Source organism: Durio zibethinus, chromosome 21 (assembly GCF_047325235.1).
Source record: "Durio zibethinus cultivar Kanyao isolate XHJ-2024 chromosome 21, ASM4732523v1, whole genome shotgun sequence".
NCBI lineage: Eukaryota > Viridiplantae > Streptophyta > Magnoliopsida > Malvales > Malvaceae > Durio > Durio zibethinus.
Window position 1 is genome coordinate 14,078,062 of NC_143182.1, and position 123,236 is coordinate 14,201,297.

The 123,236-nt window shown below is 30.7% G+C and overlaps 6 protein-coding genes, 1 long non-coding RNA gene and 4 pseudogenes across 9 annotated transcripts in view; 5 read left to right on the top strand and 6 right to left on the bottom strand.

The window, feature by feature from the left end:
• The window catches only part of LOC111305687 (putative disease resistance protein At1g50180), a 5,509-nt gene extending 4,923 nt beyond the window's left edge, over positions 1-586 (top strand). The window contains exon 3 of one of the 2 annotated variants that reach the window (XM_022903415.2): positions 286-586. The gene's annotated coding sequence lies outside the window, so the exon portion shown is untranslated. The remainder of the gene's footprint in view (positions 1-285) is intronic. The other variant, XM_022903416.2, reaches the window with a different exon arrangement.
• A 1,636-nt stretch (positions 587-2,222) lies between these two features.
• Positions 2,223-8,313, bottom strand: LOC111306264 (receptor-like protein kinase FERONIA pseudogene; annotated as a pseudogene).
• Positions 8,314-13,434: 5,121 nt separating this feature from the next.
• On the bottom strand, positions 13,435-14,794 carry LOC149512927 (receptor-like protein kinase FERONIA pseudogene; annotated as a pseudogene). The gene has a single exon (XR_016331720.1). The product of XR_016331720.1 is annotated as a receptor-like protein kinase FERONIA pseudogene (transcript).
• Positions 14,795-17,674: 2,880 nt separating this feature from the next.
• On the bottom strand, positions 17,675-19,080 carry LOC111305688 (receptor-like protein kinase FERONIA pseudogene; annotated as a pseudogene).
• A 43,021-nt stretch (positions 19,081-62,101) lies between these two features.
• On the top strand, positions 62,102-64,967 carry LOC111306265 (small acidic-like protein). Its single transcript, XM_022904168.2, has 7 exons — positions 62,102-62,265; positions 62,345-62,466; positions 62,547-62,599; positions 62,863-62,926; positions 63,011-63,053; positions 63,156-63,203; positions 64,419-64,967. The coding sequence occupies exons 1-7, from the start codon at positions 62,185-62,187 to the stop codon at positions 64,671-64,673; spliced, it is 666 nt and encodes a 221-aa protein (XP_022759903.1). The 5' UTR covers positions 62,102-62,184; the 3' UTR covers positions 64,674-64,967.
• Positions 64,968-65,852: 885 nt separating this feature from the next.
• LOC149512928 (putative methyltransferase At1g29790) lies at positions 65,853-66,956 on the top strand (annotated as a pseudogene).
• Positions 66,957-67,415: 459 nt separating this feature from the next.
• Positions 67,416-71,467, bottom strand: LOC111305689 (uncharacterized). The gene is made up of 6 exons (XM_022903418.2): positions 71,238-71,467; positions 69,908-70,289; positions 69,326-69,522; positions 68,886-69,030; positions 68,387-68,540; positions 67,416-67,885 (listed from the first exon to the last, which is right to left on the bottom strand). The coding sequence occupies exons 1-6, from the start codon at positions 71,294-71,296 to the stop codon at positions 67,860-67,862; spliced, it is 963 nt and encodes a 320-aa protein (XP_022759153.1). The 5' UTR covers positions 71,297-71,467; the 3' UTR covers positions 67,416-67,859.
• Positions 71,468-87,746: 16,279 nt separating this feature from the next.
• On the top strand, positions 87,747-91,705 carry LOC111305691 (protein COBRA-like). The gene is made up of 6 exons (XM_022903419.2): positions 87,747-88,027; positions 88,913-88,992; positions 89,335-89,791; positions 90,143-90,299; positions 90,413-90,690; positions 91,089-91,705. The coding sequence occupies exons 1-6, from the start codon at positions 87,925-87,927 to the stop codon at positions 91,379-91,381; spliced, it is 1,368 nt and encodes a 455-aa protein (XP_022759154.2). The 5' UTR covers positions 87,747-87,924; the 3' UTR covers positions 91,382-91,705.
• A 124-nt stretch (positions 91,706-91,829) lies between these two features.
• On the bottom strand, positions 91,830-94,405 carry LOC111305692 (COBRA-like protein 4). Its single transcript, XM_022903420.2, has 6 exons — positions 94,119-94,405; positions 93,938-94,017; positions 93,271-93,727; positions 92,963-93,110; positions 92,605-92,882; positions 91,830-92,517 (listed from the first exon to the last, which is right to left on the bottom strand). Exons 1-6 carry the CDS (start codon positions 94,168-94,170, stop codon positions 92,234-92,236), a joined length of 1,299 nt encoding a protein of 432 aa, XP_022759155.2. The 5' UTR covers positions 94,171-94,405; the 3' UTR covers positions 91,830-92,233.
• A 16,586-nt stretch (positions 94,406-110,991) lies between these two features.
• LOC111306266 (uncharacterized) lies at positions 110,992-111,857 on the top strand. Its single transcript, XM_022904169.2, has 3 exons — positions 110,992-111,150; positions 111,332-111,420; positions 111,568-111,857. The coding sequence occupies exons 1-3, from the start codon at positions 111,127-111,129 to the stop codon at positions 111,713-111,715; spliced, it is 261 nt and encodes an 86-aa protein (XP_022759904.1). The 5' UTR covers positions 110,992-111,126; the 3' UTR covers positions 111,716-111,857.
• Positions 111,858-113,461: 1,604 nt separating this feature from the next.
• LOC149512929 (uncharacterized) lies at positions 113,462-114,275 on the bottom strand. Its single transcript, XR_016331679.1, has 2 exons — positions 113,826-114,275; positions 113,462-113,694 (listed from the first exon to the last, which is right to left on the bottom strand). It is a non-coding gene; the product is annotated as an uncharacterized LOC149512929 (long non-coding RNA).
• Positions 114,276-123,236: the final 8,961 nt, after the last annotated feature.

Here is a 123,236-nt window from a genome sequence, read left to right on the forward strand (position 1 = left end):
TAGCCAGCCATCAAATGTATAACTTTTAACAGCAGGTGCTTTGTCAAATATAATTGAAGCAAACCAAACTATTGTATTAAGAGTTCCAAAGAGAAACAATTATGCATTTCATCTGCAGCAAATTCCTACTGCTGCTAGCTAGATGTTGGCAGGCATTTCTATTTTTAGCTATCCTATCTTCAACTATATAATATAAATAATTCAAAATATCAAATTTCGGCTGCTTCTTTTAATTAACAAATCTGTGGTCTATTGTTTACTCTATTTTTCTGTTCAAATGTTCAGGAATGCATGGAATGAATGCTGTTATTTATATATGCAGATGCTTTGAAAGATGGAAGGAGCAAGAGGATGCAGAGTTCTAGGGCTGGAGCTGAGATTTTTTTTTTTACCGAGAAGGGAATAACTCTCATAAAAGTTTGTTTCTTTGTAAAAGGATCACTTGTTATTTGGGATTTTTAAGTTTTATTGCTTATATTGGTGTGAAGACTTCTGTTATTTGTAATCGGTTCATTGCGCATGTTTGATTTAAGTGCTTCTTGTTGTTGGATCAACTATTTAGATAAAATGCTTATCCATCATTTGACATAGAGAAGAACAGTGATATTTGTCAAGCATATTGAGCAGTGTTTTCTGTATGTGGTCTTAAGAACATCAAACAGAGTAGAGAAATAAAACTTTGATAGATTTATTAATAACAAATGGTTATGAACATTTTTCAGCATAGATGCTAGGCTGATATAGCTAAATATCATGTATAAACACATACTCGTACAATTCATCAGATTCCTGGGAATTCAAATACAATATTACTGTATTAAAAGCATTTAATCTTGCATCACAATAGGAACTAACCTCCTGAAAAAAATATGCTCTCTGCCTGAAGCCAACCCCTTTGTCAGCACCAGTCTCATTAACTCAGTAGGGAGAGGATAGTTAGTGGCCTAATAAAGACAAGACACTACTTCAATTTGCAATCTCACATTTGAAATAAGCAAAGCAAGAATTGAAATGCAGTAAAGAGAAGGAATGATTTTGCGTATAGTGTCCAAGATTACTACCCATAGTAAAAAGAAAGCGAAAGCAGCAATAGCACTCACCTCACAACTTAAAATATAACAAGACTTTTCAAAACCATATTAATCCTATTCAAATAACACATCAAACACCTACCCAGCAAATGCAAAAAAACAAGAAATTTTTATTCAATTTGAAAATGACCAGTCTCCTCACAACCAAGCAATCAACTGATGAGCGTAATCGGTATTTGATATGATAGCATATGTGAGATTTACTTGTTGAGTTGTGATTTGTTCAGTCTCTTTGTTTTTTTTTTTTTCTTTCTTCTCAAATGATTAAGTGATAATAAATTTGATTTAGCCTTGAGGAAAACAAAGACCAAATTGTAAAGATTATTTTGACATTGAAGCTTATTGGTCAATTCATATTTTTTACCAAGTACAATACTAGACTAATTTTATTAGTTCTTTCAAATTTTTGACAGATCCTTATATTTTATAGTATTGGATTAAATATATGAATTTTATATAAAAAAATTATTTTAAAGAATTTTTACATGAATGAAAACCAAAGATTTCATATTATTTTGAATTTTATTTCAAGGTGTCGGTCATGATATATTTCATCGTAGAAAATGAAGAAAGCAAGTTTGGATTTAATTGAATGTTACAGTTTCATCTGATCAAGGACTTATAACTATTTCAAAGTTCGGATCAAGCAGTAATGTTCAACTTTTGGGAATCCTTTGAGTTGCTGTCATTATCTGGTCAATATAGGAAAAAATGTAGTAGGATTTGTGTATTCCAGTCAAATTTATTGATATTCTTATGTAGTGTTAATATGATCACTCGAAAGTGAATGAAAAACAGCCAAAGACATAATTCAGAACGATGAAATGTCAGCCCTGTATGCTTTGTGTTTCATCAAGTCTGCCAATGATGACTTGAGTCTTAGTTTGATGCAGTGGCAAAATGCATTAGCATAAATTTTGACTTACTAAAGTTGATTAAAAACATTAATAAACATGATTTAATCAATATAAGCTCGGATGTGTAAACTAGTGCGTAAACTAATTTCTGTCATCATTCCTAAGTAGCTAATCCATCCTTGATCTGCCATGCAATAAATGAAAATGACTGATGTAAGACATACTGATTGTGTTCTTTCTTTTTATTGTTGGTATAAAAAAACGCAGGAAAAAAGATTTTTAAGTGATGAGATTTGAACCCCATCAATGCCTTCCCTTAAGTATGATATAAATCAATTGAGTTAAACACTTAATTATTTTTTTCCCTTAAAAGATCTATCTGTATCCGGTTGGTGCGACGGAATGAAGCACCAATTGCTATATGATTCCGATAAGTATTTAACTATTTTCATCGGAATTATTGCTATCTGTCTCTGATGGGTATCCACCAAATACCAAAGTGGTAACAGAGCCACAAAATGATAATTCTCCGTACATACATTCACCATGAGGATCGAGTCCCTCAAATTCAGAGTCTGCTTTCTCTTGTAGCTCCAAGGCAAGCTCTAGCGTTACCTCCACCTCACCCATTGCTGGCCGTTCATTTCCCTCTTCGTGGACACAACTACAAGCAATTTCCAAGTATTTCTTGAAACATTCTGGAGCTATCCTCCCCTTGAGGTATGGATCAATTGCCTGATCAAGTGTGTTTTGTTTAAACGTGGGTGATGTCCACTCACGGACTCTTACACCCAAAAGAACTTCAAACAAAATCACCCCAAACGAGAAGACATCAGACTTTTCTGTCAGTTCCCCATGCATTATATATTCTGGAGCCATATATCCAGCAGTACCCGCTCTTCTTGACTCCAATCTTTTGAAGGATTTTGACATGCTAGGAGGACCCATTTTGGACGAGCTGAAATCGGAAAGCTTACAAGAATATTCATCATCTAAAAGTATGTTTAAGCTTTTGATGTCACGGTGGATTACAGCATGCTTGGCTCCTGTGTGAAGGTAATGTAGTCCACGTGCTGCACCAATACATATCTGTAGCCTATGTTTCCAAGCAAGTGGAACATAGTCCAGATTCCTATTGAAAAAATTAGCAAGAGACCTGCTCCTGTATTCTAAGACAATGATCGTCTCATTTTGCTCAAGGCAGATCCCGATGAGAGAGACGAGATGTGGGTGGCGTAACTGGCAAAGTATCTGTACCTCATTTCGGAAATCTCTAACTTCGTCTAACGATCTGCTTTGGCAGTGTTTGACAGCAACCATTGTTCCATCATCGATAGTACCTCTGTAAGTAGTCCAAAATCTACCTGCACCAATAACAGAGTCTGGATGAAAGTTGTTGGTAGCAGCTTTGATCTGGGCTAGTGAAAATTGACGGCATATGTCCTCTGGAAGGGCTGAACTTTGTCTAAAAGTGGAGTTCTTTTTTTGCTTCAAACCTTCGAAGAAGCTCAGAAGAGAACTGTCACGTCCCGAGATCAACACGTAACACGATCGTATTACTTTGAAAAAAATCTCAAAGTAATATGAAGCCTTCTTTCTTAAACATTCTAAAATTCTTCATAAAACAATATACCAAGTAAAATTCATATATTTAATCTAACTGATAATACATCTTTATATGTGCAAATACAAACCATATAAAATACCAAACTATCTCTTAAGATCTCATTGGTCAACATATTCTCCGTTAGCCAGGGTCATAGAACTAGTTTTGGTGTCGATGATCCCACTTTCCAGGGATATAAAAACGTAGCTATCATAAAATCATTCTTTAAACATAAATCATTTTCTCATTTCATTCATAAGCATGATCTATCATTTACATAGCGAAAACACAAAATAATCATATGCTTAATCCTATTTTCATACATTGAAAATAATGAAATAAAACATTCTTTCATTTAGAAACATATGTATATATATATATATATATATATATATAAATAGATTCGAAAACAAGCAAAGTATGTGAGATTCTATTTACCTCTATTCGATTTCACCACTTAGTTTTTCCTCCAAAATAATTAATGGCCTATCCAAAATCATTTCAACAAATCAAAATTTAATCAACCCTTTTTGAGACCATTTATACAAAAATCAACTAAATTACACAATGGTTAACTTAACTAATTAATACTAGCAGCCTGACTTCTTTTCATTAAAATAATCATGTCTCAACATATCCAAATCAGAATTATGATCTCTTTATGCGTTAGAAACTAGACTTGATAAGCTTTCTAACCATATATGACACACATCGTAATTCCTTGTAGATTAATTATAATAAATTTTGAAATCTACGTCATATACTGCTGCCTAACAGCTTGTATGCCTTCTAATAAAAATTATATAGTTATTCACAGAAAACTCCAAATTCAATTCCGCTTGTTTCATTGGAAAGTAGACTCAATAAGCTTTCCAAAAATATATGGCTTAATCTGTAAATCCTTGTATACAAATTAAAAAGAATTTCGTAATTCAACCCTGATGCTGCTGTCTCATAGCCTGTATATCCTTAAGTTAAAATTAGACAACTCTTTATAAAAAAACTCGGATTTAACTTTCGTTTGTTTCATTAGAAACTAGATTCAACATGCTTTCCAATGATATATAATAATCACAGCAATAATCTATCCATTAATATAAAATTCTATTTTAATTCATTATTACATATCACAACATCTCATCCAAAAATAGAATTTCTCTTTCAATCTTTAAAAACTCAAATCCTTACTTTCAGCCTACAAACTCTATTCAATAATCATCAATAAATCTTAAGAACATGAAATAAACAAAGCCCAATAATTTACCCAAATAAATCATCAAGATTAATGAAGGATTTCATGATTTTTCTTGGTTTTTCTCTCAAAACTTCAACTCCAAATAATAGCAATCAACTTGATATTTCTTTTTAAATAAAAATAGGGCATGTACTCACCTTTAAGGGATTAACTTGATTGTAGCCTCTGATTGTGAATCTCTAACTTGATTTTTCATATTCTCTAACCCTAAGAAAGATGAGGAAGAAGAACTCTATTTCTTTTCTATTTCACGATAATTAGGTTTTATTTCCTCTAATACTTTAGCCCTTTTTTTTTTACTAAATAATGTCTTAAAAAACTGATGGGCTTTAGTATTAGTCTAGCTGAATTATTATTTGGGCTGGGATATTACATTCTCCCCTCCTTATAAGAAGTTTCGTCCTCGAAACTTGATTTACATCTATATCTCATTCCTCCAGTTTTGCAATCATATCTCTTACCGTATGATTGTTTCATTGAACTTTAAAAAAAAAATAATCATCTTGCCTCAAAACTTGTTCTTTTTAATCAGCCATTCAAAAAAAAAAAATTTCAACACGTTAAAACTCATATCATCTTGAATTTCTAAATACTTATATCCAATCGCATAGCGTCTACTAAGATATTCTCTTAACATAGATTCATCATATACACTAAACATTAAAGGTGACAATATTCTTTATTTTGAACCTTTTCACTTTTCCTAGAACTTCAAATGTCTTTACAATACAAACTTAACCTTTCTTACTTTATAATCCTCGCAATGAGTACAATTGATTAACCACTTGAAATAATAGATCATATCTCCAAATTCTGGTATAATTCTTGGGCTTACTTTAAACCATTACTTAATCAACCAAAATTTATCAGCCATTTGTTCCATAAATTCAATAAATAAAAATTTTTCTTCTTTGTCTTTATGCCAATAAGTCTAAGACTTAGATTTACTTCCATACAAAATCTCAAAATAATGAATCATTGAATGTTTATCTTATGACTATCGTTATAAAATATTTCTCTTCAAGTCATGACATAAGCATTTCTTAAAAGAATGTCAATCAACAATAAAGCCTAAAAAATGAAGACAACACAAAATATTCTTGTCCAAAATCCATTAGTCCTTATTTATTAAAGATTCATCACTTTTTCAACTAATAATAGCACAACAATTTAGAACTTAAAATCAATTCAAGCTTCCACTGTGCACTCTGATATTTTTTTCCAATACAATTCAAATAAGTTAACTTTCATAACATCGTTTTGTAACAAGAAAAGCATGTGTCCACAAAATTCCTTGTAATATGTTTCACACCATGTGTTCATAATCATAACAACCTTGAATAACAATATCAACAAATCATTTTGTCACCAAAAAGATATCACATAATACTTTAATTTTCTTTTCTTTTTCACCGACAACATGAGATTTTCTATCAATTAACCACTAGAATACATATGACATCAATGCAATAGATCATATCCATAAATTTACACCATGTAAATTCAAACATAAATCTCTAATTATCAAAGTTGTCTTCAATTGTGAATATTATTCTTTCTAATATACCAATTATCATATAACAATTGATTCTTCATAATCCCCACAAACATCATAATGTCTCAAATTTTCTTTTTACCAAATATATTGCTATCATCTTCACGTCAAAGTTAAAAACTATGCATCATAATCCATAAAAAAAATTCTTTTATAAAGTTTGAACCAATAAGAACTCCAAACAATTGAATTCACACCAAAAGTATAATTATGAACAATAGCCAAATGCATCACATTATTTCAGAAGTTCTATCAAACTTCTCTAAAATTGAATAGATGCTCAACATCACCAAGTACACAAAATCATCACTTATAAGATTTCAACCAATCTTTTACCCTTGTAAAATTCAAACAATCATTTGCACTTGTAAGATTTCAAACAATCATTCTTAACCAAAACATATATATTTTTTTGTAAATCAATTACTCCTTTAAAATTAACTTCCTTACTAAATCATCTAGATAACCACAATTTTAATTCATTGCTAAGTACACAACCCTATACCACAATAGGTCATGTTCTCTATAAATATAAAATTCGAAGGAATCCAATAGTATACTTCAATTAAAAACTATAACCACAAATTAATCACTTTAGCCATTAAAAATATCAGTACACCTCAAATAGGAATTTAATGATCAAACTTTAAATTAACTATACAAACATCCAACTCACATAATCAAACCTTAAATACTTTCTTAATAAAAATGTAGAACCAAATCAAGTGAACATCTTTCTTTACGTCTATAAAGCTATTTACCACAATTATAACATTTTGGACTAAATCCATCAAAATAAATTCTCCAACATTATAATCTATAAATAATTGCATCCAAATTTCAACATATCATTTCATTCCAACTCTAATATTCTATACTTTTAATTTCAACAATGTACACTCCTATTCTAATCTTCATCCTTGATCAATGATTTACTTAACACTTATCAAATAATTTCAAAACCTCATTAAGTCAAAAGTCTTTTCTCAAACCCATAAGATATCCAACGACCAAATTGTTCTCTTAAATAATCCTTTAACTTATAAAATATATCTCATTACAAGTGGTGTCAAAAATCTCTTCGACTTATAAAATCGCACTATATCAAAGTAATTACACTTTCTCTTAACTACAAAATCCAAAAGCAATATATAAATATCAATAAAATAACTACACCAAGAATCCATTGAATCATTGATTCCTCAAAATTCATTGAAGCTTTAACTACTCCAAAATTCATCGAATTATTTATTTGTACTCACCACTATAGTTTATGGATCAAAGTTATGTCCTTGAAAAATTATCACATTATCCAGATGTCATCATCTAATTCTTAAAAATCTTCACATAATATATAGATTGTAACCATACTCATAGAATATCTCTTTCAATCCAAGGATCATAAACTATATTCTTTGAAAATCACTGTTAATCTACTTATCATAAATTAACTTCTTAAAAATCTCCAAAGATTATAATCATAGTTCTTAGAAAATCTTCAAAATCATATTATAAGCTCCTTAACATCTCACATAGTTTAAGGATCATAACCTGAACTCTTAGAAAATCTTCAAGAAACCTAACTTAAGCTTTTAAAGAAAATCTCAACACAATCTACAAATCATAATCTACCTCTTAAAATTCTCCAAAGATCGTAACTTAAGCTCTGATACTACTTCTGTCATGCCCTGAGATCAAGACGTAACATGACCATATTACCTTGAAAAAAATCTCAAAGTAATACGAAGCCTTCTTTCTTAAACATTCTAAAATTCTTCATAAAACAATATACCAAGTAAAATCCATATATTTAATCCAACTGATAATACATCTTTATATGTGCAAATACAAACCATATAAAATACAAAACTATCTCTTAAGATCTCATTGGTCAACATATTCTCCATTAGCCAGGGTCGTAGAACTAGTTTTGGTGTCAATGATCCCATTTTCCAAGGATATAAAAATGTAGCTATCATAAAATCATTCTTTAAACATAAATCATTTTCTCATTTCATTCATAAGCATGATCCATCATTTACATAGCAAAAACACAAAATAATCATATGCTTGATCCTATTTTCATACACTGAAATAATGAAATAAAACATTCTTTCATTTAGAAACACATATATATATATATACATAGATTCGAAAACAAGCAAAGTGTGTGAGATTCTACTTACCTCTATTCGATTCCACCACTTAGTTTTTCTCCCAAAATAATTAATGGCCTATCCAAGATCATTTCAATAGATCAAAATTTAATCAACCCTTTTTTAGACCATTTATACAAAAATCAACTAAGTTACACAATGGTTAACTTAACTAATTAATACTAACAGCCTGACCTCTTTTCATTAAAATAATCATGTCTCAACATATCCAAATCGAAATTATGATCTCTTTAATGCGTTAGAAACTAGATTTGATAAGCTTTCTAACCATATATGGCACACATCGTAATTTCTTGTAGATTAATTATAACAATTTTTGAAATCTATGTCATATACTGCTGCCAAACAGCCTATATGCCTTCTAATAAAAATTATATATTTATTCACAGGTAACTCCAAATTCAATTCTGCTTATTTCATTAGAAAGTAGACTCAATAAGCTTTCCAAAAATATATGGCTTAATCTGTAAATCCTTGTATACAAATTAAGAAGAATTTCGTAATTCAACCCTGATGCTGTTATCTCACAGCCTACATATCCTTAAGTTAAAATTAGACAACTCTTTATAGAAAACTCGGATTTAACTTTCGTTTATTTCATTAGAAACTAGATTCAACATGCTTTCCAATGATATATAATAATCACAGCAATAATCTATCCATTAATACAAAATTCTATTTTAATTCATTATTACAGATCACAACATCTCATCCAAAAATAAAATTTCTCTTTCAATCTTTAAAAACTCAAATCCTTACTTTCAGATTACAAACTCCATTCAATAATCATCAATAAATGTTAAGAACATGAAATAAACAAAGCCCAGTAATTTATCCAAATAAATCATCAAGATTAATGAAGGATTTCATGATTTTTTTTTGTTTTTCTCTCAAAACTTCAACTCCAAATAATAGCAATCAACTTGATATTTCTTTTTAAATAAAAAAGGGTCATGTACTCACCTTTAAGGGATTAACTTGATTGTAGCCTCTGATTATGAATCTCTAACTTGATTTTTTATATTCTCTAACCCTAAGAAAGATAAGTAAGAAGAACTCTATTTCCTTTCTATTTCACGATAATTAGGTTTTATTTCATCTAATACTTTAGCCATTTTTCTTTTACTAAATAATGTCTTAATAAACTGATGAGCTTTAATATTAATCTAGTCCAATTATTATTTGGGCTGGGGTATTAGAAGAACAGAAATGATACATCATGGTGGAAGGTGAGGATTTAGTAGGAGTTGAAGAGATGCGATTTACTAGAAAGGAAAGTAAAAAGAAGAAATTGTTTGAAATTTGATTGTTTTTTGCTGCCTTAATTCATCCGTAAAAATATATTGAATTTGTTTGATTGGAAAGATTAAACCACAACTTCTTTTTGGTCATTTTATGAGCCGTTATTCTTTAATTTCCTGGCTGCTTCTTTATAACAATTCAAAAATTGAAGTTCATTAATACGGTAAGAAATAAAATCTTGGTAGGGGACTATGGCTACTAATCCTGAGTCTCTGAGAATTAATGACTTTGGTGCTAATTTCTATAATTGTCACTTCTGTGAACTTTCGTTGGTATTTCATGGCATCTTCTCGCATAATTGATCATTTTATTAGCCATTATTGTTTCCTGGCTGCTTCTTTCTAAGAAGTCAAAAGTTGAAGTTCATTAATACTATTCACGAGTCTAATAAGAGAATTAACGAGTTTGGGGCTAATTTGTTTAATTGTCACTTCTGTGAACTTTCCTTGGCATTTCGTAGCAGCTTCTCACGTATCTGCCCTGGCGGGGAGGGAGTTACAACAAGTCAAAGGGATCAATATAATACTCTCTCTCTTTTTTTTTCCCTATAATTATTTGCCTTTCGTGAAATTTAAGGGAAAAAAAATTTTGATTTCTGTATTATATTTTATATTACAGTTTTATTCTTTATAAAATCGATGACTTTTAATGTTAAAAAAAATTTGAATATAAAAAAGTAAGAAATAAGTATTAGAAAAAGAACATAATTTTATGACATTAAAAAAAATGTATCATAAAAATAAGACAGATGAAAATTACTTTAATTTAAGTAAGTTAAAATTTTATTTAATGTTGTATATAATTGTTTTAATATTAATAAGTGGTTCTCAAGTACATTTTTTTGTGGAAACTATAGGTATCTTTTCTTAACTATATATATATATATATTTTTTTTTTTTCTTTTGCTTAAATTAGATAAATTAATTACCTACTAATCTCCTGCAGCAACAAAGTTGCAGAGAAACAAGCATGACCAAACAGTATCCTGACTAAGATTAGTACTAAATTTGTAAGCCACAGCTGCTTTGAGAAGTGTTACTCCATGGTTACAAGAAGTTTGCATTCTCTCGTCATATTGCAAGAAAGCTTCAGCAAACTAATACAACACAAGGAAGCGCTCTTTAGTGAATTTGATCCGAACAAATCAAAATATATCAGATACAGATTATTTTACTATCCACACTTCCATTGACATTTTTCTTAAAAAAATTATTTATTAATTTTTCACAGTAAATTATCTAATGAAAAAAATTAAAAAAATTAAAAAGGCAAAAAACGATAAATAGAAAGCCATGTGGTATAGTCTCGGTATCAAGTTGGTGAGATAAAAAAGAATTTAAAATCTAAAAAATATTTATCTAATATATAAAAAAAAGTAAATATGTGACAATATTCTTAATATCAATTGAGTCCCATAAATAAATTTAAAATCTTAAAAAAATTTAAAAAAAAAAGAATAAAAACTATTTGGTATAAAGAGGACTCATTTTTTAAAAATAAAATCTTTAAAAATTATTTATTAAATATAAAAATTTTGATAAAAAAAATTAAAAACTAAAAATTAAAAAACAAAAAGCAAAAAGTAAAAAGCAAAAAAAAAAAAAAAAAAACCAACACTATCATTTGGCATTATTAATAACAAAACCTAGTCATCCGTAACTTGGTAAAATTTATAGTGTAGATAACTTACAGAGTACGAAAGCAAACAGAAACCAATTATTTCATTCGAAGACTTAGGTAGATATGCATATTTTTATTTGATGCATATCCATTACTTGAATTTTCTTCCGTGCACCTTTCTTATAGATAATGATCTTTTTATGGAGTTGATATGATTGGTAAATGAAAAAATTTCCACCAAAATGAAAGCAACAATTAAGATTTATAAAATAAATTTTGGGTCCACATGGTTATACACAATTAAGTAATAAGTTATTTTCATTGCTGTTTCGTTTATCAAGAGAATACAAGTCAAGTTCCCAAGCGAAGAAATAAATAAATGTTTATAATTATTTTAGTTATTCAATTAAGTTCTTTTCATTGCTTTTTCCAAGAGAATACAAATCAAGTTCTCATGTGAAGAAACAAATAAAAGTTTATACTTATTTTATTTAATAAGTTCATTTTACATATTCATTTTACATTCTAATAATTTAAAAGTGAAAAGTACTAAAAGTTTTATGAGTTATAATATAATTTTAGAAACTCATATATATTAGTATGTAAAATTAGTGTATTACTAGATGAGTGCATATAATATTTTCTTAATAAAAAGACAGTGCTACATTCAATCGATTAATACATTTATTTCATACATTCCTTTTTTATTTTAGAGATGTAAGTGAAAAATACTAAAATTTTAAGAATATATAATAGAATTTTAAAATATTATATGGATGTGTGAAATAAGCATATTAGATGAATGTACATGACATTTTCTTAATTAAAAGTGTAGTGTTATTTGCTCTCAACTAATATAGTATTTTACACACCCATTTTTTTTTTATCTCATGTCATTTTCACAATGTCAACCTGTATCCGGCTCGGATTCGTATTTCTTATTATTTCTCTTTTTTTTTGTGGGCATCCTTCCGAACCTCCCATTGTATCTCGTACGTATCATAGTTATTGGGTATGAGCCAGTTCGAAAGGACCAGGAACTGTTTAGTGTTCCGCTGCTACAGTTATTAACAATATCCATGTATATACTATTTTTTGTAATGATTTAGAAATTTTTATTCCTCTCATAATTTGTGTAAAGAAATATATGGGCTTCAACTTTGTGTAAAGAAATGTAGGAACTTCTACTTCAACCTTTCCTTATGCTGATTTGGGAGGCTTTCAACTTTTTGTCATCGAATGAATAGGTGAGAAGGGCCAAGTCAATGTGCAAAAGCCAAAGCAAAAAAAATGAGAATCATTTCGTATTTTATATGAATGTAATTTCCTAAGAAACTGCAAAGAGAAAAAGGATTGTAAAATAAAACTTTGGGTCAATATGGTTACACAGTTATGGTCTTGTCAGTGCTGTTTCGTTTTTCAAGAGAATACAAGTCAAGTTCTTATACTCCGTTCCTCCCAAAACATATTTCATATATTGATTACCATAAAATTTTAAAAAATTTAATTTAAATGTATTAAATATCAAAATTTAAGATTTCTTTTATAAAATTAAAATTTCATGGTTTTAAATGTCAAAAATAATAAAAAATATAAAAAATATTTTTAAATACAAGAAAAAGATTTTTAAATGTTAAAAAATATAACATAATTTTAAAAAATCTCAAAAATAAAATATGGACAAAAAAATTGAGATAAAAGGAAGTATTTATTTAATAAATTAAATTATGCCAAAAGTTTTTATTTCAGTTGATCCCTCAAAATTGTAGAGATCTGCATCAAATTTATAAAATATTATTTGTTTTAATTTTAAAATTTAATAATTTTATTTCATAAAAAATATTTCGATTTAAATATAAATATATATATATATATATATCATAACAGATTTTTAAAATACGGAAGAGATTTATGAAATTAGATTGATACAAGAACAAAACGACTGTTAAACTATCTAAATAGATTGCTATATGATTCCGTAAGTATTTAATTATTTTCATTCGAATTATTGCTATCTGGCTCTTGTGGGTATCCACCAAGACCAAAATTGGTAACAGAGGCACAAAATGATAATTCTCCGTACATACATTCACCGAGGATCGATTCCCCCAATTCAGAGTCTGCTTTCTCTTGTAGCTCCAAGGCAAGCTCTAGCGTCACCTCCACCTCACCCATTGCTGGCCGTTCATTTCCCTCGTGGTGGACACAACTAGAAGCGATTTCCAAATATTTCTTCAAACATTCTGGAGCTATCCTCCCCTTGAGGTATGGATCAATGGCTTGATAAATTGTTCCTTCCCTTACGACATCATTAGCATAATTAAGTAAGTCTTGTTGATGCGCGGGTAATGTCCGATCATTGGCTCTTCTACCAAAAAGAACTTCAAACAAAACCATTCCAAACGAGTAGACATCAGACTTTTCTGTCAATTCCCCAAGCAATGCATACTCTGGAGCCATATATCCAAAAGTACCCACTATTCTTGACTCCACTCTTTTGAAGGATTTTGACATGCTAGGAGGACCCATTTTGGACGAGCCGAAATCGGAAAGCTTACAAGAATATTCATCATCTAAAAGTATGTTTGAGCTTGTGATGCCACGGTGGATTACAGCATGCTTGGCTCCAGTGTGAAGGTAATGTAGGCCACGTGCTGCACCAATACATATCCGTAGCCTATGTTTCCAAGCAAGTGGAACATAGTCCAGATTCCTATTGAAAAAATTAGCAAGAGACCTTCTGCTCATGTATTCTAAGACAATGAACATCTCATTTTGCTCAAGACAGATCCCGATGAGAGACACGAGATGTGGGTGGCGTAACTGGCAAAGCATCTGTACCTCATTTCGGAAATCTCTAACTTCGTCTAACGATCTGCTTTGGCAGTGTTTGACAGCAACCATTGTTCCATCATCGATAGTACCTCTGTAAGTAGTCCAAAATCTAACTGCACCAATAACAGAGTCTGGATGAAAGTTGTTGGTAGCAGCTTTGATCTCGGCTAGTGAAAATTGACGGCATATGTCCTCTGGAAGGGCTGAACTTTGTCTAAAAGTGGAGTTCTTTTTTTGCTTCAAACCTTTGAAGAAGCCCAGAAGAGAACAGAAATGATACGTCATAGTGGAAGGTGAGGATTTAGTAGCAGTTGAAGAGAAGCGATTTACTAGAAAAGAAAGAAAAAAGAAGAAACTGTTTGAAATTTGATTGTTTTTTGCTGCCTTAATTCATATATTGAATTTGTTGGACTAGAAAGATTAAACCACAAGTTCTTTTTGGTCATTTTATGAGCCATTATTCTTTAATTTCCTGGCTGCTTCTTTATAACAATTCAAAAATTGAAGTTCATTAATACGGTAAGAAATAAAAGCTTGCTGGTATGGGACTATGGCTACTGTTCCTGAGTCCATGAGAATTAATGACTTTGGTGCTAATTTCTTTAATTGCCACTTCTGTGAACTTTCGTTGGTATTTCATGGCATCTTCTCGCATAATTGGTCATTTTATTAGCCATTATGTTTAATTTCCTGGCTGCTTCTTTCTAAGAAGTCAAAAATTGAAGTTCATTAATACGGTAAGAAATGAAAGCGTGCTGGTAGGGGACCACGGCTACTATTCACGAGTCAATAAGGGAAGTAATGAGTTTGGTGCTAATTTGTTTAATTGTCACTTCTGTGAACTTTCGTTGGCATTTCGTGGCAGCTTCTCACGTACCTCCCCTGGCACGGAGCGAGTTACAACAAGTCAAAGGGATCAATATAATACTCTCTCTCTCTTTTTTTCTTTATAATTATTTGACTTTCGTGAAATTTAAAGGAAAAAAAAATTGATTTCAGTATTATATTTTATATTACAGTTTTATTTTGTTTATAAAATCGATGACTTTTAATGTTAAAAAATATTTTAATAAAAAAAAGTAAGAAATAAGTATTAGAAGAGGAACATAATTTTATGACATTAAAAAAAAGTACAAAAAAAATAAGACAGATGAAAATTACTTTAATTTAAGTAAGTTAAAATTTTATTTAATGTTGTATATAATTGTTTTAATATTAATAAGTGGTTCTCAAGTAATTTTTTCTTTGTGGACACTAGGGATATATTCTTAACTATATATATATTTTTTCTTTTGCTTAAATTAGATAAATTAATTACCAACTAATCTCCTGCAACAACAAAGTTGCAGAGAAACAAGCATGACCTAACAGTATCCTAAGTAAGATTAGTACTAAATTTGTAAGCTACAGCTGCTTTGAGAAGTGTTTACATTCTCTCTTCATATTGCAAGAAAGCTTCAGCAAACTAATACAACACAAAAAAGCGCTCTTTAGTGAATTTGTGAGTTTCTTTGCCCAAGTTTACGTTGAGGGAACCATTAATGAAATCACAAAGAAAACAAAATTTTGATGCTGGACTCCATATCTTTATTACACAATGAACAAAACAGTACTGTTCATATTTAAAATCAAAGGGCTTATTATTCCCATTTAAAATTGAACTCCAACTCCCAAGCAAGTTTCTTTAACTTCAACTCAGAATCCAATACAATGTTCACCAAAGCTTCACGTGGTGAATTTCATCCCTATCCATAGCAGTATATTAATGTTATCTCTTGCTATTTACGATACGCAATTCGAAAATTTAAAATTTAATTTTAGACAAATTAAGAGTTTAATGTTGATTTGAAGGTTAATTGCAAAAGTAAGTTTTATATTTGGGTTAATAATGCTATTATCCTTACCTAACTCTGGTTGGTTTAGCTAGAAGTAGATTTTGATAGCAAGTGCTCAGTTTGTTCTGTTTCAAACTAACCATTGTATTGATAAGTGGATCTGGAATAAATTCAAAAGGTTGTGCCTGAAAACAAAATTTCATTTATATTCTGATCAAAATTTAATGTTGTATGGACGGAAAGATGAATTAATTGAAACAAATTCCAAAGATTGTGAATGAAAAAAATCGAAATTTTATATTACAAATGAAAATGAAAAGGTCAAAGATTAATGATGTAATTTACTATTACTTTTAAAATATTCAAATCATATATTGTACCTAATATCGAATAATGAAAATACTTTTAAATTGAAGATAAGGTAATTTTACTAGTAAAATTAGTTTTTCAGCTCGCATGGTGGGCCTGTAGTTTCTAGTAAATTTATAAAATCAAAATTTCTCTTCATGGAATGATATGTCCTATAAATTGCATTAACAACTTTCTGTGAATTTTTTTTTATTAATTTTTAATAATTGTTGAACTTTAAAGTCTTTCAGGTAAATACAATAAGAACTTCTTAAATTGGTAGTAATTTCAATTCATTTAGTCCAACGATAGCAGGAAAACCAACTTCAAGAAACAAACTAAGCTGTTCAAAAAACTAATAAGCAAAAGAAACAGGGAAGAAAGCAAAGCAGGAATCCGAAAATTGCATATTTTTTGAATGTGAGTTCTCAAAGGTCGTATGGAAGGAAGTCTTGCAACTTTGTCAACGTTGCAGAGAATTAGTCAGCTAGGACGGTGAGTTGCAATGGGCAGTGGAGAAGCTAAAGGGTAAATCCTTAATTTCCAATATATTATGGATCGCAGTGTGTGTTTATATTTATCATGTATGGAGATAGAGAAACAATAAATTATATAAAAAATTGTAGTCTGCAGTAGTTTTTCATAAAAGCTCTTGGTCATATTAAAAAGGTTGTCTGATTGAGATTAACATGATTAACTCATGCAATCATTGGCACAGACTGTGTTAATAACAACGTTTCAATAGCTTGAGGTCTAAACAGCTCTACTCTTGGTGTTTGATTATTTGTATCCTATTCTTTTCTTCTCTTCAGGATTCATGTGCATTCTGTCTTCTTTTTTTTTTGGAAAGAAAACTCAGTAGGCACATTCCAAACACAGCGTCAAAAGAAGATAAATGCAGTGGCCCCTTCAGCAATGTATAGTGGCTGCATCATTTGGCAGTATCATGAACTCTCAAGCTTCTTGCTTTGCAATTATGTTATAGCAGACCATGTCAAGCAAACTTCAGTAAAGAGTAGGAAAAGAAGTGCTTGAATAGAGTTTCTCTACCTAATTGATGGTTCCATACTCTTTAGAACAATCATCAAATCTAACTATAAATTGAAGAATTGCATCATAACGTTCAGCAAAACAAGTCTCATTGAAATCAAAGGAAAGAAAAAGCATATATAAAACACAGAATAAAAACAAGCTAAAAAAAAAAAGGCAGATTTATGAACTCCATTTCCCTGTTGCAGAATAAACAAGTACATTTACATTGGAAAGTTAGCTTAATTTCCTCACATGATCACTTGCAATCTATTCAGTGTTATTAGTCCCTGTATATTCAATGAATGACGATGAATCCAGAATTCCAGTATCACTTTGTACACCAAAACTGTCAACAGTAGAACTGGACTCAGGTACGGAAGCACTAAACAATACTTCTTCATACATATATTCACCATGAGGAGCGAGATGCACCGAATCAGAATCTGCTTTCTCTTGGAGCTCCAAAGCAAGCTCTAGCATCACCACCACTTCACCCATATCAGGCCGTGTATTTCCCTCCTCACAAGTACAACAATAAGCGATGTCCATGAATAACTTGAAACACTCTGGAGCTATCCTCCCCTTTAGATATGGATCTATAATATTACAAATGGTTCCTCCTTCTATGGACCGACGGGCCCAATGAGCTAGAAGTACTAAACCCTCGTTTAAAAGTTCATCTACTGCCTTTCTCGCACACAATACTTCAAATAAAACAACCCCAAATGAGTACACATCCGATTTTTCGGTCAGTCCATCTCCTCTGGCATACTCTGGAGCCAAATAACCAAAAGTACCCTTCAATGAATCTATTTTTTCCAAAGTTTTTGACTTTCTATGGGAGCGCATCTTGGACAACCCGAAATCCGAAAGCTTGCAAACCCTTTATCATCCAAAAGAATATTGGCGCTCTTGACATCACGATGAATTACTCCTTGCTTTGCTCCAGTATGTAGGTAATGTAACCCACGAGCTGCACCGATGCATATCTCTAGCCTCTGCTTCAATGGGAGTGGATTGTTAGCAGAATCATTTAGATGATCACGGAGTGTCCCGTTTCTCATATATTCATACACAAGGATCATCTCCCTGTTATCAGTGTAGAACCCTATAAGAGTTATGAGATGTTGGTGACGCAGCTGGCTGAGCAACTGCAATTCAGTTTGGATCTCATGCCATCCATCTGATGAACCTCGATTAGAGCGTTTGACAGCAACAACCAAGTTCCCATCATAGAAAAACCCTTTGTACACATATCCCAAATAACCTTTGCCAATAATCAAGTTCTGATGAAAGTTTTTGGTTGCAGCTTTGATCTCGGCTAGAGAAAATTGACGGGCTAATATTTCCCCAGGAAGAGCCGCAGTATTTCGTAACTTAGCCTGCTTTTCATTTCCCTCACTTGAATCCGATTTTCTATTCCCTGCTGTTTTTGTAAAGAAATTGAAGAAACTTGAAAGAAAACGTGAAGGATCTCCCATGTTTGAAGCAGAGAACGAGAAAGAAGGAGTAGGTGTGGATTGGATTGATTTTTGTGGTGTTATCTCATCAAGGATAAATGTTGCTTGACGTTGAGTTACTTTTATCATTCATATAGTGTGAAACGTAACACCACCGAAAGTAAGGGTCCTACTAATTTACTTTTAGATGGGCGATAAAATTAGTCGGAATGAAATTAAAAATAATAATAAAATTTATTATAATTATAATTATAATTAAAAAATTTTAATAAAATATTTATGTTATTTTAATTTTATTAAAATTAGTATTTAAATTTAATTAAAAACATAATAAATTTAATCGTATCATATAAAAATACCATAAAATATAAATGGGAACTAAAAAAAATGAAATCTTGTAATCATTGATCTCTGCAACCTAAAAGTGATTCCCAACTTTCATTCTAAACTAAAACAAAACCACGCGTTTTCAACCCAAAACAAAAGGTTAGGGAGGGAAGTCACAATCAACAATAAAGCTACCTTACGATTTAGGGCCCCGTTGGTTCCGCTTTTAAGGCCAGTGCGGGACAATTAAAGATATTTCGCAGCTAAAAAATGTAATGAAAATTTTCAATTGCACCACGGCCTTTAATCGCCGTTAGAGCCAAAGACCAGCAGATATTTTTAATTCGCGATTGAAGAAAAAAAAAATCTTCAGATATTTTTATATATGACTCAATTCTACATTTTTTTTATTCAATCAATTTGATAAACTTTAAATTTAAAAATGAGTAAATAGCATATCTAATTTTTAAATTTTAAGTAAAATTTTATTTTAGTTTTTAAATTTTAAAAAACTTTAATTGAATTATCAATTATTGAAATATGTATTAATATATATTTTTTATCTGTTCAACCATTTAAATTAATAAAAAATCTCACATGATATGATAGATAATTTTTAAAAATTTAAATCTATAAAATTTTAAAATTAACTTATACATATATAATTAAGAAATGTAAAATTAAAAAAGAAAAAACCTAAATAAAAATCCAATTAAAACTTGATTTTGTTTTTTCTTTTTTTCTTTACTCTCTTCTCCATTCCTTTTTTTTAATCCCTTTTTCCTCTAACGGCCAAGAGATGGCCAACTATGGCCCTCTTAATTCTTACACCGAAAGCTAGAGATCAATAACAGCTCTACCTTCGTTAGATGAAATGTAAGAGATCAGATTCGATACTGTTAGAACAACCCTTCTCCAGTTGAGATTATGGCAATCTCTCTCTTCTATTTTCTCTTTTGTTCTCTCTAAAATTAAAAAGAGGAAAGCAAGAGGAAGTCGAGAGAAAAAAATTTGATGAAATCATTTTTATTTATTTCGGATATGAGTGATGAGTTAATGGCATTGGTTGATATTCAAGATGACAAAGGCAGCCTTACGGTTTTTATTTTATGGTGTCTTGTGTTGAAATTTTATGAACTCTTCTTACTAGTTATAAAAGTGGAGTTTATTGATTATAGGAAACTCAGATAATTTATCTTTGTTTTTATATTAAAAAAATTAAATCCTGTGAAGAATTTGGGGTTATCTTATAATTCTTTTTATTAGTAAAAGTATACATGAGCAATGAATTGTTACGAATTTGTGCTAAATTATTTCATGAACTAATACATGTGTTGAGGTAGTTTACATGTATTCTACTAACCGGTGAAAAGCAAATCTTGTTAAGTTATTTTAATATTGTGTCCTTAATTGTGTTATTTTTTAATTTAGGGTTTCTTTTTGTTTTTAATTCCATATTTTTTAATTACACATATTTAAGTTAATTTTAAAATTCTACGTATTTAAATTTTTAGAGGTTACATGTCATGCTAAGTGTAATTTTTTATTAATTTAAACGGTTTAATAGATAGAAAGATTATATTGATATATGTTTGGATTATTAAAAATTTGATTAAAATTTTTTAAAATTTAAGAATCAAAATAGAATTTAACCTAAAATTTAAGATCACGGATGCTATTTGCTCATTTAAAAAGTCTAAGAAAAGCTTGTTGGAGTCCAAATATTTTATATTGCTTCCTATCCTCATTTATATTATTTTTAATTTCTTTTTTGTTTCTTATTTATTTATTTTTTTATCAATGTTTATAAAAAGTTTTTAATATTTTTACCACTTGTGTAATAAAGTAAATTATTTAAAATATAAATCATATAAAATTATTATTTTTATTAATAATTTTTAATTATTTATTAACTAAAAAAACTAAATATACAATAAAATTTATTGTATAAAAATTTTTAATTTAATAAATAAAAATAATTTTAATAAATTTTAATTATTTATTAACTTCTCAAATATATATTATAAATTTTATTATATACAAATGTTAATTTAATATCTTTAATGACAATTTTTTTCTTTTAAGTATATTTCAACTTATTATTATCATTACATTATATTCAAATAAATATTTTACCACTGATTTTAATTTCATTATTATAATATCTAAAGTCACCATTATATAATTAATTTTATTGTCACTATTAATTTTAATCTCATCAAAAATTAATGTCACTGTCATTTAAATAAATTCATTTATTAAGTCTCGTATATGCATGTATACCAGTAAAAAATAAAGATAATTGATTTGAGAATATGAAACCTCAAATGTCACTAGTTATCAAACTTGACATGACTATAATTGTGCAAAGTGAGAATGGCATTGGAATATGTAAAGCCAATGATTAATGGGTGTTTTGTCTGTTTGGCATGTTCTTTCCTATAAATAAGCCCTTTTTGAAATACGTTAGTAGATTCTCAGGTTTTTGTCCTTTCTTGACCATTGCATAATGTTATTTTATGGTGGTTGCATGGTTTTTATATGATAAGCAAAAAAACTTCAATCCAATTAAATTAATAAAAGTAAAATCAAATGATTAATCAATTACATAAAAGATAATAATTTAATATGATTCGATCAAATTGATTTATATCCGTAGATAAAAAAAAAGGATTAACTAATTATAAAGAATTATAAATATATAACTCATATTAATTAGCACTCAATACTCATAAGCTCTTTTAATCTACTATAGTTCTATGAATTATTTTCAACTTAAACAAATACAAACTCATATATACTCATGCATCCATATTCATGTGGACCGTCATAGTCTCTTTTAATCTATCCCAATAAACACACCCATACTTATGTGAATTTTCTCAATCTCCTATAGTCCACTCAATATACACACTCATAAAAATGTTAATTTTCACTAATCCTTGTCTATCTCATAAAACCCTACAACTCTCTTACATATTTTTCTCATTCCTAATCCTATAGAGACTCCATCTATTTATAAGTATATAAACTTATCTATTAAGAATTTCTTTCCTCTTAAAATTTTTTTTTTTTGCAAGTCAAACTTACCAATTAAGAATCTTTTTCCTTCAGAGTTTTTCTTTTGCAAATCTTCTTATCCATCAAACAATATCTAACCAATCTCAAACAACTCTTTTATGGGATTTAAGTCACTATTCCCAACAATCTTCACCTTGACTCAAATTACATCAAATCATATGTTTTCATGCTAGACATAGTTGGCTCACTTGCAATGGAAGTTTCACAATCATCTTCTCTTATGTGTCTTCACGCTTCACACAAACTAATCTTTAAAACATGAACTCAAACTTCTTCTTTGAATTGAGCTCTTCTAGGCTTGCCTCTTTCTATGTTTCTAACATTTAGTTTTGATACCACTTGTTAGGCAAAAAACCTCAATCAAATCAAGCTAACAGAAGCAAACTTAAACAATTAATCAACCATTCAAGAGACAGTAATTTTACGTGATTCAGTCTAATTGACTTATATCTATAAATAAGAAAAAAAGATCCACTAGTTATAAAAAATTACAAACATACAACTCATATCAATTGACACTCAACAATCAATACTCATAGGCTCTCTTAATCTACTATAGTCCTATGGAGTATTCTTAATCCAAACAAATACAAACTCATATGCATTCATGCACTTATATCCATGTGAACTATCTCAGTCTTTTTTAGTCCATTCCAATATATACATCCATAAAGACCTCTCCATTAGTCATTGTCTATCTCGTAAAACCTTACAACTTTTTTACATCTTTTTTTCATACCTAATCCTATACAAACTCTATTTATTTATAAATATATAAACTTACCTGTTAAGAATCTCTTTGCTTTTAGAGTTATTCTTCTGTAAGTCAAACTTACCTATTAAGAATCTCTTTCTTTTTAAAATTTTTCTTCTACAAATCTTCTTGTCCATCAAACAATATCTAATTAATCACAAACAAATCTCTTATGAGATTTAAGTCACTATTCCCAACATTACATTCATGAATTCAATCCATTTGAACGACTTACACGCTTACGACTTACACGCTTACGACTGTTTGGTGGAGCTGCTGCTACTTGTTAGCAGTTCTCTGCAAATGATGCTGCATCGCTGATGAATGCTGGGATTGTTTTTCTAAAGTGCTATTCTTTATTAGCTTTGATTTGTTAAGTCTTTACTATTTTGTACCTTTTGTTTAGGAATTAATCAAGGTTTACCCTCTTACTTCAAAATATAGGCGTGCAATATTTCTTGGCTTTTTTTTTTTTAATACTTTAAGATTATTAGAATCCAAAGCTAATTGAGAGGCCTGGCCAAGGGTTTTGGATGGCTTATTGCCATATAGAGCTACTATATAATACTACTAGTATAATTAATTGTAAAAATTGTATTTGTGCAATGTCTCAGAGAAGTCATTGAATTGGGAAAGGATTTTGCATGTTGTTAAAGACTCTTGTTTCTTGTAGCTGGTCCAGTTAGCTTCTGTCTATATGACTGTTAATTTTGTACCGTTTGATTTTAGTTTGCTTGGCAAGAAAAATTAACAACTTAAGAGCAATATTAGTAATTAGTAAACTCGCAAAACAAAATTGTAACAGTTTTCAGGGTTAGGGCTTCGAACAGGGAGGTCAGTATATTGACCAAACACTCCTTGTCTTTGTAACATTTTATTTGGATTTCACAATGTAGAACTCTTGGTCTGCTTTTAATGGTCGCACTGTAGAACTCAATGAAAGAGATAAGATAGGAGAGGCGTAGCTGGCAAAGCAACTGCACTTCAGTTTGAAACTAATCTTGATTTTTTTTTTTTGCTCTTTTCAAACGTTTGATAGTTGCATTTAGGGTCCCATTATCGATCATCCCTTCGTATACATGCCCAAAACTACCTTGATAAATAACCATGTTTTGATGGAAGCTGGTGGTAGCAGCTTTGACTTCAGCTAGTGAAAATTGACGAGATAGTTCCTATATGGAAGTGCGGATTTCTTTCCCTTGGTAGATTTTGCATTTTTTCTTATTTGGGATTTTACGCTGCCAAATGTTTTGATAGAAATTCCACAGAAACTTATAACAGAGTTTCAAGGGTCTCTCACAGTAAAAGACAAGGCTAGTGAAGTTAAACAAGAAAGAGAGATCACAGAGGGAACATTTTGACTTTGATTGAATGGATGTTGTGGTTTACTCCTTGAAGATAAATTCATACTGCTGCTTATTCTGCAAGAAATCAATCACTGTTAGGCATTTTGAGAGTCCCTCTTGTCATCCGAAGGCTCACTAAAAGGGATTGTACTCCATTAATTGAAAAAGGTCACTGGTAGAATTTATAGTTGGGCTGCAAAATTTTATCTTATGCAGGCAGGCTTCAATTTTTTCAATCAGTTTTGTTTAATCTCTAGACCAATTTGTGTAGGCATTTTATTCTTCCCTAGAGTGTCTTGAATAAGATTAACCAACTTTGTTTTAAGGTTTTTGGACTGGACAAGATAATTCTGCCAGAGCTGCTCGAACTAGTTGGCAAATAATTTTTGCCATCCTAAATCTGAATGAAGGCTGGGACTTAAATTTTCTTACTTGGAACAAAGTCTATATGATTCAGCACATTTGGTCTTTGCTAACAAGGGTTGGATCACCACAGATTGCATGTGTAATACCCGTAAAAAAAAATAAATTATTTTTTAAGTATTTTTATAAGTGAAGGGACTCTTTAATAAAGAATGAGAAACACAGAAGACTTATTGATAAATAACTTAATTTTTTTTAATATAGTTAACTTATTCTGTTTTTGATCGAAAGAAAAATAAAAGCTTAGTTCTCATTTCTTTTTTTTTCTTTTTATACAGACGAGATAATGAAAGATTCCAAGTGAGGGGTAAAAAAAAAATCTGTAAAGAGAATTGTCTGTTAGAGGTGAGTAAATAATTTTCTTCAAATTTGGAGTATTAATTATTAAGTTTGGAGGTGTAGTTTGTAATCGAGGAACTCTAAAATTTTAGGGTTTCCATTATCCCTCTTCAGGATTAGTTTCAGTAAATAATTTAGACTTTAATTAGGGTCTAATTAAGTGTTGAGAAAGTTGGTCATGTGATTTTATTGATATAAAAATAGGAAATAGAAATTTGATGGGAATAGAAAGGAAAATTTTTTTGTTTCCTATGAACCCTAATATGAACTTTGGTGTTTACAATTATAGATTAAGATTATATTCTATATTAAGAAATTAAATACTACTATGATTATTATATATCATTGAAAAACTTGCTGAATTTACTTTCCAATGAAATAAACGAAAGTCAATTCTGAATTTTCTATGAAGAGTAGTTTAATATTTAATTAAAGATGTGTAGGCTACCTAGTAGCAGCAGCAGAGAGGAATTACGAAATTCTTCTTTATTTTTATACAAAGATTTACAGATTAAGCCATATATGTTTGAAAAGCTTATTGAGTCTTCCTTTTAAAGAAGTAAGCAAAATTGAATTTGAAGTTTCCTAGGGATAAATACGTAATTTTTATTAGAAGGTGTACAGGTTGTCTGGCAGCAGCATCTGACATAGATTGCAAAAATTAATATAATTAATCCACAGGGAATCACTAGATGGGCCATATATGGTTAGAAAACTTATTGAGTCTAGTTTCTAACACATTAAAAAGATTTTAATTTTGAATCCGATATCTTGAGATATGGTCATTTTAGTGAAAGTAGCACATGTTGCCAGAATTAATTACTTGAGTTAATTCTTGTTTAACTTAATTGTTTTGGTATAAGTGGTCTCAAATGAGTTGATTAATTACTGTTATGTTGAAATTATCTTGAATAGGCTGTTAATTATTTTGGAGAAAAACTAGGTGGTGGAATCATAATAAGGTAAATAGAATCTCACTCATTTTGCTTGTTTTCAAATCTATGTATATATGTATGTTTCTAAATGAATGAATATTTTATTTCATTATTTTCAATGTATGAAAATAGTATCAAGCATATGATTATTTTGTATTTCTTTACATAAACAATGGATCATGCTTATGAATGAAATGAAAAAATGATTTATGTTTAAAGAATGATTTAATAATAGCTACGTTTTTATATCATTAGGAAGTGAGATCATCGACATTGGAACTAGTTTTATGGCTCTGGCTAATGGGTAATAGTAGTTAGCATAGACATGATCATACAGCATTACTAATGAGTTATAGTAGTTAGTGTAAGGCTCTTGCTAGTGGGTTATAATAGTTAGCAATAATCATGAGGATGAAATTATTAATACAGCCAAATATCACGGGTTATAGCATTGATTGTAACTAACGATAAATGAACGATAATGATGATTTATGATGATTTTCACAAATTGATCCATGATTTGGTAACATGTTTTGATTTTGATTTATGATATATGAATACTTGATAGAATGCTAATTTTTGAATTATTTTTGATATTATGAGTTAATGAATGTTTTTAGAATGATCTATATAGTATGTATGAAAATGATTTTTGATCTGGTAAGATATGTGAGCTTATATTTGCTGAGCTATAAATTGCTCATTCCCCATTTTTTTTTTTTTTTACAGATGGTATGAATGATAAGTGTGATTAGTCTTGTAAAGAGCTAGAAGAATCGAGCATTGGAGAACTACATAGAGAATATGAATTTATAAAGTATTGTTTCCTATAGTTGTAATACTCGACATTGAACCTTTAAAGACTTGTTATTTAGTTATTAAAACTTTTTGAGAATTTTATTTTATTTGAGTATTTTTCAATGGTTATGGATTAGGCTTCGTATTGCTTTAGCATTTTACTTTAAAGTAATATGATCATGTTATGTCTTGATCTTGGGGCATGACATAAAGTGGTATCAGAATCAAGGTTTAAAATCTAGGAAAGGAAAGAATTGAGTTATAATTAGTGTAGAACTTAAGTATTCTTAGCATTTACGCTAATAAAATTCGATTATTTCATTTTAATCACTTATGAACTATTTTTGTTGGTACTAATTTAGGTGAGAATGAGTGGTAAAAATTAAACATTGACAGACTTTGTTGGTCAAAGGAAAAGAACTAATAAGAGAAAGAAGGAATCTGAAACTACTAATGTTTGAGATGAGCAAATTAATATTGAAAACGCTTTTAATGCTTCTATGACGCAAGATGATTTAGTTGGGGTGTGTTAAGTGGTCTCTAATTTGGTTTAACAATGACAGCAGACACAAGAAATTCTACAACAATGTGAGACAATTTATGAACGATTTTGGAGAGTTAACCCACCTCAGTTTAAAAGTGGCCCTGATCCTTTGGTTGTAGAAGCTTAGGTTAAAGAGTTAAAAAAATTCTTTAAGGTGATGCAAATTTCTAAAGATTTAAAGTTGAGCTTGGCTATTATTTAACTAAAGGAAAATGCTGAGTACTAGTGGGATACTATAATTCCCACATTTGAAGATTTTATTTGATCAATATTTTTTAGAGTTAGTGAAAGTGAAGAAGGAGAATGAGTTTCTGTAATTACAGCAAAAGCATGATATGTTTGTACTGTAGTATGCCAACAAGTTTAATAAGTTGGGATGTTTTTGCACATGCATCATTGACTCAGATAAGAATAAGACGATATAATTTGAGTATGGATTGAAGCCAAGTATTCGGTCTTGTTTGTCTTATCACATAATTGATAGTTACAAAGATGTGTTATAACGAGCATTAAAAATTGAGTCAAACATTAAAAGACATGAGCAAAAGAAAAGTGATAAGAAATGCCTGAGGTTTAAGGAAGATCAGAGTAATTGTCAAAAGAATGAAAAAAAAACATAAGTAAGAAATGGGGGATGAAATCTGGTACTAAGCTCAAAAAATACAATTTTTATGAGTTGTTTCATTCTTGACCATGTTTTAGGAAAGTAGAAGTTTGCTTTGAATGTGAGAAATATGGGCATATTGCTTAAGATTGCCCAAACAAGAAGAATGATGCTATTAATGCTAAACCAATGGAACAACCACAAAAGAAAAATGCTTGAGTTTTCACTTTGAATCACCAGGATGCTAATGCAAGAGACAATGTGGTGATAGGTACTATTCCCATTAATCATGTCAATGCTAATGTTTTATTTGATTTCGGTGCCTCTCATAGCTTTGTATCTATCAAGTTTGCTGCATCTTTGAGTATTGAACCTGAAAAGTTGAATGAGCCTTTTTATATTGCTACTTTTGTGAGAAAAATTATGTGTGCTAATACTGTTTATAGGAATTGTGTTGTACACTTAGGGGGTTGTGAACTACTAGTGAACTTAGTGCAGTTAAAGATGTAAGAATTTGATATGATTTTAGGGATGAATTGGTTATCTATACATCATGCATTTATTGATTACTATAGAAAAAGAGTAGTGTTTCATTGTCCAAGACAACTAGAACTTATATATAAATGTGATCATTTGAGCCCTCTATGTCGGGTAGTATTGCCATGCAATCTTTAAAGAAAGGGTGTTAAGGCTACCTCACCTATGTGAAAAACACTCAAATGAATGCAAACTCACGATTAGATGATATTTCGATTGTTAGAGATTTTTTTGACGACTTTCTTGGCTTGCATCCTAATTGAAAAATTGAATTTGAAATCAATCTTATCTCTGGAACTGGACTAATATCTAAGCCTTTTTATCATATAGCTCCATCTAAGTTACATGAACTAAAGGTACAACTTCAAGAACTATTAGAGAAAAAATTCATTTGTCCTTTTATGTCACCCTAGGAAGCTCTTGTGTTGTTTGTTAAAAAGAAGGATGGGAGTTTACGCTTATGCATTGATTATAAGGAGTTAAATAAAGTGACTATGATGAATAAATATCCTCTTCCTCGAATCGATGACTTGTTTGATCAGTTACAAGGAGCAAATGTCTTTTCAAAGATGAATTTGTGATCTGGATATCATTAGTTGAAGATTAAAGTAGGTGATATACCCAAGACCACTTTCCAGACTAGGTATGGCCATTATGAAGTTTTGGTTATGCCTTTTAGATTAACAAATGCGCCTACTGCATTTATAGACTTGATGAATAGAATCTTTAAGTAGTATCTAGATTAGTTTGTTATTGTTTTCATTGATGACATTTTGGATTATTCTAAAAGTGATGAGGAACATAAAAAACATTTGAGGATTGTATTACAAATTTTGCGAGATAAGTAACTTTTTGCGAAGTTTAGCAAATGTGAATTTTGGTTAACAAGTGTTGCTTTACTTTGCCATGTTGTTTCTAAAGATGAGATTTAAGTTAATTCAAAAAAGATTGAGGCTATGGTAAATTGGCCTCGCTCAACAAATGTGACAGAAATAAGAAGTTTTATAGGCTTGACAAGTTATTATAGAAGATTTATTGAAGGGATTTCTCAAATTGCTATGCATTGACTCATTTAACTCAAAAGCGAGCAAAATTTGAATGGACTAAAGAATATGAACAAAGTTTTAAAGAGTTAAAGCAACGATTGGTGCCAACACCTGTCTTTACCCTACCTTTTATGTTGACAATTTTACCATTTATAATGATGCTTCAAAGAAGGGGTTAGGTTGTGTATTAATGCACAATGATAGGGTAATTGCTTATGCTTCTAGGCTATTAAAACCCTACGAATAGAATTATCTGATTCATGACTTAAAGTTGGCCGCCATTATGTTTACTTTGAAAATATGGAGACATTATTTGTATAGGGAGCCTTGTGCAATTTATACAGATCATAAGAGTTTAAAGTATCTGTTCACGCAAAAAAAGTTAAACATGAGACATAGGAGATGGTTGGAACTAATAAAAGATTATGATTTGACCATTAATTATCATTTAGGCAAAGCTAATGTAGTCATTGATGCTTTTAGTAAAAAATCCATTAGAAGTATGGTTGCTTTGATAACTTCACAACCAAAATTGTTAGAGGAACTTGATGCGTAACAAATCGAGGTGACTATACAAGGAAAATATGTTGTTATGGCTAGTTTGTTGGTTCAATCAACTTTGATTAAAAAGATAAAATTGGCATAAAAAGAAGATAGTGAGTTAAACAGAATCAAGAAAGATGTCCAAAATGGTTTGTGGTCAGAGTTTAAGCTTCATAAAGATGGCGCCTTACGCTTTGGGAATAGGTTATGTATACCAAATGATTTTGAGTTGAAACAAGAGATCTTGAAGGAAGCACATGGGATTCAATTCACTATACATCCGGAAGGCACTAAGATGTATAAAGATTTGAAAGAAAGTTTTTGGTGAAATAACATGAAATGTGAAATAGATCAGTTTATGTCTCAATGTCTAGTGTGTCAACAAGTTAAGGTAAAACACCAAAGATCATCAGGGTTGTTGCAACTTTTAGAGATATTGAAATGGAAGTAAGAGCACATTTCTATGGATTTCATGATGGGATTGCCTAGGTCATTGAAAGGGAATAATGCAGTATGGGTAGTTGTTGATAGACTCACTAAATCAACTCATTTTTTACCTATCAAGTCGACTATTCCACTTGATAAACTAGCAAAATTGTACCTGGATGAAATTATCCGATTGCATAGAGTTTCGGTGAGTATTATGTTAGATAAAGATTCTAATTTATCTATAAATTTTAGGTAAGCTTGCAGTAAGCTATAGGGACAAATTTGAAATTGAGTACAGCCTTTCACCCTTAGACAGATGGACAAACGGAGAGAATGAATTAGATTTTGAAAGATATGCTTCGAGCATGTGTGATTGATCTAAAAGGTAGTTAGGATGATTACTTACTTTTAGCAGAGATTGCTTATAATAATAGTTACCAATCTAGCATTAGAATGGCTCTTTTTAAAGCCTTGTTTGGTAAGAAATGTAGATCCCTTTTATGTTAGGATGATGTTGGGGAGAGAAAATTTCTAGGGTTAAAAATGGTGCAACTAACTGTGAAAAAAATCAAGGCAATTATGGAGAGACTTAAAGCAGCACAAGATTGTTAAAAGTTAGGTAGACAAGAAAAAAGGGAGTTGGAATTTCAACAAAGGGACTATGTCTTTTTAAAAGTGTTACCTATAAAAGGTGTTATGAGATTTGGGAAGCAAGGAAAGTTAAGCCCACGTTATATAGGACCGTTTGAAATTCTCGATAAGGTGGGAAAAGTTGCAAATAGGATAACCTTACCACCTCAGCTATCTAGTGTGCACAATGTTTTTCATGTGTCCATTTTGAGAAAATAAGTATCTGACCTAAGCCATATGGTAGAGTATAAACCTTTAGAAGTTCAAAAAGATATAACATACTTGGAATATCCTATCCAAATAGTTGATCGAAAAGAGTAGGTCTTGAGGCATAGAACTATTCCTTTTATAAAAGTTCAATGTAGCAATCATACACTAAAAGAAGTAACTGGGAAAATGAAAGATGATATAAAGAAACGGCATCCTCAGTTATTCGAAAATAAAGGTAAATCAAGTTTCGAGGATGAAACTTTTTATAAGTTGGGAAGAATGTCCCCATAAAAAAAAATTATTTTTTAAGTATTTTTATAAAAGGAAGGACTCTTTAATACAGAATAAGAAATGCAAAAGACCTACTGATAAATAACCCAATTTTTTTAATAAGGTTAACTTATTCTGTTTTTGGTTGACGATTAATCGAAGGAAAAATAAAAACTTAGTTCTCTTCTCTTTTTTTTTATACAAAAAAAACATCAAAAGATTTCAAGTGAAGGGTAATAACAAAATCTACAAAGAGACTTATCTACTAGAGGTGAATAAATAATTTCTTTCAATTTTGGAGTGTTGATTGTTAAGGTTGGAGGTGTAATTTAAAATCAAGAAACCTTTAACATTTAAGGTTTCCATTATCCCTTTTTAAGATTAGTTTGGATAAATAATTTAGACTTTAATTAGGATCTAATTAAGTGTTAAGAAAGTTGGTAATGTGATTTTATTGCTATAAAAATAGGAAACAAAAATTTGATAGGAATAGAAAGGATAATTTTTTTGTTTCGTATGAACCCTGATGTGAAACCTAGAGTTTGCATTGATGGATTAAAGTTATATTTTGTATTAAAGGATTAAATATTGCTATGGTTATTATATATCATTGGAAAGCTTGCTGAATTTACTTTCCAATGAAATAAATGAAGTCAATTTTGAATTTTCTATGAAGAGTAGTTTAATATTTACTTGAGGATGTGCAAGCCACCTAATAACAATAGCAAAGAGGAATTACGAAATTCCTCTTAATTTTTATACAAGGATTTACAGATTAAGCCATAAATGTTTAGAAAACTTATTAAGTCTACTTTCCAATGAAACAAGCATAATTGCATTTGGAGTTTCCTATGAATAAATATATAATTTTTATTAGAAGGTGTACAGTCTATTCGACAATAGCATCTGACGTGGATTGCAAAAATTAATATAATTAATCCACAAGGAATCACGAGCTAGGCCATATATGGTTAGAAAGTTTATTGACTCTAGTTTTTAACGCATTAAAAAGATTTTAATTTTGAGTTGGATATCTTAAGATGTGGTCATTTTAGTAAAGTAGTGCAGGCTGTAAGAATTAGTTATTTAAGTTAATTCTTGTTTAACTTAATTACTTTAGTATAAGTGGTCTCAAATGGGTTGATTAATTACTGTTATGTTGAAATTATCTTGAATAGGCCATTAATTATTTTAGAAAAAAACTAGGTGGTGGAATTAGAAGGAGGTAAGTAGAATCTCACACACTTTACTTATTTTTGAATCTATATACATCTGTCTGTTTTTAAATAAATGAATATTTTATTTCATTATTTTCGATGTATGAAAATAGGATCAAGTATATGATTATTTTATGTTTCTCTATATAAATGATGGATTATGCTTATGAATGAAATGAGAAAATGATTTATGTTTAAAGAACAATTTAATAATAGCTACGTTTTTACAACATTAGAAAGTGGGATCATCGACACCAAAACTAGTTCTACAAGCCTGAATAACGAGTAATAATAGTTAGCATAGATATAATCATACGGCCCTACTAACAGATTATAGTAATTTGTGCAAGGCCATAGCTAGCAGGTTATAATAATTAGCAATGATCATGAGGATTAAATTATTGACATGACCAATGTTACGGGTTATAGTAGTGACCGTAGCTAATGGTAAATGAATGATAATGATGATTTATGATGATTTTCACAAATTGATCTATGATTTGGTGACATATTTTGATTTTGATTTATGATCTACAAATGCTTGATAGAATGATGATTTTTGGATTATTTTTGACATTATGAGTTGATGAATGTTTTTGGAATGATCTATATAGTATGCATGAAAATGACGTTTGATCCGATAAAATATGTGAGTCTATATTTGTTGAGCTATGGTTTGCTCTTTCCTCATTTTCTTTTCTTTTATAGATGATATGAATGATAAGTATGATTAGTCTTGTGAGGAGCTAGAAGAATCAAGCATTGAAAAACTACTTAAAGAATAGGATTTTATGAAGTATTGTTTCTTTTAGTTGTAATATGCAATATTGAACCTTTGGAGATTTGTTATTTAGTTATTAAAATTTTTTGAGAACCTTATTTTATTTGAGAATTTTTCAATGGTTATGGATTAAGATTTGTATTGCTTTAGGGTTTTACTTCAAAGTAATATGACTGTAGACACCTCATTTTATCCGGGATTCTTTGTCAATTGAGACTAATCCAAGCTCAATTGCAGGGATTTTTATTCATTTTTATTTTAGATTTTTTTTATTTCATATTTATCATTTTTTTTATTATCTGTTTATTTTTTTTTATTTTTTTTAAAAAGAAAGATTGAGATTAAGTTGGATGATGATCAGAAAGCATGATTAGTAGCTAATCTTTAGCCTTTGATGACTAATTGGAATTGAATTGAAACTCTATCAGCATGGGTCTATATATCAACAATGAATATACAAGCTGAAGGGGGAGGAAAAAAATAGAAGCCAAACAAAAGGGGAAGCCCCCATCGACACCAAGCCTTCGAGGCTTCCCCTCTGTAGGAAACCTTCCCTTTCTTGACCCTACCTTTGGTTCCACAAGCACCCCTACCTTTGGTTCAACTGCAAGTCCAGCATTTGGGAGCACTCGAACTCTATTCAGTGTGTCTAATGCCCAGGGAGAAAGATGATGAAACAAAGCAAAAAATCGCAAGTACCAAAACTCAACATTTGGAGTGCTTGCTAGGCTGTTCGCCTCACTGTCTGCTTCTTTTCATGTACCCGTTTGAGTATGCAACAAATAGAGACACACACAGCATGCAAAGGAATGGAGATGAAGGAGCCGGAGAGAGAAAGACAAAGTGACATGCAACTTACCAAGGCAAGTATTCCCTCAGGTTTGGGACACTTGGGCTGGGCGCATCAGGATCCACCGTAACCTGCAGCGAATGTGAACGAGGCTGATCAGCAAACCAAAAATCCTACTCGATAATATAAATAAATAAGATGATGCAGGGAGAGAAAAACTTGGTAACAGACAAGGGAACGTGAGGCTGCTAGTATAAAAAAAAAGAAAAAATAAAAAAAAGACTGGGCAGCAGGAACAGAAAGAATGCAGCTGCAGTTTTAGTTCATCTTTATGCCAGAGACCAACGACATTCAGCAAAGGCCCAAGAACTAGGACCGACGGGTCTTTTGGTTGACTTGGCACAAAATGGTACAAACAAGGGCAAGCGGAAGGCTGCTCAATTGCTTGAGTGCATGAGCAGGTTAGTTGAGCAGTAAAAGCTGGCACAGGCGCAAGCTGAGGCCCAATCGCAGCTGTCTCAGTTTCAAACTTAAGAGCCACGACGACAGTCCATGAAGGAAGGCTTTGCTTCGAAGGAGGAGGTCAAAGATCACCTGTACAACCTGTAAGTATTCATTTATTTATTTGGAAAAATATATTATTCACAGCATCATCAAAGTTTCGAAACAGAAAAGGGAAATCAACCAACAGAAAACAGCAAAGCTTATTTTCATCTATCCTCAATGGAGAACGCTTACGCTAGATCTGTTCCGGAGGTTCTGGATTTCCTTGGAGCAGACTCTACGCAAGTTGGATTTGGTTCTGGATTTCTTTGGGGTAGACTCGACAATAGGTCTCATTGATTCTCAGGAGCGATTACGGAAACAAATACTGAAAAGGCTCTTGAGGAGCTATGTGCCTACCAAGCTGATATTGCAACTGTGCTGCGCAATGGTTGTTTTTCAATACTTCCTGCACCTGAGCTAGTTCCAGGAGACATAGTAGAAGTCAGTGTGGGAAGCAAAATTCTGGCTGATATGAGAATGATTTGATGTTGCTTTTGGAAAAACCAAAATCGAGGTGCCAATATTTTTTTTAGGGATCGCACATTCAGTAAATATGGCTAATGGCCTGGTTTTACAGTTGTGCAAACTAGAAATAATGCTCGGATCATAATCACTGGCTCCTTAGATACGTTCAGCAACCAGCTGTTTATAACTGCTACGCACAAAGCCGGGAGCCCGTTTAAATATGAAAAATCAGGTAATGAGCAGTTTGTGACAAAAATTAGCAAATAGGTCTTCCATGAAAAGGGGCCGCGGCATTGCATGGACAGTTATCAAGCCGGATACTATTGCTGGTGACGTTGGTTTTTGGGATAGCGTTGGTTTTTCTTTTCGTTAGAATTGCCTTCGTGGTTCTTAAATCTATTTTTTTGTCTTCTCGTTCTTCTCCTATCGAATGCATGGGATGGAGACTTTTCAGCGGGGCTGACACATCTCAAGAATCTGAAATTACGGGAATCAGCTTGTGGTTTTTTTTTTACTTGTTAGTACAATACAATACCAGTGCCAAGATTTCAATGCTAGTGTTTAACAATGATTGAGTGGATCTTGTTTGCTTAGATGAAAGTGGGGAAGGACATGAGACCTGCTGCTCTAGGGGACTCCTATCAAGCTGTTTCATCAAACCCTGAAGTCTCATCTTGGTCTGGTGGTATCAGTCCTGGAGGTTTTGGTCATGGGATAAACCCCTCTAGGTTACGGACTTATGTGATGTCTTTTGATGGTGAGACACTTCAAAGATATGCTACAATTAGATCAAAAGAAGCTGTTAGCATTATTGAGAAGCACACAGAGGCCCTATTTGAAAGACTTGAGATTGTTATAACTCCGCAGGGCGCTGTTGATTCTTCCAAGCATGAGTTTATTAAAATTAGCTTTGCTGGTTTGAAGAGACTTGTTTTGAAGACTGTGACTTTTGGTTCTTTTCTATGGGATGTTGAAAGCTTCGTGGACTCAAGGTACCATTTTGTTATAAATTAGCTATGTTAAATTAGATCCCTGCCCAAAGCAAACTTTGTAGTGGGAACTCAACTGACTAGACTATGGTTTAATTGAGTGTAAATTTGGCGATTATTACTTAGCAATTGGCATTGGTTATTCTGTATATAGTTCAGTTTTCTTAAAAAAAAATAAAATTTCAAAAAAAAGTTTTTTTTTGAGGAAAAGTTGAAAGTATCAATTTTCCTCGAAATCAAAGTTTTCAAAAAAAAATATTTTTGGGGAAAAGTTGAAAGTATCAATTTTCCTTAAAATAAATTTCCAAAAAAATATTTTTGGGGAAAAGTTGAAAGTATCAATTTTTCTTAAAATATTAATTTTTCGTAAAAATAAAATTTTTGACAAATATTGTTAGGGAAAAGTTGAAAGTAGCAATTTTCCTTAAAAATAAATTTTAAAAAAAAAAAGATTTTTGAGGAAAAGTTGAAAGTATCAATTTTCCTTGAAAATCAAAGTTCTAAAAAAAATATTTTTGAGGAAAAGTTGGAAGTATCAATTTTCCTTAAAAATAAATTTCCAAAAAAGTATTTTTGGGGAAAAGTTGAAAGTATCAATATTACCTACGCAAGAACAATCATTATTTCCTTCCTTTCTATTTTGATTTTGATTTTGATTTTTCTTTAACTAATTCGACGACAGAGCCTTTGCAAGTGAGACAATAGTTTTTCTTGCATACTCTTAAGGTGAGGGAATTTTCTCAATTTTCTGCTAAAAGTATTAGAGTCAATTGAGAATAATTTCTAATAATTAATTACTTGGTAAAATTTTAAGGCTCATTGGATAACATAAATTTAAGCTGTACCATCTTTTGATGGGCGTTGTGAGGGTGCTATAACCTTCCTCACACGTAACCGAACTCTCGAACCCTATTCTGGTTAGTAGACCTGAACCTATTCTTTTAGGGACCCTTAAACTCAGGTGTTTCCTAAAAAGACAGATTCCATAGGTGGCCATTCGCACCTAGACAAAAAAATATTGGTGGTGACTCCCTAAAGTCAATGTCTAGCGATAGATCCCTGGATCTCGACGTTATAACAGCTTGGTGACTCCACTGGAGACTTTGAATGTCAGGCCAGCAAATAATTTGTGTTATCCAAAAGCCTAATAAAATTGAACATTTTTTGTATATATGTGTTATTATTCATTCATGTTTATTTACCTTGTTAATTATGTCATTCATATGCATGTGCATAACATGAGCTCTACACCCGAGCTTCGTCCCTATATGAGGGAGTAAAGTACCTATTGCTTTCGTGAGGTCTAATGCCTCCGCAGTGGCTAGCGAAATACTCCCACTCAAATTGAACATTTTCCGCTTGTAGCCTGTAATGGTTGAGGATTAGGGTGCCTTACTAGTCTGTGATGGACAAGGATGTAAGGAGCAATTTGGGAACCTTTAGACTTTGACCTTAAACCACATATAGTGAACCTTAAGAGTGCCTAAACCTAGGATAGAGCCATTTCTACCCAATGATAGATATACCCTGAAATTAAGACACGAAAAAGGTGTTTATCTAATCATTTTGATTGTTTAACTTTATGTATCATTATCATATGTAACATTATGCATTAGCATCACTTTCATTTCATCCATAGAATTAACTATGTTGTTTGTCTGATTGTATGCATCTGTATTATTTTCATGATCATGTTTTAACATAATCATTTGCATCAATTTCATATTAGATTTCATTCAGAAAAATGTACATTTCATTCGTACATCAAAGCATCATACATAAAGCATAGCATAGCATTTTTAATCATAATTATGGTGCTAGAGGTTCAAGGATAGCTCCACCAAGCAACTCCACCCACCAATACAACACAAGAGCTCGAGCCAGGCAAATGGAACAAGAAAATTCCAATCATTTTGAGAGATTAGAGAAAGCTCAAGAGAGGTTAGAAGGAGAGTTGAATTAGATATTAAAGGCTTTGAACAAGCTAACCCAAGGGAAGGCAATAGAGGAGAATGCTAGCCAATATGAGGAGGATGACCCATTGTGCCCTCCTGGTTTCAAGCCACATCAAGCTTTATCTGCACAAGGTCTACCACTACAGCGGTTCACCTATCCTGTAGGGTACACGTATCCCAAGATGCCATCAGCTTCAAATCAAAGACAATTCTTATCTTTACTGAAAAGGCAGTAGAACTAATATCAGTCCCTAATTTGGATGATCTAGAAGAAAATTTGAGACCTAAGGAGAAGGGGACTTTAGAAGCCTCAAAAGCTGAACAGAAGATGAACATGTTAGAGAAAACGCTACGAGCAGTGGAGGGAGTTAGTTTTTACAGCTCAATTGATGCTGCTGGGCCCTGTTTAGTTTCCTGATGTGGTTATTCTTCCAAAATTCAAGAATATGAATAAAAAAGCAACTGAATCATTCAAAGCCAATGGTGGAGGGATATTGCTTCTCAAGTGCAACCTTCTTTGAATGAAAAATAGGCCACCGTATTGTTTGTCAGTACTTTGAAGTTCCTCTATTATAAAGATATGATAGGGAATGCCACAAAGAATTTTGCTGACATGGTGATCTTAGACGAAATCATTGAGAATGGCAAGCTGAAAGGGGAAGAAACCAAGAAGGCACCCAAAAAAAAAGAGACTAAAGTTCAAGCTATAGGCTTTGACAGATAGTTCAGGGGATATCAACCCTATCTATCTCTAGATTGCTCTCCATACTATCTTACTGTGAATAATACTTCATCTTATCCATACCAACTAGCCCCCACAACCATCTAATTCATCCATATTCCAGTCCATTTTTATCCCCCAAGCTCCCATATACAGCCTTAATAGTCAAATTCTTGCAAGACCCTAAATTCATCTTATTAGCTTGGAAAGTGGTTCATGAGAGCAATGGACTATTTGAGAAAAACTTGTATTTGATCAAATCCTCATGACTTATATGAAGTTATACTGAGAGCTCTATAATAGCCACCTGATTGCCCTCAAGCTATGTGGACCCTCTTAAACCACCTCATCTTAAGTGATATGATCCTACAGCTCATTATGACTATCGCTATAAAATCGTTGGCCATTGCACTGAAAATTACACTACTCTAAAGCATGAGGTGCAACGATTAATCAAGGATGGAATGAGCTTCAGCTTTTGGCATTGTGCATGCCAAGTATTTACGGGCCATCGTTCCCAAGATAACAGAGAGAAAATCTGAATTAGCAAAGCTTGAGCAATTGATTATGGAAAACTACTTGATGAAGCAACTTGGGACATTGATGATGTTGCTTGATGTTTTGAGTACTATATGTATCTTGCTGAAGGTTTAGATGCAAACTAAAAGATTGTGCTGTAATACTAAAGCCTTTCGGGTTGGTACCTATCACCTGTTTGAAGCTGGCTATTGTGTGTAGGAAGGTTGGTTTTCCTCTAGATGTCTAGAATATTCTGACTGGATTGGGCCTGAAAGTTGTGATTCTTTTGGCATATCATCCTAATATTGACAAGATTGCCTTTACCAGAAGCAATACAACAGGGAGCATGATAATGGAAGCAGCCGCTCAAATGGTCAAACCTGTATCTTTAGAACTCGATAGGAAAAGCCCAATCATTTTGTTTGAGGATCAAGAATATGAAGAGTCACAATGAATCAATGGGGCGAGATAAAAATCTTTCACCTGGTTTCCCAAGGCATGATTTTAAAGAGGATGTTAAAACTGGTTGAATGCCACTTATCATTCTAAGAGTTTTTTAAAGTAATGTTAGGATTTCTTTTCTGCAATATGATTTCACTTGTTATCATCTTAATAAAGGTAAGTTAATGCATTTCATTACATTTTCTCTTTCACTCGACCATTATTCCATGCCCTGTTACCTTTCATAATTTCACATTCCCATTCTTAAATTTCAGATGATGAATATTTAGACAATGATAACAATAATTCTGGGATTTAATTTTGAAAACTCATCCACGTTAATATGAGGAGATGATTTAAGTAAAAAGTAAACTGTTACTAGAGGTGAAATAGATATGTCTTGAAGATGTGCAATCTTTTATACAAGTTCATGAGCTTTGTTCAATAGATGATGTTCAAGAAAGGTATTCACAATTGAGATGAAAAATGGCCATCTTTTTTTTATCATTTGAAAAATTATTTATTGTTACCCCTTTGAGCCTATCATTTTTTTCTGAAGAACCCAAACCAAGGATCACCCTCTACACTGAAGGGTAATTTTTGAAAAAAAAAAAAATACCACAAAAGGTCTCAAAGTTGGAAAGAGAAAGAAAAGCAAAAGAAAAATAAATGTCACACATGATTTGGGGCAAAGTAATGAGAATCTTTTGTGTGAAGAAAGAAAAAAATAGTGAAACGATATGGGGAAAAATGCCAAGTTGTATCAAATGATCCTTTGGTTTTGAACCTTTTTAATACATGTTTTGAGCCTATTATATCCATTTTTTATGACCCTTCACCTTGGCCTACGTTACAACCTTGAAAAGTCCATTTGGATCAAGTGTGAATACTCAACTTGAATGGTCATATGTTGAGCAAAGTATGCTCATAATGAAGCAATGGAATCATGCTATGTATAGAAGATATCAACAACGGATGAAAAATGAAAAAAGAAAAGAAGATGATGAAAAAAAAAAGAAAAAAAAAGAAGAGAAAAAATGAGAAAATGAAAAAATAAAAAAATAAAAAAATAGATTCAAATTGAAAACCTGAAAGGGTGATTTTGGTAGAAAAAGTTTCAGGTCAAATGGTTCACATGAATGGAAGATCAAAGACATCTGAAGATCCCTCAAAGACTGGGACAAAGATCACCAAGTTCAAGATGACTTCAACAGTAAATGGAATGAGATTTTGAAAAAAAATCTTAGATTAATGTTGAGAATTGTCTGAATATTCATCATTTGGATATACCATCCATCCCAATGACATGTATCCAATTTATTTCCTTTCCCATTTGTTTTGTACTAAAATATACCTTCATTGTTTATCTTTACCATAATTCACCTTGTGTTCTCTTATTGTTTCACCCCTAGAATGAATTGAGAAAATGCTTGATTGCATTATATTTGTCAAGAATTTAAATGATAATGAATGAGTGAATATGTGCTTAAAAAAGCCTTGCATTCATTTGAAAAGAAATCTAAGATGATGGTGGTGACAAAATGAAGAAATGGTAAGAACCTAAAAGAGATAATTTGGAAGGATATATGATGTGACCAAATGGAGAATATAATGGGGCAAATCTTGAAAAGTGATATAACCAAGTGATGAGTACAAGGATGAATTGATCAATATGACTTGCAAGTTATGATTGAATGATGAGAACAATCAGTGGACAAAGTTGGTTTTGGAACGGTTAATGTTGAGACACCTATGAGTAATGACCCAGTGATGGTGGATGAAACTTGTTTTGAAATTTGTTAGTGTTGAGAAATTCATTGAATGATGGTCAAGTGATGATCGATTGATGAAGCTTATTCCAAAGTATTGAGAAATTGAATAAGGAAGAATGTGAGTGGAGAAAACAATTGAGAGCTACACTGGTTCGATCTTAGAAGAGTAGTGTAATTGGATCTCTGAAGAATCAAAGGGCTTGATGCCTAAGAAAAGAGCTTGAGAAATTTGAGTGCCATACATTGAACAGGAATTAATTGGCCAACATTTGCATAGCATCATGCATTTGCATAGCATACATTACTTTCAGGAAAGTATAGTGTACAAATTCAAGAAGCAGGGGTGTTCTAACATCCCACATAGAGAAGACAGATATGAAGATATTTTGCAGAATTGAAAAAGAAAAAGCTTGTCAGGTAAGTTCTTAATCCTTGAAATAGGATGTCTTTTGGTATCAGGGTTGATTTATAAGACCTTTGGGCATAATCTCCTGAAATTCCTTCAAACATAACTTTTAACTCCTTTGGATATGATTGTCAAGGAGCAATTTATTTTTCAAAGTTTCGTTGCCTCTGTTTAGAGGAGCAATTTACTTTCCAAAAGTTCCGTTGCCTCTGTTTAGAAGAGTAATTTAATTTCCAAAGTCGTGGTACCTCTGTTTAGATGAGCAATTTACTTTTCAAAGTCGTGGTACCTCTATTTAGAGGAGCAATTTACTTTCCAAAGTCGTTGAGCCTCTGTTTAGAGGAGCTTTGAAAAAAAAATAAAAAAACAAAAAAAAAACAAAAAAACAAAAAAAAAAGTTGCCTTTATTTAGAGGAGCTTTGTTTATGTTTCTCAAAGTCATTGAGCCTCTGCTTAGAGGAGCTTTGATCATTTTTTTAAAAAAAAAAAGGCAAAAAAAGCAAAAACAAAAAAAACAAAAAAAGTTGCCTCTATTTAGAGGAGCTTTGTTTATGTTTCTTAAAGTCATTGAGCCTTTACTTAGAGGAGCTTTGATCAAATTTTTTAAAAAAAAAGAAAAAAAAAGTAAAAACAAAAAAACAAAAAAATAACAAAAGTTACCTATATTTAGAGGAGCTTTGTTTATGTTTTTCAAAATCATTGAACCTCTGTTTAGAGGAGCTTTGATCAAGATTTTTTTTTAAAGAAAAAAAAAAGAAAAAAAATGGGCAAAAAAAAATCTAGTTGAGTCTTGAATGAGTGTCTACGTCTTTACACAATTTCTGTTTCACAAAAAATGTGCAAAGAGAAGCAGTTGTAGACACCCCATTTTGTCTGAGATTCTTTGTTAATTGAGACTAATCCAAGCTCAGTTACAGGGATTTATATTCATTTTTATTTTAGATTTTTTTATTTCTTTATCATTTTTTTTATTATATGTTTATTTTTTTTCTTTTTTACTTTTTAAAAAAAAATATTGAGATTAAGTTGGATGATGATCAGAAAGCATGATTAGTGGCTAATCTTTATCCTTGGATGACTAATTGGAATTGAATTGAAACTCTATCAGCATGGGTCTATATATCAACAATGAATATACAAACTGAAGGGGGAGGAAAAAAACAGAAGCCAAACAAAAGGGGAAGCCCCCATCGACACCAAGCCTTCGAGGCTTCCCCTCTGTGGGAAACCTTCCTTTTCTTGACCCTGCCTTTGGTTCCACAAGCACCCATGCCTTTGGTTCAACTGGAAGTCCAGCATTTGGGAGCATTCGAACTTCATTCAGTGTGTCTAATGCCCAGGGAGAAAGATGAGGAAACAAAGCAAACAATCGCAAGTACCAAAACTCAGCATTTGGAATGCTTGCTAGGTTGTTCGCCTCACTGTCTGCTTCTTTTTGCATACCCGTTTGAGTATGCAACAGATAGAGACACACACAGCATGCAAAGGAATGGAGATGAAGGAGCCGGAGAGAAAAAGACAGAGTGACATGCAACTCACCAAGGCAAGTATTCCCTCAGGTTTGGGTCACTTGGGCTGGGCGCATCAGGATCCACCGTAACCTGCAGCGAATGTGAACGAGGCTGATCAGCAAACCAAAAATCCTACTCGATAATATAAATAAATAAGAAGATGCAGGGAGAGAAAAACTTGGTAACAGGTAAGGGAACGTGAGGCTGCTGGTATAAAAAAAAAGAAAAAATCAAAAAGAAGACTGGGCAGTAGGAACAGAAAGAATGCAGCTGCAGTTTTGGTTCATCTTTATGCCGGAGACCAACGACATTCAGCAAAGGCCCAAGATCTAGGAGCGACGGGTCTTTTGGTTGACTTGGCACAAAATGGTACAAACAAGGGCAAGCGGAAGGTTGCTCAATTGCTTGAGCGCATGAGCAGGTTAATTGAGCAGTAAAAGCTGGCACAGGCGCAAGCTGAGGCCCAATCGCAGCTGTCTCAGTTTCAGACTCAAGAGCCACGACGACAGTCCATGAAGGAAGGCTTTGCTTCGAAGGAGGAGGTCAAAGATCACCTGTACAACCTGTAAGTATTCATCTATTTATTTGGAAGAATATATTATTCACAGCATCATCAAAGTTTCGAAACAGAAAAGGGAAATCAACCAACAGAAAACAGCAAAGCTTATTTTCATCTATCCTCAATGGAGAATGCTTACGCTAGATCTGTTCCGGAGGTTCTGGATTTCCTTAGAGCAAACTCTACGCAAGTTGGATTTGGTTCTGAATTTCTTTGGGGTAGACTCGACAATAGGTCTCATTAATTCTCAGGAGCGACTACGGAAACAAATACTGAAAAGGCTCTTGAGGAGCTATGTGCCTACCAAGCTGACATTGCAACTGTGCTACGCAATGGTTGTTTTTCAATACTTCCTGCACCTGAGCTAGTTCCAGGAGACATAGTAGAAGTCAATGGGGGAAGCAAAATTCTGGCTGATATGAGAATGATTTGGTGTTGCTTTTGGAAAAACCAAAATCGAGGTGCCAATATTTTTTTTAGGGATTGCACATTCAGTAAATATGGCTAATGGCCTAGTTTTACAGTTGTGCAAACTAGAAATAATGCTCGGATCATAATCACTGGCTCCTTAGATACGTTCAGCAACCAGCTGTTTATAACTGCTACGCACAAAGCCGGGAGCCCGTTTAAATATGAAAAATCAGGTAATGAGCAGTTTGTGACAAAAATTAGCAAATAGGTCTTCCATGAAAAGGGGCCGCGGTGTTGCATGGATAGTTATCAAGCCGGATACTATTGCTGGTGACGTTGGTTTTTGGGATAGCGTTGGTTTTTCTTTTCGTTAGAATTGCCTTCGTGGTTCTTAAATCTATTTTTTTGTCTTCTCGTTCTTCTCCTATCGAATGCATGGGGTGGAGACTTTTCAGCGGGGCTGACACATCTCAAGAATCTGAAATTACGGGAATCAGCTTGTGGTTTTTTTTTTACTTGTTAGTACAATACAATACCAGTGCCAAGATTTTAATGCTAGTGTTTAACAATGATTGAGTGGATCTTGTTTGCTTAGATGAAAGTGGGGAAGGACATGAGACCTGCTGCTCTAGGGGACTCCTATCAAGCTATTTCATCAGACCCTGAAGTCTCATCTTGGTCTGGTGGTATCAGTCCTGGAGGTTTTGGTCATGGGATAAACCCCTCTAGGTTACGGACTTATGTGATGTCTTTTGATGGTGAGACACTTCAAAGATATGCTACAATTAGATCAAAAGAAGCTGTTAGCGTTATTGAGAAGCACACAGAGGCCCTATTTGAAAGACTTGAGATTGTTATAACTCCGCAGGGCGCTGTTGATTCTTCCAAGCATGAGTTTATTAAAATTAGCTTTGCTGGTTTGAAGAGACTTGTTTTGAAGACTGTGACTTTTGGTTCTTTTCTATGGGATGTTGAAAGCTTCGTGGACTCAAGGTACCATTTTGTTATAAATTAGCTATGTTAAATTAGATCCCTGCCCAAAGCAAACTTTGTAGTGGGAACTCAACTGACTAGACTATGGTTTAATTGAGTGTAAATTTGGCGATTATTACTTAGCAATTGGCATTAGTTATTCTATATATAGTTCAGTTTTCCTAAAAAAAAATAAAATTTCAAAAAAAAGTTTTTTTTTGAGGAAAAGTTGAAAGTATTAATTTTTCTCGAAATCAAAGTTTTCAAAAAAAAATATTTTTGGGGAAAAGTTGAAAGTATCAATTTTCTTTGAAAATAAAATTTTCGAAAAATATTTTTAGGGAAAAGTTGAAAGTAGCAATTTTTCTTAAAAATAAATTTTCAAAAAAAAAAAGATTTTTGAGGAAAAGTTGAAAGTATCAATTTTCCTTAAAAATAAATTTCCAAAAAAGTATTTTTGGGGAAAAGTTGAAAGTATCAATTTTCCTTACACAAAAACAATCATTCTTTCCTTCCTTTCTATTTTGATTTTGATTTTGATTTTTCTTTAACTAATCCGACGACGGACCCTCTGCAAGTGAGACAATAGTTTTTCTTGCATACTCTTGAGGTGAGGGAATTTTTTTAATTTTTTGCTAAAAGTATTATAGTCAATTGAGAATAATTTCCAATAATTAATTACTTGGTAAAATTTTAAAGCTCATTGGATAACATAAATTTAAGATGGTACCATCTTTTGATGGGAATTGTGAGGGTGCTATAACCTTCCTCACACGTAACCGAACCCTGTTCTGGTTAGTAGACCTGAACCTATTCTTTTAGGGACCCTTAAACTTAGGTGTTCCCTGAAAGGACAGATTCCATAGGTGGCCATTCGCACCTAGACAAAAAAAGATTGGTGGCGACTCCCTAAAGTCAATGTCTAGCGATAGATCCCCGGATCTAGACGTTATGATAGCTAGGCGACTCCACTGGGGACTTTGAGAGTCAGGCCAGCAAATAATTTGTGTTATCCAAAAACCTAATAAAATTGAACCTTTTTTGTATATATGTGTTATTATTCATTCATGTTTGTTTACCTTGTTAATTATGTCATTCATATGCATGTGCATAACATGAGCTCTACACCCGAGCTCCGTCCCTCTATGAGGGAGTAAAATACCTATTGCTTTCGTAAGGTCTAATGCCTCCGCAGTGGCTAGCGAAATACTCTCACTCAAATTGAACCTTTTTCGCTTGTAGCCTGTAATGGGTGAAGATTAGGGTACCTTACTAATCTGTGATGGACAAGGATGTAAGGAGCAATTTGGGAACCTTTAGACTTTAACCTTAAACCACATATAGTGAACCTTAAGAGTGCCTAAACCTAGGATAGAGCCCTTTCTACCCAATGATAGATATACCCTGAAATTAAGACACGAAAAGGGTGTTTATCTAATCATTTTGATTGTTTAACTTTGTGTATCATTATCATATGTAACATTATGCATTAGCGTCACTTTCATTTCATCCATGAAATTAACTATGTTGTTTGTCGGATTGTATGCATCTGTATTATTTTCATGATCATGTTTTAACATAATCATTTGCATCAATTTCATATTAGATTTCATTCAGAAAAATGTACATTTCATTCGTACATCAAAGCATCATACATAAAGCATAGCATAGCATTTTTAATCATAATTATGGTGCTAGAGGTTCAAGGATAGCTCCACCAAGCAACTTCACCCACCAATACAACACAAGAGCTCGAGCCAGGCAAATGGAACAAGAAAATTCCAACCATTTCGAGAGATTAGAGAAAGCTCAAGAGAGGTTAGAAGGAGAGTTGAATAAGATATTAAAGGCTTTGAACAAGCTAACCAAAGGGAAAGCAATAGAGGAGAATGCTAGCCAATAGGAGGAGGATGACCCATTGTGCCCTCCTGGTTTCAAGCCACATCAAGCTTAATCTGCACAAGGTCTACCACTACAGCGGTTCACCTATCCTGTGGGTACACGTATCCCAAGATGCCATCAGCTTCAAATCAAGGACAATTCTTATCTTTACTGAAAAGGCAGTAGAACCAATATCAGTCCCTAATTTGGATGATCTAGAAGAAAAGTTGAAACCTAAGGAGAAGGGGACTTTAAAAGCCTCAAAAACTGAACAGAAGATGAACATGTTAGAGAAAACATTACGAGCAGTGGAGGGAGTTAGTTTTTACAGCTCAGTTGATGTTGCTGGGCCCTATTTAGTTTTCTGATGTGGTTATTCTTCCAAAATTCAAGAATATGAATAAAAAAGCAACTGAATCATTCAAAGCCAACGGTGGAGGGATATTGCTTCTCAAGTGCAACCTTCTTTGAATGAAAAACAGGCCACCGTATTGTTTGTCAGTACTTTGAAGTTCCTCTATTATAAAGATATGATAGGGAATGCCACAAAGAATTTTACTGACATGGTGATCTTAGACGAAATCATTGAGAATGGCAAGCTGAAAGGAGAAGAAACCAAGAAGGCACCCAAAAAGAAAGAGACTAAAGTTCAAGCTGTAGGCTTTGACAGATAGTTCAGGGGATATCAACCCTATCTATCTCTAGATTGCTCTCCATACTATCTTACTGTGAATAATACTTCATCTTATCCATACCAACTAGCCCCACAACCACCTAATTCATCCATATACCAGTCTATTTTTATCCTCCAAGCTCCCATATACAGCCTTAACAGTCAAATTCTTGTAAGACCCTAAATTCATCTTATTAGCCTAGAAAGTGGTTCATGAGAGCAATGGACTATTCGAGAAAAACTTGTATTTGATCAAATCCTCATGACTTATATAAAGTTATACTGAGAGCTCTATAATAGCCACCTGATTGCCCTCAAGCTATGTGGACCCTCTTAAACCACCTCATCCTAAGTGATATGATCCTACAGCTCATTATGACTACCGTTATAAAATCATTGGCCATTGCACTAAAAATTACACTACTCTAAAGCATGAGGTGCAACGATTAATCAAGGATGGAATGAGCTTTAGCTTTTGGCACTGTGATGCCAAGTATTTACGGGCCATCGTTCCCAAGATAACAGAGAGAAAATCTGAATTAGCAAAGCTTGAGCAATTAATTATGAAAAACTACTTGATGAAGCAACTTGGGACATTGATGATGTTGCTGGATGTTTTGAGTACTATATGTACCTTGCTGAAGGTTTAGTGCAATACTGAAGCCTTCCGAGTTGGTACCTATCACCTGTTTGGAGTTGGCTAACGTATGTAGGAAGGTTGGTTTTCCTCCAGATGTCTTGAATATTCTGACTGGATTGGGCCTGAAAGTTGTGATTCCTTTGGCATATCATCCTAATATTGACAAGATTGCCTTTACCAGAAGCAATACAACAGGGAGCATGATAATGGAAGCAGCCGCTCAAATGGTCAAGCCTGTATCTTTAGAACTTGGTAGGAAAAGCCCAATCATTTTGTTTGAGGATCAAGAATATGAAGAGTCACAATGAATCAATGGGGCGAGATAAAAATCCTTCACCTGGTTACCCAGGGGCATGATTTTAAAGAGGATGTTAAAACTGGTTGAATACCACTTATCATTCTAAGAGTTCTTTTAAAGTAATGTTAGGATTTCTTTTCTGCAATATGATTTCACTTGTTATCATCTTAATAAGGGCAAGTTAATGCATTTCATTACATTTTCTCTTTCACTCAACCATTATTCCATGCCCTGTTACCTTTCATAATTTCACATTCCCATTCTTAAATTTCAGATGATGAATATTTAGACAATGATAACAATAATTCTGGGATTTAATTTTGAAAACTCATACACGTTAATATGAGGAGATGATTTGAGTAAAAAGTAAGCTGTTACTGGAGGTGAAATAGATATGTCTTGAAGATGTGCAATCTTTTATATAAGTTCATGAGCTTTGTTCAATAGATGATGTTCAAGAAAGGTATTCACAATTGAGATGAAAAATGGCCATCTTTTTTTTACCATTTGAAAAACCATTTATTGTTACCCCTTTGAGCCTATCATTTTTTTCTGAAGAACCCCAACCAAGGATCACCCTCTACACTGGAGGGTAATTTTTGAAAAAAAAAAAGAAAAAAAAACACCACAAAAGGTCTCAAAGATGGAAAGAGAAAGAAAAGCAAAAGAAAAATAAATGCCACACATGATTTGGGGCAAAGTAATGAGAATCTTTTGTGTGAAAAAAGAAAAAAATAGTGAAATGATGTGGGGGCAAAATGCCAAGTTGTATCAAATGATCCTTTGGTTTTGAACCTTTTTAATACATGTTTTGAGCCTATTATATCCATTTTTTATGACCCTTCACCTTGGCCTACGTTACAACCTTGAAAAGTCCATTTGGATCAAGTGTGAATACTCAACTTGAATCATCATATGTTGAGCAAAGGTATGCTCATGATGAAGTAATGGAATCATGCTATGTATAGAAGATATCAACAACGGATGAAAAATGAAAAAAAAAAGAAGATGATGAAAAAAAAATGAAAAAAAAAAGAGAAAAAATGAAAAAATAAAAAAAGAGATTCAAATTGAAAACCTGAAAGGGTGATTTTGGTAGAAAAAGATCCAGGTCAAATGGTTCACATGAATGGAAGATCAAAGACATCTGAAGATCCCTCAAAGACTGGGGCAAAGATCACCAAGTTCAAGATGACTTCAACAGTAAATGGAATGAGTTTTTGAAAAAGAATGCTAGATTAATGTTGAGAATTGTCTGAATATTCATCATTTGGATATACCATCCATCCCAATGACATGTATCCAATTTATTTCCTTTCCCATTTGTTTTGTACTAAAGTAGACCTTTATTGTTTATCTTTACCATAATTCACCTTGTGTTCTCTTATTGTTTCACCCCTAGAATGAATTGAGAAAATGCTTGATTGCATTGTATTTGTCAAGAATTTAAATGATAATGAATGAGTGAATATGTGCTTAAAAGAGTCTTGCATTCATTTGAAAAGAAATCTAAGATGATGGTGGTGACAAAATGAAGAAATGGTAAGAACCTAAAAGAGATAATTTGGAAGGATATATGATGTGACCAAATGGAGAATATAATGGGGCAAATCTTGAAAAGTGATATAACCAAGTGATGAGTACAAGGATGAATTGATCAATATGACTTGCAAGTTATGATTGAATGATGAGAACAATCAGTGGACAAAATTTGTTTTGGAACGGTTAATGTTGAGACACCTATGAGTAATGACTCAGTGATGGTGGATGAAACTTGTTTTGAAATTTGTTAGTGTTGAGAAATTCATTGAATGATGGTCAAGTGATGATCGATTGATGAAGCTTATTCCAAAGTATTGAGAAATTGAATAAGGAAGAATGTGAGTGGAAAAGACAATTGAGAGCTACACTGGTTCGATCTTAGAAGAGTAGTGTAATTGGATCTCTGAAGAATCAAAGGGCTTGATGCCTAAGAAAAGAGCTTGAGAAATTTGAGTACCATACATTGAACAGGAATTAATTAGCCAACATTTGCATAGCATCATGCATTTGCATAGCATACATTACTTTCAGGAAAGTATAGTGTACAAATTCAAGAAGCAGGGGTGTTCTAACATCCCACATAGAGAAGACAGATATGAAGATATTTTGCAGAATTGAAAAAGAAAAAGCTTGTCAGGTAAGTTCTTAATCCTTGAAATAGGATGTCTTTTGGTATCAGGGTTGATTTATAAGACCTTTGGGCATAATCTCCTGAAATTCCTTCAAACACAACTTTTAACTCCTTTGGACATGATTGTCAAGGAGCAATTTATTTTCCAAAGTTCCGTTGCCTCTGTTTAGAGGAGCAATTTACTTTCCAAAAGTTCCGTTGCCTCTGTTTAGAGGAGCAATTTACTTTCTCAAAGTCGTGGTGCCTCTGTTTAGATGAGCAATTTACTTTCCAAAAGTTCTGTTGCCTCTGTTTAGAGGAGCAATTTAATTTCCAAAGTCGTGGTGCCTCTGTTTAGAGGAGCAATTTACTTTTCAAAGTCGTGGTGCCTCTATTTAGAGGAGCAATTTACTTTCCAAAGTCGTTGAGCCTCTGTTTAGAGGAACTTTGAAAAAAAATAAAAATAAATAAAAAAACAAAAAAATAAAAAAACAAAAAACAAAAAAATAAAAAATAAAAAAAAATACCTCTATTTAGAGGAGCTTTGTTTATGTTTCTCAAAGTCATTGAGCCTTTGCTTAGAGGAGCTTTGATCATTTTTTTTTAAAAAAAAAAAAGGCAAAAAAAGAAAAAAAGTAAAAAAAAAAAAACAAAAAAAGTTGCCTCTATTTAGAGGAGCTTTGTTTATGTTTCTCAAAGTCATTAAGCCTTCGCTTAGAGGAGCTTTGATCAAATTTAAAAAAAAAAAAGAAAAAAAGTAAAAAAAAATAAAAAAAAATAAAAAAAAAACAAGAAAATAACAAAAGTTGCCTATATTTAGAGGAGCTTTGTTTATGTTTTTCAAAATCATTGAACCTCTGTTTATAGGAGCTTTGATCAAGATTTTTTTTTAAAGAAAAAAAAATGGGCAAAAAAAAAATCTAGTTGAGTCTTGAATTAGTGTCTACGTCTTTACACAATTTCTGTTTCACAAAAAATGTGCAAAGAGAAGCAGCTGTAGACACCCCATTTTGTCTGGCATTCTTTGTCAATTGAGACTAATCCAAGCTCAGTTGCAGGGATTTTTATTCATTTTTATTTTAGATTTTTTTATTTCATATTTATCATTTTTTTATTATCTGTTTATTTTTTTTATTTTTTACTTTTTTTAAAAAGAAAGATTGAGATTAAGTTGGATGATGATCAGAAAGCATGATTAGTGGCTAATCTTTAGCCTTGGATGACTAATTGGAATTGAATTGAAACTCTATCAGCATGGGTCTATATATCAACAATGAATATACAAGCTGAAGGGGGAGGAAAAAAACAGAAGCCAAACAAAAGGGGAAGCCCCCATCGACACCAAGCCTTCGAGGCTTCCCCTATGTGGGAAACCTTCCCTTTCTTGACCCTGCCTTTGGTTCCACAAGCACCCAATGCCTTTGGTTCAACTGGAAGTCCAGCATTTGGGAGCATTCGAACTTCATTCAGTGTGTCTAACGCCTAGGGAGAAAGATGAGGAAACAAAGCAAACAACCGCAAGTACCAAAACTCAGCATTTGGAATGCTTGCTAGGTTGTTCGCCTCACTGTCTGCTTCTTTTCGCGTACCCGTTTGAGTATGCAACAGATAGAGACACACACAGCATGCAAAGGAATGGAGATGAAGGAGCCGGAGAGAGAAAGACAGAGTGACATGCAACTCACCATGGCAAGTATTCCCTCAGGTTTGGGTCACTTGGGCTGGGCGCATCAGGATCCACCGTAACCTGCAGCGAATGTGAACGAGGCTGATCAGCAAACCAAAAATCTTACTCGATAATATAAATAAATAAGAGGATGCAGGGAGAGAAAAACTTGGTAGCAGGCAAGGGAACGTGAGGCTACTGGTATAAAAAAAAAAAGAAAAAATCAAAAAGAAGACTGGGCAGCAGGAACAGAAAGAATGCAGCTGCAGTTTTGGTTCATCTTTATGCTAGAGACCAACGACATTCAGCAAAGGCCCAAGATCTAGGAGCAACGGGTCTTTTGGTTGACTTGGCACAAAATGGTACAAACAAGGGCAAGCGGAAGGCTGCTCAATTGCTTGAGCACATAAGCAGGTTAGTTGAGCAGTAAAAGCTGGCACAGGCGCAAGCTGAGGCCCAATCGCAGCTGTCTCAGTTTCAGACTCAAGAGCCACGACGACAGTCCATGAAGGAAGGCTTTGCTTTGAAGGAGGAGGTGAAAGATCACCTGTACAACCTGTAAGTATTCATTTATTTATTTGGAAGAATATATTATTCACAGCATCATCAAAGTTTCGAAACAGAAAAAGGAAATCAACCAACAGAAAACAGCAAAGCTTATTTTCATCTATCCTCAATGGAGAACGCTTACGCTAGATCTGTTCCGGAGGTTCTGGATTTCCTTGGAGCAGACTCTACGCAAGTTGGATTTGGTTCTGGATTTCTTTGGGGTAGACTCGACAATAGGTCTCATTGATTCTCAGGAGCGATTACGGAAACAAATACTGAAAAGGCTCTTGAGGAGCTATGTGCCTACCAAGCTGATATTGCAACTGTGCTGCGTAATGGTTGTTTTTCAATACTTCCTGCACCTGAGCTAGTTCCAAGAGACATAGTAGAAGTCAGTGTGGGAAGCAAAATTCTGGCTGATATGAGAATGATTTGATGTTGCTTTTGGAAAAACCAAAATCGAGGTGCCAATATTTTTTTTAGGGATTGCACATTCAGTAAATATGGCTAATGGCCTGGTTTTAAAGTTGTGCAAACTAGAAATAATGCTCGGATCATGATCACTGGCTACTTAGATGCGTTCAGCAACCAGCTGTTTATAACTGCTACGCACAAAGCCGGGAGCCCGTTTAAATATGAAAAATCAGGTAATGAGCAGTTTGTGACAGAAATTAGCAAATAGGTCTTCCATGAAAAGGGGCCGTAGCGTTGCATGGACAGTTATCAAGCCGGATACTATTGCTGGTGACGTTGGTTTTTGGGATAGCGTTGCTTTTTCTTTTCGTTAGAATTGCCTTCTTGGTTCTTAAATCTATTTTTTTTTCTTCTCGTTCTTCTCCTATCGAATGTATGGGATGGAGACTTTTCAGCGGGGCTGACACATCTCAGGAATCTGAAATTACGGGAATCAGCTTGTGGTTTTTTTTTTACTTGTTAGTACAATACAATACCAGTGCCAAGATTTCAATGGTAGTGTTTAGCAATGATTGAGTGGATCTTGTTTGCTTAGATGAAAGTGGGGAAGGACATGAGACCTGCTGCTCTAGGGGACTCCTATCAAGCTGTTTCATCAAACCCTGAAGTCTCATCTTGGTCTGGTGGTATCAGTCCTGGAGGTTTTGGTCATGGGATAAACCCCTCTAGGTTACGGACTTATGTGATGTCTTTTGATGGTGAGACACTTCAAAGATATGTTACAATTAGATCAAAAGAAGCTGTTAGCATTATTGAGAAGCACACAGAGGCCCTATTTGAAAGACTTGAGATTGTTATAACTCCGCAGGGCGCTGTTGATTCTTCCAAGCATGAGTTTATTAAAATTAGCTTTGCTGGTTTGAAGAGACTTGTTTTGAAGACTGTGACTTTTGGTTCTTTTCTATGGGATGTTGAAAGCTTCGTGGACTCAAGGTACCATTTTGTTATAAATTAGCTATGTTAAATTAGATCCCTGCCCAATGCAAACTTTGTAGTGGGAACTCAACTGACTAGACTATGGTTTAATTGAGTGTAAATTTGGTGATTGTTACTTAGCAATTGGCATTGGTTATTTTGTATATAGTTCAGTTTTCTTAAAAAATAATAAAATTTCAAAAAAAAAGGTTTTTTTTTGAGGAAAAGTTGAAAGTATTAATTTTCCTCGAAATCAAAGTTTTCAAAAAAAAATATTTTTGGGGAAAAGTTGAAAGTATCAATTTTTCTTAAAAATAAATTTTTCGAAAAATATTTTTAGGGAAGAGTTGAAAGTAGCAATTTTCCTTAAAAATAAATTTTCAAAAAAAAAAGATTTTTGAGGAAAAGTTGAAAGTATCAATTTTCCTTGAAAATCAAAGTTTCAAAAAAAATATTTTTGAGGAAAAGTTGGAAGTATCAATTTTCCTTAAAAATAAATTTCCAAAAAAGTATTTTTGGAGAAAAGTTGAAAGTATCAATTTTTCCTACACAAGAACAATCATTCTTTCCTTCCTTTCTATTTTGATTTTGATTTTGATTTTTCTTTAACTAATCCGACGACGGATCCTCTGCAAGTAAGACAATAGTTTTTCTTGCATACTCTTGAGGTGAGGGAATTTTCTCAATTTTCTACTAAAAGTATTAGAGTCAATTGAGAATAATTTCTAATAATTAATTACTTGGTAAAATTTTAAGGCTCATTGGATAACACAAATTTAAGCTGGTACCATCTTTTGATGGGCGTTGTGAGGGTGCTATAACCTTCCTCACACGTAACCGAACTCCCGAACCCTGTTCTGGTTAGTAGACCTGAACTTATTCTTTTAGGGACCCTTAAACTTAGGTGTTCCCTGCAAGGACAGATTCCATAGGTGACCAATCGCACCTAGACAAAAAAAGATTGGTGGCGACTCCCTAAAGTCAATGTCTAGCGATAGATCTCCGGATCTAGACGTTATGACAATGACTATATTATGTCTCAATCTCGGAGCATGACAACATGAATTGAGGCATATATTATCGAAGGAAGGACTTTTTGGTGGTGTCTGAAGCTTAAAACACTAGTTGAGTTAGAAGTAACTGCTCAAGCTAAGGCAAATTGCAATTCAGTTTACACGACAGCGGGGTGGGATATACGTTTGAAAGTTTCCGCACTCTGTGGCTAAGGTCTGGAACGAGATCAGGTCTATACTCCTAAAAGTTAATTGGGATAGGTTGCTATGGTTTACTTAACCTCATTCCTAAGAATGCAGTGATTTCCTGGATGGCCATCCTTGATAGGTTACCTTCTAAAGATAGATTGTATTATTGGGGCATTGAAGTTTAATGTTGATTGTGTGCTATGCCACTCAAGGAAGGAATCACAAGATGTTAATTATGTTCTTTAAATTTGAGTTCTCCAAAGGCATATGATAGGAGGTTTTACGGCTCTGTCAGAAGTGCCAAGCTGGGAGGAGGAGCAGTTGTAAAACTAAAGGAAAAATCCTTAATTTCCATTGTATTAAGGATTTCTTGGAGTGTTTATCATTGTGAAAGGAGAGAAATAATAGGATATATGGACACTTGCAGGAATATCCCATGCAAGTTTTTACTCATATTAAGAAAATTATCATGTTGAGATTAATGGAATTGAAGCATGTCGAAATGGATATATAAACAGAAATGTTTGTATTACATGAGGCTTAAACAATTCAACTTTTTATTATGATTTTTTTTATGTATTAGCTTAATTGGCTAGATAGTTTTGATGTAGCAGCCCCTTTGGATAAAAAATAAATTTTAATTATCCCCAAAAAAAACAAAAAGAAATCAATAACTGTTGGCTTTAATTTTTAAAATGGTGGAAGCTATCAAATGACAAAGCCTAGCATTAAGAAGCACCAATGATTGTAAGCATTTAGAGTCAACAACGTGTAAAAGAAAATGACATTGGACATAAGAGAATTATTTGGTTTATCATTTGATCAGTCCATGTCAACTGCTCCTCTAACCATAGCTATTTCCACACCAGATCAGACAACTAATTTGGATTTACAATTATTTTGCCATCGGATTAAACTCTTTGGACAAACATAAGAAGGAATGCAAAGGATTTCTCATTAGAAATCGACCTAGTAGTATGAGAGAATGGTATAAGAAGCAACATGCAAGTTATTTGCTTGAATTAAGTATAAATCTTATTTCTATGTATCCAAATTCCAAGTCTATATAACCTGGGAGAACTGGTTCAATTTGATTTTTTCTTAATTGAAACCACTAACTTTTCGTTTAAAATGTAGACTAGAAATAGTCTTACTCCAATAAGCAATCTGACGAAGTCAACAAGTTCAGGTGCTTTAGCTTTCCTGGCTGCTTCTCTCTCATTAGCAAACTTCCAGAAATTGGCTACCTTGCTTCCTGGAACTCTCTCAGCAGGAAAGAAGAAGTCCAAGTGTCAACAGATTCTAATTATGAAATTTACTTTTTCTTTTCAATATTTATTATTATAATTAAACAAAAAATAAATAATTTTTTTTAAATTCATAAAAATAAATTTAAATTTATAAATTGAATATTATAAATATTTAAATATCTAAATACGTATTTGTTTTAGTATACATGTAACATAAAATTTAATACAATAACATTTACATTGTTTCAATACATTAATAAAAAAATTAAAATATATGAAATTGATGACCTCTTAGACTTGGCGCACTTTTATTTGGTGAAAGATTTTTTTCACGATGATCATTAACATGTTTAAGAATCTACTAAATAAAGTAAAAGAATTTTTTACATTTAATAATAAACTATTTTTATATTAAAAAATATAAATATTTACTAAATATAACACATGAGTTGGTGGATCACTTGATTGGTTCTTGGAAATTGTTAGTGCATAAAATTCATAAGATTTCAAATTGATCATGGAACTGCTTAAATCTTACACACTCTTGATCCATTTTAGCATGCTTTTCTTCATTTCTAGTATGCTTCTCTTCTCTTTCTACTTTTATTTACTCGATGCATTATTGCATAATTTGCAGCTCTTCTTTTAATATGAAGATATCTCGTAAAGATTGACTTGTTGAGAATGCAAATTGTTGAGAGCAACGTCCATAGTAGTTAGATAGTGTTGGATCCAATTCAAGACCTCAAACTCATTCATGTCTTTCTTTTTTAACAACTTTTGTGAAAATATGATTTTTTAGTTCTTGCATGTAGATAAAACAATCGATGCTACTTTAATCTCAACAGTCATTTTCTCTTTTGTTTTCTCTTGTAAATTAATTAAATTAAGTTAGCAAGTTTAAAAATCAATTTATAATATATTTGAAATAGTAAATATTTATTTTATATATAAAATGAATCCAAAAAATTATCACAATTTCTTGTATTTCAACATTCAAATAAGATCTATATTTTTTTATGTAGGTTAATTGAAAAAGTTTCACACATCCAATTTTTTCACCTAACTCAATCTTCTATGTAAAAACACATATTATTATTAAACACATATCAACTATAACTTATTTATACATATCAAGTATGGCAATTAAGTTCAAACATTCGGACAACTTTAATATCATGTAATGGAGCAATCTAAACTATTAAAACAGAACAATAACTGTAAATTTACATTTTCGCCTTTTGATGTCACAAAAAATCTTAAACAGACATAAACCGTAACTTATTCATGCATATCAAACATGGTAATCAAGTTCAAACATTTAGATAAGTTTAATATCATGTATTTAAGCTATCTAAATTATTAAAACAGAATAATAACTGTAAATTTGTATTTTTATCTTTTAACAACACAAAAAGTCCTAAATAGACATAAATGGTAACTTTTCACACATATTAATTATAGAAACTAAGTTCAATTATTCAGACAAGTTTAATAACATATATTTAGCTATCCAAACTATTAAAATAGAATAATAACTGTAAATTTTCATTTTGGCCTTTTAATGGCACAAAAACTCTTAAATAGACATATATAGCAACTTCACACATATAAATCGTGGAAATCATGTTCAATCATTCAGATAAGTTTAAGATCATGTATTTAAGCTATCTAAACTGTTAAAACAGAAATATAACTATAAAATTATATTTTTACCCTTTAACAACATAAAATGTCCTAAACAAACATAAACAGTAATTTTTCACACATATCAACTCTGGAAAAGAATATCAATCATTCAGACAAGTTTAATATCACATAATTTAGTTATCCAAACTCTTAAAACATAGTAATAACTACTAATTTATATTTTTACCTTTTAACGTCACAAAAAGTACTAAATAGACATAAACAGTAACTTTTCAAACATATCAATTGTGAAAATCAAGTTCAATCATTCAAATAAATTTAATATCATGTAGTAAAACTATCTAAACTAATAAAATAGAACAATAACTGCAAACTCACATTTTTGCCTTTTAACAGTAAAAAAAGTCTTAAACATATATATAATTTTTTTCACACATATCAACCGTGAAATTGAAGTTCAATTATTTGGTTGAGTTTAATATAATATATTGAAGCTATATAAATTGTTAAAACAGAAAAATAACTGTAAATTTATATTTTTGCCCTTTAATGACATAAAAAGTTCTAAACAAACATAAACTTTAAGTTTCTTATTTAATGCTTAACTTGCTTTGTCTTTTTACTTTCTTGAAAAGCTTTTTGATCCACTCATGTGATTATATTTTTGTTGCTTTTTGTTAGCAATCCAATCTTTTCTTTTTTCTTGTCATAAAAAACAAGTGCATTTAGTAGAAATATAAATATTACCAGCTGAAAATAAAAAATATCTTTATTATTAAAAATAATACTAAAAGTTATAAATTAACACCTCTATTTTTTTTAAGAACCAAAATCTAACCAATTATTCATATTGCTACCTAATCACACCATGAGGTAGCTTTTCGATTGTAGCGTCTACAGTACTATTTCAATTGAAATACTTCTTCTTGAAACTATACTTATAGTCTTTCCATTTCTTTTTTAATAACTTAAACACAAATGAAGTAGATATTTCAAATAAAAATCTTGACTATAACAATATAAAAAGAAAAGTTATAATCGATAAATCAACTTTAAAATAAATAATATTTTTATATGTAATTAATTTTACTAATACCACAATGAAATTTATTTTTATTTAATTAAGCTTTTAAACATTTATTTTCATATAATTAAACCCTTAAATATCTATTGTCACCAAATTATTAGACAAGAATGAGTCTCAATGGTTAATCAATTTTCATCTAATAATGATTCAATTAAATAAAAGTATATATTAAAAAATTTAATTAATTATAATAAAATGATAGAAGATATGTATAATTATTTAACTTTAGTTAAGGAGTTTTTTTATTTTTTATACTTATGCCTTAATTATACCTTATTACGCCCTCCCAACAACAAATTTTGTTCATTAAAACATTTCAAAAAAATATATTTTTTTCTTTTGCCACTGAATAGATGCTAAAAGTTATCTGCTATTTTGTTTCTTATTCTGATTGTCTATGCAGTAGATAATATGAGAGAAACAATGAATATTGGATTTTTTTTATTATATGGAAATGGATATTGCATTATGATTAATTGCACAAACCTTGTAGAAAAATGGAGAATGCAATATAGACCTGATTCCTGAAGCCAGCCCAGTGTGATCCTGACCCTCCCTTTGTTTTTCAGAGGTACACAAATTTTGGGACATGGCCCCCTTTGTGCCCCGATGGCAGTGGCCTGATAAAGAATTCAAATTTCAATGGAATTCTTACAATTAATCCCCCCGCCCCATGTCCCATATTTCATTTGGGAAACAAGAAAAAGCGAGAGCTAACAAACACCCTCGGTGCTAACCTTTGGCATTTGGCATTCTCATCTCTTCCATTTCCTTAACAGTCATATTCTTTTTGCAAAAGAAACTTTATAAAATTGTTTGATTTTTTTATGTCAAATGGCATTTGGATTAGGACAATCCCATTATTTGATTATATGATTACTCACAAATCATAGCTGCCAGTAAAATTGTCATTTACAAAACTTATGCCATATGTAACTAATCAAAAATCAAACAAAATAGACTCTTTGAGTTATGAAGATTTGAAAAGTTCTTCCATGCTTTCCGATGAAACCTTTCCCAAAATTTTTCTTAAAAAGTTTAAACTATGCAGCGTACTTATATGCATTTTCCTCTAAAGTTGCTAGAGACAAGTGCTCTAAGGATTTGTTTTTTGTTTTTATAGGTAGTTAAAATATTATTATTTAAAAATATAAATGAATTGAATATAAACAAAATTTATTATATTCATAACCTATTTATTTAATTAATAAACTTTCAAATATTGTTTGTTCGTTAAATCTAATATACGAGTATAATCAAATATAAACTGATTTTATTTATATTATTTTCATCGTAAATAAAATAAATATAAATAAATTTGTAAATTTAATTAATAAATCTTAAAATATTATTTATGATCGTTTATTAAATTTAACAAATAAATATATATAAATAAAATCAAATATATTTACAATTCGATTTAATTTTAAAACAACAATTAATAATTAATTTTATGATTCGAATACATTGAAGAATGAATTATTTAATATAATGATTTTAAAAATTTAACTTTATTATTTTCATTCGTGTACTTTCTACTTCCATAACTAATACCAAAAGGTTTTATTTGAAGATAAAAACAAAATAATAATATTTTTAAAGTTTAAATTTTAAAAATATTATTATCTAAATAATAAAAATTCACAAGTTTTTTTTTTTTTTATAAAAAAACAACATAATTATTTTTGGTACATGAAGAAACATATTTAGATGTTTAGTGCTTTAGTTAAATTTTCTTACCAAATTTGGTTATTTTTAACCAATAAAAAAAAAGGGATGAAAGTTCTTTATAAATTAAAAAGAAAACAAATTCTATTAATTCATTAAAAGAAAACTAGTGTCTAGGTTAATTCCAAACATAAGCAAGACTGTCCTATCTCAGTCGGCGGCCAGCAATCAAAATATGAGCAGTCAGCGAGGGCCACCGAAGCACCAAAACCGCTATGCCTGGAAGCCAAACGCCGGCCGTAAAATCAATGAGACGGTAAACAAATTCTTCTTCTGTTTTTTTTTATATGTGTATAGAAAAGAAATCTATTTTTTATTTTCAATTTTTTTAATAGGAAGTTGGAGGAAAGCTAAAGCCTTACTCTGAAATAACTGGAGTTTGTCCTCGATGTAAAGAACAAATCGATTGGAAACGTCGTTACGGCAAATATAAACCCTTAACGGAACCTGCAAAATGGTAATCTTTTCTAGGAAAAGGATGGTTATCTTTTTAATTTGATGTGAATTTTTTAAATTTTTTGTCCCTTTTTTTGGCAGTCAGCTTTGCTCGAAACGTAATGTGCGTCAAGCTTATCATAATCTTTGTTCCGGTTAGTTTCTTCTGTTATTAGTTCTCTGTTTGTTTTATATAGAAAGTGTTTTCTCGGGGAAAAAAAAACAGAACAGAAAACTTTCCCTTGGAACATTGGCTAGTTACACTGAGCTAATTGTATGTCAGAGGTTGTTCTTTTTAGTAGGGAATGTTTTAATTTTTTTTTTTTTTGGGGGGGTGGGGAGAGGGAGGGCAGTAACGGTGATTTCTTTTTTTTTTTTTTTTGTTTAGTTAATAGATTGGGATGTATTTTTGTTATAGGATGTGCTAAGGAGCAAAAAGTATGCGCTAAGTGTCGATGTCATGTTGATCAGATAGTTGGAAGGTTTGTTTTGATTTCTCATTTCCAATATACATATTTGAGCAAAAGACCACGCATTAATTTTCTTTTACTGTGTTATTTGTATAGGGACTCTATGGAGGTTGAAGAAGAGCAAAAGATGCTTGAGGAGGTTGGTTTGCAGCGATATCTTTTGTTTTTGATGAGTTAATGCAAATATCAGGTGTTAGTTTTGTGCTGATGGTTTGTATAATTTTGATGAATGCTGTTTCAGGCAATAAAGAATGCTCGAGAGAGGGATAGGAGGACACTATTACGTGCTGTAAGTGTCTGAGAATGATTCTCTCTTGTGTTAAATTATGTAGTTTATTTGTATTTGCTATGAAAAACTGAGTTTGCGTAGGAAAGAATAAGCTGTTTGATGATAGCAATTCATGGGATGGTTCATGGTTATGTTAATAGTCAGGAGTTCTATCCAACTAATTATAATTTTGTTGATGTGTGATCAAATGTGTTTGGGATCCAAATTTCTAATATAGCGAAAGCATAGAAGGGATTTACCTTTTCATTATGAAATATAAATATTCTCCTTATCGTAAGCTATGGTTGTGAATGGTTTAACTAAGGGTTTCTTGATGGAGATCAAATTGTCTACCTTGGAGGCATGATTGTTGATCAGTTCTTCTGAGTATGGTTTTTAAACTATATCATTGAATCGAGCTCAGTGTGGTATACACTTCCAGATTCAACAATTTCTTCTTGATATAACACTAGAAGGAAAGATTAAATAAATGCTTAGAGATATGGCATTCAATAACTTGAATGTTGTTCCGTTTTTGTTTGATATAAAATTTGCTTAAATTTCTAATGATTGAGATTGGCTAATTCTTAAATTAGATGTAGCGTAACCTGCTACTGGCTGTTATCTACTTCATAGCAAAGATATACCTAAGCTAGAAAAACAATTCAGTCTCTGTTAGTTTAACAAGGCATAGGGTGCAAACTTCATTCATACACTTCTGAGGATGCTGTCTCCAGGTTCTGCTTGAGTAGAAAGGTAGTAGGTACGTATTTAATTTTGTGTAAGTTACTTAAAATTATTATGTGAATCGAGGTTGATTTTGTGTTCGTTCTATCATCAACATAATCATGAAGAAAAATACTGGGGCTTGGAAGACTCTTCGCATGTGGAATTCAGCATGCTTTTGAATGTGCTAAACATACTTCCAGTGACCTCCTATTGGCTAGTTTTAAATGCTAAAAGCTGCTCTTCTTGTTGGTGAATTACATATTTCACACCCATAATTTAAACTTCTGTTCTTTTCTTAGTTGTGTGAAGTGCTCTTAGCTTAGTAGGACATATGTATTTGAAGTTGTTCTTGGTAGATCTCCAACATGGTATTTGGTAGCTACTAAGACACATAACTTCTCTTTGGTAGAATAATTACCTCATTTAGATTCATTCTCCTAGGTTTTGTTATTTTCTACTTCTTTTTTCTGCAAAATGCTGCAATGTTGACCCTTTTTATTGTAACAGATGAACGGAGGTAAATCTAAAGGTTCATCAAATATCAAAGCCAACAAGGAAAATGGTAGGGTAGGTGAAATTTTTCCGTCTACATCACTTGAGGAATATGCCAAGCTAGGTAGAAAAGATGGTGACAATCATGATGATTGCTATGACTATGGGACTGATGACATTAATGACAACAGTGATGATAAAGAAAACGATAAAAATGAAGATGCTGAGGAGGATGGTGAAGACGATGAAGAAGACCAAGTTTGTAATTGAGATGCACATCAATAGCTATGTGTTTTAGATGGGTCTTAGATAATCAGAGATGCACATGCTTCTTTTCACTTCATTGGTCGTCTTTTGATGAAGTTTTGAGAGAGAAGGAATCTGGGAATTCATGATCTGCAATTAGAGTCTTTAACATTTTTCTTAAACTTTGTCCAAACATGTTCAGATTAGCCATCACTGTATACGAGCAGTCTACAGCACCATGTGTTATGCTTCACATCTTATATATATTCTTTCATAACAAAGTCTGGTTGTTTAAATTGACCAAGTAGTTTATTTTTATTTCTGGGGCATTGAAAGTGCTTCCAAATGTACTGATCAGTGCCAGCCAAACAGGTCATTGCTTCAACCGCAATTAAACACCTCTTAATCAGATCAAGCCATTAACGAAAACAATGTTTACCACTTTGAGATTATCAAAGATCCAAAGTTCCCAAGATGTCCACATTTACAGGGTGGAAGTAGTATTTTGCAAGTCAAACACCTTGGGAAGAGCAAAACAAAAAGTAAAGAACAGGAAAATCTAATTTCTCTCTAGTAACAGCCAAGATTAGTGATAGTAAAGTGTATATAGAAAAAATAGTGGCTATTTTTTACAGTTTTATGAAAATGGGGTTTAATAAAGGCAGAGAAATCTTTGATTAAATTAAAAGATAGGTTTTGTATAAGGATTTGATCAATTATTTTAAGTTCAATGTAAGTTACATCGAAGGGTTCATAGTTGATACGAAATTTTATTTTTAGAATTTGATCTCCTGTAGTATAAATATATAAAGAATAATAATATTCAAAAAAAAATTTGATTAACAGTTTTTCTGTAATCTGTTGAATTGAAAGATTAATTTGCTGAACTAGTTCCAACATCATGTATCCCCAGCTAATCTTCAGAAGAACCAGCTTCACTGTCGGTATCTCCAAAGGCCAATTTGTCTTACCTCATTCACTTCGGGAACAAATCTCTGGCTTGCAAAGCCAAGTTGGAATTCTTTTGGAGCAGCTTCATGGTGCAAGTTCAGAATCAAAAACACTAACTGAATTTTCTGATCAACTTCTACATATTGCCATGCCTTTAGACAAGTTTGTGGTAGCCTTGTCAGGTTTCTATGGCTGCAGTCCTATTGGTACGAATGAAATCACCACTGTGGATGCAGACTTCAGCGACCCTGACGAAAGTGAAATCGAAGAAGGATCCAGTCATCATTTTAATTCAGGTGAGCTTTATAACTAAACTGCAAAGAAACCAAATAGGCTGATTGGGAAGAAAAACTTCCTTGGGGTGGAAGCAATTAATCCATCTGTAGGACTCCTTTGTGCCAGTATGGCCTCAAATGTAGATCGCTTCATGAGTTATAAGATCTATAGGACGTGGTCTGATGATTGGGACGTTGCTCAGAAGCTTATGAGGATTGCCAAGAAGAAGATGCTTCTCAAAAACACCTCCATATTACAGCAAGCCACTGTCTATAAACTCATCCCTTTGGTCTCAACCTAGTGATAACAATATCTTATGGACTTTATTACAAGTGCAAAGGTTACTCCTGTCTTGTTTCTAATGAAACAATGGGCAAAAGAGGCTTCTTCAAATGTTCAAACTGTTTCGATCTTTCAAAAAGAGGGTGGGAAATCCAAATAAATGAATCTACTTCAGCCGAATTCACCGTAGATGAAGTTCTGAGATTGAAGTCAGGGGAGATCAGGATTGGACTTGTTTTAGCCCCGCAACCTGCACATTTGCTGCACTAATGAGGGAAAGAAATGTGACAATTGCATCAGCTACATTAAACTTAGGGGCTCCTTTTAATGAGGTGATTGCACTCAGATGTCTGTTACCCCTCAACCTATCAAATGGCTCGAGATTGCCATTCTTTGATAACACACTTGATATTATACATTCTACTTTATTCCTGGATGGATGGATTGGAATAGAACTTCTCCAGTTTGTGCTTTTTGATTGGGACCCTGTTCTTCGACCTAAAGGACTTCTTTGGGTAGATCGTTTCTTTAGTAAAAGGGATGACTTGCAGATCTATTTGGATGATTTTTCCAGGCTAGATTATAAAAAGCTGCTATGGACGATTGTCCCAAAGACTGATAAGCAGGAGGATGAGTTTTACTTTTCCGTTGTAATGGAAAAACCACTTAGAATCTGAATTCACCAGTTGCAAGTTGTGTAAATAGAAGAGTGGAGACTGGAGGCCTTGCTACACCCATAAACTGAGTTCAAAGATAGAATTTTAGCATTTTCTATTGATCTGCAAATTATTTTACTTTTGTTTATAAAACAATAAAAGAATAAAACCAGAAAAATCAGCTGTTCAGTTCATTCTATCATGACAGGGTATGAAAGAAACAAGATCAAGAGTGGAAGAATAAGTTGCGGCCTAAGATCTTGTAAATTTGGATTTCTAAAACGTAAGTAAGCTGCTGGAAGTAAGACATTCTATGCATTATTAGCTGCTTTCATGCAATGAAAAACGTCTACAATCGTGTGGTCTGTTATTAAAGTACCAACCTCTTAGTTCTACTATCAGGTTCAATTCTGACAGCCTCAAATATTAAAACAGAAAGAAATCCCATCATTAAACCCATAGTTTCATTCCAAGAATAAGCAGGCAGTATTATTCACGTATTTTTCCATACGGTTGCTTGCAAACCACTTGTCATCTTGAGCAACTATTGGATGACTGAAAATCATATATTTGAATCATTTGCCTATTACTAGCTTGCAAATGTCAAAACAACTTATTTCCATTATTTTAAAAAATAGAAAGCAGAACATACATTTAAATATCCAAAAACAAAAATCAATTAAAAATCTGCGTAAAGGTACAACTTATATTGCCCTTTGAGAGAGATACACTGAACTACTTGCTTCAGTTTCTAATTGTCGGTAGTTATTTTATCCTAAAATGAAAAATCAAGCATCAAAGAATCTTATTGTGTCTGTTAAAAAATCAATGACTAATCTCTTTAAAGACATCGTTAAGTTGGTTTCTATAAGAAGATAACCAAAATTTGCTACACAATCGCAGGCCATGATGTCGAGAATTAAAGAAAATAATCTTTGAGACTGTCTGGCAAAGCAGTCTTTACAAATGTAGCGACTCCCAGTCAGCCTAAATCTCTGCTCTTCATGTGACAAGAAGCAAAATTCTTCACAGTTGTTAGTCACTTTTAGTCATCTTTCACACATAAGCGCTCTGAAAGAGAAACAAAAAGTTTTCAGACTAAGTCCAGCTTATAACTGGAAGGAAAGCAGACGACACGAATTAAAGACAATGGCAGCCTTAGAAGTGCAAATTGAAGCACACATCCACAGAAGAGGAGCAGGGGACTACAAAATAAAAAAGCACACTTGGAGGGAACTATATAAGCATGACTAAATGAAGAGAAACAATATATACACAAATGAAACCAAAATGACTCATAGCAGCTATCAGCATTGATATCCAGAATGTAGATCTATAACTAAGTCATTTAGATGGCAGTAAATGAGCTTATGGTACAAAGAACCAATGATTATTCTAAATATAATAATACCAACAAAGCATAAACTCTAAAGAACACAGAATATAATTTGCATTTAACAGGTTCAGTTATCAAAGTCCAGAAGTTAAAGGTCATTATCCTTTACACATTACATCACTGTGTTTAACATTAAAAGAAGGTATAAAAAGTAAAAGAGAATAAAGGATCCATACTCAGGTATTCATATGCCAATATCATTGAGGTTCCCCATGCTGACATACTGAAGAATCTCGGACCCAACCCTCTATACAAACCTTTCCAACCATCATCCGCGATTAAGTTTTTCACAACTTGTCTTGTAGAGGGTCGCTTCTCATGCCCCATTACCTAGAATGCAGAAACAACGAATTAACAAAAATAAAATTAACAACACCAAAAAATTATACAGAATTTTGACCAAGCAACCACCATATAAATCTTGAACATGAAAAAAATGGGTATTTGCTCTAGTTCTTATTTGAGAAGACAAGGTCCTTCAACCTTCAAATAATCAGACAGAAAATTGTTGTGATAGGAAATACCACATAAATTATCAAAAGAAAGTGTAATTCTGATTTCGAGAATGGAATGATCTAACCTACAATGCAAAGCAAAAAGGACACATGTAGCAGTCAACAAGGAGAGGAAGGAAAATACATAGAAAACTTAATGTCAATAAGGTCCTAAGAATACCTGTAAGCGAGTCTTAATAGTATCCAATGGAGTTGTTATGCAGGAAGCAGTAGCACCAGCAATGACTCCTCCAGCAGCTTGCACTGACACTATTGTCCATGGGTTAGGAGCAGCTTCCTTAAGGTCTGTGCCATGGCCTAAGAACCTAAAAAATTGATAGTACACATAGTAACGCAGAGCTAAGTCAAGAAGAATGTATCAAATGCCAGAAATTCTGTCACACCCAAAATCATAATGGATAAAAAACCATCCCCTTTAGAAGCCCCCGTTTGATCTAAGAATAAGTGTCTTTAGCAACTTGTTTGATCTAAAGGCAATACTTTTGCACTAAGTCCTAAGGTTACCAGATTTAAAAGTGCATTCAACCCTTTTTCAATGAAGAAAATTAACCACCCCAAAACAAAGGAGAGAAGATAAAAACAAAAACAATCACATCAAACCTCCAAATAACACGTTGGCTTGAACCATAACTAGCCCACCATACAGCACTGGATGGAGAGTAAGTCATGACTGACAGACCAAATCCTCTGTATAACCCTCGGATTCCATCAGACTTCAAAACCTTACGAGCAACATCCAGACCCCCATTGTACTTTGCATGGCCGGAGTATCCTTGTACCATCAACTTTTGACTAATCTGCGCACAATTCATGAGAAAAAAATTTATGCAGCATCTCTTTTCCATTTTTAATTAGAGAAAAAAGAGAAAAAAGGACAGCATCTTTAATTGGAGGAGTGAAATTTACTCTGCATTAGAGCATTTCAAAGACTATCTTGAGACATCTACTATGAGAAACTTCTAGCAGGATCTCAATTAAAAAGGTTATGCATTTATACATTATACATGTAACCATGAAATTATTTTTTTTCTTTTTGGGGAAACAGAGAATAATTTCATTGAACTAAGAAAGAGAAGGCTGCAGCATGTATGAGGGCAAGCAATTTTGCTTATATAATAAAAGAAAACGCTAAATTAAGCTAGAAGAGAGTAAAATTGTCATGTAAGAATCTGAATTACTGACCACATCAATTGGAACAAAAACAGCTTGAGAAAATAGTGATGCTGCCATTCCAGCAATTCCATTTGCTATAGCTGCTTGTGTAGGTTCAGAAAATTTTAATGGTTCAACCGTTCTGAAAGCAGCCACTTTTGTAGTTTCCAGAGCAGTAAGAAATATAACCCTGGCTGGAATCGCACCAGTGATGACTGTTCCAAACCCTCGATAAAGACCAGGGATTCCATCTGTTTTCAATATGCCTCTGACAACAGAAAATGCACTTCTCTCAACAGTGTCCTTTGAAGCAACCTGAAGCCTAGTTTTTACAACAGAGACTGGGTACAATGCTACCGTTACTCCAGTAAAGATTCCAGCTCCTACAATGTAAAATTTGGTTTTGTCGAGTCTGCATCAACAGGAGAAACTAATAAGCATGAAAAGTTTACAAACAAAAAGAATTCACAGCAGAAAAGGGAAACTATTCTCAGACTCTTTGATGACCCTAAAATAACAATCAAGATATCAAGAAGCAACTCAAAAACACATCTAAGAAGGATTGCCCTTAAGACTTCAACTGCTTAATTTTTATCATATTCAAAATTCTTCATCATTAACCGAATGAGGTTCCATCAGCTAATAAAGTGATCAAATTTAGATGAAATACAGTGCAATTTACTGCAAGAAAAGGGCAAAGTTCATTAAGCAGACAACAAGAATAAAGCCTCAAGACATGTCCTCATGATCCATTCACAATTACAAAGGCAGCATTCATCCATTACAAAAACCTATGATTTGTACAAGCATCCCAAGACTTTATTTCTTTCTTCTCTTTTCACCTTTGTTCATCTAAAATCCTATCCACATCACTAATTTCTTAAACAACATTAATATCCGTAACGAATTTTTTAAAGTAAAAACAATCCAAAAACTATCTTATAGGAAATGATATAATCATTTGAACGGTTCAATAAAAAAATTAAATCTTGATTTAACCCATTAAGCATTTGCACGCCAAAATAAATAAACTAAAACTCAACATAATGCACAAAACCTAAGCTTAATAAAAAAAAAAGAGTGAAATCAACCAATCGAAACCCCAAACCTTGACTTAAAGATCAACAACAATTAAAATTTTTCTTTAGGAAGGAGTAATTCTTTTCATTAGAACAAGAATCTCAAATCTTAGTAATGAACTTAACGGTTAAATTTGGAGAAAATGAAAATAGCTCAAACAATTCATTACAGAAATAATAAATTAAACGATTAAAGATTAAAAACAGACTAAAATCCAATCAGATAAAAGAAATAAACTTTAAAATTACTTGAACAAAATTTAAAGATTGGTGATACGTACTTGTCCCAATTAATCTCCGTCTGACCAAACGTCTGCATTCGAGAACTCGAAGCTTCCATTCTAAATCAATCGAAAACAATTTGGAGAAAAAACTAAATCTTTCAAATTAATATTTTTAATAATCCATGTTTTTTCCTTCATGAAAACAGCAAAACAGAAAATGAATTTGTATTCGTGACTTTGGAGGTTGTTTGACCCGAAAATTAGGTGACTTTTGGCGGCTGATTCATACACAACGTGCTTTGGTTCCCTATTTGTAAATATGACTACAATAGAGGATTTTTTTTTTTTAATTTTAATTGGAAAACATTACAAATAAAAAAGAGGTGAGCCAAATGCAACCCGTTTCTCCTCTTTACACCTCAATTTGTTTTTTAAAATTTTTTTTAAGTTAATTATATATTTTATAAAATTATTTTTTATAAATTTTTGTATATTCATTTTTGGTAAGTTTTATAAATTTTCAAAAATAGATTTTCAAAAAATTTTGAAAAAATATATGATTTTTTGGAAATCTATTTCTAAAAAGATATACTACTTTTTGAAAATTTATTACCGGAAAGTGAGATTGTGAAAATTAAAAAGAGAGTTTTATTAGAATTTTTATTAATTAGTATAATAAAAAAGTATTATTAAAAAAATCATAAATTTTAAAATTAATAAAAACAAGTTAATTTTCTTATTTTGACTTTATAAAAATAAAATAAAATCTTATAAAATTCTAAGTAAACATTTGGTCTTTTGATGTTACGAAAGTTGAGAAAAAGACTATCAAGCAAGTCATTTTATAAGTTAATGTCTTAGCTTGATTAGTATTTTGATAATGATCAAATTCTTCAAGAAAAGCTTATCTCACCACCGGATTGGTATTGAGTCCTATCTTCACGACTTTATATTCAATTTCAATAAATTATCACCTAAGAATAATAATTCAATTTCAATTTCATCACCAATCATACCCCCTCATTGGCTTTCGGCCATCTATTATCTCTTTTTTTTTTATGAAAATACCTAATCAAATAATATAAAAATTAAAGATAAATTTATAAAAATAACAAATAAATAAAAATAAGGTAAAGAAAAATTTAATAATAAAATAATTAACAAATAAATGAATAATCAACATAAAATATGTACAAATGGATCAAATAATGATAAAGATAATAAAGCATAAAAATCTAACCATAAAATAAAAAAATAAAAAAAAATATAGAAAATTAGGCTTAGATTGAATTTGGCTTGATCAGATTGGGCCCAATTGATTTAGGCTCAATTGGTTTGAGTCCTAATCAAATAAAATGTCTACAATTACCCCTCTTTGTACATTTTCTGTGCAACAGAAATTGTGTGAAGACATAAATAATCTATTACGTCTAGGTCCAAATTATTCACTCTTTTTTTTGTTTTTTTTATTTATAACAAGTTTTTTAAAAATAGAGGCGCACAACTTTAAAAATAAGGCTCCTCATCAATAGATGCACACAACTTTAAACATAAAGGGCTCTTCATCAATAAAGGAACACAACTTTAAATATTTAGAAAATTTTCCTCAATCATGGCTAGTTCTTGAAATATCTTTTTTTTAAGAATTAGAATCTCACCTTAGAAGTTTCTTTTCAATGAGAATTAAAAGTTCTTTCACTAGAAAGTCTTCATACTTACCTTATCCACACTAGATCTTGTATTATTCATATTTCCTTAATTCTTGCATTAGACATTCCTACATGCAATGCATGTGATGCAAATGTCAATTAGTGTTCTTTTAATTGTGGTACATAGGTTTTCAAGACTCTTCTCTTTTGGATTTCGAACTCTTCAAGCTTCTAGCAATAAAGCAAAACCAACTCAGTTCTCAATCATCACTCTCATTCAATGTTCACTCATATCTTTCTTTTAAAGAAATCTTTCTTTTCCATTTCCAAATTTAGTGTCCTTATCAATCCTTGAACATTTCATCTTTGCCTTTATCACTTTCAACTTTTCCAAGATAGTATAGTAATCTTTCATGCTATTATTCATTTACCAATTACTATTTCAATTTCAAGAAGTAAAATGCAATCACACATTTCTTCAATTGCAAGGTATTTAAAGGAAAAGAATAGGAATGGACTGAGAATGAGACATAGGCTTTAGAATGAACAAGGAATGAAATGAAGTACCTATTATTTAAAAAGAATGATAGAACAATTTTGGCTCTAAACAATTAAAAGGGAAAAATTACAAAGATGGATTATTAGGACAACAGAACCCAAAATGAATAATCAGATAATCATGATAACACATCTTAAATTCATTTCAAAAACTTAACTACTTGATGCACTTAAAATATGAGCTCCTCAAAATATGCTAGCTTTCATGTTATTGTATTATTCTCATCTAAGCCAACTTTTCAAGTTTTCAACTTAGATAAACCTTATTTTTACTCAAATTGCCTTTTTAGGTTTTCGATTTGAGCTTTTCTTTTTCTTTTTTTTATTTTTATTCCTTTCTCATTTTTTTCTTCTTTTTTTCCCTTTCTTTCTTTTTTTCCCTTACACATCTTTTTCTCATTTTTCCTCCTTATCTCTTTTTCTCTTTGATCCATTAGTAACATCTCATTCAAAATCTCAAATAATCCAATTACAATATATGCCTTAATTCAATTTATAATTCTCCAATTTGAATATTCATATTTGATTAAAATAGATATTTAAGGGTCGTAATGTAGGTTAGGGTGAGGAGTTATAAAAGAAATAGATAAAATGGTTCAAAATGTATTTAAATGGTAATCAAACCAATGATCATTTCTTTTTATATGGACCACTTTGACATTTTACCCCATTAATTTTTTTCTTTTTCTTTTTTTTTCTTCTTCTTCCTTTTATTTCATTCCTTTTTTTTATTTTTCATTTTTTTAATTTTTTTTAATTTGCACTTTTTTCAAAAAAGATCAAAGCACAAAAGGGCTTTGCTCCTAAAATCATTAAAGGCCTTCATTTTTCATTTTTTATGGACATGTTTTTCAAACTTTACTCTTGAAATCACAAAGGACATTCACTTTTCCCTTCTTTTTTAATGGGCATGTTTTTTAAATTTCCTCCTCAGTGTAGAGGTGATTTTTAGTTAGAGTTTCTTTAAAAAAAAATTTAATAGGCTTAAATGAGGTAGTAAAAGATAATTTTACTTATTCTATGAAAAGTAAAAAAAAGATGATAATTTTTCTTTCAAATATGAATACTTTCAATGAAGAACATTTATTAACTAAAAGCAGGCTAGTGACCAAACTATTACAAAGATCACATATGGTATCACTTTCATCTTTCAATGAGCAAAATTTTTTACTGGATTTGTTTTCTTTTATTTCATAATCCCAATAGATTAACTCATCAATCAAGTCAACATGAATGCTACTTTCAAAATTGAATCCTAAATTGTTATCATGATTATCTTCATATTTATTTGAAGACCTGAATTTGAATAAAATGAAAAATATTAACGAGATGTATTGGCTTAATGAAAGCGAAAAATGAGAGCAATGGAAGAAATGAATGAAAATATATCTTCATATTATTTTATTAAAATAATAATAAATAAATGGCCCATATATAAAAGATTATCCTAATGCCTTTGGGCATAAATGATTGGGAGTTATAATTACATTGGATTGGTTTCGAAGATAACAGTTATTTAGATAATAATACAATTGTTTAGCTCATAGCCTAGTGGGCATGAGTAGACTTATATTTTTTATTCTTGATCCCTTTTATTTTTTTGTGAAAGCTTCATCAATGCTCAACTCGGTCTGCTCTTTTTTAAAAAAATTCAATTTGGTACGAATCTATAAACTTTTGTACCTCATGGTAGAACTGTTCACCTAAGTCAATGGAATGGCCATAAACCCCATTATGGTACTTGTATATTTGATTTGGCACACATCTTCCAAGGTAAGTATGTGAATCCACCAGATGTATCATATCGACCTTATACAAGGCATTAAATGGCTAACTAAAAGGAGTTTTAATTTTTTCCACCCTCTTCTTTACATGATGCCCTTTGTCCTCACTCAGAGCATTAACATTGTGATTGGGCAAGGGGTTGCCGCTAGCATTTGGTGTTGTTATTCAACTTGTATCAAAACTAACCATCCCTTTATTTGATTAGTCTATGCACCTTATGCTTTAAAACAGTGTAATTTTTAATTGAATGCCCAGCGTTTCCAGAATGGTAGTCATAGTGAGCAATAAAATCATATTATTTGAAATAGGGAGATTTAAGTGGTTATACATGGATAGGGATGAGTAAATGATTTTTAATGAATTTTTGAAATAACTCGATATAGATTATGGAGATGGGATCAAAGGTAAGTTTTTCTTTTATATTTCATGGCTTTTGAAAACAATTTATTAGGTTGGTTGAATGGACTAGAGGTTTTGTAATAGGTTAATTATATATGTTGGTAGGCAATCTATATGTTGGTCTATATATGAACGGGTGGGATGATGGTGGAATTGGTTGATATAGGTAAGATGCAATATTCACATTAGCATAATATGTGGGATATACTCATGCTGGATAATGAGGATAATTTCTAAACTATCGTTTTTCGAAACTCATAGCTTAAGTTTCATTTTTTTATTTTTGGGTGCTTTTTTAGTAGTAGAGGACTCTTCTACCTCTAGTTTGCCATTTTTATGGTATTTTTTGTGATTTCACCTGATATTACAATGTCGGTGAAATTTTTTGTTACATTTTCTATTACTTTTTATAATAGAAAGATCTTAAAATACTTACAAATAGCACTGTAATTTTTTTTCAATCAAAAGTGGTTAAACTTATACAGCTATGTCCCTTCACTTTTGGGCATATTGTTTAATTACTCTGTCACCTTTTTTCCATACTTTGTAAGAAAAAGCAATCAAGAGCTAAGTCTATAATGGCGATATTGTTTAATGAAAACAGGGACTAGCTCCTTCTAAAAGTAAATGTGGGTTTTATCAAGCTGAACTTACCATATCACAACAAAACTAAATAAGTTATCTTGAAACACATGAATTTTCAGCTTCTCATTACTGGTGTAGGTTGCTATCTTTCGATAGTATATCGTAACATGTGTGATAGGATATTTTGTACCATCATATATTTTCAAACTCTGAAACTTTAAATTTCAAAAGAATGATAATGTATGGGACTAAACAAAGTCTAGTGAAACCATAAAAATCGATTCTTTCCATAGCTCACAACTTTTCTTTGAGCGTGTTCATTTTTTGATAAGTTTTCAAGTCTTCGAAGGACTTGACCACCTTTATTTTCAATTTCTTTTTATCTTTCAGATCACCCAAATCAGGGACCTAAATTGGTTATAATACTTTCTCTCTAAAGGCTGCATAGATATAACTTTGGAAATACCCTTGTGTGGAGTGGATTGCGTCCCTGGGTATGTGTACGAATATGCCCTAAGGAAGTTTACTTGTGTTCCTTAAGAAGGTTGGCCTTGATAAGGGTTGAATCTTGCACATGACATTTTAGCTAACTTGAAGCTTTTACCATGCTTTTTCCCTTATTCAACTTATTTAGGGCTTCAAGAATCTAGCTCAACTCCCCTTCGAGTTTTTCTTGGGCCCTTTCTATTTTTTCAAGATAATTTGTATTTTCTTACTCCATGACCTTTACTTATGCCCTAGTGTTATACTTGTGGCGAATAGGCTGCTTGGAGTTTTTTTAAGAGGAATCTATCTTTGAACCTTTAACACCATAATTTTATAATTAGAAATGATATGCTCATGTATAATACTTTAATGCATGAATGAAATACACTAATAATATTTGCCACATAACTATCATTGATAAAAGAAATCTCAAATTGAAAATTTATTAAGTCTTAAAACTACATCATAACAAAATCAAAACAATATTCTAAAGTCTTAAACATCAGTTGTAATGTCTCCTAAACATCATTCTAATGCCTCCTTATGAACTTCCTAGCTTGCTAGTAATTGTCTTATGCCTCATCTAGGAAATTAAGCAATCTTTGCCCATGAGTCTTACTAGTTGCACTACTACATGTAATTCTTTCACTTTTTCTTCCATTTTTTATGTTTTGTTTACAATCATGCATAACTGATTGAACAAGTACTTTAAATGTTTTTGTATTTCCATGCATATGTTATTCCATTACTCACTTTGTTCAGCATGTTTTTTTCATTCATTAGTCAAAGCACTTATCTATGTTATGCACTGATTAACCATCTTTTGTAGCATTTGATTGTGTCTTTGCACTCTAGTAATAACCTTTTTTCCTTTTTTTTTTTGCATTTGCTTTCAATAACTCATTTTCTTTTAAGAGTCGGATAAGCTTAAGTGTGACCGATGAATATGTCTTATCTAAATTATTGAATAAAGCATTCCATTGATCTTTTTCTTTGCTAGGGCTCTAGATTTTCTTTTCTTACAGCTTTGAACTTTTTCCAATTTCCTTATTCACTTACTTATTTTCTTGTTCTAGCTCATCTCTCCTAGTTTTGAGTTTTTTTTTTAGTAGTTTCTACCTTTGGTAAAGGATCTTGGGGAGTTGCTTTGTAAAATGGTCAACTCTTCATTTTTAAGGAAGCACAATGTCCTTGCTCTTTTTGCATACCATACAAAATATCAAGAGTAACATTATATATGAGCCTTCCCTAGTTAACCCTGATGATTTGTTTCCATGCCTTTATTATTTTTTTCAATTTTTTCATATGTCTTTTTCTCGATAAAAAAAATTCTCATTGGTTGAGTCCACATGTTTTTGGAATGAATTGCTCACATCCAAACTATCTTCGCACCGTAATTGAAGCATAAGTAACAGCACCCCATAAGCCTAAAAAAAAAACTCAAGGTTGATTCCCATAACTGTACAACACCAAATCATGATGCGTGTACAGTGCTTCGTAAATTATATCTTGGCTATTAAGCCTATAAAGATATGAAACCCATTTGTCTTTCGATTTCACCTTTGACCATGAGCCATAACAAAACTCTTTGATTGGAATATTGGAACGAAGGTATGGTTTACAAAACTTGCTTTCTTCACATTCGATATGACTCTTCATCCACACATAAAGTAATTGTACACACCCATTGAATTGGCCTTTGCCATTTTTGCTACAGTAATTCAAGGATTGGATAGTTTCTACCAGAATAATCATGTTGTATTAACTTTATACTTTATCTTATCAACAAAATCTACCACTGTGACATTGACATATTTGAGGACATTTGAAAACAAATACCAGTCTATATAAAACTATAACTATCGCTGCTATTCCCTAATCATCACTTAAGTGTTCATGAATGAAGTTTCACAGAAAACTCCATGGAGTACCTTTGCTTTCGATTTTTGTCTTAATACATGCATCAACTTCAGGCAAGCTGAGTCCAAATATTTGCACGAGCTTCTTATGATAACTCACATTGTTTGACCAATAGATTTTGGATGGGTTTGGCAAATTAAGGTGAAGTAAGACCATGTGCTATTCAATTGTTGGCACCATATCTGTTTCATTATAGATGAAGCATTTATAAGAAGAATCCCAAAACTACATAATGGCTCTAATTAGATTATAATCCACATTTACTTAAAGCAGTGAAGCTATGTCCCATATCTATTCTTAAATACCTTATGTCTTGTTCTACTCATACGTCTCCAAACATTATTTATGTTAGCCAAGTCATTTTGTTAGAGATTGAAATGAACTCTCTCGGGCAAACAATTACCTTTTTTTTTTAACCTTCCTCTGACTTAATTTTTGATTGATAAGATGATTCATAATGAATTGGTGTAGACTTTGATTGCATTTGGTCTTCTATGGATATAGCCATGAGATTTGGTTTATCAATAACCAATATATGGCAAGTATTTGCTACATGAGAATGATGTAAATGCACAAAGTTAAATATGACAATGAAAATGATGCATAAAGTTAAATGGACAATATGATAATGTAAACAATTGAAATGAAATGATGCAAATGCATAAAGTCAAACATATAAAATAGTTAGATAATCAATATATCACACAAATTATTTCCTTATGTGTTTTAATTTTAGGTTACATTTGTCAAAGGATAGAAATGCCTTATCGTAAAGCAAGCCTCTTAAGTGTGGACTATATACAAGGCTAAGTGATTTTGACCACAAAAGGTCACCAAATTATTTTTACATCATTGTCCATCAGAGACTAGTAAAACTTAACCATTTGGGATAAAGACTTAACCATCATAGACTAGAAAAGCTTAACCATCTTAAAGAGACTTTGTCATTGGACAAAGACTTAACCATTTATTAAATTTTGCTTTATTGAAAATATGTATAATTTTTTCACCATTTGGGTAAAAATTAGAAATACTTTTTCACTTATAAATTTATTAGATAATCATCCATTTGCAATTACTATGAATTTTATCCTCAAAATTTATTTTTTATTTTACAAGTTTTATTTCTAAATTTTTCACCATTTGAGTCGAATTTAGAAATATCTTTCAAATTTTATTTTTAAATTTTTCACCATTTGGGCCAAATTTAAAAATATCTTTTCTAGAATTCAATATAAATTTATTCATCATTTATTTCTTAGAAAGAAAATAATATAACAAATTTTTTTTTAAATTTCACCTAACTTCTTCCATCATTTTAGTTAAATTAAAAAAAAAAGAAGAAAACTTTACACCTAGAACTCTCATAGAAATTCAATTATTTATAATTGTTCTTGAAATTTCATCCTTGGATAATTGTTATTTATTTTCACACAAATTTACAAGTTATATTTTTACTTTTTTATTTGGAAAAGAATACAATTACTTTTATTGAAATTTCATCTAAATTATTCCACAATTTAGGTCCAATTTAGAGATATTCCTCACCTAGAGATTTCTAAGAAAATTTACAATTTGAAATTTCTAATAACCTTATCAATGGATAATTGTGAATTCATTTTCAAAATTTTATTAAATTTATTTATGTTTTTTATTTAATTTATTATTATTGAAATCTTTTCTAAATTTTGTCTTCATTTAGGTCAAATTTAGATTTCTCACCTAGAAATTTTCTACAAATTAGTCATTTATAATTTTTAAGAATTTCATCATTGGATAATAATAATATATTCTCAAGATTTTATTAAAGATTTATTTTATAATTTATTATTATTATTTCTTCTAATTTTTCTTAAAATTTAATCATGCAAAATGTTTCAAAAAAATAAATAAGCAATAAAGTAAATAAATAAATACCATAAAAAATAAAACAAATACAAAAAAAATCGGCTTAGCTCAAGATTTGGCTCAATTGCATAAGCAATTGGTGGCTGAAACAACTTAATCCTAGGCTTGGCTTTACCGGCTCATTAGCAACTCAAAGAAGACAAGTCACGAGTCAAGGTGCTACGGGTCAAGTTAACGTGCGGATCTCCCTTAGGTTGATGTGCAGATCTTGAAATTTTCTTAAAGGCAAAACGACATAATTTTTCTTAAGTATAAAAGCTTCAATTTCTTCTTTTCTTCTTTAGACTTCTTCTGCCCTCTTTCACTTTTCATACTTCCTTTATTTTCTCTCTTTAAACTATATGAATACCGGTTGAATATCAATCGGATTTCAGAGAAAAGACATAAAAAAGTCATCGAAATCTGAAAAATCATGCTAAAAAATTTCATGTTTTATCGAAAAGTTCAAACGATTTCTAAAAATTTTTTTTTTGCAAAACCCTAAATTAGACTTTTGGGCTTTTAGGATCCTTCTAAAAACACTAATTAAACCTAATTAAATTTTCACAACTCCATAACTCAAAAAATAAAATTCTTTATGCCAAAATAATTGTTACTCTAATTGCTCTTTTTTTTTTATGTGCTTTTTCTTTGTTGTGTTTGTTGTGTTTCTGTGTTGATTCTTATGTTTTTTTTGCATAATTTGCAAGTCCTTTTTTTAAGTCAATATACTAGCTTGATTAGTATTTTGATAAAGATCACATTCTTCAAAAAAAGCTTATCTCACTACCGAAATAGGACTTAGTCCTATCTTCAAAACTTTTTATTCAATTTCAATATAAATTATCACTTAATTATCTTTAAGTGATAATTTATATTGAAATTGGCTTTTGGCCATCCATTATCTACCTTCTTTTTTATGAAAATACCTAATCAAATAATATAAAAATTAAAGATAAATTAATAAAAATCAAAGATAAATAAATAAATATAAGATAAAGAAAAAAAACTAATAATAAAATAATTAATAAATAAATGAATAATCAACATAAAATATGTACAAATGGATTAAATAATGATAAAGATAATGAAACATAAAAGCCTAACCTAAAATGAGAAAAAAAAAAAAAGTAAAATATAGGAAACTGTACTTAGATTGATTTGGGCTTAATAAAATTAGGCTCAGTTGATTTGAGGTCAATTGATTTAGGCTCGATCAAATAGAGTGTTTTACACCAAAAAACGAAAAAACACCATGAAAGGAATAAATGACCCAAATGGAAATTGAAAGGAAAAAAGAAGAAAAAATCTAGGAAATTGCATATGAGTATTTCCAGAATCTCTTCAAAAGTCAGAGAAGGCAACATTACTAGGACATACTGGAAATTGTTAAACCTCATGTGACTAATGAAATGAATAGTAGCCTTTTAGCAGAATTCAGAGCTGAGGAGATCTACACAGCTATCAAGCAAATGCATCCCACTAAAGCACCTGGACCTGAAGGCATGCCTGTTTTATTTTTTTTCAAAAATATTGGCACATTTTAGGTTCCGAGATCATTAATTTTTGTTTTGTTAAATGGAAATGAGGACATAGGCAATATTAATAACACAAACATAGTGTTGATCCCTAAAGTTAGACACCCAAAACGCATATCCTATTTTAGACCTATTAGTTTGTGTAATGTCATATACAAGGTTATATCTAAAGTCATTGTCTAATTTAAAGTTATGCTTCTCATTTGCGTAAGTGAACAGTAGAGTGCATTTGTACCTAGAAGGTTGATCATGGATAATGTGCTGGTTGCTTACGAGCTACTTCATACACTCAAAAACAAAAGACAAGGCAAATGAGGTTTTTTTGGCTTTAAAACTTAACATGAGCAAAGCCTATGATTATGTTGAATGGGATTTTTTGATGCTATGATGGCAAAAATGGGATTTCATAGGAAATTGGTGGATTTAGTTATGAGATGTGTTAGATCAGTTTCTTATTATCTTAGTATAAATGAATCTGTGGCTAACAATTTTGTACCAAAAAAGGGATTAAGGCAAGGAGATCCACTATCGCATTACTTGTTCCTAATTTGTTCAAAAAGATTATCTGCTATGATCACAAAGAGCTAAGAGAGAGGACAATTAATAGGAGTTAGAACAAGTCATCAAGGTCCATGAGTCACTCATTTTCTTTTTGCTGATGACAGTCTTTTGTTCGTAAGGGCAAACAGGATGGAAAGTGAAAGGATAAGGGACATGTTAAAGAAATACCAAGAAAGCTTGAGCCAGTTGATCAATTTTGACAAATCCATACTCTTCTTTAGCCGAAACACAATACAGAATCAAATGAATGAAGTCAAAGAAATTTTCAAGGTACATGTGATCACCAACCTAGAGAATTATCTTAAGCTACCAAATATGGTGGGGAAGGGTAAGAAAAAGAGCTTTAGGTGACTTCAAAGATTGGATCAGAAAGAAAATCAATAGATGGAGCCACAAAATGCTATCAAAAGGAGGGAAGGAAATATTTATAAAATAAGTATTAAAGGCGATCCCTTCTTACGTTATGAATTGTTTTAATTTACCTAAGTCTTTATGTCAGGAAATAAACAACATTCTCAGCACTTATTGGTGGCCTAATGATAGTGAGGGTAAATGAATCCACTGGTTAAGCTGGAGAAAGATGAGCAAACCAAAAAGTGAAAAGGAAATGGGCTTCTGTGACATTCATGATTTCAATACCACTCTACTTTACAAGCAAGGTTGGAGGCTACTTCAAACAATAAATTCTCTGGCTTATCGTGTTTTGAAAGGGAAATATTTTTCACTTAGGGACCTTTTGAAAGCTGTGCTTAGGCATAATTCCTCCCTCACTTGGCTTAGTATTTAGGACCTTTTGACACTTTTGAAAAGAGGACTTCATTAGAGGGTGGGTACAGGAGAAAACATAAAAGTTTGGACTGATAAATGGGTGGCAGTATAGGGTGTGTTAAGATGTGTAGAACCTAGGGAAGAGGTGAATGAAAACATGTACGTATGTGACCTGTTGATACTGAAACAAAGTGTTGGAAAAAATAACTGGTCTACCACAGGTTCAATGAGGATGAAATGGATACCATATGTGCCATTCCAATTGGGACACAAAACCAGTTGGACAACAATTATGGGATTTATTCTATAAAGAGTGGAAATCGACTGCTACAAGAAAACTTGAAAGAAGGAAATGATGGACAACACATAACCGAATGAAAGAGAACCAAATGGAGGAGGCTATAGAGAATAACGATCCCAAGTAAGGTAAAAGTATTTTCGTGGAGAATGATTCATGCGATTCTACCAGTAAAGGAAAAATTGTTGAAAAAGAGGATCACTGAAGAGAGAAGTTGCCCAAGGTGTAACTATAAAGAGGAGTCAGTTGTTCATGCCATACAAGACTGCTCTACAGCACAATAAATTTGGTTTCAAACGAGATTCGTATGGGAAGATTTAGGGCAGAACGTAGCATAATGGGCATCAAAGATGAAAGAAAAACTTAATAATGAAAATCTGGGAAAGTTTTTTATTGTAGCATGGGTTATATGGAGTAACAGGAATGAGAAAATACACGGTGGTACAGCGCGTAGCCTACAACAAGCTGTGGATTATGCAATCAGCTACTGGGAGGACAACAAAGCTGCCCAAATGACAAGTGAGTGGCCCTACGAAAATAGAAGTGCAAGCTGGATGGCACCTCATGATGGGGATCTTAACAAGGCAACAAGAATATGAGGTGTAGAGGTGATTGCAAGAGATTACGAGAGGGAAATTCTGGGAGCATTAGCAGCTAAATTGTATGATGTGCGAGACGCATGGATGGCAAAAAGCAAGGCAATAGTTAGAGCTCTGCAACTAGCGAAATATCTGGGTTTTATAAAGATCCAACTGGAAGGCGATGCTCTAGGAATAGTCAAGAAACTTAAGGGCATTGACATGGACCTCTCATTTTGTGGAATAATCTTAGATGAAGCACCATCGATAATAGGAATATGCAAAGCTGTGTTGTTTCTCATCTTATGCGTGAGGGTAATATGGCAGCTCATAAACTAGCAAAATATGGGTAGTAAATTGAAACTGATGTGATCTGGAACGAAAAATATCCTAGTTTCTTGTCATATATTGCAGACATCCTAATTTGTGGAGTTCTACGTGTTTTTGTTAATTAAAAAAATAAATAACAAAAAAAATAAAAAAAGAAAATAAGTGGTTAAATTTGTATAGAGCTATGCGTGTAAATTGCAGAGGTTGAATTAGACTTAAAATCTTAAAGGAATATTTAAAAGGAATCAAAATCTTTTTTGGATAAGGATCCTTTTGATCATAATCCTATAAATACAGACTTAATCAAGCCTCGAAAATCACACAAAAAACACAAAAAAGCATAAAAGTACACATAAAAGGGCAAAAAAAAATATGGCAAAAGATAGAGAGATCAGTAAAATAAAAAAAATTAAAGATTTTTTTTGAAAAAATTGAGAAAATTTTTAGATTACGGTGAATTTTTTCAGATTTCGGTGAAAATTCTAGTGACATTTGAATTTTTTGGTGAGTTTTCTAGAATTTGTTGAAGATTTCAGTGAAAATTAAATTTTTTGGTAACTTTCGACGAATCAACCCAGATTTCGATGTGAATTTCCAAAATTTGATGTAGATTTAATCAGTGTTCTTTGTGTTTTAGAGAAAGGGAGAAAAAAAGAAGATGAGAGAAAGAAGGGAAGAAAAAATCTAAAGAAAAAAAAAGTTTTGGCTTATTTATACTCTATTGAAATAACATTGTTTTAGAGGTTAAACGGCCTCAAGATTCGCATGTTTTGCCTCATGGGTAACCCAACCGCTGACCCATTTTCGACCTACATCCTTGTCTTTGGCTCGAGTCGAGCTGAGTCATGAGCCGAACTGTTCCAGCTATTTCCTTTCTTTGCAATCGAGCCGTTTCAATCGTTGAGCCGAGCTATTTCTATTTTGGTTTAATTAATTTAATTAATTTATTTTATTTTATTTTATTTATTTTTAAAGTATTTTTGCATGATTATTTTAAGAAAAAATAAAAAATATAAAACAAAATATTTTTTTAAGAATAAATACTAATTATCAAATGATAAAATTTTTAAAAATTTTAAATAGTAAATTTTTATAAAATTCATAGGTAAGAAATTTGTTTTAAAATTTGTCACAAATGATGAAATGATTTAGATAAAATTTTAATAATAATAATTAATGTTTATTTTCAATTTAAAAAGAGAAAAAAATAAAAATTTTAGAATTAAATACTAATTACCCATGGATAAGACTTTTAGAAATTTCAAATGACAAATTTTCTAAGAAATCTCTAGATAAGAAATTTTTTAAAATTTTATTTCAAATGGTAAAACACTTATGAAATTTCAATAAAAGTAATTGTATTCTTTTTCAAATAAAAATTTTTGGTTAAAAATATTTGACAATTATCCAAGGATGAGAATTTTAGAAATTTCAAATGGTAAATCTCATAAGAAATCTCTAGATGATAATTTTTTTTTAAATTTATCCCAAATGGTGGAAGAATTTAAATGAAACTTCAAAAAAAAATAATTGTCATATTATTTTCTTTTTAAAAAAAAAGAATTTCTAAATAGACCAAATTGATGAAAAATTTAAAAATAAAAAAAATTTTAAATTGGCCCAAATGATAAAAAATTTAGAAATAAAACTTGTAAAATAAAAATAAATTTTCATGATGAAATTCTTAATAATTGCAAATGGTTGATTATCTAAAAAAATTTTAGTTGAGAATATATTTTTAATTTTGGCCTAAATAATAGATGAATTAGATATATTTTCAATAAAAAAATCAAAATAAAAATGATTAAACCTTTTTTTTTTATAACGGAATCTATTTAAGAAAACAAATGAGATTGTTGAATACTCTTAAGGTATGAAAGTATTTTTAAGAATTCTATCAAATTGATAAAAAATCTTAAAAGTTATTTTTAATATTCAATATTAAAATTTAAAACCATTATAATCAAGACTTTATGATAATTTAAAATAAAATGATATCGTCCTTTAAATAAATATATAGGGGTGCTATAACATTTTTTATGTGTAACCAAACTCCAAATCATATTTTGATTAGTAAATCAGAACATATTTTTTAAGATACTTTTAGTCAAGCTTATGAGCTCCTTAAAAAGATAAATTTATTAAATAATCAATCACGCATAATCAATAAAAATTAATAGTGATTCATCTTATTAAATTTAGTTATAAATTTTTAAATTTATATGTTATGACATATATAATTACTTAAAATTATAACAGAATACATTATTAGTAATCAATGGATTATTTTTTTAAAAAAAATCAAACATGGAATATATTAGAGAATAATGATCTGCTAAAACCATAAGGGCTTCCACTTTATTGAATGAGAGACAAATCATTACCAAGCATTGCGTGGCACCAACCCCATTATCAAGCCATTTATCCTCTTCCTCTGGAACATGCTTATTCCAAAACTTCATTTTAAGCTGTCATTTTCTATTTCTCACAAACAACTGTCATGTGGCACCAATCCCACGTCGAAGAGATGGAAATGATTTTGGTTTATAAGTCAAGATTTTTTTTTCTTTGTATTGAAAACATGGTGCAACGAGTTATATAAAAATTTATTTAATTTTTTATTGACGTAAGAGATATTAAAATGGATATAAGTTTGTATTGTAATGGAATTTTTTTTTTACAAGTGAAAAAATTAATGCAATAATACGTTACACACTTAGATAGAAAAATATCACAAATTTCACTTTAGTTTTGAGATATCTTGGTTTTAGATTTATAAATTTATGAATTTTTTTTCTATCTGATATACATATCTTTTAAATTGAAAAAGTGAGGTCTATGTAATTATCTAACTGTTTCTTAGTCCTTCTTAGTCAACCCAAATCAATTTCCTCTTATTTTTCTCCATTTTTTATTGACTAACAAGCAACCATCAACACACCCTATTTTATTTCCGCCTCATTTCTTTGATTTAGTACTTTTTTTTTTCAATTAATCAATTTAATTCGATATTCTAAGTCTTTTAATAATAAATACATGATTTTGTAAAAAATAATAAATAATGATTAATTATGTAAAAACATATTCATTGACAAAACAATATACAATTTTTGTCGTGTATACAATTTATACGCTATATTTATGCGCTCTTTTTCTTACCAAGATCGGTAAGTTAAAAAAGTTTAACAGTGGGCTTAAAGTTAGAGTGTTCAACTGCTTAAACTGGAAGCTCTTAAACTTACCTGTCATGTCTTGTGGACAAAAAGCTACTCACTTCCGCGTTCTCTAACTTTCTCTCTCATTATCTTAGTCTTCTCTGCCTGTCACAGATCTTGAGCCAAAGTCAAGAACAAAAAAGAGTCCTAAAATCCGAAAGAACATTTTATTTTTTGCATCAAAGAAATGGCTAATCTTTTCTTGTTCATTACTAGATCCTTCGTCAAGCTAAGTTCTTTCAGCATTTTGCTTCTATTTTTGCTCTCTAGCTCAAGTTTCACTGCAACAGGTTAGCAGAATCTTTATCTTTCTTTGTTTAAAATGTTTGCAGAGTTGGAATCTTTGGTTGGTTTTTGTTTAAAAAAATTGGTTCTTTCTTTCTTTTTTTTTTTTTTTTGCATTCTTTGATGAATTTGGTAAATGGGGTTTCTTCAATTATATGAAAGCTCTTTCTTTTCTTGTTTTTTAAGTTATTTTTGATGTTTATGTTAATGGTTTTTGTTGGATTGTCTGGGATTTAGCTCTATAAATTTATATTTCCGTAATGGGCCATGAATTTTCTATGTAGAATTATATTCTGTAGTTTCAGTTCAGAGAGCTTTGCTTTGTTAAGTATATAAAAAAAATGACAAGAAGAACGGGTTCTTTTTTATTCTTACTTTCAAATGTTTTTCCTTTTAGACTAATGAATTTGCAAAGAAATATGTATCTCTTTTATGAACAAGATAAGTTGTAAAACTCAATTAACTGTGGTTAAAAAATGATTATCATAAGATTGGAATGTTAAGGAAAATTCGGCAATTAATGATTTTATTTGAGTAATTAATGGTTTATAGATAGTCTTCAATTTAGATTATAACCTTCCCTTGCCTTGAAGAAACTTAATATGTCTTAGCATCAATCCAAAGTTTGTGTAATACACCAATTCCCATGTCAACGAATGCCATTATTGATGTGAAAGGCTGTGATTAGCACAAGTTTTTGTGGTGTCATTGTTTTGTTATTTACCCAGTATTATTGCTTTAGTCTGAATATGAACTTCTGAACCTTGGACCTCTTCCTGTTTCTGACTAGTTATTATCTGATATCAATATCCTGCTTCATTTCTTAATGTAGGATTAGGTGTTTGAAATTTTTTTTTTTTTTGTTAATTCTTGTTTTTACTCATGGTCAGAAGCCTATGATCCTCTGGACCCAAATGGAAATATCACAATCAAGTGGGATATAATGAGCTGGACTCCTGATGGCTATCTTGTAAGTATTGTTTCATTTATATTACTTACTACATGCAGAAGTTTGTGTATGCAAAAATTTAGGATTTGATAATGTAGCTATCTAGCATTGCTATGACAAAGGAAGAAGCCTAGAATCACTTCCCTGGTGGTACACTTGCTTTGTGTTTTCAAAATTGTTTTAAACTAATGCTGCTAACACTGAATATCATTCAATAGGTAGAACTAAAACTTTGCTTTCACTTAAGATAGACAAATGAAGAACAAATAGTTTGCAGAATGGTTATCATTTTGCCTTAAGCATGATTTACCTTTTTGTCCCCATTGGCTGAAAATGTGATTAACTTCTCAATGAAATGGGCAGGCAGTTGTCACACTCTATAATTTCCAGCAATATCGTCATATCCAAGCACCAGGGTGGACATTAGGATGGAAATGGGCTAAGAAAGAGGTGATTTGGAGCATGATGGGAGCGCAAACAACTGAACAAGGGGATTGTTCAAGATTCAAAGGGAACATTCCACATTGCTGTAAGAAGGACCCAACAGTTGTGGATTTATTGCCAGGAACTCCTTACAATCAGCAGATTGCAAATTGCTGTAAAGGGGGAGTGCTGAACTCATGGGTGCAAGATCCAGCCACTGCAGCAAGCTCATTCCAGGTGAGTGTGGGTCAAGCCGGAACCACGAATAAGACAGTTAGGGTTCCTAGAAACTTCACTTTGAAGGCACCGGGGCCTGGTTATACTTGTGGACCAGCAAAAATCGTGAAACCCAGTAGATTTGTTACTCCGGACAAAAGAAGAGTCACACAAGCTTTGAGTAAGTTGCTTGATTAAGATCTAGAATGCTATGTATTTATTCATATTCTTTTAGCTAATCTGCATGTCATGTTTCTCATCATCACTCAACTTTGCAAAAATGGCATTCTAAACTATGCTGCAATTGGCTGAAATTGTTATTATAGCTGACTTATTACAGAAAGATGTCCTCAGTGGATATTGTTTTTCTTTCTGGACATCATTTTATTGACATACGGCTTCTTATAATTGATAGATTGTGCTTGTTAATTGCTTTTCACCAAGAAGTTTTTGGAAACAAATTGTCTCACCTGCTAAATAATTTGAACTTGTATCAGTATAGATGGTTGTAATTGACACTACTTTATGACAGTGACATGGAATGTTACATGCACATATTCACAATTCCTAGCTCAGAAAGCACCCAGTTGTTGTGTCTCGCTCTCATCCTTCTATAATGACACCATAGTACCTTGCCCTCAATGTGCTTGTGGCTGCCAAAATACTTCTCAGCCTGGGAGCTGTATAGAGTAAGTTCTCTCAGCCAAAAAGATAATACTTATTGTCAGAGTTTATGTTACTTGGAGATGATTTTTATCTTATTTGTTTATTGCTTCCTAATGCATTTGTTGCTAATATGCAGTCCAAAAGCTCCACATTTAGCATCAGTTGTTCCAAGTACAGGGAAGAATAGCTATACACCTTTGGTCCAATGTACAAGCCATATGTGTCCGGTCAGAATTCATTGGCATGTTAAGCTTAACTACAAGGAGTACTGGCGGGTTAAGATTACAATTACTAATTTCAATTACAATATGAACTACACGCAGTGGAACTTAGTTGTGCAACATCCCAACTTTGACAATCTGACTCAGATTTTCAGCTTCAACTACAAGTCTTTAACTCCATATACAGCAATAAGTAAGCTCAACCAATCATGGTCGTGTTCTGTATGTTATCAAGTGTGGAATGATAGTTTAGATAAAACTCATCTCTGTATTCTCTGTAATGGGAGGAATGGGATTTAAAAGCATATGCAAGGTTGGTAAAATAATTCAGGAAAAGAAAACATTTAGGGAGAGATGGTCTATTCATGATTTGGATCACCTCGTGCATGAAATCTGTAAATCAGTTCTTAATTTCTGGTCAATATTGTTGTTTTGGGGTAATATATAGCAGCAAATGTTACATGTAAATAGGAAATATACTAATTTTCCCTTGGCTTCGTAACTGTTGAAGAATGAAAGTTAAATATTCAAATTTTCTTTTAAAAAATGCTACAAACATGTTAACATTTGCTTGTTTATTTTATTCAACAGATGATACTGCCATGTTATGGGGTGTTAAATTCTACAATGATTTGCTTTCCCAAGCTGGTCCACTTGGTAATGTGCAGTCAGAGCTGCTTTTCCGAAAGGATAAAGCAACTTTTACTTTTGAGAAGGGTTGGGCTTTCCCAAGAAGGATCTACTTCAATGGAGATAATTGTGTTATGCCACCTCCTGATGCCTATCCTTGGTTGCCTAATGCCAGTTCCCAACAGCTTATCTCCATACTCACTCTGTCAATGGTGCTCTTGGCAGCAATCGCATTTTTGTTTGGATATGCATAAACTTCAGTCATTTTATACTGCAAACTCTGGTATGCTTCCATTTTTGACTGAATCAGTTTAACTCTAGAACATATGACTGGCACAGCGGGAAGTTCCCATGTTTGTTGTAGTGACGCCAGGCAGTTCAAGCGAGTCTAGGTGCAGTGGTTTCTTTTTAATGTATGGTCAGCGAATTCACTATGATTTGATCACTTGTGCTGTTGTAAACTTGTTCATTTCTGTTCTTAGCCATCTTGAGAGTAGAATTTCCACGATATTTTATTACAGTTGTAACAAAAATAAGTCATTAACAGAGAAATTTTAGCTAATTTATGCTTGCAGTTATACAGTGCTTTGTTTTTGTTATAAATCTTCTACTTATTATGTTAGTTTCATGATCTAGTGGGCATCATGGACTAAAATTAAATGCATATTGATAAGGTGAATCGCTAGCAAAAGAGATAGGCATTTCATTATGGCGCATTACTTACATAGTAATGAAAAACTGATCTGTGATGCATCTTAAGCAGAAAGATCCCTTAGGGGCTGGGTGATAGGAAAAGGTGAACTATGGTGAAGCATCTATTTTACGCCATTGCAATACAGGAAACTATAAGAAATTCCTTAACGTATTTGTTATATGAAGGCCAAAAAAAACATGAATATATTTGTTATGAAGAGAGTACCGTGTGTATCTGCTAGCCAATACGGATCCATCCAGCTAGAATTTTTGTTACAAAATGCCTACTGATTCGTTTAAAGAAATTTGAATTTGTATTCTCTCTTCTCCCTGTTATCTCGGGTAAAATCTTCCCAATCCAAATCTCTCAATTCTAGTTCCCCGCCATTTCGTACTCCATGGTAAACAATTAATCACCAAAAAGCCACTAATAATAAAAGCATTGCAGCAATGAATGTTGTGATGGAGAATGGGTCTTGATTGGCAGAATTTGGTAGAAATGGGTATGTATCAGGTGGAGGTAGCATGCATTCATCACCATTGAAATAGACTTTCCTTGGAAATGCCCATCCCTGCTTGAAAGTGAAGGTGTCCTTGTCCTTTTGAAGGAGCACCTCTGACTGAACATTTCCAAATGGCCCTGCTTCCATCAACAGGTCATTGTAGTACTTCATGCCATAGAAAATCCCTGTATCATCTGCACATGAACGAACAGCCTGATTAAGTATCTGATTATAATCTGACTGTACTGAGAAATGCAAGCAAAAAATCATTCAGTACTTACTGATTGACTCATACGGAACCAGAGGTTTGTAATCAAAGCTGAAAACTTGTGTCACATTATTAAGATTGGGGTGCTGGACAACGAGGCTCCAAAGGGTGTAGTTCATCCTGTAGTTGAAGTTGGTGATTGAAACCTTAACACGCCAGTATTCCTTGTAGTTGAGCTTGACATGCCAGTGCACCCGAACTGGGCACATGTGGTGTGTGCATTTAAGCAATGGAGCATTATCTTTCCTTGGAGTGTTTACTCCCACCATTTTTAGAATTTTGGAATCACTCCTGCATCATCATTCAAAGTTTTCGATGCTTATGCTCTCTGATAAGCAAATCAAGATAAAGTATTAGAAATGACAGCTTAATTGACGCAGCTGATTTTGTTCTGGCATCCACAAGCACAAGATGGGCAAGGGGTGATGGTTTCATTGTAGAAAGATGAGAAAGAGACACAACAATTCGGGTTTTTCCTGGCTAGAAACTGTGAATAAGTGCAAGTCACGTTCCATGTCACTGCATAGAACATTAGAAATGATTAATCACTGTAAATTTGGATCATGTCATTTTGTTAGGGATATCACTGTGATCGCATCAGTATTATGTCTACTCTTACTAAACAATCCTCCATAAATTAAGATAAGTCTAGATCATGTGATCAGCTAAAAGAACTTACTGAGGGCCTGAGTTTTTCTGCGACGATCAGGGGTGAGAAAAGTGGTGGAAGGCACAACCTTTGCAGGACCACAAGTGTATCCTGGTCCCGGACCGAGCAAAGTGAAGTTCTTGGGAAGTTTCACCGTCTTGTTTGAAGTACCGGCTAATCCAACACTCACTTGGAAAGCTGAGATAGCAGCTTGAGGATCTTGACCCCATGCTGGAAGCACTCCACCTTTGCAGCAATTGGTGAATTGTTGGTTGTAGGGAACACCTGGGAGGAGGTCTACAACTGTGGAGGTTTTCTTGCAGCAGTGAGGTATGTTTCCTTTGAACTTGGAGCAGTCACCTTGCTCAGTTGTTTGAGCCCCTACCATGGACCATATCACTTCTTTCTTAGCCCATGTCCACCCCAAAGTCCAACCAGGACTAATGATGTGCCGATACATTTGAAAATTGTTAATTGTTACAACAGCCTGGAAAAGTGTCGTTGGCACCAGATTATCGGTAAAACTTACATGATTCTGAATAAGATCAGAACCTTGGATAATGAAATAATTTATCAGTTTAGTCTCTTTGTAAATGAATTCTAACAGATAAAATGAAGAATTTTCTTTTAATATCTTGATGAGAGTGGATCATTGATGATTCAACTTACTTTTGTTTGATCAATATTCAGCACTTACCACGTATCCATCTGGCGTCCAAGAGACAATATCCCATTTGATTGTTACATTTCCGTTCGGATCCAATGGATCATATGCAGCTGCAACCATAAAACAAAGAAATTAAATGCAAGGCGATTGAATAAACAGAAATGAACCAATTACCAAGAAAAAGCTCGAGGAACTGCATATAAATGTTCACCTGCATGACAAAAGAGCACAAAAAGAAACAAACCCGAGACGATAAATCTCATCTCCACTGACTTGTAGTAATGGCAGGAGTTAGCTTCTGATTTTAATCAATATTCCGAAATTTGGGTTACGGAGATTGCTGAATGCAAACTACTCTTATGAGTTTGCTTCAACAAAGAAATGGAACTGCAATGGCTATCATAAGTACGAGGCAATGTCGGTTGTGTTGTATGACAGTATGAGTGTTAAGAAAGATAAATAATAAATTTCCACATTTCCAATATTGGAATTATCTAGAGTTTGGAGGATGTCTTACCAACTGGTTGTTAAGTACTTGTATTGTGTGTTATAGTTATATATATATATATATATATATCCCTCTAAGCTTTCTGGTTTTTTTGCTTTCCATAACTTGAAGCAACTGCTAGGTTGTGACTAAGCGGGAGACTTAAAGAGTTGTCTGAGCACAAACATCTCAACGGCCCCATTGAGCCTTGATGGTGACTTTGACAAGTTTTTAACAAAACAAGTTACTTCCAGAAGCCTGGTTCTGTTTTCTAAGAAACTGATCAAATCTTTTTTTTTTCCAATCTATTACATGTAAATCTCTGGTACAGGTCAAAGGATGGTTGACTTAATGACAAAGAAAATGTGTTTATTTTTTTATTGTCTGAGTTCGAATTTACTAAAAAATTATAACAACTAAAAAAATAATTTTTCATGAATATATTAGACCAATGCAAATAAATCCGTTTGAATCAGCCTAATGAAGGAAAGGAGCCCAAAATCCCTTACTGCTAAATAAAAAAAAATCACTAGCATAGGCCTGTAGGGCACTTAAGTTTGGACTGCATGCCCTGGTAAGAACTCGTGATTAAGCTCTGCCTTGTTGCGGTTTAGTCCAAAATTCGTAGGAATGAAAATTAATGGTCAAAAGCATCGTATTAATGAAGAACAGTCTTAGCTTTTGAATCACAATTGCCCTTGTTTACAAATGTACTAGTAATCTATACTAGAAAATCTACCCTGCTATGCCTGGCTTAGCAAAAATTTTTTTTTTATTTTGATAAAATATAATTCTTTTAATTTAACAATAAACAAAAAATTAAATTTTTTTAGTATTTTGTTGGTTTTTTAATTTTAATTTTTGGAAAATATAATTTTTTTAAAAAAAAATAAAAAACTCATACTATAATTGTCTTAGTCAATTGCAATTCGAGGTGTTGGATTTTATTATAAATAAGGGGATTGCTTTAAAATAATTGTATAGATTAAATCCAAACCCAACAACACTTATTAATGACAATCCAATTTATTAATACAATATTTACTTATTACTATTGATCAATTATCAAATTCAAACCCATTTACCCATGAAATTAAAGCCCACTAATATTATCACCCATACAACTTAAATTATTTTAAGGAAAAGAAATAATTTTAATATAGTAGGAGCAACATTATAGTAAGTTTGGTCGTTGGTAGTATAAGATTTTTGTAATTATGATTGAAAGGGCATTATAATAATTTTAGCTAATTACGATATGAAGGGTACTTCATTAATTATGATAAAAAAGATATTATAGTAATTTTAGATTACAGAAAGGTCATTACAATCAATTTAAACACGTGTTATTCAATTGTTATGTAATTAGAAAGCATTTAGTCATTTTTAAGAAAATTATTTTCATATTATTGTATAAATGTTAAATTTTAATATATAATTATGAAGTAATTAAAAGAGTATTCTCATAATTATGACAAGAAGATCATAGTAATTATACTTAATTATAACATTAAGGGTACTTTCATAATTAAGGCAAAAAGGCTATTATAGTAATTTTGACCCATTATGGTATTAGTAGAAATGGTAATTTCATAATTATGACAAGAGTAACAGAATAATAATTTTGGTTATTTATGATAAACAGGGTATAATAGTAATTTACATGATGTAATTAAATAGATATAAAATGGCATTTTTTTTAATGATGACATAAAATGCTACAGTAAACAAATCATGAAACAATCCAAAGGTATTAATGTAATTTCGGTGAGATTTACTTTTAATTATAGTTATAGATATTAAAAAAAATACATGCGCGTTGTCATGGGTACAATTTTTTATTTTGTCATATTTATTTATCAGATATTTCTTACAAAATTAATCTAATTAAAGAAAAAAAATAAAAAATAAAAAAATAAATGAGAATAACACGTGGATATCTTAATTGATCTTATTTTTTTTATAAATTTTTCAATAAAAATATAAAAAAAAAAGTTAAAAATAATAGAAAAAAGCTCACGGAAGATGTCACATTGATACCCCAATATTGAGCTTAAAATATTAATTTATTAAATTAAGATAAAAATAACTTTATTAATATAATACATATAGGTCCTATTTAGTAGATAAGATTATGATAAAATAAAAAAAGATGACATTATGAATAAGATTAGATTAAATAATGTTATCATATTTTATATTTAATATGTGCAAGAATTAAAATACGATAATTTATATATAGGTCAAAATTATCATTTCTCAAAGTTTATACAATTTAAATTATTAATGTAATTTTTAAGGATATAATAAGATATTTAAATTTAGTCCCATGAATTAAAAATAATCATATTCATTTTGGGATGATTGAATCATCTTATACCAAGAAGATGATAATTCTTTTCATAATCCTGTTCTTTTCAATTATATATAAACCAAACATAATATAAAATAATTATCATACTATTTAATTTATCATTCTATGCACTAAATATGACCATATATGTATAAAATTAAATAAATAATAAAATATAAATTTTTATAAATACATCAAAATAGCTTAAGATAAAACATCCTAAATATACTTCCGATTTGAATTCATTTCTTTATAAAAATTTAAACCCATCTTAAGGCATATTATTTGAAAATAAAATGACAAAATACATACTCAACCTGTTTCAAGGTAAAATATTGTGAAAATGTATAAATATTTAAAAAGAAAAATAAGTAAACAGAAAAAAATGATAAAAAAAGAAAAAAGAGATTAAAAAAAAAAATAACTTAACACATGACATACCATTAGATCGATGAGACAAAAAAAAATTTAAATCTAAAAAAATTTATTAAATATACATAATAAAAAATAATAGAAGACAAGTAAATACGCAACATGCCCTGAAAATTAAATGGATCACATAAAAAATAAAATTAAAATCTTGAAAAAATAATAAAAAAATTTGACATAAATGGGTACCATTTTAAAAAATAAAATTTATAAAAACTATTTATTAAATATTTTTAAAAATTTGACAAAAATAGGAAAAAATTTTTAAAAAAAAGTGATAGGTAGCTTGGATTTTGGTCTTATACTGTTTGCTCGTACATGATCAAAATTTAAGTATAAAATTCCATAAAGCAAGATTTGACGGTTGCTTCAATCATTTAATCACTCAAGTCTTTTATTGATCTCACATAATAATGAATAAGAAATATGAAGACTTTTTGTGCATATTTTTTCAGGTACATAAAGGGAGGTATAAAGGAGTCGAGATTTGAATCTTAGGCCTCAATCAAATAAAAAAACATAACAACCGATCATTAGAATTTTTTACTAATTTTGCCACTAATTAATCTAGGGCTAGAAGAAATAATTGTATGATAAGAAATTAAAGTGAAAGAATAAGAAAACTATAATGCAATTCATTAATGTAGATATATATATATATATATATTAGTTTTTGACATATGCATGTTGCAGATGTAATTTTTATCTCTAAAAATTTATTTCAATAAATAATTTTTTATAATATTATAATAATATTAAATATTAAAAATTTAATTTTAATTTTGATATAATATAAGTAAATTTTGATAATTTTTTATATAATTTTGATTTTGATAATTTTTTATAAAATTTTGATAACTTTCAATACAATTTTGTTAATTTATGATATAATTTTGATAACCATTAATACAATTTTGAGAATCTTTAATAAAATTTTAGTAAACTCTTGATGTAATTTTAGTAATCTTTTGGTAACTTATGTTATACTTTTATTAATTATTAATAAAATTTATGTCATCATATATTTAACAATGAATTCTTGTAAGAAAGTGCAAGTTCAATTCCAATATAAGATATTTTTTTTTAATATAATAACATTATTGTTTCATTCGATTTTAGAATTTTTTTTTCATAAATTTTTTTATTAAATAGGTTTATAGTAGGTTTATCCTAATCTCTTAAGATAAAATTTCTAACTTTGTTTTTGTTAATAATCAAGATTTAATTCTTGACAACTTCAAGTATAAACAAAATTATTAATGATTGACAATTAAGTTATCATTGATTTACTATTATGTTATCAATGATTTACTACTAAGTTATTAATGATAGATTACAACATTACTAATGATTTACTACTAAATTAACATTGATTTATTACTAATTTATGAATGATTTACTATTAAGTTATAATAACATTGATTTATTACTAATTTATGAATGATTTACTATTAAGTTATAACTGATTTACCACTAAATTGTTAATGATCTACTACTAAGTTATTGATTATTTGTTATAAAGTTATAATTGGTTTATTATTAATTTATCAATGATTTACTACAAAATTATTAATGATTTTTTTTTAGGGTATGATTGACTACTTAAAAATTTTATCCTTTTAATAAAACATTTTAAAGAGTTTAAAGTTTATTAAAAGAACATTATATGGTTTGCGAAAAATAGAGTTAAGTTTAAGAATTAGTCACATGTGAGGAAGGATTAGCACCTTCCATAACATCCATCAAAGATGGTAACAATTGAATGAATGTTATCCTTAGACTTTGGTGAAAATAATCCTATTTTTAATGTTTAGAAATTAATTTCTTTGTTTATTCCAAAAATCTAATCTTTTTTTTTTTTTAAAACAAATCATTTTTATTTTTTTAAAAGCAAAACAATTTATTTTTGATCAAGATAAAAATATCGTAAGCATCAACACACTTTTTTTACTCTCTTATATTTAGGTAGAATTTTAAAAAATCTTTAACTAAGAAATTTTCAAATTATCCTACAAAACTGAGATAATACCTCACGTAAATAATAATCATTAAAAGTCTTTCTATTTTTAGGTCAGATTCTCAAAGGTCGTTCTTACTTGAGATATCATCTTATTTTAAAATATTTTTTTATGAAAAAGAAACCTTATTTATAAAACCTATACATTATGCATGAACACAATAATAATATATGATGTATGCATGATAATTAAATATGAATGACAAAATACAAATGCATTACAATTTAAAAATGCATGTAATAATAAAATAAAATGCAAATGCTTGAATATGATGAAGTTGGTTTTAGGGTTTGAAGGTTAGTTTAGGGTCTGGGATTAGTTTAGGATCTAGGGTTTAAAGTTTAGGGTTTAGATTTGGGATTTAGATTTTGTGGTTTGGGTTTAGTGTTTACAGTTTTAAGTTTAAGATTTAGGATTTAAGTTTACAGCTTAGGGTTTAGGTTTAGAGTTTAGGTTTAGGGTTTATAATTTGAGTTTAGGGTTTTGCATGAAAAATGGATGTTACAAAAATAACAAAAATGCTATTAATAAAAATGCAAACTTTAATTCATAGGACATGTATGAAAATAAATACATTACAAAGTTAGGTATAATTACAAATATATTACAAACTAAACATTCATGCCACAATATGGTCAAAATGAATCAAATATCAAAGGTTTTAAAAAATTTAAAGACAATATTCCACCATTTTCTTTTTTGAATTAAACTACATGCAACAAGATAAATCACCAAAAAGTCTACTAATCTAATATTTTTATTTGTTGAGAATTTCATCAAACATGTAAAAAACTTGAATAACAAGTTAAAAACACAAGCAAACACATAAAAAACAAGCAACATTTAGCCATTAAGCATGGGAAGGAAGTTCGACCAAAACACGAAGAGCTTGGCCGAATGCTCTCATGGCATTCCAGAACTTTTCCAGAACTCTTCCAGAACTCTTTCATCACCTTATTTAGTTAGAACATGCATCAAAACTTTATAATACTATGATATAAAGGCATTTTTATCATGAACGAAATTTTATCAAATACGTAATAAACTAATTAAAAAGGAAACCATGAAAACACGAATATTAGCCAAACACCACATACAAACTCACTAAAACAATCAACAAACATGCATTAAACATATAGTGTAACACTCAAATCATTCATATACATTATTTAAAGCAAGAAAAACAACCAAGGTAAACCAAGAGGAGGTTTGGTCATGGTGGAATGATACTTGGCCGAACTTTCAATGGCTATAACAATGGCGGATTTATTTGCTTTCCTCGATGTCTTTTGGTTCAAACTAAACTATTGATTAGTTGGTTGAATTCTTGGATCAAGTTTGAAGCTATGGAGATAAGTAACTATAGATTTTCTCATTAAAAATAAAATAAAAAAATTAGAGGTTAAATAATAAGAAAACTATGAAAAATGATATAAAATGCTTTGAAATGCAATGAAAAAAGATAATAGAAATTAAACCTTTACAAAGCTCTTCTCAAATTTTTTTACTTTTTTTTTTGCTTACTTTTTTCACATTATAAGCTGTCTCCTTCCCTTTTTCTTTAGCCTTAAATGTCATATAAAAAGGTTATGCAAAATTCTTGCTAGCCTTTAGATGTACTCATCTAATAGATATCTTTTCTTCTTTGTTTATTTTGTAAGAAACCATCTTTCACTATTAGATTCAACCTCTTAAGATCATCTCAAAACTCAAAATATTCATAGCCAAATATTGTATTTTTAATGTTGTTGGAACTATGTGAAAATATCATTTTGCCCACTATTAGAAAGTTTTGTCATTTTGTGCAATTCTTTTGCAGACCTATAAAATAGGATCATTCATGGTTTTATGATTTTAAAGCACCAAAAATCTTAAAATAATATCATATAAGATCTAAAAGTTTTAATGGAAAACTAACATTGAAAATGTCAAATTATGAAAATACTTGTAATATCACTCTCAAATTTTTTTGTTATATTAGTTTTTATATTATAAAAATAATATTTTATTTTATTTTACCTTAGGTGTTTTAAATTTTGGTATGTTGTTGGATGAATCTATGAAAGGGATTAAATTGAAAAAATAAATTTTAGATAATTTTGGCAACAAGGAATGTTTTGAATAATAAACACTTTTAAGGGTCGTAGTGTAATTACCAGATTTAATCTTATCTGTGTACATTTTTTTTTTCAAACCGAAAAGAAAAGAAAAAACTAAAACTAAACAATTCCCAAAAAAAAAAATAGAGAGTGACAATCAAATGGAGGTTTCCATCTTAAGATTCAAAGGCTGCATATAAAGTTCTAAAGTAAGATTAAACTTCGTCTTTCATGAAAATTTTAGTATTTTGTTAGTTTTCTTCATAATCCAACTTTGTGCTTCAAACTTTTTAATCTTCTAGCAACATTCTAGTGGTTTTTCGACAGCATATTTGGTATATATGAAGAGGTCTCTTCAAGACCTTTTCAATGGATTTTGTAGCTCTTCATTTCATTGTATATTTTAGAAGTTACAATTTTTTTTTTAAGTTGAAACAAATTGGTATTTAACAAATCTAGTAGCCTAACTTTGGGTCACCAGAACTTCACTTTCCAGTAACTTTTTTTTTCTATTCTTTAAAGGTTTTTGTAATATGAAATATAATCTTGATTTTGGTATAAGTGGCTCAATCAAAAGGTTTTTGTGCTAAAAGAACTGAAGCCCTACAGATTGTCAAATAGTTTTGAAACCCATAAATTTTGGGCATTTTTGTGATGATTTTCAAAATTAGGTTTTCGAAACTTATGATTCTGGAGTCTTTTTAAATGAAACAAAAATTTAAATTATAGTATTACATGTGAACGTTGAATTAGTATTGGTTGCACCTTTGGATTTAATATAATGTATTAGATACCAGTGTTCAAAGTAGGGTAGGGTAAATGATTAAAAATCTAGAATTTCAAGAACTTATAAAAATTAGTTTTAAATTATTTTAAAAATTATTTTTGCTTTTAATTGATCTAAGTTGTTGTAAACAATATACATTTTGATTGAATAAATTTTATTCAAAATTTGCATGAATTAATATATTTTGCAAATTTATCTTTAAGTTGTCAATTTACAAAAAAAAAAAAAAAAAATCTGATTTTTCTTAGGAAGTTTTACAAAGCTAAATTTAAAGTAATGTCATGGTTTATCTCATCTAAATACTATATTCAATATTGATTTTGGGTTTTAGCCTATTATTTTAGTCCTTCAATATTTTGGTATTCTTTTAAACATCATGAGATAAAATCCTTTTTTCTAAGATATATATATTTAGAATTAATTTTAATTAATGAAAAAGGTTTTTACACCATAAATACCTTAAAATGTCCCCCAAAAAAGCCATGTAATTATTTTGATAATGGATAAGTTTTAGTTTGTGACTCTGAATGTTGTTGGATTAATAGATTATGAGTGGTTTTGAATGCTTTGTTCTTTGACTGCAGTCATTAGCAAGTTCAGGTAAGTGACTTGATCTTCCTTTGGTCTTTATGACCCTAAAAATTAACCTTAGTATGTTTAGAGTTAATAATGTATATTGTTTAAAGTTAATAATGTATATTATTTTTTCCATTTGTTTTGTAAATCGGGTTGAGCATCCAAAATGTATATATATAGAATTTTTTTGTTATGAATTTGGATATGATTTTGTTATTTCTTTGATCTTCGAATATGATTTTATAATGATATATTCATACATCCACAGCATTTTTCAATATGAAATTTTGCTTTAGAATGATATGTGAACTTTATTATATACAAATTATGTTTGAGAAAGTATATGAATATTAGTTTTGTCTATTTTGGGTAATCTGAAAATATATTCTGATATTGTCTCTTAATATGGCTATGTTTTGACTTTGTCGATAGGGGTTATTGTTAGCCATGTTGACATGTACTTTGTGATATCAACATCGATTTCGAACCATACAATCATTGAGAATAGTGGTTTTTGTTCATCATACCTCTAATGATATACTTTTGCCCATTGCTTTAAAAAGGTTACTATGATTTTTGTTTTGTCTCATTACACTAACAATTTATGATTGTTCAATGCAACTACCTAGTTACTTTTGATATACTTCTGTCCCATTGCATTAATGAGTTAACCATAATTTTGGTTTTGATTTTGACTTATGTTACATGGGTTAAATGTGGTTGTAGTATGTTACGAGAAACTAATAAAATTTATAATTTTGTGAGATTTTATTTTGCTTCATAATCTGAAAATCTGATTTTGAGAATATGATTTGTGAAAATATGTTTGTGAATACAAGATTACCTAAAATATTTTTGATCATTTAGTTAATATTTGGCCTAAATGTTTTGTAGTATGCTTAATCCAATTGAGGGAATGTCAATTACTTGCTAAGTCATCGTATTTATTCCTTTAATTTTTTTTACTTTTTTTTTTTTGCATATTTCGATGTTTTTATCTTTAGAGGCTTAATTTTTTCAACAACTTGGATTAGCAAGATTAGCATTTGTCCTTAACTTGATATAGCTTTTAAAGTGAGTATTTTATTAGTGATCTTAAAAGAATTGTTAGTAAGAATTTTGATGCATTCAAGTAACTTGTGATTGGAATAATTTTGACGACTTGAAATTCTATAAAGCATTTTGGAAGTTATTGAAGATTTTGATTTAATTCAATATCTATTGCCTTGCATGCTTATGAGATTCGTCTCATAAGTATGTGGCGTTGTTATATTTTAAATCTTTGGGTTTGGTGCGTGATAATACCCCTAAAAAGATATTTTGATAATTTTAACCTTCTAAGGTGCAATAAAGGTTTTCAATATACCAAAAATTATAAAATAATATGAAAAAATTATTTAAAGCATTTCATGAAAAACTAACCTCGAAAAAGTCAAATTACCAAAATACCCCTTAAAGGTATTTTAGTAATTTCACACATTTCAAGGTACAATCAAGGTTTTTAATACACTTAAAATCATAAAATAAAAATAAAACTATGATCTAGAGTGTTTCACGAAAAACTAACTTCGAAAATGTCAAATTATAAAAATACCCTTAAGGTTATTTTGGTAATTTCACACTTCTCGGGATACGATCAAAATTTTCAATGTATCAAAAATTATAAAATAATATTTAAATGTGATTGAAAATTTTACAAAAATCCAACTTTAAGAAGGTCAAATTATAAAAATACTTATAAAGGGCATTTCGATAATTTTATCCTTCTCGAAATGCAATCAAAGTTTTCAGTGTATTAAAATCACAAAAATTAATTCTTAGCCTTATCAATCCCATTTGGTTATGAATTTTAAAAGATTGACTTAATTTAATTTGATTTACTAACTTTGACCAACTATGACCTTATTTGACAAAGTTTGATCTTATGGCATTTTGGGTCAAATTGGTCCTAAATAGATTTTGAAAACTTGTCAAAATTTAAAAAATGTTGGATTTGAACTTGGTTAGAATTAAAGAAACTCACAACTAGCCAAGTTCTACTCAGACGAAATTAGGTGTCTACACTAAGTTATTAGTGATTTACTACTAAATTATTAATAATTTATATCTAAATTATCAATGATTTGCTATTATATTATTATGCATTTACTAGTATGTAATATTGATTTACTACCTAGTTTTCGATTATTTATTATAAAATCATCACAGATTTATTGCTAAATTAACTATGAATCATTATCAAGTTGTCACTTATTTATATTAAATTATTCAAAGTTTACTATTATGTTATCATTTATTAACCATTAAGTTTTTTATGATTAACTATTTCTAAGTTATATTGATTTGCTTTTAAGTTTTAACAATTAACTTCTAAATTATCATTAATTTACTACCAACTTATTTTTTATTTACTACTAAGTTTATCAATTAATTACGAGTAAACTAAAATTGATTTACTTTCAAATTATCATTAATTTACTATTAAACTATCATTGATTTATATTAAGTTATCAATTATTAATCACTAAATTATCACTTATTTTTTATTTACCTATCATTGATTTACTAATATGTTGTTATGCATTTATAATAACGAAACATAAATTTAAGAGTTCACTAATAATATATGAGATAATTTTTTTTATATATAATAACATTATTGTTTTATTCAAGTTTAGAATTTTTTTCACTAATTTTTCATTGAATAGATTTATGGTAGGCTTATAATAGTCCTAAAATGAAAGTTTTAACTTTGTTTCTGCTGGTAATTAGGGTTCAATCTTTGGTAACTTTAGATATCAATGATTGATAATTAAGTTATTAGTTATTTTTACTACTAAATTATCAATGATTTATTACTAATTCATGAATAATCTATTATTAAATTATAAATGATTTACTATTAAACTGTTGATGATTTATCATTAGGTTATTAATGATTTATTATTAAATTATAATTGATTTACTAATTAATTTACTGATGATTTACTAAAAAATTATTAATAATTAAATAATTTACTACTAAATTATCATTAATTTACAACTAAGTTATTAGTAATTTACTACTACATTATTAGTGATTTACTACTAAATTATTAATTTACTAATAAATTATCAATGATTTATTATTATATTTTTATATATTTACTATTATGTAGTATTGTCAATTGGGCTTGGCAACTAATGACATTTCACAATTTGACAAGGTATGGGCTTTGCTTGGCACGATTTAGTGCTATAATCTTGGGTTGTGCCAAGCACACTTCATATACTTGTGTTGTATTGGATTAGAGATTTTGGATCCATTGGGCCGGCACAACATGACTCATCAAAGCTCAATCTCAGCACGTGGTACATGAGTTGGCATGACATGGCACACAAGCACTAATATGCCATGTTGTGTCAACCTATAAATGTTATAAATAAGTTTAGTATATTGATCCTTAATTGTATTTTATATATGTTACTCTTATCATATGATGAATTTTTTTTACCTTTTTGAAATTTTATGTGTTAGCAACTTATAGAAATTAAATTGTATCAATAAATATATTTATAAAATATTTAAAATATTAGTATATAAAATTACAATTTTTTTATTTTGATTTGTCATTTTCTAAAACTATCTCTATTACTTAAAAATTGATTATAAAAAAAACAAGAATAAGACAAAAGATATTATATAAATGAATCATCATATGGAGAAAATGAGAAATAAAATAATAATGTATATCCATTTTTTAAAATTTAAATATGTAATATTAGTATTTGGTAATTTCCACATATTATTTTGGTGGATTCTTTTAACCTTTACTAGTAAATATAGATATTTTGTTAAACCATGTGAATTATATTCTTCACTTACTAATTTCATATATTAGTTTTTAAATATAGTTGAAATTTTTTTTAAATTCCTAAAATTATGATAAAAATTTAAAAAACTATTAATGGGTTGTACTTAGCTCGATATTGAATGAAGAATAGTGCCATGCTAGGCACGACGTATGAAGGCTATTGGCCATGCACCATTCTAGATTATATTTTTAGTTTTCATGGGTCGTGCTGACATGTTAAATAATAGTGCCGGTCTTGCATGACCCATTAATATATGAGTTAAATTTTTAATAGACCTATACTACTGTGTTATCATTGATTTATTACTTAATTTTTAATTTATATTACAAAATTATCATCAATTTGTCACTAAATTATTTATGATTCACTATCAAGTTATTATTGATTATATTAAATTATGCATGATTTACTATTGAGGTATCATTAATTAACTATTATGTTATCAATAATTTATTACTAAGTTATTCTAATATACTTTTAAGTTTTCAATAATTAACTATTAACTTATTAATTAATTATTATTAATTTATAATTGATTTACTACTAAGTTATTCATTATTTACTACTATAAATTAATTACTATTAAACTAAAATTGATTTGCTATTAAAATATTATTAAGTTATTATTGATTTGTTACTAAGTTATCAATAATTAATTACTAAGTTATCATTTATTTTTTAAAGTTATCTTTGATTTAGTACTATGTTGTTATGCATTTATAATTATATTATAATTGATTTACTAAAAGTTACCAATTATTAATTACTAAATTATCATTCATTTACTACTAAATTATCTCTAATTTAGTACTAAGTTATCGATGATTATTACTAAGTTATAATGATTACATTTAAATTTTTAATGATTAATGATTAATTATTAAGTTATTAATTATTTATTACTATGTTATCATTTATTTATGCATATTAGAAAAGAAAGTAATCATAATTTATGCTAGATTATATAATTTGTAAGTTAGAGAAAGAAAAAAAAAGTTCAAGTGTAAACGACGTGATAAAAATGAGTAAATATTTTTAATTTACTATCAGTAGTTTAATACATAATAATAAGTTAAAATAATAACTTTTTATACGAATACAAGCATTAAAACTAAATTAAATAAATATATACTATATATATTAAGTCAATAATTTTAAGATATTTTTATTTTTTAGTCCATGATATATATAGTAAAATAAGTTTTATTTATGGTTTAATTGAATTATTTATGTATGTGTTTAACACTTTTGAAATCAAAATTTTAAAATTTTAAGTAATTTAATTTTACATAAATTTTATTTTTAATTATAGTTGATTTAAATTAAACTTAGATAAATTAATAAAAATTATATGTCTAAAATTAAATTTATTAATTTAAAAATTTAGAAAAATATTAAGATCGATTACAACTAATATTTTCTAAGTTCAAATGATAGATGATATAACTATCCATTGGAACCATGGTCTTTGAACATTTGTATAGTAAAAAGAACTAGGAAAGAATGAAAAATGTGCATGAGAAAATGAATGCTACAAGAAATCATTATAATTCAAAAGCTTTGATTTTATTCCCACGTTTTTGTAGAATTCAGAAGGAAGAGTTTGAGTTAGAGGCAAGTAAACAGTGTAGGGACAAGTAGTCAGTTCCCTTCTTATAAAAAAGACAATCCAACAAATCATTCCAATGCTTCAACAGTAAAATTTCTCACATCCATTTCTCTTTCCGCAGTCTTTTGCATTTCTTTGTTTAGTTTATAGTGCCCCCCATCATCTCTTAGCTTTTGGAGAGGAACTAAATGCCAAGAAGGAACCCTCCCAAATCCAACCATGGTTTCCAAAAGGCCATTGGTGAAACTGAAAATCTCAAAGAGGTAAAGCACCAGCACTTATCAAACCAATTATAAGCACTTACTCTGCTTTGATTGGTTTACAATCATATATATTGTCTTCAAGATTCTATTAAAATACCTTTTTTTTTTCCATGTCTATAAATTACCTAAAAAGTAATATACATGATAATTTTCATATTTTATATATATATAACATTAAGGTGGTCTCCATGAATTCATTCTTTTCTTAATTTACTTTTTCATTTATTTTATTTCTCTTTATCTAAGAAATATTAATTTAAATATTGAAACTCGTTTCAGCATATCAACTCCAATTTCTTTATTTTGTATGTTCTTTGATGTACCGTTATTGAAAAATTTGAACATCAACATTATTAATTCATTTGAGATAACAATGAGAACTCAAATTTAATGCTAAATTAATTTATTTGAGATTCAATTTATTTGGCTGCCTTAACATTTTTAAAATCTTGGGAGTTGGAGTACGTCAACTTCATACATTTGCTAAAATAAGAGTCTTTTATGCATTGTTCAAACAAATTTTTTTTTAGAAGCAAACAATTTTTAATAGTAAGAACAAATAGTAATAAAAATTTCACCAAATGTTCAGTAAATCTCAAAATTTTGAGTGATTTTTACCCTTTTTTAAGCTTAAAAGTTCAAAGTAATCATCAGTCATCAGTTGGGAAAGAAACAAAAGTTAATCACTCCATTGCTATCTTAGCTTTCACATCATTCATGCAAAATCTATTGCTTCATTTTACAAAAAGGAAATTAACGACATAATAAGCTCAATATTAAAATTGTTGACAATGAAACTTTCTCCTCAAGAGATTGGGCTGGCAGATAAATTGGTTAAGGCTATTAAGATCCCAATTTATAGAAAATGAATACGACTAAAACTAGAAATTAGTATATAAGTACTACTTATTACGTTAGTTAATTGTAAGTTTTTTTTTTTTTTTGAAAGGCTTGTCAATCGTAAGTTAAGATGCGACACATAATTAAAAATTATTATCTGATCATGCATGAATTTAGCACTGAAAATCAAATTAATAACATGAGCACTCTATACTAAAATAGTCATTTTTAATTATGTGTTGTATTTTAATTTCTTGATTATTCAACTTACTATTGATATACGTTAATTAATTTGAAAGTTCAATAGGGATTCAATTATAAAACACACTTTCTAATGCAATGGAAGCGAAGCTATAGTAAGAAAGGTTTATTTATTTATTATTTTTTTTAAATTGTAAGAAAGGCTTGTCTAATGAAAAATTATTTGATATATTAATAATAAAGTTTTTTAATTTTATAAAACGGGTTAACATGATTACATATGTTTTATTTTTTAAATTTTTTAAATAAAAAATAAAATTATATATCATTCTATTAATTCTAGAGGTGAAGTTAAAAAGCTTTCTATTAGTATATTTGATATAATTATTTTCCTATTTAGATTTCTAGCCAAAAAAAATAGAAGTTAGATTTAAATGGAACATTACTGATTAGTCAATGCCCAAGTTTAGGCCTAGCCCTAACAATATATGAGCCTTAGAAATTGGCCTCAACTAGTCTTATTTATAGATTTATGCCATTAAAATTTGAATTGCAGTCCAAAACTTAGGTTCCTATTGACAGTTCTACGCAATTGTTACCACACAGTTTGCCCTCAAAATATTTCCTTTTATTTGTCTGAGAAAACTAGCAGAAATATATTGGCAACATAAATTACAAACTGAGCTCTGGCTAAAGAAAAACCCAAATTGAGTTATATGCCTTCTTTTAATATAGATATATATACACACAAACATAAAAACGACTTGAAAGGGGAAATTGACCTAAGATAAATTGGCAAGAATTTTACCACAAAAATGCAGCCTTCTGTTTTCCTTTTTTTTGAATTAAATATATACAAGTTATTTTCATGAGTAAACTTGTGAATTTTTAACATATTTTGAAGGAAAGTGAAGAAATCAATTATATTTGAAGGACTTTGCCCTCATATGAATTTAAAAAAAAAAATCTATTATAATCCCTTCATTAGATAAGGCTAAACGAGAGAAAAAAAAGTATTATCATGAAACAATAAAATCATTGATAGCTGCATTTTTTTTCTTTAAATTAAAAAATAAGAGATGTTAGAGATAAGCTAGAATATTGATTATTCTTTGTTGAAACAAACAAGTTTAGCATCTTTTTTAAAATAAAAAAAGTAACATGTTATAATGATGTGTAAGTTTGCGAAAACACATAAAAAAATGTTGTCCATAAGAAAAACAAAAAAAAAAACAAAAATCTGCAGAGTCATTACCAAGAAAAAACAAAAAAAAAAAAAAAAAAAAAAACTTTTCTTATTGGATGAGTTCCAAGAGAATCAGAACATTCTTCGAAGTCCTACAAATCAAACGCAAAACTTGTCAACCTAATAAGGCTAAAAAAAGGGTTATTCCAAAGTTTCCAACTCAAGAAAACAAGAGGCTAAAGCACCTGGTTTTCGGCCTTTGAGGGTTAAGTCAAAATGTTAAATGTATAGCCCACTGAAATGAGATTAATACACGCTTAGCCAGGGAAACATCTTCCTAGGCTGGCCCTTTCATATTAAATTAATACTATAAATACTCAAATTGGATTGAAATTGAATTTCAAACAGAAATCTGCAAAGTCGGCCTTGTAGATCCAACAAATCGACCTTTTTTTGTAAAGTGTTTAAGGTTTGTTTTCATTAGGGAAGAGAAGAAGAAGAAGAAAAGATTTTCTGATGGGGCGTTGGATGAAGCCAGAGGTAAGGAGTAGGCAAAATGGCGCCAAATACTAAGATCCTATTTAACTTTATTTGAAAATGTTTATTAGACCGCACTGTATTTGTTAATGTCATGATTTAATTAATTTTCCTATGCAAAAATTGTTACTTTATTTTTTATTTTTATTTTTATATTCTTTGATTGATGTATTTATATATTCAGGTGTATCCCCTACTAGGAGCCATGACATTTGTAACAAGTATGTGCATCTTTCAACTTACCAGAAATGTTTTCCTAAATCCTGCAGTCAGGTAAAATTTTTTGAAACTTTCAAATCAAAATCTCATGTTTTAATGGATAAAAATATATTTGTCCCTTTTCAATGATAACTTGATTAATGCAATTAAAGTATTTATTCCATCAGCCACATATGTTCTTACAAATTACAAAAATTGCAGAATCAATAAATCTGACCGTAGCAAGGCAGTGCTAGAAAACTATGAGGAAGGAGAAAAATATGCTGAACATGGACTTCGCAAATTCCTCCGAACCCGCCCTCCAGAAGTCATGCCTGCCATTAACCATTTCTTCTCTGAAGATAAATGATCCTGACGTCAAGCTATTGTATGAATTTTTATTATGGATAGTCCTCAGTTTCCCTTTCTTTTTGGTTTCGAGGAATTTATACGACAAAGGTTTTCTTGTTATCTTAATGTAATATATTGATATTCTCATCGATGTTTTAATATATGTCTTTTCTAATCAAAATATAATATTATCCAAAATGTAAAAGGTAATTGCATTATGGGTCTTTGCTGCTTGAACGAAAACGCTTCCTTTCTTACCAGCTTAAACTTTGAGACATTGGAGCTTGAAATGATATTTGATCTTATCGGGTCTGGCCTGATTGACTTTGTCACTTCTAAAACTATGTTTATTGGCCGACTTTTCAGTCTATTGAAATCAAAAGTCTATTGAATCCATTTTAACTCGTCTAATTTAAATTATTATTAAAATATTAAAATTTTATATTAATATATTAATTTTTAAAATATATTTTAAATTTACAATTAAATAAAATATAATTATTAAATAATAAAATATTAAAATTTTATTTAGAGTCCAACTCAATCCAAGACGGCTCATTCGAACAAATACTTTTCCTTTTTAATATTTTTAATTTGAACTAATATTTTTTTAATATTAAAAATGTTAATTAAAAAGTAATCATCTTAAATTATCTAAATTACTTAGGGTAATATTCCATGATCAAAATGATTGATTTTATATTTAAAGAATCAATGTAAAAGGACATACCATAGGAGTAATTGATTGCCTTAACAAGAGCAATTGATTGCTATATGCTATGCTATGTATTCTAGAAAGATATTAACAAAGCTTAATAAAGGAGTAATCGATTGCATAACATAGGACAATCAACTACTATGATTGGTATAAACATTTTATTTTGTTGGAGATCTTTTCAATATTATAAAACTTTAAGCTTTAATTTGATATTAGATTTTCAATTATATTATTAATTTTTAAGTCCAAATCAAAAGGTCCCAAAAGTTTTATTTATAAGTGTATTTTATTTCATTCTTTAAATCTAATTTTAATTTTTGATAAAAAAATAAAAAAAAGATGTTGAGTGTAAACACTCTATTTTGTTTAAGATTTCCCTTTAAATTGATATTGGGCCTGAAAAAATTCGTCAATCAAATTTTTTGATAAGGCTTTAGATTGGCCCTTTTTAGTTTGGGTTAATATTGAGCTTTAAGCTATACATTCTTTTGGGTTTTGGAAAAGGATTTTGTTGTTTGAGTTTGGATTGTGTCTTGAGCCTAAACTAAGTATATGATCATTTTCTTTATTTGTTTTATTTTTATTTTTATCTATAATTTAATTTTATTTCAGTTTATTTTGGGAAAAAATTAAAGATAAAAAATCCTGGAGAAAATCTGAAGGGTATTCAAATTGAATTCTTCTGGTGATGAAGTTTTTGTTGGCTTAATCACTTTTGAGATAAGAACTCCAAGGAGATTATGCAAATCTCATTAAAAATTAGAAGTTTTTTTAATCTAGGATTCTTTTTGGGTTAAGGTTGGATCCTTATAAAAGCAACATCTACAATCAACAGAGGGGGGCAACAATCATTGGCAACCAAAATTGAGCAAAACCCAGCAACCAGCAACTAATTCCTAGCTAGCCTACTATTGCCTGAAGCCACCCACCAACGAAATTCTTAGCAAACCCCTTTACCAAGGTTCCACACCCATTAGCTATTATCACATAAACATACACCATACACACACAAGCAAAAATGGAGGTTCTCAGCCATTGTGCAACAAGTTGAAGAACAAAAATTTTCACGTAACTAATTCATTACCACTATCAATCAAGCTTAACAATCACAGAGACAGTTTCTGGCAAGCATTTTCAACAAAGGTTATGTACAGTCAAAAAATCAATAGACTAAAAAACCATGAGTTCTACTAGTTAACGGTACCAAGCCTTCTTACAGCAGCCATCATCTGCCATAGCCACTATCGATAGACCAAGCCTATTAACTCGAAACACCATCACTGCTAGCAATCAACAACCATAATCAACAACAATGTAGAGAAGCCAAAATTGACAGAAAACATAGAAGCTACACATAAGACAAAACTCAGAAGTAAATCGACCGTAAAAAGAGGAAAAAGAAAAGTCAAACCTGGGGTTTTGGATTTGAGTGGTTTAAAACAATTTTGGGACTCGAAACTTGTTGAAAAATTAGCCAAGAAGAAGGAGAGTAACATAACTCAAGGTGGTGACTGTATAAGTAGTGGATGAGAAGATGTTGGAGAAGGTAACTGCAATCTTCGAACTCAAATCTACACGAATTTATCAGGTTTTAGAGAGGACTAGCTAAAGATTGTAAAAAAAGAAAGAGAATGGAATATGAATAAAAAGTTAAGAGAGATTCGGCCATCAACGAGCGGTGGTCAGTGCTCTTGCATTTTAAATTTGTGGGGTTTTGGTTAGAGAGAGAATGAGAGAAAATTGAATTAGAGAGAGAGTGAAAATAGAAAATTGGGGAAAAAAAGGAAAATTTTTGTTTATAAAGCCATGTAAAACGGGCTTTTCATTAAACTAGGAGTATCCGCATGTTTTGCTGACTTGACTCGAAACTCGCAAGAAGACCCGAAAACCTAGAGATTGGTCTTTAGCCGAGACGTGAAGTAGAGATGATGAGGTTGAGCCTCCAAGCCACTTTTTTAGTCTAAAGTTGAGTCAATTTTTTTGATATTTTATTTATTTATTTGTTTCAATAAAAAATTTTAAATAAAATTTAGAAAATTAAAATTTTAAAATCTTAACAAACTATTAAAATATTTAATTATTTTTTTAAAAATAATAAAATAAAATATTAATTTTATCAAATTAGTAGATGATTTAAATCTTAAATTAAATCTTATCAAATTATTAAAAAATTTAATAATTTTTATAAAAAATAAAATTTTTATTTCTATCAAGCTATTGGAGAATTTAAAAATTAAATTAAACTTACTAAACTATTGAAAGTTTTAATTTTTTTAATGAATTAAATTAAAAATATTCTTTAAAATCAATTCTACCAAACTATTGAAAAATTTAAATATCGAATTAAATTTTACCAAACTATTAGAAGATTTAATGGTTATTTCATTAAAAAAATATACCAATAAATTTTAAAATGAAAATCCTACAAACTATTGGAGGATATGCTTCAAAATAAAATATTACCAAACTATTAAAAGATTTTATTGATTATGAAATCAATCAATTTCTTAAAAATACACTAATGAATATGATGATGAAGTCTCTTCAACGAGAGACACTGGTCTTCATGAATACTCTTGAAGTGAAAAAATTTTCTTAAATTGCTACCAAACTATTTGAGTAATTTTAAGAATAATTTCAATATTAAATTTACTCAGTAAGATTGCAAACAAGTTTCAAGACTTGGATGGCATAAAATCAACTGGTACCATCATTTGGATGAATGTTATGAGAGTGCTATTATCCTCCTCACTTACAACCTTACTTCTGGACCTAGCTATGGTTTCGTAGACTAGAATATATCTTTTAAAGATATTTAAGTAATCTTAGGACTTCTTTTAAAAAAAGTATAGATTCAGTTAGGTAGTAAATCACACTTACATAAAAAAGATTTGTAGTGACTCTTAAGTTATGCTTAGCAATAAGTTTATGAACTTATGCGTTATGACAATTTGGTGACTCTATTGGAGATAACAAAGAGTCAAGCCAGCAATAAATTTTGTGTTATTCAAGCCTAATAATTTTAAAGAGTTTTTCTTTAAAGTTTTCTTAAAATGCTTTATTTATCTTCAAGCATTTAATATTCTATCATTCATATGCATTTTAAAACATGAGTACTATACTTAAGCTTCGTCTTTTAAGAGGGAGTAGAGTATCTATGCTTTCTTGAGATTTTATGTCTTTGGTTGTGCTAGCAAAATATTCCTATTCAGATTGAACATTTTCCATTTTAACCTATGATGGGTAGGGATTGGGGTGTCTTACTAGTTTGTATGGATTAGGATGTGAAAAACAATTTAGGAACCTTTACATTGTAAACTCAAACCACATATAATAAAATATAAAACACTAACCTTTTGTTAGAGTCATACCCACCCATTATTAGAACGTAACCCTAGTTAGGACATATAAGTGGACTTTTCAAGTTTTATTAGGAAAGGTTGGAAAATTTTGTGGTTATTCAATTTCTTATTTATTGTTAAGTTGATTTATGTCAAACTTTAAAACAGGACCATTAACATATGCATTCATCCATTAATTATAATGTGGTAAACATTAGTATATGCATTCATTTATTCCTTCATACATTGTTATGCATCATAATTTGATATGTATCAAGCATTCAATGCTTGCATTCATTCATGCATATAGGATTCTTAAGCAAATTAAGATAATCTTGAAAACTTCTTTACATAAACACCTAGTAACATAAGCATGCTAATTGTGGTACATAGGGTTTAAGGATAGCTTTATCGTCCAAGAATCTAGCTCAACTTACTCACCATCAATACGATACTCAAGCCTAAGCCAAATGCTTGAAGTAAGAGAATGTCAACCACCTTGACAAAGTGAAAAAGGCCCAAGATGAGCTTAAAGGAAAACTAAACAAAATATTAGAGGTCTTGAATAAGCTGAGTAAAAGAAAGATTGTAAAAGAACATTCCATTCCATAAGACTATCCATCACAAAAATGTTATTGACCCTTTATACCCTCCTGTTATGGCCTATACTAGGCCTAGGGTAGGCAAAATCACCCGAACCCGTCGGGTTTCGACCCGACCCGACCTCTTAGGGTCGGTTTTTTTTTTTTTGAAAATCGAGTATCGGGTCGGGTAGAGTAAAAAAAATTTTGGGTTCGGGTCGGGGTCGGGTTTTGAGCAAACCCGACCCTACCCGACCCGATATATATAAAAAAATTATTTTTTTAATTTTATATTTAATTATATATATTTATATTTAAAATAATATTTTATTAATTTCGGGTCGGGTCGGATTTGATTTTATACAATGTCGGGTCGGGTCAGGTTCGGGTATTGCATATTTAAAAATCGGGTGGGGTTCGAGGCGAGCAAAAACCCACCCCGACCCGACCCGTTGCCATCACTAACTAGGCCTAGTCCTCTTGAGGACCTTAATAATAATTTACATTTCTTGTAAGATATAGATATTTTGGATGCATTTTGAGTCAACTCATGTATAGTTTCAAAGCTTCATTAATCTTGTATTCACAGAAAAGGTAGTTGAACTAGTCTAAGTCTTTAACTTAGATGATATAAAGGAAAAAAAAAAAGCTAAAGCTGAAGGTAGTTGGGACGTTAGAAGACTTGAAAGCTAAACAAAAGATAAACCTATTGAAGGAAAAGCTGAATAGTCGAGGGGATAGACTTTTATGACTCTATGAACATAGTCGACCTCTACTTGGTCCTAGTTGCTGTAATCCTACCAAAATTCAAGGGTTTTAAGTTTGATAAGTACAATGATACGAAATATCCAATAACTCATGTCACTATGTACTGTCAAAAAATGATTGCCTATAGTAATGATGAAAAACTATAAAAACATATGTTCCAAGACAACCTTATTGGCTCAATTAAGAGGTGGTATATCTAATTAGATAGAATTCGTATCCATTCATAAAAAGAGCTTGCTCAAACATTCATTACATAATATTGCCACATCATAAACTTGGCTCTCAATAGCTTTTTTTTTTTTTTATATAGAGCACGGAGAAACAAGTGACAGAGTCATTTAAAGAATATGCCCAAACGTAGAAAGATGTGGCTGATCAACTTCAAACATTTTTGACTAAGAAAGAGATCACAGTACTATTTGCTAGTATCTTGAAGACACCTTGCTACATAAAGATGATAGGGAATACACTGAAGAACTTTGATGACATGGTGATCTCAAGAGAGATTATTGAAAATGCCTTTAAATTGGCAAACTTGAAGAGAAAGAGACCACAAGTAAAAAAAGAGGTGGGATGCCTAAAAAAATGAAGCTTGAGTTGTGAGCTTTAAAATACAATAGTTTAGAAGTTATGCCTTATACCCACAACTAGTTTATCTGCATATTATTTAGCCATTAAAAATATTACACCAGTCTCTTACCAACCTATTCCATAACCAGCTTACCAACTATCATAATGCATATGTCCTATAACTAACTCATTAAACATAACATATAGAATTGCTACTAATGTTTACTTAACTAAATGTGATTGGCCACTTAAGTGAATATATCTCTTCTAAGGTTATCCTAAGCTTGACTAAAGGTCCCTAAAAAGAATAGGTTATGGTATTCTAAATAGAATTGGGTTCAAGAGTTTAATTACATGTGAAGACAACCATTTTGTTTTGTTTTTTTTTTCTTTTGCTTTTTCTTTTTTGTTAATTTTTTTGGTAGCCGCCTGACAGCCACCGACAACCATCTTGATAGCCACCAGCCACAGTCTCACAAATCCCAGACTTTCTGAGATTTTAATCTTGTTTTTACTCTATAAATAGAGCCACGAAAACTCATACAAAAAAAAAAAAAAAACCTTTGAAAAAAAATTTTAGTTCAAAAAAAAGAAACTTCGTTAAAAAGCCAAGAAAACCAAACCAAAAAAACAACACAATCCTAAAAAAAAAAAAACAACCCTTGGTAGCGAGGATCTTAGTGCCAAAAACACAAAAGAAATTTTTTTTTTTATTATGACCAAAACTTTGGGCCTTAATCTATGTTGTTCGAAGCCATTTCTTGAAAAACAAAAGTTGGATTTGAGTTCAGAGGGTCGAGAACAATTTTTTAGGTATTTTTTAGGAATTTTTTTGACACATTCAACGGTGACCGACGATGGCGTCAGTGGTCGACGGCGATGGCCGACGGCAATAGGATTGCCAGAAACTGGAAAGGAGAAAGAAAAAGAATTTTGAAAGACAGAGAAAAAAGAAAAGAGAAGGAGAAAAAAGGAAAAAATGAAGGAGTGGGGTGTTTTGGGGGCTATTTATAGTGAAATCAAAACGATGTCGTTTTGATTAAGTGGTAGCCAAGCCACTAAGCCGAGCCAAGAACAGAGTTGAGCCATATACCCAAGCCAAGCCGACTAAGCCATTGACTATAGGTCCAAGTTGGTTGATAGAGCGGACTGAGCCATTTCGAATCTTTGACCGGTGTTGACTAGGGGCATTTTAGGTATTTTTATCGTAACTTTTTATTTTTAATTTTTTTACTCAATTTATATATATTATTTAATTTATGATTTTTTTGTTATTTTTATTTTATTTTTGTATAAATGTTTCATATCAAATAAAATAAATGGTAGAAAATATAAAATAATTTTAATTTAATTAATTTAAAATAAGTACCAAACATAAACTTATCAAAATTTTAATGAACAAGAATAAAAAAAATACAATAATTGATAAAAATTAATAATAACAAAATAAAAAAAATGTAAGAAAAAAACTTTTTTATCCGACGATGACATTCTAAAAGTATTCCTAATAGAGATGTTTTAAAAAATTTCTAAGTGAGAAGGTTTTTTAAAAATATTATCAGTGTATTAGAATATTTATAGAAAATCTTCAATATAATAAAATTCCATTTTCTTCAAAGTTTTAAATGAAAAATTAATAAAAATTAATAAAATTTTTAAATAAAAAATAAAATGTGTGTATTAACGTATTATCATTTGTATTGCATGCGTTGCATAGTTCTTTTACGAAAAATAAATTTGAGCTTTCGAGGATGAGATTCTAAGATATTCCGAGAAGCGATGCCTAAAAAATCTCTAGGTGAGAAAAAGTTCTTTTAATGTTACCAACGTACTAGAACATTTTAAGAATTATTTTAATAAAAAGGTTTTAATTTATTTTTCTTGAATAAAAATGAAACAATAAATCAAAAATAAAAAATAAAAAAAATTATTTTTCAAACACTGAAAATATGACTATTTATATTAAAATCAATGGATAACACATAGTTAATTGGTACCATTTTAAACGGGCGTTGTTGGGATGTTAATCTTTCTCTACACGTAACTGACCCCGAACCTAAATTGTTGCGTAGACCCTAAAATTATCCTTTTAATAAATTTTAATAAATTTTAAGATTTCATTAAAAGGATATGTTTTAATATGTGGCCAATCGTACTTAGCCAAAAAAGATTAGTGGAGACTCCGTTATTTTTTATTTCATTTCCAAATTCATTGGATGGACACAAAACCGTTACGACAGCTTGGCGACTCCATTGGGAATGCCATTTGTTTTCGAGAGTCAGACCAAAATTAACTATGTGTTATCCTCAAATTTTGATTTAAATAGTCCTAATCGGTTTCTTAGATTTTTATTTTTCACTTTCAACAAAATAGTTTAGGTAGGAAGCTCACTTTAGGTAGAGCCTTGCCCACCCTTTTATAGAAAATACATAAGTCTAAAACGTGTAGGAATAAAAGCTGTGTGTTAGAAAAAACACAAAAAAAAAATCTCTAATTTTTTTTATCTTAAACCACATCCTCACACTAACTAAAATTTGATTTTTTTTTCACATAAATCATATCATACAGTTTTGCATTAAAGTATTTATTCTAAGACATCTTTCTTTCGAGAAGTTCTTCATAGATCCCATAGAATTATTGATTCGTTCAAATCTCATGGAATTAATGAGAATTTTTAGTGTTAAAATTTGTCCAAGAGCAAATATCTCCCACTTGCATTCATGCATCATATGTACCATTTTTGTTTTTTTTTTCAAAAAATCAAAAATATAAAATTTTCAATGCATGGCATTTTGATTTTAAAAATTTATGGTAATAAAGGTTCAAGAACAGCTCGTCCATCAAAAATTTTGACTCAACCTACCTGTCATTCATATAACACTAGAGCTCAAACAAGAATCATGGAACAAGAACATGTTAGTCAATTTGAGAGAATGGAGAAAGCTCAAGAAGAACTAAAAGGGGATATTGATAAGATAATGGACATGCTTAAGAAACTTCATAAAGAAAAAATGATGGAAGAAAATCCTAACTTTCAAGAGCAATTGCCAGACATGGTGAATCCTATTTGCCCTTCAGGATTTGAGCCACGACTAACCTAACTTTCTTAAAGAACCAAAATGCAAATTCCTACTCCTGGAGGATATTTCAATCTTTTCCTAAGAATGACATCAACACCTGCTCCAAGACAAATTTAAAATTTTGTTAATCCTGTTATGATTAAAAAATTACCCGAGCCAATCTTGGTTCCTAATTTGGATAATCCTAAGAAGAGAGAAAAGACAAGGATAAAGAAACCTGAGAAAGCAGAAGATACCAGTACTCGAGAGAAGATAAATTTATTGGAAGAAAGGCCTAAAGTCATAGAGGGAATGAATTTTTATGGCTCCACAGATGCAGTCGACCTTTATTTGGTTCCAAATGTGATCATTCTATCAAAATTTGAAGTCCCCAAATTTGAAAAATATGATGACATAAATTGCCCAATAACTCATGTCACTATGTATTGTTGCAAGATGACGGTACATGCTCATGATGAGAAACTGTTGATACATGTATTTCAAGACAACCTTACGACATCTGTAGCTAGATGGTATGTTCAACTAAACAAGACTCATATTCATTCATGGCAAGAGTTCACAAGAGCATTCTTTACACAATACCGACATGTCATGGATCTAGCTTCAGATCATCTGTCTCTACAGAACATGAAAAAAAAAGTAACAGAAAGATTCAAAGAGTATGCATAGAGATGGAGAGATATGATTGCATAAGTACAACCTCTCTTCACTGAAAAAGAGATAACTGTCTTGTTTGTGAACACTTTGAAAGCATCGTACTATGAAAAATTGATAGGTAATGTAACCAAAAACTTTACAGACATGGTGATATCTGGTGAGATTATTAAAAATATCATTAAGAATGGTAAGCTTGATGCAGGAGAGTAAGTGAAACAAAAAAAGGCGAAGCCCCCAAAAAGAAAAAAAATAAAAGCCTAAGCAGTGAGCTACATAAGGTAATAGTTCGAAGGTTTCACTTCATACCCTACACCAGTGTACCAAACCCATTACCCTTCCATAAATAATGTTACATCTATTTTTCATCATTATCAGCCATATCAGCCACTACAACAACCAGCTTATCCATATCATTTTTAGCTATCTTTTCAAACACCTACCAAATCAAAATGAAGATCCAATCCAAGTAGTGGTTCAAAAACCTCAAGAAATACTAAAAAAAAACCACTTTTGACTCTACTCCTATATCTTACACAGAATTATTACCTCAACTTATCCAGAATTAGCTTTTAGAACCTGTGCATCTAGAACTCCTTCAACCCCCTTACCTAAAATGGTATGATTCTAATACAAAATATGATTACCATAGTGGAAATCAGGGCCACTCGACAAAAAATTATCTCGCACTGAAATATAAGGTTAGCGATCTCATTAAAGCTGAAAAAATAAAATTTAAAACTAACGGTGATCATTATGTCCTTGATATATTGGAAAAGAGGTGAACCAGAGGTGTTAAAGCATTGATATGAATAATTTAGATATAATGGATAGATGAAGAATTGAAGAATGGTTCTGTGGGTTTTTTGAAAAAATGATAGTTCGTCGGGTGTTGCAAAGAGGTGGATTGATTCAAAAAATGTGTCATTTTTTATTTTTTTTTCACTTCTGTATTAGACATGCATATGAACTTCAGAACTTGTATGAAGTTAAATCTGAATGCTAATTGAAAGAATCTTTGTTTTTTTTTTTCTTTTTTTGTCTTAAGTTTTAAAAAAATAAAAAAAAAATCTTTTCTCTTCATAATAAAAGTCTTAAAAAAATTGGTGGTTATTATTATGAATCTATCCAAATAAAATGTTCTCGTGTCATTTTCATGTCCCAAAATCACTTGAAAAACCTTAATGCTCTAAAGGATACAATTTTAAACTTTGTGATGCCTCTTGTCAAGACAACCTTCTAAGTTCCTTAAAAATCAGATAAATATGATATTTTTTTTATCTAGATGTTGGTGAGTTGATAGGTGTCAAGACTATGCTTCAAACAAAAAATCATTCAGATAACCACAAATATACAAATGCACCTTTTTATCTAGGGGCATGGTGACGAAAGAGAATGATTTTCAATTGCCCTAAAATTACCAAGTTCATGCCACTATCCAATTTGGTGATAATGTGCACAATTAGAACCTAAATAGACCCTTTCAACATGATTTTTATAGTCGCATAAATCCTGTTGACTTACCAAAATAAGGCAAAGATTGGTTGTCATATGAGTTGTGAAAACAAGAAGAAAAGAAAAAAAAAATATTGATGGTTACATCGTGCACTTTAAATATTCAAACAATCCCAAAAAGAAAAAGAAAAAAGAGAGGTGATAAAAATAAAATTATGATTTTTCAAGGAATCACTCTTCAGTATAAGTGACTAGATTTGATATGACAAATGACCATATTTCTTTATCCTTTCAAAAATAAGAAATTATCCATTTGCTACCCCTTTGAGCCTAGTGAATTCTTTCTAAATGAACCCTAATTAAAGATCACCT

What these genes read in the sequence shown, in the direction of transcription:
- LOC111305691 (XM_022903419.2), top strand. Translation starts at nt 87,925, where the DNA reads ATGGCTAATCTTTTCTTGTTCATTACTAGATCCTTCGTCAAGCTAAGT. An exon ending in CTCAAGTTTCACTGCAACAG is followed by an intron (nt 88,028 to 88,912) that starts GTTAGCAGAATC and finishes ACTCATGGTCAG; the next exon opens with AAGCCTATGATCCTCTGGAC. An exon ending in CAGCCTGGGAGCTGTATAGA is followed by an intron (nt 90,300 to 90,412) that starts GTAAGTTCTCTC and finishes GCTAATATGCAG; the next exon opens with TCCAAAAGCTCCACATTTAG.
- LOC111305689 (XM_022903418.2), bottom strand. Translation starts at nt 71,296, where the DNA reads ATGGAAGCTTCGAGTTCTCGAATGCAGACGTTTGGTCAGACGGAGATT. An exon ending in ACGGAGATTAATTGGGACAA is followed by an intron (nt 70,290 to 71,237) that starts GTACGTATCACC and finishes CTGTTGATGCAG; the next exon opens with ACTCGACAAAACCAAATTTT. An exon ending in CTATTAAGACTCGCTTACAG is followed by an intron (nt 68,541 to 68,885) that starts GTATTCTTAGGA and finishes TCTGCATTCTAG; the next exon opens with GTAATGGGGCATGAGAAGCG.
- LOC111306265 (XM_022904168.2), top strand. Translation starts at nt 62,185, where the DNA reads ATGAGCAGTCAGCGAGGGCCACCGAAGCACCAAAACCGCTATGCCTGG. An exon ending in TTAACGGAACCTGCAAAATG is followed by an intron (nt 62,467 to 62,546) that starts GTAATCTTTTCT and finishes TTTTTTTGGCAG; the next exon opens with TCAGCTTTGCTCGAAACGTA. An exon ending in GTTGATCAGATAGTTGGAAG is followed by an intron (nt 62,927 to 63,010) that starts GTTTGTTTTGAT and finishes TTATTTGTATAG; the next exon opens with GGACTCTATGGAGGTTGAAG.
- LOC111306266 (XM_022904169.2), top strand. Translation starts at nt 111,127, where the DNA reads ATGGGGCGTTGGATGAAGCCAGAG. An exon ending in GGCGTTGGATGAAGCCAGAG is followed by an intron (nt 111,151 to 111,331) that starts GTAAGGAGTAGG and finishes TTATATATTCAG; the next exon opens with GTGTATCCCCTACTAGGAGC. An exon ending in TTCCTAAATCCTGCAGTCAG is followed by an intron (nt 111,421 to 111,567) that starts GTAAAATTTTTT and finishes CAAAAATTGCAG; the next exon opens with AATCAATAAATCTGACCGTA.
- LOC111305692 (XM_022903420.2), bottom strand. Translation starts at nt 94,170, where the DNA reads ATGAGATTTATCGTCTCGGGTTTGTTTCTTTTTGTGCTCTTTTGTCAT. An exon ending in AACAAAATCAGCTGCGTCAA is followed by an intron (nt 92,883 to 92,962) that starts TTAAGCTGTCAT and finishes ATGATGATGCAG; the next exon opens with GAGTGATTCCAAAATTCTAA. An exon ending in GGTTCCGTATGAGTCAATCA is followed by an intron (nt 92,518 to 92,604) that starts GTAAGTACTGAA and finishes GTTCATGTGCAG; the next exon opens with ATGATACAGGGATTTTCTAT.